Below are 114,442 nucleotides of genomic sequence, written 5' to 3'. Positions count from 1 at the left end.
ACATTTTTTTTTAAGAAAAAAGCGAAAATTCTAGTCTTGATAAGTGTTAATATTACTCATAAGGGACCGATCACATTATGCCTTATTATTGTAATATAATCCAGCCTTTCCCTATGGAAAAAAAATATATATTCTGTAGTTTTTTTACAACTTTCAAGCTGGCAGACAAAAAAAAAGAAAAAGATAAAGAGAAATTATCGAAGTTATCACGCTATTTTATCCATATGTTAAACAGGCCTGATTAGCAAAAGCGCATTTTTAATTTTTAAAATATCCATTTAATAAATAATTGCTGTAAAATTTGAAATTTTATTAATTATAAGGGTTGGTTTATATTAATATCCAATCAAAATAAAAATTATACGTTTGGTTTTAACCTACTAGATGGCGCTCATATCATATCCAGGCCTGATTAATTTTTCAAAATCCATTTAATAAATAATTGCTGAGAAATTTTAATATTATAAAGATTTATTAATACCAATGTGCGCTCAAAATAAGAATTATAAAATTATTAAATTAAAAATTATAAATTTAATTTAGAATTTAAAAAAATAAGATCGATTTCTGATTAAATTTTACATTAATTTTCAAAAATTAATTAAATTTATTAAATCTTAAGAATGATTTTAAACGTATCGAGAAAATTAACTGGATGATAACTTAAAATTCGTATTTAATAAATAATTAATGTTTGAAAATTAATTTAATTAAAAATTTTAAAATTATTAAAATCATTATATCTATGATTAACCCTTCCATTTTCAGTCAGTCATTTATAGTTGCTCATTATCATTAATCTGTTGATATATTTAATAACATATTTCATCAATTAGCTGCTAGTTGATCTCTTAGCACCATATTTATACCTAGAACTAGCAGATGTTCCATATTGCCTTTACATTGTTTATTATATGGGTTAATTCGGTCCTGAACTCCGTTTAGTCAAATCCTGGTTGTAAAAGTATTGATTTGTTTCCTCTACAGAAGCTAAAGAACTAACACCGCTTGCCAAATTCCAAATTTAAATCTTGAATGCCAAATTCCAAAGATAAATCTTGAATTCCAATTGTGATTGCAATTATAAGAAATGACATTTAATTCGTCTTGGAGATGGTTACAGAAAATGCTCTAGTGTGAATTGACTACCCAGCTATACACTGACTAGCCAATTTATTAAGACCATAGATCGATGCAGATAACGGAGAATTGCAATGGTCAAATTCAACAAGTAGTGATATTTGATTCGTTAACGAAAAAATAAGCTAAAAAAACACTCCAAAATTCAAGTCATATGATTCAATGAGACTCAATTTAAGCTTTCCAGACCTCTTAAATATAAGAGCACTCTTAAATTCCAAATTTCAAAGATAAATCTTGAATTCCAATTGTGATTGCAATTATAAGAAATGACCTATAATTCGTCTTTGAGATGGCTACAGAATATGCTCTATTGTGACTTGATTACCTAGCTATACACTGACTGGCCAATTTATTAAGACCATGGATATATGCAGATAACGGTGAACTGCACTGGTCGAGTTCAATAATAGTGACATTTGATTCGTTAGCGAAAAACAACGCTCGAAAAAACAAGCTAAAAAAAATTACTCCAAAATTCAAGATATACAATTATCCAGAAATCTTAAATATAAGAGCACTCTTAAATTTCAGAGTAATATAGTCAATTGAAGCTAGAGCATCTCTTTTTAAATAAGCATATATAATTTTGTGATAAAATGTTGCTTAAATCTTTCTATCGAAAATCCTTCTCAATACTGTTCATCGCTTTAGTTGACTACACAGAGTTCATGACTTTTTGACCGTCGTATTATCTTGACTTTGATTTAATGGAATATTTAATGGAGATACCTATTGACTATAGTAATGATAGTTATGCGTTGGTAAGGATCTCCCATTACAGAGGAGCATTTGTTGCTAAAGAGTAATGTTAGTTAATTGTGCCAAAATATGAAAGACACTCAGTATGTAGAATCTTTACTGCAACTACCACTCCTTGTAAGTCTTTTGCTGCATTTAATGTCATTGTGTACGTTGCTGTTTCATCGATAGGTTATCGAGTGCGCTCATTTACAGTGCCTATGTTTTCAAACGGACAAAGAATGAAAATGTAATTTTGAAATACAAAAATTCCTGAACTAATCGCTATGACAAATTTTTTACTTTATACACTGGCTGGCTACTTTATTGAGATCATTTCCCAATAGCGAATTTGGTTACCTTTTGCTCCTTGTTTCCATAAACCCGTCGCAGGTATAAAGATATCACTAGAAATATTATTACGTAGTTAGCAAAATACCTTCTAACTGTTGCAGAGATGGGATTTATTCATCAAGTCTTCATTCCAGTTTATCTCACAAGTGCGATCGGAGTAGGGTACTGTGCAGACCAGAGCAGTGTGGTCGCTGTCGTGTTCACCATTTATATACGCATCCCTCTCACGATAAACGTTTAACATTGTCATATGCACTCGATATGCAATGATACTCAAGTAAACTACATTGTCTACAGTGCCTGCCAGTAAGGACCATACCACGAAAGCAAACCCCATCATTATTTCTGCACCTGTGATGTCAGTACACAGAAGGGTGAGATTCATTACTTCATGTAGTTTCCCTACACATTAAATATTCCAACACTTCATGACAGTGCAAGGCAAGATTCATCAGACCAAGTGACTTTTTACCAATTGTTCTTATTCTACTCTTCATTTGTGATACATTGCTCCTTTTTTCTCTGTTTCACTTCAGAGAGAGAGATCCTTAATTAGCATGAGGGTTCTGTGATCTGAAGAGTGGTGATCCCAAATGCTATGTAGTTCTAATAGGTCACAAGGTTCCTGCATTTGAAGAATTACTCAAGGGTGTCACCGTTTCACCCCAACCCTTTTTACATTAGATTTACAATATACACGTGTCTATTTTACTTTTTTTTTTTCTTTCAAATTTCTTCGTACTTCAGTTACTTATCTTGGAACACCTGTAAAGGGTAACTGTAAAAGCGAAAACCAATTTGTACGCACACCAATAACTTGTTAGATTTGCATAAATAAGTTTAGGCATATAGGTCCTCATGGATCCTTATAAAGTGGCCAGGCGGTGTCTTTTGAAAACCGATATGATTATGAGTTTTCGTAAGCGCACTAACCAGATTTCCAACTCTTCGAAATCAAGAGATTTTAAATTAATTCCTTGGTATTGAGAACATGTCATCCTAGTTAGTTCTTAAAATGAGTTGATGATCTAATTCAAAGAAATATATGTTTATAGGATTTTGTTCAAAAGCATACTTGTCTAAATAATTAGATTAAAAGTGGATTTTGTAATGTTGTTTCCATGTTTTGATTCCGTTTGGTTGCACAGCTCTGTGGAAATTAAACCAAACGACATTATTATGAACTATGAATCGAATTCGAGTTCGTTATATGTGACTTTTTTGTCACGTGATGCAACAGAAAATACGATTGAGGACCAAGTTCCGTTGTTGTATTAAGTGCCTTCAACGAATGTTTTTTTTCTTTTTCAATAAAAATGGCTTTTTGCCAAAATATTGCATAGCTTATTTCTTTACTATAAAATACACAACAATTACTGGTCATTAATATTTGTGTACAACATTGTGCACATAATTGTGTACAACATGGTGAGATATCAGAAATTATTTTTGGTCTAAAGCAGGTATAGTATAGCATTGATGGCATCATATTTTTCTGCTGTGGCAGTTGTACGTAAATATTGGAAGGATGGTTGTAAATGTATGACACTTGAAGAGGGTCCACAAACCACCATGATGGCTTTGACATATCTACCATACTTTTATAGGGTAGATATATCAAAGTTTAAAAAAATCTGCGGATCAAAAAGTTGTAATTAAAAAGTCTGCGGGTCGTAAACTTGCAATTAAAAAGCATGTGGATCTAAAAGCTGTAGTGTAAACCAACATGCCATCTTCTATTGCTCTGGTGCCACACAGTGAAAACTTGCACAATTCCCAACCCCCTTCTAAAGAAGAGTGTTCAAAATTGGATGATGAACCTGGTGAACCGGATAATTGGGATTACACCTTAGAAGCCTGTTCATTCTGGCCGAATTAAAAATAGACAACGGATATTGTCTATAAAAAAACAACTTGTGCAAGGCTCAAGGGGTAGAATTTTTTTCAGCCCGGTCTGTGTTTGTTGACAGGAGAGACTGCTTCTACAGGGATGGGATACACTAAAATAGAAAGGGTGCAAGAATTTTGCTGATGCTCGAGGAAGTGTTAGGTGGGTCGGAAAATAGACTAAAAGGTTAACAGTGGCAGCAGGCAGAGGCAAAAATTATTCTTGCACTGCTTCTATTAGAATGAGCAGCAGCCTGGAAAACAAGGTAATGGAGATTTCAAGGACTCCTGGGAGTCATAGTGGAACAAGTAAATGCACGGGCTGTGTTAGGGTAACTAAGAATAAGAATACGTGCAGAGACTTGGTGTCACATAGAAATGAGGAATGCAGAATTGGAATTTGGGGCGTACAATGTGTACAGAAAGGACAGACAGGACATGAAGGGAGGAGAGATTATGCTGTTAGTTAAGAAATACATAAAATCTAAGGAAGTGCATCCAATTGATGTTAGTGGAACAATCAGTGTTGAGTCTGTTTGGTGTGACATAAGCACTGGGAAAGGAAAAATGAGAGTATCTGTATGTTATAGGTTTAATGAATCTGATCAGTATAATGAGCAATTGTGGAGAGAAATAGACTGGGCCAGTAAATCAGAATGTCTTTTAATGGGGGATTTTAACTTTCCAGATATTGACTGGAACAATTGGTCACCCGCACACTAGAAAGACTTTTGTGGATTTATTGAATGACTGTTTTCTACAGCAACATGTTCGAGAGGCAACCAGAGAGAGTAATACTCTTGATCCGATTATCAGCAGTGATTATTCATGCATTAAAAATTTGCAGATAATGGAACCACTGGGTTACAGTGATCAGAATGTACTGATGTGGGAATTACTTAAAGATGTAACTACCAACAAGGCTAAAGGGAAGGGCTTTTTCTTTCATAAAGGTGACTACAGGAGTCTCAGACAGTTTTTAAACTCTCTACAGTGTGATCAACTGATAATGTTGCCAACGTTGAATTCTAAATGTGAATTCTAAATCTCCAAAATTAAGTCCCTCTTCAGGGACTTAATTTTGGAGGCTACTAGGCTTTTCATTCCAACTAAGAAATACTGTTCAAGGTTTAGGCCTAAATGGAAATCAAATGAATTAATGAGGCTCGTGGCAGAGAAGAAAAAATATATGGGATGCATATAAAGTATCAGGTGACACAGAAGCCTATGGCAGATATAAACTAATCTGTAATCAAGTCACAAAGGAGGTTAAGCAGGCGAAGGCAGATTACGAGAAATCTTTGGAAAATAATGCAAAGAAAAAAAGCAAAGAGTTCTTTACTTATGTAAACTATAGAAGGAAAGGGATGAATCAGATTGGACCATTTAATATAGATGAATTGACTATTGATGATCATGCTAAGGTAACTGATAAACTGAATGGGTATTTTGCATCTACATTCACACATGAGGAGTCATTCAATGAGGGAGTGCCAGAAGTTTATCAAACTCTAACGTGGAGCTAAGTGATTTTGTAATAACTGAGAGCCAAACGGAGGAGAAATTGTTGAAGTAACATAAAAAAGGCTCCCGAGGTGGATGGAATCTATCCAGTTATATTAAAGGAGGCAACAAAGGAAGTAAGCAAACTCTTAGATATAATTATGAGAGCTTCCTTGGACTCAATGAATCTCTTTCAGTTTGAGTGCTGCCATCTGGGGTACTACCTTTTTTTTTTTTTATTTTTAATAAATCCGACAACAGTCGTGCAATTATTTAACGAAGTCTCTATTAACAGATTTATAAAATAAAAAAGAAAAGAAAAAAATTAAAAATTATTCTTATAATTAAAAAATCTAAATAGGAGAAAAATACATGATTCAATTAACATAATTTAGAATTTTTTTGCTGAATGCGTGTGCTTCTTTTATTATCAAAACTAAGTAGACTCCAAACATTGTTGTAATTTTGAATTTTTTAAGTGTTCATTCATTCAGCAAAACATGCGAATCGACTCAAGCAATTTATGGAATAAATACACGTGGGTAGATGAGTTTGTCCTCTCAGATAACCGTAAACTGAAATATTATTATATAATCCCTTAATTTTCACACATGAGGAATTCTGTAGAGAAGTGGGGGCTAGAAGTTTATCAAATTCTAATAAGAAGCTAAATGACTTTGTAATAAACGAGGGAAAAGTGGAGGAGAAATTGTTGAGGTTACATATCAAAAAGGCATCTGGAGGTGGATGAGATCTCGGTTATATTAAGGGAGGCAGCAATGGAAGTACACAAACCCTTAGCGATAATTATGAGAGCATCTTTGGATTCAGGGGAGGTCCCACTGATTGGAGAACTGCAAATGTATCCCCAATTCACAAAGGGGAATCTAAGGGTGACACGAGTAATTACCGACAGTTAGTTTAACTTCAGTTCCGGGGAAAATAATGGAGTCACTTGTTAAAGAAATAATGCAGGATCATCTAGAAAAGACAAGTTATAGTTGAGAGGTAGCATGGATTTGTTAAGGGGAAAATTTTGCCTGTGCAATTTAATTGCTCATAACGATGTGGTAACAAAGCAACTGGATTCAAAAAATAATTCTGATATCACATACCCGGATTTCAGGAAAGCTTTTGATACTGTTCCAAATAGAAGGCTGCTGTACAAATTGGAGCAGTATGGCGTTAAGGGAAAGTTGCTGCTGTGGATAAAAGCATGCTTGGGAGAGGACAGAGAGTAGTAATCAATGGACACTGCTCGCCGTGGACTAATATTATTAGTGGAGACCCACAGGGTTCGGTGTTGAGACCATTATTATTATTTTTTTATTTATCAATGATATTCATGAATGTATAACAGGCTTAATGTCTAAGTTTGCAGATGACACAAAGGTTGATAGAGCCGCAAATGATAGTAACGATGGTATGCGGCTGCAACAGAAAGTAGAAAAGTTGTACAAATGGGCTGAGAGGAGGAAAATGAAGTTTAACATTCACAAATGCAAAATACTGCACATGGGTAGCAGAAAACCCAGAGTAACGTGCCAACTATGTTACACTCAGGGTAATGGAGAATTAAAAAGGCTTAGGGGCTGTTGTGCAGCCAGATATGAAGTTTTCTGAGCTTTGCAGGCATGCTGCCAGAACAGCTTATTGTGTCTTTTCAATGATATTCAGGAATTTTGCTAGCAGGGATAAGGTGATGATTGTCCCCTTTGTATAAAGCGATGGTCAGGCCACACCTTGAGTACTGCATACAGGTCTGGAAGCCTCATTTTGGGAAGGATGTATAGCTGCTGAACCGAGTACAGAGAAGGACAACGAGATTGATTAGCGCAAAAAAGGAATGTTCTTACCAAGAAAGGATTAAGTTCTGCAAATTGCAGCCGCTGGAGATTAGGCACTTGCGAGGTGATCCGATTGAGTTGTTTAAAGCTTTGAATGGTTTGAGCAAGCTCAATGCTGATGGTATTCTTCCTCTTGCTCAGATTATGCACCTGAGGGGGCATAAATTCAAATCGAGGAAAGGAGTGGTTGGTTGATTGCAGGAACGAACTTCCATTTGTCGTTGTGGAAGTTGATAGCTTAAATAAATTCTAGAAAGAACTGGACAAACTTTGGAAGAGAATGGATGAGTGAAATAGGAAGTTTTTTTTTTTTCTTTGATGCTGTATAAGTTTGCTTTCTTGCATCATTTGCCACTACTAATGCCAATGCTAAAGCAGATTACAACATTGATATGTTTGTAAATTGCAACCGGAAAACATTCGTATCATCAGCAAAGAAGAACAACCTCTCTTCAGATGTTGTTATTCATTAAATGAGTTGACAAAATGTGTAATTTGTACTATATGCGAAAATTTTTCTGAATAATTATTTTATAAATAACAATTACAAAGGTACAGGAAACTAAAAATTCCAGGACATGGGACAATTAAAAAAAAAATCATTATTTTAATATTTATCTTGAAATTGAATTGAAAATTATATAATAATCGGTTTTCGGTTAATGTTTTCACATTATAACTTAAATTACGAGCAGTATTAATTTTTATGGGCTCTTTTTGACAACGTGGCTGAGTTAATCGGTCTCTGCCGAAGGTATCGTGTTTTTTTTCCCCTAAACTCCGGTTTTTCTTTCAGCAAACAGAAAATCGAATACAGAAAAATTGAGTTGGAAACGAAGAAATTCAGTGGACAGAAATCAAAAGAGGTGTAACTCTCTCCCCTATTATATAATATTTTCTCAGAAGTAATAGTTCAAGAAGTCCTAGAAAATAGGAAAGAAGGAATTATTATAAACGAACAACAATCGACAATTGAAGTTATGCAAATAATATGGTGTTAATAGCAACTGCAAGAAATGACCTCCAAAACTTGTGAGAAGCAAGAGGAATACAAGGTGTAACTCTAATCCTTTCAATTAAAACAAGAAAAAAATTTAGATATATAAATGGAGATGAAATTGCGTTCCAAATAAAATGTGTAAATGACATCTTAGAGCAAGTAAACACCTACTGCTATCATGGAAAACATTTCGCCTTAGACAATGATCACACCAAAGAAATCAAAATTAGCATCAGACTAGTTAAGGCAAGCTGCATAAAAATGAAGAACGTATTGCACGAAAGAAACTATGCCTTAAAACAAGACAATGAGTTTTATAGTTTTATATATGGCCCATGTTAATGTATGGATGAGAAACGTGGACCCTCAAGAAAGGTGTAGTAAAAAGAATAGAAGCATTTGAAATGTGGGCATTGAGAAGAATGATGAAAATCAAATGGACAGACAAAATGACCAATAAAAAAGTCCTGCAAATGAGTGGCACCAAAAGAGAACCATTAAACAAAATCTACAGACTGAAAATAGGCTACTGTGGCAACATCATAAGAAGTTCAAAATATGAAATACTGAAATTGATCTTAGACGGGGAAATTCCCAATAAATGATCCAGAGAAAGGAAAAGAAAAATTTGGTTTGAGGATATAAAATACTGGACGAGACTTTCGGCAGAAGAAATCGTTCATAGGAGTAGAGAAAGAGACTACAGGTTTTTGATGGCCTCCAACCTCCAAGATGGAGATGGCACATGAAGAAGGAGTTATAAAAAAAGTATTTCATGTACTAGCATTTCATTTTCTTTAGCAGATCTGGAAAAGTTTTCCAAACTTGCAGAGCATCCATTTTTAATTGTAAACTTCGCAATCGTACTGTCTTAATATTCCTTCGCCAATAAGAGCCTTTCAGTAACGACTGCTACTGCCGCCATCTTTATGTCGTTCCACGAACTGTACTGTAGTATTTCTTTGAATTTATTCAAACTATCCATTTCCACCACAAAGATGGAAGCTTGTTCCAGACATCAACCATCCGTCGACCGAAGGAAAACTTATGCACATCTATTCTGCAACCATCCTACTTCCATGTGAATTTATATCCCGTCATATTCATAATCTGAGCAAGAGGAAGAATTCCAACCGGACTGAGTTTCTTCAAAGCCATAAACGCCTCAATAAGATCACTTCGCAGGTGCCTTGTCTCCAGACGCTGCAACTTGCAGAATGAAGCCTTTTTAGTAAGAGTACCACTTTGTTCCCGGCACAAGACTCGTTTCCTTTTTCTGTACATCCTTCTTAAAATGAGGCCTCCAGACCTGTAAGCACTACTCAAGATATGACTTGACCATTGCCTTATACAATAGGATAAACCTTCTTATCCCTGCTAGCAAAATTCCTGCATATCATTGATCTGTCCTGGGAGCCTGTCTGCACTGCTCAGAGAAATTCATATCTATCTGCATAATTATTTAAGGTCCTTTTCATTCCATACTGCCCTGAATTTAGTACCACATGGTTGGTATATTCTGGGGTTACTGCTACCCATAGTCAGTACATTGTATTTGTCAATATTAAACTTCAATTTTCATTTCTCTGTCCATCTACCTAATTTTTTCTATATCTTGTTGCAATAGCATACCTTCGTTGCTCTCACTAAGTACCGTCCCAAACTTAGACATTAAGCCTGATATAGTTTCATCAATATCATCAATAAATATGGAAAATAATAATGGGCCCCACAACCGAACCCTGCTGAACTCAACTAATGACATTAGTCCACAAAGGGCAGCGTCCGTTGATACTCACTCTCTGTCATCTCCCTCTTTATCCATAGCAAAACTTGCCGTTAATGTTACACTGCTCCCATTTGTACTGAGTTCTTTTATGTGCAACAGTATCAAAAGATTTCCTGAAATAGTTTTAGTAACAGCAAATTATGCAAGAAAGCAAACTTGTACAGCATCAGCGGAAAAAACCTACTCAGTTCACACGTACCCTCCAAGAATTTGTCTCGTTCTTCCTGGAATTTATTCAACTCATCCACTTGCACAACAACAGATGGAAGCCTGTTCCAACAATCAACCACCCGCTGGCTGAAGGCAAACTTCCGCACATCTATCCTGCAACCATTCGTCCTGAACTTAATTTAATGCCCTTCATGTGTGTGTGGTGTCAGCAAGTGAGAGAATACAGTTAACATTCAGCTTACTCAATCCATTCAAGGCTTTAAATACCTCAACCAGATTCCCACGGAGGTGCTGGTCTTGGCCCTGCAATTTTCAGAACTAAAGCTTTTCTAGGTAAGAGCACTCTTTTGTTTCCTTCACCAGTCTGGTTGCCCTTCTCTGCACCTGTTTCAGCAGATAAAAGAACTACATCCTTTCTAAAGTGTGTGTAAATTTCATGACAAATTAGTACTGAAGATGCGGCCTAACCATGGTCTTATACAAAGGGATAATCACTTCCCTATCCCTGCTAGCGAAGTTTCTGTATATCATTGACAATACCCCATGAGTCCTGGCAGCATAACTGCACTGCTCAGAGAATATCATGTCTGACTGGACAATTACCCCCAGGTCTTTTTCATTCTCCACTACCATGAGTGTAGTACGTCATAGTTGATAATTTATTCTGGGGATTACTGCTAGCCACATGAAGTACCTTGCATTTAACAATATTAAACTTCAATTGCCATTTCTCAGCACATAGACCCAAAATTTCTACTAGATTTTGTTGCAGTAGCTCACCATGATGACTCGTTAAACGCCCTGCCAACCTTTGTATTATCTGCAAACATAGACATTAAGCCTGATATACCTTCATCCATAGCAGTAACTTGCCCTTAATGTCACATTGCTCTAGTTTGTACAGCAGTCTTTTATGTGCAATAGTATCAAAAGCCTTCCTGAAATCCAAGTATATGATGCCGAAATTATTTACGGCATCCAAATGAAAAATAAAATTATTTTTTGCATTCAATCTGATAGATTACTATGATACAGTGACCAAGGAAGGCTTGGTCATCATCCTCGCGAGTAGTACAGTTGTTAGAATCGCAATCCTGCCCACACCAGGTAGAAAAAATACTCGAGTTTTAGTCCATCCCCGACGTGAGGAATTTTTTGGAACTTTTTCACGTGTCTCAGTTAGTCGTTTCTGAACAGGACAGCATGCTTTTTACTGCCATAAACTCAGGGTTTTTCATCCAACAAAAGAGAAACCGACCACAGAACACATGCAATTTACAGACAGTATACACAGTGCTATATGATCTTAGTTGCTGATGCTCCTAAAAACCTTACGACAACAACAGCTTGGTCACTGCATCATAGTAAAGTATTAGATTGGTTAGACAAGGCTGTCCCTTTAACAATTTCATGCTGTGATTGCAGTATAATTGCACTGGTTAAATAAGTAATGCAGTCCAAATGGTCTTGCATTACTTATTTAACCAGTGATTCCATTTCTTCCCTGGAACAGGTATTAAGCTAAAAGGTCTGCAATTATTCACTTCAGCTTTTGATCCCCCTTTATAATTTGATATAAGTTATGTACGTCTTCAGTCCATAGTGACCTCCCCGGAATCCAAGCATGCTCTCGTAATTAACTCTAAGGGTTTGCATGCCTCCTTTAATATAACTGGATAGATTCCATGCACCCCAGGGGCTTTTTTTATATTAATCTTCAATCATTTTCCTCTACTTTCCTTTCAGTTATCACAAAATTACTTAGGCGCTTCCCCATCTCGAAAGAATTCCTCATGCGTGAATCTAGAGGCAAAATACCTATTCAATTTGTCCGCAACCCGTTGACAAATTGAATCAACTCTTAACCCATAAACACAGGGGCATTCCTAGGGTATGTGGCACCTAGGTGCCAATTGAAATTTGGAACCTCACTTTAAAATTTTATTCATATGTGTACGTAAGTTTCAAGTTTTCAGGAGCACCTTGAACGTTAGGGCTCAGGTGAGGTCACCCCCTGCACCCTCGGGACAGTCTTCCCCTGCATAAACATCTAATGGCCCAATGTGATTCAAACTCTCCTTTCTACCGTTAATATAAGCATAGAAATCTTTGTTCATTTTCTTTGAAGTCTTTGCTAGTAACCTCTCATTATCTGCCTTAGATTGCCTAACCTCCTTTATGACTTGATTTCAGACTAATTTAGGTCTACCCTAGGCTTCTGTACTGCGTGATAATTTATGCGCTGTCCACATGTTTTTTCTTTATCTCTGCCATTAGTCTAATTAGTTCATCAGACATCAATTTTAGTCTAAACCTTGAACAATATTTTATAGCTAGTATGAAAAGTCTAGTAGCTTCTGTGATCAAAATTCTCATTTAGAATTTTCTGCTGGTAACATCGTAAGTTGGTCCAACTGCACACAATTTAAAAACTTTCTGAGATCACTGTAGTCACCTTTAAGAAGGCAAAAGCCTTTCCCTTTACCATTGACAGTAGTTATGTCTTTAAATGAATTCCACATTAGGACACTGTGATCGCTGCCACCCAACGGGTGTTTCATCTGCAGATTCTAAATGAATGAAGAACACCATATCAAGAGTATTGCTTCCTTTTGTTGCCTCTCAAAAATGCTGCTGTAGAAAACAGTCACCCAATAAATCCACAAATGTCTTGATGGTGTGCCCAGCCCACAAATTCTAGTTAACACCTGGAAAGTTAAAATGTCCCATTATGAAACTTTCTGATTTGCTGGCCCATTCTACTTCTCTGTATAGTTGTTTGGTACAGTGATCACAGTCATTATTTTTGTCCTATAACACACTCCAACTATCACTTTTGTTTTCCCAGTGCTAATATTACACTAAACTGATCAACATTGTATTCATCACCCATGTCAACTGAAACTTTAATATGTTTCTTATCTAAGAGCATAATCCCTCCACCTCTCCCATCCTGTGTGTTTTCCTGTATTCATTGACTCCCCACATTCAAATTCAGCATCACTTATGTCTGTGTGACACCATGTTTCTGCTGTTCCTACAATGTCTGCATTTGATGACTTATTCAATACTTCAAAGTCACCAAATTTATTTACAATTCTCCTATAATTAGTGTACATGCAAGTACAGATGCACAAGTTCTTATTCTTAGTCACCTTAACATTCCACATGTATTTATTTGTTCCATGATGACCTACAGCAGGGCCTGATGTACAGACACCTTGCTTTCCAGGATGCTGCATGTACCAATGGCAGTAGTGCAAGAATCGTTTTCACCGATTCCTGCAGCTCTAATTAAGATATTAGTCTGTGTATTCCCCAAGTTAGCAGCTTTCCAACCTATCACTGCCTCGATAGCATCAGCAAATATTCTTGCACCCCCTTCTATTGAAGTGTATTCCATCCCTGTAAAAACAGTCTCTCCTGTTAATAAGCACAGACCACGCTGAGAAATATTCTACTCCATGAGCCTTGCACATTCTCTCCAGGGCCGAATTGATTGACAAGGCTCGCAATATATATTCCTTCCTATCGTGTCTGGGCAGAATTGCGGATACTTTCAAATTCATCCTAACTCGTCACTTTTTCACACTTCCCCGTACTTGTTAAGTAAGTTGTCAGCTCTCCTACTCTTAATATCATTATTGCCAACAATATCACCTTTTATGCTCTTAAAAGTTGATATTTGCTCTACAACTCATCTACTTTTGCCCCTGCAAACATACCCTGCTTCAATTCCACCTACCCTCTTGCACAACACATTTCCCGTTTCCGTGACAATAGAGTCACTGATAATAATTATCTTCTGTGGGACAGCGCATTCTGCCTTGAATATTGCCCCTGAGTTGTCTGATGTACAAAGATGATTTATTGTGTTGAGTTCGGCTGCCGAGAAAGCTTGCTGGACCTCCCATTTTTATTCCTTCCAGGGTATCTATCCTACCCTTCAAACTCTCATAAACGTCCATCAGAATGCTGAGTTGGTCCCTAATTTCTTTACTCTCCCTGCATGTAGCACACACACAAAAACATCCCTCTTGGCAGGATCATGTCCTATTCCAGAAAGTTCTGCAAACATTTCACAAGTTGCAAAATATTTATGCTGTGATACATTGGAGAATCGCCCGCTTCGGTTCTCCCCCGAGCCACAGCACTCTCGCTACTTTCTTTCCGTTCTTTGCTGCATTAATCTTAGGAATGATTTCCGTTTAAATACAATTTAATTGGTTAAAAAAAAAGAACTATTAATTTTAGGACACCCGAATAATTAAATTCATCTGCCGTTAATTGCGTGTGCTTTATGGTCGATTTGTCTGTCTAATTCAGCCACGGAGCGAAAAAGCCCATTAAAGTTCCTGGTGTCATCGACGATGATTCGAACCGGGGCCTTTTCCACCTGGTGTGGGAAGGACGGTGACGATACCACTGTGCTACTCACGCAGACTAATTTAATTGGTTAACAATGAAAATTAATAAAATTTATAAATTTAATTGACAATGCTACACTTGGCTAATAGACTCCTAAATGCAGTGAGACGTATTTCGCTATCGAGTTTTACCTTATACTTTATGCTATCAAGTTCAGGATATACATCACGCTATATCTTTACGATCGCAGTGTCAAATTAGTTATATCCATATGGAAAAGTTACATTCTTTAGCTAAATACAAAAAGATATATGCCCAAGTGATTAGAACCGTCGAGCTACTGTACTTAATAATCACATTTAAAACCCTACTATTCCACTGCACTGCTCGTTACGTACTACGATATTCGTTACGAAATCTGTGTATATGATGTCAAAATTATTTTTTGCATACAGTTCCTTTGTCACTGCATCAGAGTATCCAACGAAATTGATAAAACAAAGATCTCCCCTTAACGAACTCATGCTGTAACTGTAACTCCTGTCTAGATTAAAATTCAAATTATTATACAGTATTAGGATTACCCGTAATTCAATACATTAACCCGTATTTCTGTCTGTAAATTGCATGTGTTCTCAGGTCGATTTCCCTGTTTTGCTGGACGAAAAAAAACCCAGTTTCTGGGGGGGGGGGACCTTGCTATATACGCCTGAGACCGACTAACTCGTGTCATCGACGGGATTCGAACCCGGGCCTTTTCCACCCGATGTGGGCAGGTCGGTGACATACCACTGTGCTACCTTTATGTAGACACTCCTGATTAGATTGTCCTGCATCACTTTTTTAACATGTGACTCCAATATTTTTCCTGGAACAGAAGTTAAGCTCACTGGTCTGTAATTACTCATGTCGCCCTTTGATCTTCCCTTTGTGAATTGGGGATACAATCTCACATCTACAGTCCACAATGACCTTCCATGAATCTAAACAATCTCTCATAATGATAGCTAAAGGTTTGCTTACCTCCTTTGCCGCCTCCCTTAAAATAGTTGGATATATCCCTTACACCTCAAGTGACATTTTTATGTTTAAGTTCGACAATTTTTCTTCCCCTTTCATCTCAGTTATAACCAAATCATTTATCTCCCTGTTAGAGTTTAATAAACGTCTGGCATTCCTTTCCCTAAAGAGTTCCTCATGTGTGAATGTAATGCAAAATAACAATTCAGTTTGTCAGCAACCTGAGCAGTATCATTAATAGTTAAAGCATCGCTATCTAGTGGACCAATGTGATTTATTCCCTTCATTTTGATGTTTACATAAGTAAAGAATTCTTTCTTGTTTTTCTTTGCATCCTTTGCGAAAGATTTCTCATAATCTGCCTTGGCTTGCCTGACCTGCTTTGTGGCTTGCTTGTAAACTAGCTTATGTCTAACATAGGCTTCTGTGTCCTCTGATAATTTATACGATTCCGCGCATTTTTATTCTCTGCCACGTCTCCTTAGATCATTTGACATCCATTTAGGATGTCATATGATCTAATCATAATGCCTTGAACAGTATTTATTAGTTGGGATGAAAAGCGTAGTAGTTTCTATGATTATTTATTTTATTTTATTTTATTTTATTTTATTAATAAAAAGATACGCAACAGGTAGCCATTAACAGTGTATCTGAGATCAGATCAATAAACATAATAACAATAATGTGAAATCCTACAGGACGATAAACATTGATATAGATTCAAACAATAAAAGCATATGTACAAAAGAGGATTGTATTAAGTTAAGTTACCGGTAAAACAAGTAATAATTAATCTGTTAGAGAATAGAAAAATAATATAACAAATAATAATAAACTACAATAATTAGATGTGAGCTAGTCACTTTGCAGTTTAAGTGAAGAGGCAAACTTGTGGATGGAGTTCATCAGTGATTGGGAGTTGTCAAAGAAGTCAATGCGAGAGTCATTTGCTGATTTGCTGATTCTGTTCAGTGGACTGAACTTCATTAAGTCCGTGTTGGCAGAGTCAAGGCGAAACGGTGTAAGGTTCCTGACTTGTCTACAGGGAGCATTGAAGTTTATTTTACTCAGGATATCAGATGCTTCATAAATTCCAGTGATTACTTTGGCTACGAGGGCGATGTCAGCAGTAACTCTTCTAGTGCACAGAGGCCTTAGATGAAAGTAATCACACAGCGATTCATAATACACTGAGTGATAGAATAGAGGATTGCGGTACGTAAGGTAACGGATAAAGTTTTTTTGGACTGCTTCAATTTTGTTAGTTAAAGTCTTTGTGTGAGGATTCCAGATGGGTGAACTGAATTCAAGGATTGGCAGAACAATAGTTTTATAAAGGATAACCGCATATCTGTAGTTTTTGAACTTGTATGTGTTCCGTTTGATGAATCCCAGTGTTTTGAATGCTTTGCTGGTGATTTTAAGGACATGGGCATCGAATTTAGCACTGCTGGAAAAGAGAATCCCTAAGTCGTTAACTTGGTCACACCTTTCGATGATCACAGAGTTAATACTATACTCCGTATTCATTAGTTGTGGAGATCTGCAAGATGAGAAAGAGATAACTTTGCACTTCGAGGGGTTAGCAGACAAGCCATTCAGAGACAGCCACAGAGAAAATTTATTGAGAGCACATTGAAGTTGTTGAGAATCGGTAGTCTCCTTCACTGCTGAGTAGATCTTAAGATCATCTGCATAGAGAGCAACTTGAACATTGGAGGTGTAGATGAAAGAAGGAAGATCATTTACGAAAACAATGAAGAGAAGAGGACCTAAGGGAGAGCCTTGTGGTACTCCGCTTAGTGGTATAAAACAGTCTGAGTTCACTTGATCGATGATAACGCTCAAGGAACGATGCGTAATATAGCTGCGTAGCCATGAGAGCAAAGGGTCACGGATGCCATATAGCTTAAGTTTTTCCAGAAGTTGTTCGTGCGGGACTTTATCAAATGCCTTAGATATGTCTGTGTAGACTGCATCAACTTGCAGGTGGTTATCAAGAGCTTCAGAGGTGTATTGCCAGAAAGGAAGTAAATTTGTGACTACTGACTTGCCACTGCAGAAACCATGTTGATTCTGATCGATAAAAGGCTTGAAGAATTCGAAGAGATGTTTGTGCACTGCTGTGTCGAAGAGTTTAGCCAGGCTGTTTTGCAAGGTTATGGGTCTGTAATCAGATACGTCATTTTTATCACCTTTTTTGAAAATAGGAACTATATTGACCTGCTTAAAGTGCTTAGGATACTTCCCCAGCCTGAGAGACAAGTTGAAGATCCGCAGTATGAGGGGTTTCAATGTAGTGACAGTCCTTTTCCAAAATAGGCCTGGAATGTTATCTGGGCCTCTAGTATAGTCATTTTTCATGCTTTTTAATGCCGAGTTTAAATCTTCATCAGTGATAAAGAGATTAATGAGGATATCATTTTTAACAGGTGTGAAGTCAGGAAATGAGGCAGGTCTCAATGTATCATTTGTTTGAATTCTAGAAAAGTGTTTGGCAAACTCTTGAGCAATACTGAATTCGTCAGATAAGAGAATTCCATCTGCGTTTCGGAGTTGTAACTTTCTACTGGTTATGTTCTTATGCTTCATGAAATTCCAGAATGGTTTGATATCTCTGTGAGTAAGCAGACTATCCTGAACTGACTCTGTATACATGTTGTAGGAGTTTAATATGAGAGTTTTCACTTCTTTGCGGAGTTGGCTGAATATTTCATAGTATTGACTGTCACCTGTTTGCTTATATTTGTTTCTGTAGAATTCTTTGGATTTAATTTTACGTATTAGTTCACTATTATACCAGTGCGGGTAGGTAGAGCGTGCGGTAAGATGGGATTGAGGAACAATGTCAGATATAACTGAATGGACACAGTTAATCAGGTTGTTGGTGAGCACATCGATGTCATCCATAGCGTCAGCGAGCTGCTTGTCTACGTTTCTTAGAGCTAGGTTGAGCAGAGGCCAGTCAGCCTTTCTGAAATTGAATCGAGGAGTACGGGAGCTGCATTTGAAGTTATGAGAAGTCACTGTGATGTCAAAAGTAATTGGTGAATGATCCGAGTGAAATATGGGGTTGTCGGTGTGAACATCTATATGAGTAGAGGAAAATATTAGGTCGAGGTAAGCATTTTCTCTGGTTGGAAAGTTGCAAATTTGTTCCAGACCATAGCTGTGAAGCATATTAAAGAGAGCCCTAGTCTGCAGTGATGGAGAAGAAGATTCTAAATTGGCCATTTGACAGTTAGAGTCACCCAAAACCATTGCTATGTCGGCAGATTGAATTAGTGGGAAGATTGATTCCAGCGAGCTTTCTAAGTACTGGAGGTCTATATTAGTTAAAGGAGGTGGAAAATAAAGCAATACTATTAAAACCTTTAACTTGCCAAGATGAAGAAGGCAGTATACTGATTCAATATTTGTGAAATTTGATGCAGTTTCACAGAGTATATGGTTAGAATGTATAATAGCTACTCCGCCTCCACGAGATCCTCTGTCCTTTCTATGGATTGTATATTGTCCATCTATAATCTCCTGATCATCAATATCAATGGAGAGCCAGGTTTCAGTGAGCAGGTAAATGTCGTAAATATGTGAGCCTTGGATTGCTCTGAAGTGGTTTAGGTTGCTAATTATACTCCTGCAATTCTGAAGGTAAACACTGAACAGTTGGGATCTGGGGATTCTATGACGAGAGGAGAACGTAGTATGTGTAGATAGCAGGGTATCTGATTGCTATGCCGGTGGAGAGGAGATTTTGGACTCCCTTGATGGTCTGTCCGTGAAGCGTTTTACTAGAGCCCCTGATAAAAGGGATCTTAGATTCAACACTTTTTCTGTTTGTGATGGAAGGCATGTTATTATAAAAGATGAGTAGGCGGGACATCGTGTCTTCAGAGAACGGACATCTACTCCGAAACCATATTCTTCTTTAATTAGGTTGATAAGATCTTCAGATTTAGTGGAGGGTCCAAGTCTAGAAAGAAAAATTCGCTCTTTTGTGGGAATAATTGTGATATTATACTTGTGTTTGAGTAACTGAGATTTTTCTGCAGTAGTTACATTCTGTGTTTGATGAGTTATGGCTGGAAGCTTGGAGAAAGTACCTTGAGATATAGATGCTTTAATATTTTCTGACGGTTTGTTCTGTTTTGATCTTTGGTGCGATATTTGAGACTGGCAATCAGAAACAGGTTTACTCACTGTGGCGGCAGATCTACAGACAGGTTTGCAGACCTCATTAGATGTGGCAGCAGTTATTTTTGCATATGTTGCCTTAACTGATGTTGAAGAGGATTCCGCTTGGTGACTCTGAGCTTGTGAAATAGAAGTACAGACAGAACTGTTCCGCAGAGGAGAGTAGGTGGGAGGAGTGGTTCTATTTACATCAGAAGAATCATCTAACAGAGTCTGTTTGGCAATAAATTGCTCAGTTGAATGACTTGAATCATGAACGTTAGCAGGCTTGGGCAAATTAATATTTGCAGCAGTAGAAGTATTGAGGCCGGTGGAAGGTGAAGATCTGGTCTCAGTACTGAGGGCATCGTCAGTTAATGAAGAATTCGTATTCACTTTGAGCCCATTGGTGTCGAGAGTAGGTTCAGAATTCTTCCTAGCTTCCCTTAAGTGGCAAGACATAACTGATGTGAGATTTTTAATTTGGGCGTTAATGTCAGAAATTTCAGCCTGTTGATTAGCTAATATTGTTTTTATACCACAAATCTCCGTGTATAGCTCGCTGTTTCCTTCATTGAGTGTATTAGAATCCAGGAGAATTTCAGAGTTTGCAGTATGAGGTGCGCTGATTAGATGAGTTTGAATGAGGATTTTCTGCATAGTGTTAAAGAGTAGTTCCTGGAATTCAGTTGATTGCAGAATACCAAAGGTTGGATTCAGAGTTTCCGTAGGGAAGGAGTTAGCGCTGAGATCTGCTGACAGCACAGATATATGTGTTTGAGTTGATGCATCTGAGATTTGATGCGACAACAAAGAAGGATTAGAGGCTTCATCCATGCACGATTCAGAGTCGGTATTTCTAGTTATTGGCATGATATTTGTCTCAAATGTACTAGAGTACGGCATTTCAACTTTGTTAGCCGAAGAGGAGGAAAGTGACTCAGGTTCCGTGCTGTTTGGCGTTGCAACAGTTATAGGGCTTTTCTGAGAATTTCTGAGTCGACATCTATCACAACAGAATGATTTCCGCCGACTTTTATTTAATTTTTTCAGGTCAGAATGTGTACAGTCATTGCATATTAATTGTTTGCACTCAATACATTGGACAATGGGGTCAGAGCTGGTCCCACAGATGGTGCAGACGTTAGAATTTTGACAGGAGGTAGTATTTGTCATATTGAATTCAGTTACTGTAGTTTTACTAGATAATTTAATATCACCACAGTTGTGGTTTAGCAAGCAATAGGCACTGTGACCAGCCGGTCGCCTTAGTTGCCCTGCAGTGAAATCCACAGGGAGCAGGGGACTAAGTAGGGAGGGAAGAACAGAGCGGCTAGGCAAAACTCTAATGCCTGGTCAAGGTCAAGTGTCTGTTGGACACATGTATAAGTTGAACTACAAGATAATGGCTGAAAGCGCTTGTATGGAGTAGCGGACTGAACATGCAGAAATTCATTTAATACTTATCTGTTGTCCGTTCAAATAATACAGTACTTGCACCTGGCAGTCCAAGGGCCTATCCTTATGTGGTGGCACTAATAGGAACTTAATACTTTAAATAAAAAACACACAAAACAAGAAAAGTTTACGGAGCATATCATACAGACAGCCGGACACAATCATCCCCCTAGCGGACACAAATTGCTAGTATTCATCCTGTCCAGTTTATATATTATTTAATTTATTTAAAAATAAAACTGGGAAATAATTGAATGCACTTGATCCTCAAAGATACGAAAAAAATCATGAGTAATATTTCAAGTTAAAACCATTTCTGGACCACTCTCGAACCAGAATCTGACAACCTGTATTTCCCTGAATGCTCTCCATTTAGAATTTATTGTTGGTAACATCATTAATTTGTTCTACTGTATAGAATTTAAAAACTCTGTGAGCCCACATTAGTCTCCTTTACGAAAGTAAAAAATCCTTTCCTTTCCCTTGAAGGTAGTTACATCTTTAAGTGAATCCCACATCAATACACCGTGATCACTGCCACCTAGTGGTTCTTTTATCTGCAGATTCTAATGCAAGAAGAATGAGTAGTGGGCTATGGTAGGACAAGGTTACTGAAATATCAACCTGTCTATGTTATATTATGTCCATTAATTAATCATTAATCACGCAGTGTTTAAATCCTGCAATTATTATTATGCTATTTCGCTTCAAAGCCTATAAAAAAAAAAAAAAGAAAATTGGAGTGACACTGCACACAAATTGCTAGTATTCATCCTGTCCAGTTTATATATTATTTAATTTATTTAAAAATAAAACTGGGAAATAATTGAATGCACTTGATCCTCAAAGATACGAGAAAAATCATGAGTAATATTTCAAGTTAAAACCATTTCTGGACCACTCTCGAACCAGAATCTGACAACCTGTATTTATGTAGCATATCATCGATTGTGTGGAGAGTATGTTTGTATTATACACAAACATGGCTGCCAAACCTTATATGAATGGTGATGAAAATATTCATGTTAACATCCTCCCTCATGATGATAAACCTGTTCGAAGAAATCAGTGGGTGCGCTTAAATGTAGGTGGAACTTATTTCTTGACAACAAAAACTACTTTGTGTAGAGATCCCAATTCGTTTCTTTATCGTCTATGTCAAGAGGATCCAGATTTAAATTCCGATAAGGTAAGGATGAAGTCACTGACCAGCTGTGACTCAGTGGGTTGGTTTATTTTGAACACAACTAAATATTATCTTTATATCTCTTTGGCTTTATACGATATTTCAAAGACACAGTTAGTTGGTACTGATGTATTTTGATATTTCACAAAGATTTTGCTTTCTCTTTGGGAATGGAATCAAGACTACCGAAATTATTTGATTCATACTTCTGCATATATTATAACCAGTAGTTTATTATACATTAAATTAATAGAATAGATTAAAGATGAACCTGACCATGGGCCAGCTGTGGAACATGATATATTTTTGCTCGTATTTGGGTGTTCGTCTTCATTTAGAAAACATGAGCGCTATGTTTATGGCTTGTATGCTGTCAGAATTTTGCTTTTGATTGCTTTTTTCTCATTTTTACAACTTTTGTGTTGATAATCATTCTCAACGGACTTGGATTGTTTTAAATTATTTGATAACCAAAGCATGTTATGTAAGTTATATAAATTGTTCAGTTATGAGCATAAATCTTTGTATGCGAAATGGTGTTAGTGTAGGCAAAGGGCATAGGTTACACCAAATATAACATTTTTTGAATATATCAGAATGAAAAGAGTTAAATTGGAATATTTTTTTATTATTTTGCTAGTTTTTCTGGAAAATCAAACCACATGTCAAATCAAAAAACAAATAAAAACACAGCCTGTTATATAGCGAACAAAATTCAGAATTTTCATTATGTTGAGTTCAGATTATGCAAAAGTGCTATTTCTTAGGATTGTGTATTTATTAAGCTTACTAGTTTCAGATTATTAATAATATAGCAAAAGTAGTTCAGATCACTGCCTCATTCAACCAGCTGCCTTCCGTGTCCAATGAATGTTACCAATACGTTAGTTGATCAACAAAGTACCTAAGATTTTACCAGAGCAGCAAAAGTTCATTAAATTTTAGTTCACTTAAAAAAATTATATTACCAAATAACTAAAAATAAAATAAATATAATCTATTTAGTCAGTTAATCAGATAGCTCAATAAATAAATAAATACCACAAAAATGTTAGTAAGCTATTTCGAAGTCAGTGAGTAATGCTAAAACTACTACATGTTGGTGTGCAGTTTTACGATGTGGTCAGTTATCTTGTAATGGGCAATCTCCAGATTTTAGATATTATTTTTATATTACTGATGTGAATTGGTTTCTTGCTTTGATTATTATTCCTTTGTTACGTTTGACAAAACACATTAATATGTATGTAAATTTAAAATTTTGCACTCTTAATGGTTCTGTGAACTGGAAAATTGAAGTGATTGTTAGTTTCATGTTTATACTGTATTTTCATTTTCAGCAGTGTTAATATTTTTTTGTTGTTTTAAAAATAATGTGAAAGAAAAATAAATTTAAAAAAACAATAGCATTTTTAAGTATTTAAATTTTTTTATTAAAATTTTCTTAAAATAAGTACTGAAATCCATTAAGAAAAGAAAGAATATTAGTACATCTAAAGTAAATTTTAAAAAAAGCCTTTTTTCCAAAAAAAAAAAAAAAAAACTGGGCACCTGTTAGGTTCCATGCAACTTTGTAACAAGAAGTGGTGCCAACTGCTGCCAGGTTAAACAGCCTGAGAATATAAACATGCCTCTTCCCCAGTGAGCCTTGCACACATACTTCCTCTACTGGAGAAAAGGTTGTATTGTCAAACACACCTAACATTGGGACTTTGGTGAATTATGTAAAACATTTTTCACTTCTACTTCCAGGGGAAATTTACTGTTCTTTTCCATGTACTGTACATTAGAAAAAACAAAAGAAAACACTAGTACAGTACTATGAAAATGCATTTCGGTGTAGGAATTGCAATATTTTTTTATGACTACCTGAAATCCAGAAAATTAGAAGGAGATCCTTCTTCTAACATCAACCCAATCTGAAGATTAATTATTAATAACAACCCTCTGCCTTGCAGCTATTCTGAAATCCCTCTAAGGATCTTACCCATGACCCCAACATGTTGCAAACTTTATACAGTAACCTTGCATGCTGGACAGATTCAGGTGATTTGCTAATGTGAAAATTATTTCCTATATCCAGTTTATGATGAGTGTAAATTTGCTTTTGCAAGCTATGCTGTATTTCCTTCAAAATACTGTTTGTGTTTATGAGGGTCATTTTGAAACTAATGCCTCCAAATTTTATTTTCTGGTTATCATTGCAGGTATGTTACTTTAAACTGTGTAGTATGTATGTCAAGTTTTCAAGTACTTGCATTTATTTTTTCACCTACTTTGTATACACTTTCTCTTTTGCTGAACCAGAGGCTGCATCCCCCCCATGGCTATCAAGAGCCACTTCTTGATAGCCATAGTGATAGCATCAGCAAAGTGTTCCCCCCCCCCCACAAAGGCCACCTTTCATAGAACCAAATAAGTGAAAGTTTGATGATGCAATGTTAGGACTGTGCAGTGGGCAGGATGTAACAGAGCAGTTCACCCAAATGATACAGTGTTCTTCCTTATCAGGATTCTGATACAAGTTTTGGTTGGCATGGTAAAGGGCCGACCGGGCTAGCCAGGTGGGTAAAGTGCCAGCCTGGCAACCCAAAGGTCGCGGGTTCGAATCCCGCCTCGGGCTTGGATCAAAGTACTGCAAAAACCTTGGGAGGTGCATTATGGCCACAGAAGCCGATGCGCCAACAACTACCAAACAAAACAAAAAACAAACAAACAAGCATGGTAAAGGAGTAATTTTTCTTTCTCTGATTTCACTCTTGCAATCTTCTGTCTTCACCTTCTTCACTATCTCCATATAGTGATCAGCATTCATTATTTTTTCCATTCAGTATTCATTATAAGGAAATCCACAAGAATACACCATGCTAAAAACAAAACACCCAAATTCCACACCTTTCTCTTTTTCTGGACTTTTTCCAACAAAGATTTTTCTAGCAGATATTCAAGTCTTGAATTTCTTCTTTTTCAACGAATCTTTGTGTGACCACTCCATGGACTGCCACTAGAGTACTTAGGTCTCATCTTTGGTAACCTTACTGTCAAGAAAGCACAGGCCTGCACTCTCTTGAGATTCCTTTAGCATTCATGGAACTTGCCTAGAAAGCCAGTAAGATTCCAACAGTGATTGAAACCTAGGTATAGGTAATAGCATACACTAAATAAAAAGCAATATACTTCTCCAGGAACAAGGCTTTTTATTTAGGGTAGTACAATATTAAGGCAACTCATGGCAAAGTGCCTCCAAAATATGAGATTGATGCGCTCAGTGGTAAATCCAGTTTGCTACTTAGTGCATCACGTAAAACTATGTAACAGAAAGAGGCTTGTGTCCAACCTGTACATGACTTTGACTTTCATAGCTTGAAGCTTTGCCATAAACTTAATTATGTCTACCTTTATTGACTTAATTTTTATTATTTTTTAAGTTAATAAAGTTGTATCTTTAATTAGTTTAGCCACAATGAATTTTAAATTTGGAAGGTTAATATTTTTGTGGTTTTTCATTTATTAGTTTTTTTTTGTTGGTAATGTTGTTTGCTGACTGGAATAGATACATCCTGTGTAAAAAATTTTACCCCTCTGCAGATTTTAAAAAATAAGAAACTGTTCTCTTGTTGATCTATTTAAACATCCAATAACATTTTAAACCCTGCAGCATATTAAAATTTCCAGTGGCATTTAGATATCTTTCACCACCTACTGTAATGAGTAGGTGGTGAAAGAAAAAGGTGTACAGGCAAGATAGACGTGACAAAAGAAGAGAAGGTGGGGTCATACTTCTGATAAGAAAGCACATGGATTGCAGAAGAGTATATCCATTTGATGAGGAACATCAAAATAACATTGAATCAGTCTGGTATGTTGTAAAGAGTAGAAAAACAATAAGAATAGTTTTTAAATGATACAAGGAAGCAAGCTTTTTTGGTATGTTTGCCAAAAAGAAAAAAAAAAAAAAAAAAAGTGAATATAGAGCATATGCTACCCATTCTGATTCATTTCACCTATCCCCCTCTGGGATATCTTGTTTCCAAGCTTTGCAGTCCACACCCTCCAAGCCTTTCTTTATATGCCATATTGATTAGTATTAATATTACTAGTGGCAAAATGATGCAAAGAAGCAAGCTTATACAATATTAGCCATTAAAAAACATTGCTTACTCCCATTTGTCCATCCTTTCCAATAATTTTCTCAAATCCTCCTTTAAATTTATTCAAACTACTCACTTCCACACCATATTATTATTATTATTATTAGCTATATGGTGTAAAGAAGCCTGAGGCTTATGCTGCACCAGCCAAAAAAAAAAAAAAAAAAAAAAATTCCCAAGTTACCCTGAGAGAGAGAGAAAGTCAAACGTAGAAAGAAATCACCAAGAAAGAGAAGAATGATTGTAGTTGATGTTTTTGTAATTAACCAAAAAAAAAGTCATTTGACAGTTTCTTGGTTTACCGGAAATGTACTTATAGCTAACCTGTAAAGTACTAGAGAGATAGTTCTATGACATGATATGCATTGTTATTTGCATAAAGTAAAACTAAAGTTATCACAAAAAAAAGAAGATGCAATTTTGTAGTTAATGTTGTTTGACACTAAACCCTCGATATGGAAGTTTTATTCTAACAATCAACCACTTGCTGGCTGATGGCAAACCTCAGTGCATCTATCCTGCAACCATCCTTCCTTGATTTTAATTTATGCCCCCTCATGTGTAGTAAGAGGAAGAATAACACCTCAATCTGATCACCTGTTACAAGCCATACGGCGACTGGGCTAGCCGGGTGGGTAAAGTGCCTGCCTGGCAACCCAAAGGTCATGGGTTCGAATCCCGCCTCGGGTTTGGATCAAAGTACCGCAAAAACCTTGGGAGATGCATTATGGCCACAGAAGCCGATGCACCAACAACTATCCAAAAAAAAAAAAAAAACCAAGCCATATCTGGAAAGCTAAAATCCCCAATGATAATACTGGTCATTGTCTGTCTCAGTTCATCTCTGGTCATTGTTCATCACAGTTATTTAGCCTATAACATAATTCTACTCTCAGGTTTTAGTTTCCCAGTCTTTGTCACAACACACTAACTCGCATTACACTGGCAACCCATATCAATATGCTTCTTAACCTTAGCATATCTCCTCATCTTGCTGTCTGCAATTTAGGTGCATGTTATACTCACTGTATTTAAATTCTGCATCACCTTTTTCACAACGGCACCATGTTTCTGAAATTCCTGTATGGATAATGAATGAAATTTTGAGGTGGAATAAGGGTTTTCACTCCTACAGGAATAATTTCACTGATATGATTTAAGCAAACGCTAGGATCAGAAAATTTAAAACAGTAATGCAACCAAGGAAAAGAAGAATAGGAATCTCCCCCAGATCATTCCATTTCGCATTCTTGTAATGTAAAATATGAGGCTGTGAATGTCCATGAGAGAGAGAGAGGTAGGGGGGACTCCACTGGAGAAGAGACTATCCTCGAATTGTGCCTAAGGTGTGTAGAATTACAAAAACCTCAGCATCTTCACCAACTGGGTTATGCAACTAGAAAACTGAATTTGTCTGGAGGTAAGAACATTAAAATCATCGAGGAAAATTACCTCACTGTTAGGGAAGTTATAGTGGAGAAAGTCAAAGATTTGAGTGATTAGTGGAGTTGGGAAAACAATAGTGGCAACATATGAATTTGAACAAATGGGGTAGAGAGATTCTTAAGACATGGGCAATCAAAATGAAGAAATCAAAATTAGGAAGTCTCTGATAAGGAATATCAGAGCCGATATATGGATAAGTACTGCATTTGAAGCAAATGGAATCATTCTACCCAGATGCAATAGAAGGCAGTGCATAATTGAGAGCCTTGTCCGTCGGTTCAGTCTTGGAGTGACTGTGCAAGGCTCACTGGGTAGAAGGCGCCTCCATAGCCAGGTGGGCAGGAGCAGCAGTGCATAGCACATGCTTCTTGATTAGACCGGGGTTCAAGCCTGTGAACACCAAATACGGAGGATGCGGAAAGGTCAGGGAATGACCACCGCATGTCCCCATAGCAATATGGCCTTAGTTGCTAATGCTTCTAAAAACCAAATAACAAACAACTGGGTAGAATTTTTCCAGCGTGGTCTGTTCTTAACAGGAGAGATTGTTTTTACAGTGATGGGATACACTTAATAAAGGATGCAGTAATCTGGTGCTATTAAGGCAGTGTTAGGTGGGTTGGAAAACTGCTAGCCTTGGGGAGGGGATACATAGACAAATAGATTACCAGTAGCTGCAGGCTGTTAATCTATTTGTCTCACTTATCACATGCAAGAATTACTTTATATTTGCCATACACAATTGCTTCCTTAATATTTTCCATCAATTTGTCACATGCAAAAATCGTTTTCACCTTTTTCCAGCTACCACAGGCAGAGGTGAAAGTGATTCTTGGTTGCTGTATATCCATCCAATAGATGGATATACAGCAACCTGAAAAGCAAGATGTCAGAGATTACAAAGTCTACTGGGGTCATCACAAGACAAGAAAATATACGGGTTGTGTTAGGATTACTAAAAACAAAAACAGGTGCATGTATACCTGCTTGTATATTAATGCTAAAATTATAGTCAAAAATTTGAATTTGAAGTACTATACTGGTTAATTCAACAAATGCAGACACAGTAGGGATATTAGTAACATGCCACTCAGACCGGCAGTGCTGAATTTGAATATGGTGAGTACGATGTGTAATGGCAGGACAGACTGGGGGAAGAGAAGTAATGCTTTTGGTTAAGAAGCATATAGAATGTGAGGCAGTGCATCCAGGTGATGTGGGCAGCCAGTGCAGTGTTGAGTTAGCATAGTGTGACAAACACTGGGAAAACTAAAATTATGGTAGGAGTATGTTATGGGCATAATGACTGTAATGAGTATAATGAAGAATTGTACAGATAAATAAGAGTGGTCCAATAAATCAGATAATAGGTGAGTTTAACTTCCTAGATATTGACTGAAACTTGTGGATTGGTCACAACACCAGAGCTTACTCGTGGGCATCAGACAACACAATGGCAGAATGTGCTGGTCCCACAGGAGCTAGTTATTGTCAGGAAAATGGGAAATACATTGTACAAGGATAGGTGGAATAGAACCAAGGTATGTTTGCCAGGGGAAAAAGTAGATGATGTTGTAGAGCAGATGTCATCTTTTAAGGACATAAAAGGTGATATTTTTGGCACTAATGATATTAAGAGTAGGAGATCTGAGGACTTAACAAGTATGGGGAAATGTGAAAAAGTCATGAGTTAGGATTGAATTTGAAAGTGTCTGTAATTCTGCCCAAACATGATAGGAGGAAGTATATGTTGAGAGCCTTGTCAATCAATTTGGCCCTGGAGAGAATGTGTAAGGCTCATGGGGTAGAATTTTTCTAAATGTGGTCTGTGCTTGTTAACAAGAGAGACTGTTTTTAGAGAGATGGGATACATTTGAATATAAGAGGTGCAAGAATATTTGCGAATGCTATCAAGGCAGTGATAGGTGGGTCGAAAAACTGCTAGCTTGTGGGAGAGATACACAGATTAATAGTTTAACTAGAGCCACAGGCAGAGGTGAAAGTTCTTCTTGCGTTGCTACTATTGGTACATGAAGCAGCCTGGAAAGCAAGGTGTCTGGGATTTTGGGCCCAGCTGTAGATCATCATTGATCAAATTAATACATGGGCTGAGTTAGGGTAACTAAGAATAAGAACAAGTGCATGTATACTTGCATGTACGCTAATACTAGGTGCATTGTAAATGAATTTGAAGTACTGATTAAGTCGTCGAATGCAGACATTGTAGGAATAGAGGAGACATCGTGCCACTTAGACATAATGATGCTGAATTTGAATATATAGGTACAATGTATACAGGAAGGAGGGGCAGGAGAGGTGGAGGGGGTTATGCTTTTAGTTAAGAAGAATATTAAATTTAAGGCAGTGCATCTAGTTGACTTGGGTGATGAGTGCAATCTTGAGTCTGTTTGGTGTGATATAAGCAATGAGAAAACAAAATTGGGATTAGTAGTGTGTTATAGGTCTAATGGCTAATGACTTGAATGGCTATACAAGGAAATAAAGTGGGCCAGAAAATCAGAATGTCTCATAATAGGGGATTTTAACTTTCTAGATGTTTACTGGAATTTGTGGGTTGGTCAGTCACTCACACACTAGCAAGATATTTGTGGATTTCTTGGATCACTATTTTTCTAGAGCAGCATGTTAGAGATGCAACAAGTGCAAGCAATACTCTTAATCTGGTTATCCGCAGTGATTCTTTATGCATTAAGAATCTGCAGGGAAAAGATCCACTGGTGGCAACAATCAAAGTGTACTAATATGGAATTTAATTAAAGAAATGTAAAGGGAAAGGCTTTTGCTTTCATAAGGGTGACTGCAGAGGGCTCAGACAGTTTTTAAATTGTGTGCAATGGGACCAATTGATGATGTTACCAACAGCAAATTCTAAATGGGAAGTAATCACGAAAGCTACTAGGCTTTTCATACAAACAAAGAAATGCTATTCAAAGCTTACACCTAAGTGGATGTCAGATGAATTATTGAGACATGTGGCAGAGAAGAAAAGTGCATGGGATGCATATAAATTATCATGTGATACAGAAGATTATGGGTAGATATAAATTAGTCTGTAATCAAGTCACAAAGGAGGTTAGGCAAACTAAGGCAGATTATGAGAAGTCTCTGGCAAAGAATGCAAAGAAAAACAGCAAATATTTCTACACTTATATTAACAGTAGAAGGAAAAGGCTGAATCACATTAGGCCACTTGATGTCAGTGGGTTAACTGTTGATCACTCTGTTCACATTGCAGACAAATTGAGTAGCTATTCAATGTGTGAATTGCTCATGCTGAATTCCTCATGAGTGAATGTAGATGCAAAGCAAGCTTGCTTTGCACTACATTCACTCATGAGGAATTCTTTAGGAAAGGGGATGCCAGAAGTTTATCAAACTCTAACGAGGAGCTAAATGACTTTGTGACAACTGAAAGGAAAATGGAAAGGAAATTGTTGAGGAAGGACATTAAAACGGCAACTGGAGCAGATGGAATCAATCCAATTATATTAAGATTGTTAGCAAAGCAGGTACAAACCCTTAGCCATAATTATGAGAGCATCCTTAGATTCAGGGGAGGTCCAGAATTGCAAATATATCCCCAGTTCATAAAGGGGAATAAAAAGGCAACATGGGTAATTACACACCTGTTAGCTTAACATCTGTTCCAGGGAAAATAATGGAATCGTTGGTTAAAGAAACCATTTGGACAGGCAGCATGCAATTATACTGTGTTCACAGCATGGATTTGTCAAGGGGGCAGTCTAACCAATCTAGTTAGACAAGACTGCTCTCCCCCCCCCCCTGACCGTCCAAGTTGCTGTGGTGCAGTGACCATGGAACTGGGTGCAAAAAATTAATTTTGATGTCGTATGCTTGGATTTCAGGAAGGCTTTTGATACTATTGCACATAAAAGACTGCCATACAAGCTGGTGCAATGTCGCATTAAGGGTAAGTTACTGTTATGGATAAAGGGATGGTTAAGTGGAAGAGACATAAGAGTGGTTATCAATGGGCACTTCTCTTTGTGGACCAATGTTATTGGTGCAGTTCCCCTGGGTTCAATGCTGGGTCCATTGTTGTTTTCAATATTTATCAATGTCTACATTTGCAGATAATACAAAGGTTGGCATGGTGGTTAACGACAGCCATTGGGGCGATCTACTTCAACAAAATTGAGAATATTGCATTGGCGGGCTGAGAAATGGCAGTTGAAGTTTAACATTGAAAAATTAAAAATGCAAGGTACTGCACATGGGTAACAGTAACCCCAGAGTAACATATCAACTGTGTGGTACTACTCTCAGGGTAGTGGAGAACGAAAAAAGACCTGAGGGTAATTGTGCAGTCAGACATAAAATTCCCTGAGTAGTGAAGACATGCTGCCAGGATAGCTCAGGGGGTTTTGTCAATGATATACAGAAACTTTGCTAGCAGGGATAAGGAAGTGATTATCCCTTTGTATAAGGCCATGGTTTGGCCACATCTTGAGTACTGTATATAGGTCTGTAGGCCTCACTTCAGGAAGGATGTAGATTTTTTATTTATTTATTTTTTTTTGGCTGATGCTATATAATCTTGCTTTCTTGCATCATATGCTTCAACTAATGCTAATGTAATCTGCTGGAACAGGTGCAAAGAAGGACAACCAGATTGGTGAAGGGAACAAAGTGGGTGCTCTTAACTAGAAAGGCTTCAGCTCTGCAAATTGTAGAGCTGAATCATTTCTAGAACCTGGTCTCGAGACCAGGCACCTGTTAGGAGATCTGATTAAGGTGGTTTAAAGCCTTGAATGGATTAAGTAAGCCGAATGTTAATTGTGTTCTCTTGCTTGCTGAGATTACACACGTGAGGGGGTATAAATTCAAGATGAGGAAGGATGGTTTCAGGATAGATATGTAGATGTTTGCGTTTAGCCAGTGAGTTGTTGATTGTTGGAACATGCTTCCATCTGTTGTGGAAGTGGATGGGTTAAATAAATTCAAGGGACAACTAGACAAATTCTTGGAGGGTATGGATGGGTGAACTATTTTTTTTTTTGGCTGATCCTATGTAAGCTTGCTTTCTTGCATCATTTACCATTACTGCTACTACTACAAACATTGTAGCAGAAATTTTCTAGGTTTATTGGATAACCTTTCTGCAGTCATCCAATAGATCCAGAAAAACACACAAGGCAACAAGAGAAAGCAATTCTTGATATGATTATCAGCAGTGACTCATTATGCATTTAGAATGTCTAGATGAAGGAGCCACTAGATGGCAGTGATTGTAATATACTGATGTGGGGAATCCTTAAATGATAAAACTACTCAAAAGTAAAGGGAAGGGATTTTGCTTTCATAAAAGAAACTAGTATTACTAGTGGCAAATGATGCAAGAAAGCAAGCTTATAAGGCATCAACTGAAAAAGAACACTTCCCATATTACTTGCCCATCCCCTCCAATAGTTTGTCTAATTCTAATTTATTCAAACAATGCACTTCCACAATAGCAGATGGAAGTTTGTTCTATAGTTGGTTGTTTTATAGTCAGTGATTGATAGTTTTTGTCCTGTAAATTTCAGCTGCCTACTGGCTGAAGGCAAACTTCCACATCTATTCTGCAACCATCCTTCCTCAATTTGAATTTATGCTCCCTGGTGTATGTAGTCTGAGCAAGAGAAAGAATTCCATCAGCATTGAGCCTGCTCAATCCATTTAATGCCTTAAACACCTCAGTCAGATCACCTTGCAGGCGTGTAGTCTCTAGATGATGCAGTTTGCAGAAGTGAAGCAGTAATGGTCTATAAACAGATTTTAAATTCTTTTCATTGGGACCAATTGATGATGTTAATAACTGCAATTTTTAAATGAAAAGCATTCAAGGAAGTATTGATAGAAGCTAGTAATCTTTTTATACCAACTAAGATAGTTTTTAAGTTTAGACCTGAATGGATGACAGATAACTGAGACCAGTGGCAGAGAAGAAAAATATGTGGGATTATTATAAATTACCAGGAGACTTGGAATTCTATGGCATGTACAAACTAATCTGCAATCAGATCACTCAGGAGTTTGGCAAGGTAAGCAGATTATTAGAAGTTGTTGGCTAAGAATGCAAAGAAAAGTAGCAAAAATTGTTTGTGTTAACACTAGGAGGAAAGGAATGAAAAACTTTGACCCACTAGATATGAATAGCATTGTTGATGATCTTGTTCAGGCTTCTGACAAACTAAATAATTATTGTGCATCTATGTTCATGGGTGAAGAAGTTTTTAGAGATGGGGACACCACAGTTATAACTGGCAGCTGAATGATTTTGTTTTAACTGAAATGAAAGTGGAAGAGAAATTGCTGAGCTAAAAGTAAATAAGACACCTGGGGCTATTGGGATCTAATTAATACAGTTATATTAAAAGAATCAGTAAAAGAGTTAAGCAAACCTTTGGCCATAATTAGAAGTTTCTTGGATTCATGTGGGGCTTCTATAAATTGGAGGTGTGCTAATATGTTTCCTATTCACAAAGGGAGATCAAATAGCGACATCAGGAATTATAGACCTGTAAGCTTTACTTCTGTTCCAGAGAAAATAACAGTCAGTGGTTAAAGAAGTATTGCTGGAATATCTTAGCAGGAATGGAATTATATAGAAATCACAGCATGGGTTTATTAAACTCTGAGCAATCTGATTAGCTACTATGATGGAATAACAAAGAAACTGGATGCAAATAATAATTCGATTATACATTTAGATTTCAGTAATGCTTTTGAGTCTTTCACATGAAAGACTGCTCTATAAATTGAAGTGGTGTGGCATTAGGGACAAGTTACTGCATGGATAAATTGATGATGGAGTAGCAGAATACAGGGGGTGGTTATAAATGGATACTGCTCTTCATGGACTAACATTATTAGTGGAGGTCCTCAGGGTTCAGTGATAGGCCCCTACTGTTTACAGTTTTTATTAAAGATATTGGTGAAGGCATATGGAGCTTATTGTCTAAGTTTGTAGATGATATAAAAGTTTGCAGGGTGGTTAATGACAGCAATCAAGGCACTACAGCATGATATAGATAAATTAGGCAGATGGACTGAAGTGACATTTCAGGTTTAACATTGATAAATGCAACATACTGTGTACGGACAGCAGTAATCTCGGAATAATATACCAATTAGTTGTTCACACTCAAGGTCATAGAGACTTAGGGGTAATTGTACAGTCCAGTGTGAACTTTTCTGAGCAGTACAAATAGATTGCCCGAAAAGCTCAAGGAGTTCTCTCAATAATATACAGAAACTTTGCCAGCAGGGACAAAGAGGTAATCATCCATCATATATATGGCAATGGTTAGGACACATCTTGAGTGCTGCGTACAGGTCTGGAAAGCCTCATTTTAAGATGTGGAACTCTTGGCACATGTGCAGAGAAGAGGTATCAGATTAGTGAAGAACACAGAGGTTGGACTACTCTTAACACAAAAGACTTTGGTTCTGAAAATTGCAGTGCTTGGAAACTAGGCATTTGCAAGATCTGATTGAAGTGTTAAGCTTTAAATGGATTGAGTAAACTTAATGATGATGGTATTCTAACTCTTTCCCAGATAACAGGACAAATTTTGAAAAGATTGTTACAGGATAGATGTGCAAAAATTTGCTTTCAGCCAGAGTAATTAATTTTTGGAACAAACTACCATCTGGTGTTTGGGAAGTGGGTAGTTTGAATAAATTTATGAGGTGGATGGTGTTTTTTTTTTTTTTTTTTTTGTGGCTGATGCTGTATAAGCTTGCTGCCTTCCATCATTTGCCAGTACTAATAATAATAAGTAATACTTATAATAATTAGGGAAAGTGGGATAGTGGTTGATGCAGCTGATAATTAGGATTCTGTCAGAAAAAGGAAGTGATTCTTGGAAGACTGTAGATGGTTATGGACATCATTGGCATTTGACTAAGGCCACATATATTTGTGTTGTTGTTATTTGGTTTTTAGGAGCATTAGCAACTAAGGCCGTATTGCCCCAGGGATATGCGGTGGTCATTCCCTGACCTTTCCGCATCCTCCGTATTTGGTGGCTCACGGGCTCGAGCCCTGGTCTAATCAAGAAGCATGTGCTACGCACTGCTGCTCCTGCCCATCTGGCTATGGAGGCGCCCATATATTTGTGAAATAAATGAAGTTTTTGGGAGGTTTCAATCTTTTAGCAGATGTTTATCCTATTAGTTTTACTATTTGTGGTGCATTTAGTAGACAAAGTAAATGGGAGGATATGTGAATTAATGAAATTTTTTGAATGTGACATACAAAAGATGTGCAAGAATATACCTATCTCCTTGACACATAACATGGCCTCGACAATGCCCATTGCATATACACTAGCCAGATTCTCTCCAGTCACCAACTGGAAGAGTTGAGGCAGCAAGATTATACACTAGCTTATCTGGTTGCCTCCTAGCCAATTACCAGTAAGTTTGGTCCAGTGGATAGCTCTAAATGGTTTTTGCATGTCAGCAGAAACAATTATAGAGTTGTACCCCTGAAATGTAAGCCATACCGGATTTCTTCACTGCTGCTGCAACAAGATCTAGAAAAATTAGGTAGATGGGCTGCGATTTGGTAGTTAAGGTTTTGTCAGTGATAAATCAAGGCACTTGGATAGCAGTAATCCCAGAATAACATACAATTGGGTTAGACCACACTCGAGATGGTGGAGAATGAAAATACTTGGGAGTAATTTTTGATTGTAGATTTTGACATGAAATTTTCTTTGAGCAATATACAGATAGTCTCCTGTGGCAGCTCATAGAGTTCTATCAATGATATACAGGAATTTTGCCAGAAGGGAAGAGAGGCAATTATCCTGTTATATAAGGCAATGGTTTAGGCCATATCTTCGAGTATTGCATACAATTCTGGAAGCCTCATAGTAGGCAGGTTACGGTGTTGTTGGAATGAGTGCAAAAAGTAACAAGATTCGTCAGAGGCACAAAAGGACACTTTTGAAAAGTGACCAGTGTTCTATACAGATCTGGAGGCTTCATTTTAGGAAAGATGTAGAGCTGTTGGAACAAGTACAGAGAAGGGCAACAAGATTGAGTGGAACAGAGGGTTGCTGTTACCAAGAAAGACTTAAGTTCTGCAAATTGCAGCGTCTAGAAACGAGGCACCTGCAAAGTGATCTAATTGAGGGTATAAGGCCTTCAGTGGTTTGAGCAAGCTCAATGCTAATAGGATTCTTCCTGTTGCTCAGATTACTCACCTGAGGGAACATAAATTCAAATTGAGGAAAGACAATTGCAGAATAGATGTGCTGAAATTTGACTTTATCCAGTGGGTGGTTGATAGTTGGAACAAACTTCCATCTGTTGTAGTGGAAGTGAATGGATGGGCGAAATGGGAAAAGGGTTTTTTTTTTTTTTTTGGCTGATGCTATATAAGCTCTTGCTTTCTTGCATCATATACCTCTACTAATGCTATAAATTGCAGCATCTGGAAACTTGACAAGGGAACCTGATTGAAGTGGTTAATGCTTTAAACAGATTGAGTAAATTAATTGCTGATGGCCTCCCTACTCTTTCTAGGATGATGCACATAAGAGAACAAATATAAGTTTGAAAAGAATGTTTGTAGGTGGAACAAACTTCCATCTGGTGTTGTGAAGTTGATGGTTTGAATATATATGAGAAAGGATTAGGATTAAAAGATTAGAGGAATGGAGGAGGAAGGAAATTATATGGATAATTCCTTGAATTTATTCAGACTACCCACTTTTACAACACCAAATGGAAGTTTGATTTCAATAATCAATTACTTGCTGGTTGAAGGAAAATTTCCATACATCTATCCTGTAATCATCCTTTCTCAGTTTGAATTTATGACCTCTCATGTTTGTAGTCTGAGCAAGAGGAAGGTTTCCACTAGCATTGTACTTGCTCAGTTCATACAGATCCTTACACACCTTAATCAGATTTCCTTTCAGGTGCCTAGTTTCCAGTCACTGCAGTTCGCAGAAATTGAAGCCTTTCTGCATAATATCACCCTTTTGTTCCCCCACTGATCTTGTTCAGTTCTCTGCACTCATTCCCACAGATCCACATCCTTCCTGTAATAAGGCGTCCAGACCTCTATGCAGTACCCAATTGTCTTATATAACAGGATAATCATCTCCTTATCCATTCTGGCAAAATTTCTGTATATTATTGACAAAACCCCATGAGTTCTCCTGGCAGCCTGTCTGCCCTGCCCAGACAACTTCATATCTGATTGCACAATTACCCCCAGGTCTTGCTCACCCTCCACTACCCTGAGTGTGGTAGCACACGGTTGGTATGTTAATCTGGAATTACTGCTACTCATATGGTACCTTGCATTTGTCAATGTTAAACTTCAATTTCCACTTCTCAGCCCATCTATCTAATTTTTCTAGATCTGGTTGCAGTAGCATACTCTGATTTCTGTCATTGCTACACTGCAACATTTGTATCATCACCTCAAACATATACATTAATTAAATGTGGAAAACAATGAGCCTAGCACTGAACCCTGGGGAACATCAACTAATAACAGTAGTTGAAGAAGAGCAATGCTCATTCATAACCTCTCTCTGCCTTCTCCCACTCAACTGTCCCTTCATCTATAGCCATAACTTGTTTTTAATGCTACGCTGCTCCAATTTGTATAGCAGTATTTTATATGGAGCCGTATCAAAAGCTTTTCTGAAATCTAAGTGTATGATGTCAGAATTATTTTTTGAAATAAATTCCTTTGTTACTGCATCACAGTATCCAATCTGATTGATCAGACGAGATCTCCCCTTAATAGATCCATGCTGTGACTGTAGTATAATTGCATTCCTGTTTAGATGGTCCTGCATTACTTCTTTAATCTTGCTTCCTTGCATCATTTACCACAACTAATACAGGGGTGTGCTAGAGGGGGCTTGGAGGGACATGTATGAGCTCCTTGTTAAAAAATTAATTTTATAAAATTTAAGACTATTTTGACTGTTTATGATCAGCTGAGTTTCTTTTTAACAAATTTCTGCACACACACCCCTGTACTAATACTCAGTTATTCAGGAGATGGACTAAGACAGATTATGAAAGGGATTTGGTAGAGTTTGAGGAACGATAGTAAAGAATTCTTTTCATATGTGAACACTAAAGCATATTTTTCAATAGAATGGGGTGCAACAAGGTTAGTTTTTTAATGAGTCCAAGAAGTTGGCTAATGTGTTGACAAATTCTTCTTATATGTTCACATGGGAATATATCTGTTGTGGGGAATGTTTTATAGTTTACCTAACTGTTTGAAAGTAGAAAGAAAAACATAATTGAATAATTTTACATTTTTCTGTGCCTAATTCCATTATTTTAGAAGTATCATCAATTTATAAATGTTGGGGAGGGAGGTATGTGAAAATTATTGCTTGATGCATTTTTCAAAATAAGAAATGCCATCACATTTGAAAGGAAGCATTAAAAAAAAAACTATCTATTTACTGCTGCTTAAATCTTCATAAACAACAATAAGCAAAGTTGTCTTGTTTCTATATTTATTATATATACTGTATGATATTTACAATTAATGATGAGCCATGAAACAACCAGTTTTGAAAACTTTTTTTTTTTTTTTCCCTTTTTAAATGAACATTTATTGCAAACATTTACAATTTGTTTTAGAATTTAAAGGCAAAACTCTTCTCCTTCAGTCATATTGAAGAAGAAGCTGAATCCTTTGTAAGATAAACATGTATTTCACAATAATGCAGTACTGTATTACAAAACTGTGTTGTTGTTGTTGTTATGGATAACCCAGAAAATAAATACTTACTGAGGAATTGTTCTATGGAGTAGTTCTCAACAAATCTCAATTAGTTGAAAAGCACTGTTGGTGGATGGGATCTACCAGTTATATTAAGGGAGGCATTTGTAGAAGAATAAGAGAAACTTACCTCTCAATATGATATGTAGAACATTTCTGTATGATACTCTCCAAAAATTAACACAAAATGATTACAGTAAAAAATAAATTGAAAACAATTAAAAAATCAATTGAACACAATTAAAAATTAATTTAAAAAATTATTTAAATCATTTTTAAAAGTTTAACGCAAATGTTTAAAAACAATTTTCCTTCCTGAAGCTGACAATGCTTTTCAACTGTATGTTGTGATCACAGGAATGAAAATTACGGAGTATATGTGAGCATGAATCTTAAATAGAGAATTTGTCTTCGTGCATGCGCGGAAAAGACCACGAATTGGAGATTAGATATGGACGTTAATAGAATTCTCATGTAATTTAATTTCAGTGGTTTCTGCAATTAATAGTCTCATATAATTACGTTGGACACTAAGTATTTTGGCCTTGTTCAATAAAAAAGTGTTTTTCATTAACAGCATGAAAGGCTAATTCTGATGATGCTGAACAAGAAGCACGAACTGAGGATGCATGCTGTTTAACCCTAAAATTCAGTGTAAACCACATCGATCCTTGATAAAACAAGTTGCAATCACCGCAAGAAATGTATACTAGGTCACTTATTTATGTTATTAAAGAGGAAAGGACTGTGCGATTGTTCAGTATAGTGTGTAATTTCTGTATTGGCTGGCCACAATCTTAAATTTGGTATCTTTAAAGAATATGTTAAGTTGTTTGTACCACTGTTCAACGTATGGGACAGAAATAAAGTACTTTTAAAATACTTTATTTATTCCATGCTATACTGAACAATATTTCAGTCCTTTCCTCTTTTACAACACAAATTTGGGGAGGTACCCATAGACTGGAGATGTGCAAATGTAACCCCAATTCACAAAGGAGGATCAAAGGCTGACACAAGTAATTATAGACCTGTTAGTTTAACATCTGTTCCAGGTAAATTAATGGAGGAACTGGTTAAAGAAGCACTGCAGGATCATCTAGACAAGAATTCAGTTATAGCTCAGACGCAGCATGGTTTTGTTAAGGGCAGGTCTTGCCTGACCAATTTGATTGGATACTATGATGTAGTCACAAAAGAACTGGATGCAGGGAATAACTTTGATATTATATATTTGGATCTTAGAAAGACTTTTGATACTGTTGCACATGGAAGACTGCTGCACAAATTGGAGCAGTGTGGCATTGGAGGCAAATTGCTGCTATGGATAAGGGGATGGTTGAGTGGCAGAAGACAGAGAGTGGTAATCAATGGACACTGCTCAACGTGGACTAATGTAATTAGTGGAGTTCCTCAGGGTTCAGTGTTGGGTCCGTTGTTGTTTTCGGTGTTTATGAATGATATTGATGATGGGATATCAAGTTTAATGTCCAAGTTTGCAGATGATACAAAGGTTGGCAGGGTTGTTAAGGACACTACTGACGCTATGCTGCTGCAACAGGATCTGGAAAGGTTGAACAGATGGGCTGAGAGGTGGCAAATGAAGTTTAACTTTGACAAATGTAAAGTACTACATATGGGAAACAGTAACCCCAGAGCAATGTATCAACTCTGCGGTACTACACTGACAGTGGTGGAGAATGAAAAGGACCTGGGGGTAATTGTGCAGGCAGATATGAAGTTCTCTGAGCAGTGCAGACGAGCTGCAAGAGTAGCTCATTGTGTCTTGTCAATGATATACAGTAATTTTTCTAGCAGGGATAAGGAGGTGATTATTCCCTTGTATAAGGCAATGGTTAGGCCACATCTTGAGTACTGTATACAGGTCTGGAGGCCTCATTTCAAGAAGGATGTAGAGCTGCTGGAACAGGTACAGAGAAGGGCAACAAGATTAGTGAATGGAACAAAGGGTTGCTCTTACGAAGAAAGGCTTAAGTATTGCAAATTACAGAGTCTGGAGACTAGGCACCGGCGAGGTGATCTGATAGAGGTGTATAAGGCTTTGAATGGTTTGAGCATGCTCAATGCCAATGGGATTCTTCATCTTGCTCAGAATAATCACCTTAGAGGGCATAAATTCAAATTGAGGAAGGACGGATGTCGGATAGATGTGTGGAAATTTGCCTTTGGCCAGTGGGTGGTTGGTTGGTGGAACCGACTTCCATCACTTGTTGTTGAAGTTGATAGCCTAAACAAATTTAAAGCTCAACTGGACAGGTATTTCGAACGAACGGAGGGGTGAAATGGGAGTGGTGTGTGTCTTTTTTTTTTTTTGGCTGATGCTGAATAAGCTTGCTTTCTTGCATCATATGCCTCTACTAATGCTAATGCTAAATTCCCTGGTATACAACATTTATTGCGGTGATTGCATCTTATCAAGGATCGATGCAGTTTCGCTGAATTTTAGGGTTAAAAGTGTGCATCCTCAATTCGTGCATCTCATTCAGCAGCATCAGAATTAGCCTTTCATGCTATTAACGAAAATCATACTTTTTTATTCAACAAGGCCAAAATACTTAGTGTCCAACGTAATTATGAGACTGTTAATTGCAGAAACCATTGAAATTAAATTACATGAGAATTCTATTAACGTCCATATCTAATCTCCAATTCGTGGTCTTTTCCACGCATGCACGAAGACAAATTCTCTATTTAAGATTCATGATCGCACATACTCCGTAATTTTCATTCCTGTGATCACAACATACGGTTGAAAAGCGTTGTCAGCTTCATGAAGGAAAATCATTTTTCAAAATTTGCGTTAAACTTTTTAAATTTAATTTTTTAATTGTTTTTAATTTATTTTTTACTGTAATCATTTTGCATTAATGTTATATTCATTTTAATTTCTGGAGAGTATCATACGGAAGTGTTCAATGTATCATATTGAGATAAACTTCTCTTTATTCTTCTACAAATATTGAAATCAACGTAGAATGTATTGAGCACCATAGCTCTGGTTTATAGTATCGAATTAAGGGAGGCAGTAAAAGAGGTAAGCAAACCCTTAGCTGTAATCATGACAGCATGTTTGGATTCAGGGAAGGTCCCTGTGGACTGGAAATATGCAAATGTATATGCAATTCGAGGTTTTAGTGTCAAACAATGTTAACTACAAAATTGCATTTTCTTTTTGCGATAGCTTTAGTTTTATGTTATACAAATAGCAATGCATATCATGTCATAGAACTGTATCTCTCTAGTACTTTACAAGTTAGCTTAGGCTGTAAGTACATTTCCAGTAAACCAAGAAAATTTCTAATTACTTTTTTTGAATTAATTACAAAAAACATCAACTCAATGATTTTGCAGTTAATGTTGTTTGACACTAAACCCTCAAATTCACAAAGGGGGTTTAAAAGGTGACACAAGTAATTACAGACCTAGTAGCTTGACTTCTGTTCCAGAGAAAATGGTGGAGTCACTGGTTAAAGAAGTATTGTAGGACCATCTGTATATGGAAGTGCAGTTATACTTAGTCACAGCATGAGTTTGTTAATAGGAAAATCTTGTTTGACCAATTTGATTGGTTACTATGATACAGTCACAAAGGAACTGGATGCAAAAAAAATTCTGAAATATACTTTGATTTCAGGAAAACTTTTGATACTGTTGCACATAAAAAAGCTGCTATACAAATTGAAGCATGTGGCATTAAGGGCAGGTTATTGCTATGGATAAAGGGATGATTGAGTGGGAGAAGATAGTGGCTATCAGTGGACATGTTATTAGTGGAGTCCCCCCCCCCCAGGGTTTGGTGCTGGACCCATTGTTGTTTACTGTATTTATTAATGATGATATTGATGAAGGTATATCAGGCTTAATGTCTTAGTTTGCAGGTGATATGAAGATTGACAGGGTGGTTAATGACAGTAATGAAGGTAAAAGTAAATTGCAGCCATTATCAACCCACTGCAGGATGGAAGCCTCCTCAACAATTCATGCTGAGGGAAAATGGACCATAATCTACCATGCTGGTCCAGTGCGGGTTGGCAGATCCACCATATTCAGCAGTCAGGGGCTTGAACTCCGGTCTACTCAAAGAGCGTGTGCCACTGCACTCCCGCTCCTGACCACTCGGCTACGGAGGCAACATATGCTACTGCAACAAAATCTAGAAAAATTTGACAGATGGGCTGAGAAATGACAATTGAAGTTTAACATTGACAATTGCAAGGAACTGCATATAGGTATCAGTTGCCCCAGAGTATTATTTCAACTGTGTGGTACTATAGGATATGAATGTTGACAGACCTTTTTCTTTTTCTCAAGGTAGTGGAAAATGAAAAAGACCTGGGGTATGCAGTCAGATATGAGGTTTTCTCAAAAAACGGCCTAGTAAACCTCAAACTAATAGAACGGGACAAAATAATTTTGCGAAGAACTGTGCATGACAGACTGCTAGGGCAGCTCATGGGGATTTGTCAGTGATATACAGGAATTTTGCTAGCAGTGATAAGGAGGTGATTATCCCTTTGTATAAAGCAATGGTTAGGCCACATCTTGAGTACTGCATACAGGGCTGGAGACCTCATTTGAGGAAGGATGTAGAGTTGATGAAACAGTTGCAGAGAAGGGCAATGAGATTAGTGAGTGGAACAAAGGGGTGCTCTTACCAGGAAAGGCTTCAGTTGTGTAAAGATAGCATGTGCAAGGCAATCTGATTGAGGTGTTTAAGCCTTTGAATGGATTGAGCAAGCTTAGTGCTGATGGCATTCTTCATCTTGCTCAGACTATATGTATGAGGGGGGGCATAAATTCAAATTGAGGAAGAATGGTTGGTTGCAGAATAGATGTGCAGAATTTTGTCTTTAGCCAGCGGGTTGTTGATTGCTGGAACAAACTTCCATCTATTGTTGTGGAAGTGGATAGCTTGAATAAATTTAAGGAAGAACTAGACAGACTATTGGAGGGGATGGATTGGTGAAATTGGAATGTGTTTTTTTTTTTTTTTTTTTTTTTTTTAGCTGATGCTCTATAAGCTTCTTCTCTTTTATCATCTAATCCTATTTAGCACATAGAAATAATAAAAACTGAAAAATATCATATTTTAAGTTATAAAGTAAGAATAATAAATTAAAGTATTAATGCAGCTTAGTCATCCATCATTGAATGACTCGAGTACCACAAAAATTGATACACATTTCCATCTTGCATATGACTATCATCTTGTTTCTAAGGGTAGTAGTAGTAGTAGCAGTGGCATGTGATGCAAGAAAGCAAGTGTATGAGCTTATGCAGCATCAGCCAAAAAAAAAAATCACACCATTCCCTCCAAATGCCTGTCCAGTTCCTCCTTAATTTTATTTAACCTATCAACTTCCACAACGACAGATGGAAGTTTGTTCCAGCAATTAACCACCCGCTGGCTAAATGCAAATTTCCGTACATCTATTCTACATCTGTCTTTTCTTAATTTGAATTTATGCTCCCTTAGGTTCATAATCTGAACAAGTGGAAGGATCCCATCAGAATTCAGCATGCTCAACCCATTCAAGGCCTTATACACCTCAATGAGATCACCGTGCAGGTGACTAGTCTCCAGCCACTGCAATCCCTTCATTCCCCTCACCAATCTTGTTGCCCTTCTCTGTACACGCTCTAGCAAATCCTCATCCTTCCTAAAATGAGGCCTCCAGACCTGTACTCAAGGCGTGGCCTAACCATTGCCTTATACAGAAGGACAATCACCTCCTTTTCCCTGCTAGCAAAATTCCTATATATCATTGACATAACCCCATGACTTGCCCTGGCAGCCTGTCTGCATTGTTGAGAAAACTTCATATCTGACTGCACAATTACTCCCAGGTCTTTTTCATTTTCTACCACCTTAAGTGTAGTACCACACAATTGGTACATTTCTCTGGGGTTACTTCTACCCATATGCAGTACTTTGCATTTGTCAAGGTTAAACTTCAGTTGCCACTTCTTAGCCCATCTGTCCAAATTTTCTAGATCCTGTTGCAGTAGCATACTGCTATTACTGTCATTAACAACCCTGCCAACCTTTGTATCATTTGCAAACTTCGACACTAAACCTGATATACCTATGAGTCATTAGGTGGAAAATGGCTACCAGTGGTAGTAGGCATGAACAAAGTAGTGATTATCTCTAGCAGGTATGGTTAATATATCATGATAGGTGGCATTACAGGATTCATAATTCACTGAGAGAATCTTGTGTATGTTGAATAAATTTATATAAACACACATGTATGTACTAATGTTTTTTTTTTTTTTTATTATTATTTCTTTTCTTATCAACTTTTTATTTGTTAGCATCTTGATATTCCTGTCATTTTTGATGACATATTTACATGGTTTACTGTAATTTTTGCACTTTAAATTCTCTTATGTTTTAGTGGTTCCCCAAAAACATGTCTTTATAATGTCCATAAGTTGTGAATTAATTTATTAATAAATTGTGTACTTTGTGAGCATTATCAAAACTCCCCTAAAAATGACTTTTGGGGGTAATCAGAAAGTTTTAGCTTAGCTTCATATAGTGATATGAAAGCAAAATAAATTTCAGAGGTATATATAATTCAGTGGGCAAAAACAAAATAACAAAATACAGTGGAACCTCAATCTGGGATTTTCAGAAAAATGCCATTTTCTTAATTTTTTTCTGAAGATAGTCAACTATACAAGGACAGAGGGGACATAGGTTAGCCAGATTGGGATGGGAAAAAAAAAAAGCTTCACATGTACCGGATATATGCATTACATTCCATTAATAATTTCAAAATACCAATTCTGTTTTACTTATAAAGGCCAATTTTCAAATGGCCTTTGTATGTAAAACAGAGGCCAGTCTAGTAACATGTTACTTTTCAACATAGCCCACTTTGGAGTCAATTCACTTTTACCACTATTACTACAATACTGCATTGATTCCAGCTCCAAAGAAAAATTTCTCTTGGGTCTCCAGGATTGCATCCATTGCAGCAATTACATTACTGTCTATGGACACACCCTTTTTCAAATGTAATTCACTTCAAGCTGTGCAAACTAGAGTACCACAAAAATTGATCACTTTTTTGAGTGAGTAGATGTGCAAGAAATTCCCAAGAAAAAGAATTTTTTAGATTATTTTCAATGTTATGATATTTTAAGCATTTTCAGAATTGTTCCCTTGATTCAAATTTTATCTTAGATGTTCATAAAAAAAATTTCTAAAGCAAAGCATATTTTCCATGTCCAATTGGTTTTAATAATTGTTATCATAAAATTTTATATATGCTTAAAAATACAGCAATTTCTTTCACTTAATTGACTTTTTTTCCCCCCTTGACAGGATGAAACAGGTGCATACCTTATTGATCGAGACCCCACATATTTTGGTCCAGTTTTAAATTATTTGCGCCATGGGAAACTTGTCATTAATAAAAATTTGGCTGAAGAAGGTAATTTTTTTATTGTATTAATATTATTTTTGTCTCGTGATTTATTATAATATTTTGAGAAATTCTGAAAATTAATTTGTTTTCAGAACTTAAAATTACCAGTTGTGTGTAAGCATAGTAAACTGATGTGTAATAATTTCAGAATGACTAAATATGGAATATTTAGTCATTCTGAAATTATATAGAAGCAGCAATAAATATTAGGGGGAATTTCTAAATGTAATTTTCAAAGGAATAATTTCCTTTGAGTAGCCTTAAGTTATAGATTGGATCCCCCCCCCCCCACACACACACGCTTGAGTATTCTGTTTACCAGAGAAACTTACAATGCTTTCCAATATGATTTTTTATATTGGAAAGTATTTTAGGTAACCAGCAAGTTAAATTCATTCATTATGTGATTTATGAAATGAAACTGCTTTGGCCAAGCAAAGTTAAGTGTTCTGAGAATTGGAAACACTTCATTATGTAGTCTTGTTATTTATTACCACACTGTCTTTTTTGACAAAAATTAAAGCAACTTTGGTAATCACACATGGAGTGTTATTTGTTAATTATTGTTCATTTGGTTGCTGTTAACAGTTGAAAATAATCAGATTAATAAACTGTACTGATATATTTTTTTTTTTTTTTTTTTGTCACTAGTGGTTCTATATATGTAACTATATTAGTAAAGTATCATGTTAATAGTTTGTAGGTGTTTTATATGAGGAGTAAACACAGTTAGAAATATTCTTCTATAATACAGCATAGTTAGCCAAAAATAAAGCTGAACAGAGAGAGAGAGAGAGAGAGAGAGAGAGAGAGAGTTAAAACTATTTTAACACTGAGTAGCATTGCCAAGTTAGCTCTCAGCATTGTTTCTTTTGCATCTGAAACTTGGCTTCAGTGTTGTTTTTGCTAATTTGATAAAAAGAAATTTGAGTGGCAGTCCACATAACGAAAGCATCCAGATCTCTGGGAATCATAGCCAAGATCAATCAAGCTATACCAGTGAAGATGAATTTGTGTACCACTTCTTTTATTCATTATGATTTTTGAGGATCTGTGAAAACTATGTAATGTATAGACAATAATGGGAATGGATTTAACTTCTTATTTACTGTATTCACATATTTATAATTTAATATTAAAAAAAAATTACATTTCATTTAGTTGGAATATTTATTCACATTATTATTTTATTTTTTTTTTTTTTGAATAATGACCAGTTGTTGTTATGTTGTTGTTGTTATTTGGTGTTTAGGAACATTAGCAACTAAGGCCATATTGCTCCGGGGATATGCGGTGGTCATTCCCTGACCTTTCCGCATCCTCCATATTTGGTGGTCACTGGCTTGAACCCCGGTCTAATCAAAAAGCGTGTACTACACACTGTTGCTCCTGGCTACGGAGGCACCGTAATGACCAGTGTAATGCCACTGCAGTCAATGGCAGCAGAACTTTTTGTATTTGGGAAGGGAGTACTAAACCTTGATTATCCCCTGTGGACTTTCATTTGTATCAATATGTGGAATACTTGATGATAGAGGCATTCATTATGAGTTAGTATTAACATGAATAATGCAAAGGAGGAAATTTATTCTGCAAACTTTTTTTTTCTTCTGCATCTGCAGGAAAAAACTCCCATATTATTGCTTATCAGGAGGTGCCTATTTGGTTCTTCCTTGAATTTTGCCCAACTCTCAGACATCCTTGCAGGCAACTTATTCCAGTGTTCCCTAACTCACTCCTCAAAGTTAAACATCAAAAGGTCTAATTGTAAAGTAAATACTGCTCTTGTTTGCAGTTGTAGCAGTATTTGCTTTACAGTATTAGTAATGGTAAATTATTCAAGAAAGCAAGCTAAAAAAAAACACACTTCACATATTACCCATATTACCTGTCAGACCCCTCTTATTATTCAGACTACCCATTTCCACAACACCAGATGGAAATTTGATTGAACTAATTTGCAGAACTGAAAAAGTTTCAGTTCTGCAAATTCCAGGTGCTGCAATTTACAAAACTGGAACTTTTTTTGGTAAGAGTATCCCATTGTTCTCCTCACTAATTCATTGCCATTCTCTACATCCATTCCAAGAGATCCACATCCTTCCTAAAATGAGGCTTCCAGAGCTGTATGTAGTACTTAAGATGTGGCTTAACCCTTGGCTTATATAATGGGATAACTTTCTTATCTCTGCTGGCAAAATTCCTGTATATCACTGACAAAATCCCACCAGTTGTCTTAGAAGCCTGTCTGCACTTTTCAGAGAACTTCATGTGTTACTTTGTGATTACTGCTACTGACGTATGTTAATTGCAATTACTTGCCCCATGTGCAGTACCTTGCATTTGTCAATATTAAACTTCAGTTACCACTTCAGCCCGTCTGCCAATTTTTCTAGGTCTTTTTGCAGGAGCATACCTTGATTACTGTTATTAAGCACTCTGCCATCTTTTGTATCATCTGCAAACTTAGACATTAAGCCTGTAATGCCTTCATCAATATCATTAATAAATATTGCAAATCAAAATAACTTCTTGTAATCTTGGCTCCCAGCATTGAACCCAGGACTCCATTTAATAACATGAGTCCAAGAAGAGCGGCATCCATAGATAACTACTCTCTCTGTCTTATCCCACTCAACCTTCCCTTTATTCATTGCAGTTTCTTGTCCCTAATGACATATTGTCCCACTTTGTACAGCAGTATTTTATGTAGAGCAATATCAAAAACTTTTCTGGTCTGAGTATATGATGTCAAAATCGTCATAGTATCCAAACAAGATTGCCTTAAAAAATCCATGCTGTGATTGCCATATAACTGCATTTCTATCTAGTTGCCCCTGCATTATTTCTTTAACCAGTGACTTCATTATTTTCCATGGAACACAAGTCAGGCTTACACCAGAAGGAAATCTGCTGTAAGCCTTTGATTTTCCTTTGTAAATTGGAGACATATTTTTAAAGTCTATAGGGACCTAAATCCAAGAATGCTGTCATAATTGTGGCTAAAGGTTAGCTTACCTTACCTTACTGTTGTTTGCTGCCTCTCTTAATGTAATTGGATAGATCCCATCCACCTAAGTTGTCATATTTACATTTAGCTTAGAATTTGATACTTCTGGCATCGTCATCCCTAAAAAATTCCTCATGTGTTAATGTAGCTGGAGAATGTCTATTCAATTTGTATGTGACCTGAGAAGATTAATCAAGAGTTATACCATTTATATTTAGCTGACCAATGTCTTCCATCCCTTTCCTTCTTGTGTTTACATATGAAATCTTTGCTACTTTTCTTTGCATAATTTGCTAGAGACTTCTTGCCTAAATGACCTTATGATTTGATGGAAGAATATTTTATGCCTGCTATAGGTTCTGTATCTCTTGATGATTTATGAGCATACCATACATTTTTCTTCTCTCCCACTAGTCTCATCAGTTCATCTGACATTCAATTAGGTTTTGAACAGTAGCTCAGTATCTCATAGTTGATATAAAAAGCCTAGTATCTTCTACAGTTGTTTGCCTGAATGCAATCTCATTTAGAATTGCTGTTTTTGACATCATCAATTGGTCCCAGTGAATGAATTTAAGAACCTCTGAGACCATTGTAGTCGCCTTTTATGAAAGCAGAAGGCCCTCCCTTTGCCCTTTACAGTAGTTGCATCTCTAAGTAAATCCCACGTTAATACACTGTGATTATTACCAACTAGTAGTTCCTTTATCTGCAGATTCTTAATTCATGACGAGTCACTGATAATCAGATCAAGACTGTTGTTTTCCCTTGTCACCTCTCTAACATGCTGGTATAGAAAATAGTCATCTAATAATTCCAGAAAAGTTTGATACTGTGTGAGTGATCAAACACATCAAACAATATCCAGTAAGTTAAAATCAACTATTATAAGACATTCTGATTTACTGGCCCACTTTGTTTTGATGAAGAATTGAAATTACTAGTCTGTGCTCTAATAATTGAGAAATAATTTAAATGCTTAAGAAAGAAAAAAACATTCTCAGCTATGTTGCTTTGTGAAGAACAAATTCAGCCACATTCATCATGGCTTCCTTATGGGCAGGTCAACAGTGACCAACCTACTTTCCTTAGAACATGATATCAAACATGGCCTTGATAATAACAACCAAATAGACATCATATATCTGGACCTACAAAAGCCTTTGATTCAGTACCACACAATTTGCTTTGCCTCAAATTAAATCACTTAGGTATATTAAGTAATGCCTTATCACTAATGTTAAACTTCTTTTACAACAGGAAAAGCAGAGTTCTTTTTGATGGAAGCTACTCCTCCACTTTTCCTATCCAAAGGGGAGTCCCACAGGGTCCTCTATTATTTGCAATATACATTAATGACATACAAGACTGTATGCAACATGTAGACATCAAAATGCTCTCATACACAGATGACCTCAAAATATACAAAACCATTAAATCAATACAAGCCTGAAATACTGAAAAAAAGATTAGCCACTATCACCCTGTGAATTAAAAATAATGGCCTAACACTGAACTTAGACAAATGCTGCACCATCTCTATTGCAGACTATCATAAAAAACATAAAATCAATTATCCCTACAAAACAAATAATAATTGTGACATAGGAGAGTACAAGAGGTTTCAGATTTGGGAGTATGGTTTTCTGCCAGGGGAAACTTCAATGTCCATATCAATAAGACCACAGCAAAGGCCTCCAAATCTCTTGGACTACTTGACTTTTTCAAAATACAACTCATAAAAACAGCATGTATAATTATCATCAACTCAATACTTGAATATTCCTCACAGACCTGGAATCCTCGCATCAAAATACTCATAAAACAACTGGAACATATTCAGAAATCTATAGTCAGATTTTTAGTGTACAGGTCTAGGTTGGAAATGGACACAAAATCTTATTATGAATGGTGATGGTCTCACTCACTTTGGGATAGTATCACTCTCCCAAAGAAGGGCTGTGGAGGACTGCAGATTTCTGATGCCTCTTGTGGCTGGAAAGCTGGATGACCCCAAGCTGCTCTACCTAATCAATTTTAGCTGCCCCCAAGAGCTTTGAGAAGACACAATCTGCTGGCACTAGAGCCATTCAGAACTGATAATCTAAACTTAAACTATTTCAATAGAACTGCAAGAATGCTAAATGAATCCAACATTGCTATTCTAGCTAAACATATCAATATCAAAAAAGAATTACAAAGCTTCTATAATCAAGAAACTAGAAAATTAGAATAAATGATTAAATAAATAAAAAAAATATATATTAAATATTTCAATAAATAAATAAATAAATAAATAATATATATAATAATAATAAATTATCAAACAATGGATAATAATATAATATGCTAATCACTCAGAGTAAACTGTAAATTATGATCAAACAAGAAAATATAATAACAAAAGTGTTAGAAATACACATCTCTGTCATCCCATCTTTGCCTAAATACAAATTGCCTGTAATATATGATATTCCATTGTATATGCTATGTTATATCCCATTTATTTATTAACTGTAGATAGATCTGTATTATATGGCAGAGAGTGGTAATAAATGAACACTGCTCTACATGGACTAATGTCATTAGTTATCAGCACTGAACCCTGGGGTTAGGGACTGGACCCATTTTTGTTTTGTGTATTTATCAATGATATCAATGAAGGTATTTCAGGCTTAATGTCGAAGTTTACAGATGATACAAAAGTTGGCAGGGTTGTTAAAGACAGTATGCTACCACAATAGGATCTAGAAAAGTTAGGCAGATGGGCTGAGAAGTGGCAACTGAAGTTTAACATTGACAAATGCAAAGTACTGCATATGGGTAGCAGTAACCCAAGAGAAATGTACCAATTCTGTGGTACCACACTCAAGGAGATGGAGATTGAAAAAGACCTGGAGTAATTGTGCAGTCAGATATGAAGTTCTCTGAGCAGTGCAGATGGGCTGCTAGAGCAGGTCATGGAGTTTTGTCAATGATATATAGGAATTTTGCTAGCAGAGACAAGGAGGTGATTATCCCTTTGTATAAGGCAATGGTCAGGCCACACCTTGAGTACTGCGTACAGGTCTGGAGGCTTCATTTTAGGAAGGATGTAGAGTTGCTAGAACAAGTACAGAGAAGGAAGATTGGTGAGAGGAACAAAGGGGTTCTGTTACCAGGAGAGGCTTAAATTCTGTTAGTTGCAGCATCTGGAGACCAGGCACCTGCGAGGTGATCTCATTGAGGCTTGAATGGTTTGAGCAGGCTCAATGCTGATGGGATACTTCCGCTTGCTCAGACTAAGAACCTGAGGGGCCATAGATTCAAATTGAGGAAAGACAGTTGTAGAACAGATGTGCAGAAGTTTGCCTTGAGACAACAGGTAGTTGATTGCTGGAACAGACGTCCATCTGTTGTTGTGGAAGTTGCTAGCCTTAAATAAATTTAAGGCTGAACTAAACAAACATTTTGAGTGACCGGATGGGTGAAATGGGAAGGGATTTTTTTTTTTTTTTTTGGCTGATACTGTATAAGCTTGCTTTCTTGCATCATATGCCTCAACTAATGCTAATGCTAATTATTATTGTTATATTCCTCCTCTTTAAGGCTTAAGTAATAAAAAAAATAAAAAAACAGACCTTTTGTACTTTTCATGGTTTTGGAAAACATGAGAAATGTGATGAATAAACTTCACATCCTGCAAAGTTTAATGTTATATGCCAATTTTGATTTTATTTATTTATTATAAACATGGTTGCAAAATAATAAGTGACTGAACTTCCTAAAACATACAATAGGATAGAACTGCTTGAGTAAGGGAATAAGAAACAGAAAAGGAGGGGATATGAAGACTTTTTGAAACACTAACTCAGAAAGCTTTGAGGCTTCTCTTTAATTTATACTTTCTGCAGTCTTTGTAGGAAAAAATATAAATTTGCATGATTTATTTGCCTCTGAAAACCAGGAATGGGCTATTTATGTGGTTTGCAGGTTACTAAGCATAGACAGGTAAGATGAAAATGGATATAGCATTAGAAACTATGAATCTGAAACACCTGCCAACTCCAACTTGAGGGATGTACCTCTAGACCTGATATACCATAATATGCAATATATGCAGTTAGTCAATGGTCACTTAATTTTTACCGGATTGCAATCCTGTTATAATGAAACCACCCTTAGAATGCAAAGAAAATTGCCAAGAAGAGGGTACCAGTAGACACAAACATCAAAACTAGTCTTCTTCTACATACATTCTAAAGGAGATATCATTCTGCTTGTTTGCGAAGTCCCATATGGGATTAGAATAGCAGAGAGAGAGAGAGAACTGGATTAATCTTCAAATAAAAGCCATTTTTTTGAAAAATCAACAATTATATAGAAAATGGAAATTACGTGGCACACCAGCTGACCATTTGAGATATAAAAAGAAAGTGCTCATTTTATCTTAATGAAAAGACAAGGGGAAAAATTTATGGTAGAAAGAAGAGTTGGGAAACAAAATGACGGACTAGCTTTTGAGAGAGAGCCAGCCAGCCATATACAGAGTGAAAATTAGAAAGCATTTTGGATCTTGCTGAGAACATGCAGGAAAAGGGAAGAGTTATCAAAGTGGCCAATTAATTCTTGCTTTAAAGAAATTAACATCTCAAAAGATACCTTAATCAAAATTAATGTCCTGCCAAGTAAGGTGACTGGCCTAGATAAATATCCTATATTCATTGTCACAATTAGTGGTACTTAATTATAGATGTATTGCTTACAGTTTCAGAATATTAAGAGGAGCAATTTTGCTGACATGGAGAAATTAGACAACATTAACAAACCAAAAATTACAGACCTATTGCCATTGGATGCATCCTACAGAAGGTGCTTGAAAAGCATACTATGTACCAGTTTAGGCATTATCTATCACATCTTTGTTCTTTGATTCTATTACAATCAACAACAGATGTAATGAAGACTAGTGATGGGCATAATTGTGAGTCATAATAGAAATGATTATGTGCATATTAGTTGATAATATTATTCAATATTAGTGATCAGATTAGTCGATAGCAAGCAAACAGGGGGGGGGGGATATAGACTCATTGTCTCCCAAGTGGTAACAACACTTTAGTTTTGCTAACATTAGATTAAATCTCCTCCACACGCACTTTTTTGTTTTCTTGTTGATTTATAATCAACTAATTTGCATATAATTTCAATTATTCATAATTTTATTATGCCCATCACTAATGAAAATCCTGCTGTGAAATCAGCAGTAATTGAATGGAAAATAATAGATGTCTATTTTATTAGACATTTCAACTGCTTTTGTTAATATCTTTATTCCTGCACTGATTGAAATCCTAAAACATTACTTTATAGAGGGAAGCACAACTAAAAATTCTGACCAATATTCCTTAGCACCCTCAAGAAGAGACATATCACAGTGATGTACTCTACTCATACTTTGGCACAAAGACAGATAGCAAAACAGATAACCTGAAAGTCCAGCCAGTTTCTTAAAACACTGGCTGGACTTTCAGGGTTGATCTGGACCTGAAAACAGTGAAAAAAAAGTTCACATAAATGTGGCTAGTTTTTAAACAGCTGTGGATCTATGACTGTCTGAATTTAAAAAAAAAATGGCTATTTTTCAATGGTAAAAAATAGTAAATAAGAGTCAGCAGACACATACCTAGTAATGTGTTTATTCATACTAGGTACTTGTTTGTCTATTCTTATTTATCTTTTATTATTTTTATTAGTTTTTACAATTGAAAACTCCATAGTAAATTTTTAGCTGCATTTGCACATATGTGAATAAGTGCCTATTGTCTTCACCATGTTTATCCATCTGTGCATGTAATAACTTTACTCCCAGTGAATTCATTTTCATGAAATGTTATATTTAGTTCTTTTAGAGAGAGTTGTTGAGCCATCCAAAATTTCATTAAAATTGGAAAAATATAGGAATCCAGCAATTATTATTTCTTTATTTTGTATGTACAACATAGGCTATCTGTATGTGATATATTGAAGCTGGTAGTATGGTGGATATGCAAAGAAAATAAATGTTTGTGATTAGCAGTTTGTGCATAAATGGTTTTGTTTTTTGTCCTTTTTTGTTATCAGTTTATTAAATATATAAATCATCAATTATTACTACAGCCGCTCCCCGACTTATGTAATACTTGACTCATGGAAATTCGACTTTACGTACGTTTTTGCCGGCTGGTGCAAACGTATTTTGCATCCCGTAGGAAAAAATGGAGGTATTGTGAAAATATAATGTGAGCCCAATAACACTTTTTTTTTTTTTTTTTTTTTGGTAATTCATTCCAAGACCTTGGAAGTTAATTTTCACTATATAACTAAGCTATATATCTCTCTAAAAGGTCATTTTTATAATGGAAATTGCACTACACTTTCATCATTATCATATGTTCCATTATAAGAATCAATTTTGAATGCCTTTGTGATATTTTTCTAAATCACATTTCTGGAGGTCACTACCATAAAACAATAAAAACAATTTGGGCTTTTCTGTTAGCGCAATCTATTATAAACGGGTAGTAAACTCAATCTTATTGCATTTGCGATAATACTGATAACTGGAATTCTGTGGGTTTTTACGTTACGGTATTATGGTGAAATGAGTTCCCCTTCACTGAAATCTTCAATCATATAAAAAACATAAATAAATTTTCAGAATCTTCTCTTCATTCCTATTTATTTATTACAATGATGAAGTGAAGGGACCAATGGAAAGTGCAAGTGCTGGCAGTGTTAGGAAACGAAACAAAATTGATTTAGAAATGAAAATGATTAATTAAGAATTGCGAAACAGGACAAAGGTTGCCATCTATTGCACAGAATTAGGTCTTGCTGCTTCAACAGTGTATAATTTTAAGGGATAGTGCACGTATAAAAGAACATGTTAAATGATCAATGCATTTAAGATGCACAAAACAGCATTCAGGTGCTATATCAAAGATGGAAAAGCTGTTAATAATACGGATGGAAAATCAGATTCAGAAGCAAATGCCCCTGAGTCCAATGGCCATTCAAGCAAAAGCAAGAAGTATTTATGAAGATATTAAGGATAAGTATGGCGAATGCCAAGCCAAGTTAATGGCAAGCAACAGGTGGTTTAATAGGTTCAAGCATTGTGCTGGTTTCCAAAACATTAAAGTATGCGGTGAAGTCGCCAGTGCCGATTCTGCAGCTGCAGAGAAATTTTGTGATGCGTTGGTAAAAACTCCCTTTTAAATCTCCACAGCCCTCAACTTCCGTAGCAGCATGCTTATCAGCTGGGGAGCATGCTTATCATTCTGGCAACTATGCTCGAAAGGTAAAACTTACTGACGTTATGCCTGTCTCCTCTCTTTTTGTAATTTTATAATTTTGAAAATTTTGTAATTTTTCTTGCGCATGAGATAAAAAATTGAATAAATAAATCTATTTACACGTTCGTTGAACTTTTTTTGCTTCAATCAAATTTGCGAGTGCTGCATAAGCATTTAGGGAATTCCGACTTATGTAGAGTTCCACGGAATGCAACCCTTACATAAGTCAGGGAGTGTCTGCATTTGCTTATTATATTAATCCTGGCAGAAATATTAAATATGTTATTTCAATTATTATTAAAATCCAAGAAGAAATAACTAAAGTTCATTGACAGTATACTACAATTGTTTAATTTATTAAATTAGATCCTGAAATATATTTTACATTTCATATGCTGTTGATTGCAAAGTATTGCAAAATGTGAAGTGAATAATGTGTGTGAGGTATATTAAGTGAAGTGAAAATAATTGTTTATATATTATTAGTTAATCAATTAGTAATTAGTTGGTAAAGGTTTACAAAAAAATCAAAAATTCAATTAATTTAGAAATAAAATAAAACCTGTCTGAAATGTAACATGTACATAGATTAATTAACTTGTTAAAACTCAAATAGCTGTATGGTGCCATAACAAAATCAGATACATTTTTATATGAACTTTTTTCATTGTTTTCAGGTCCTGAATATATTCTGAAAGCTGCCCACACACTGAAACATTCTTCATATGGATGCCTCCATAGCCAGGTGTGCAGGAGCAGCAGTGTGTAGCACACGCTTCTTGATTAGACTGGGTTTCGAGCCCGTGACCACCAAATACGGAGGATGCAGAGGTCAGGGAATGACCATCGCATATCCTCAGAGCAATATGGCCTTAGTTGCTAATGCTCCTAAAAACCAAATAACAAACAAACAAACTCTGTATATACACTACTCTCCAGAAAGTATCCAGACACCAGTATTTTCTTAGTCCATTGGACATTCTAGATAAACAAGTGGCCCAGACCTATATATGCTGTGACAAGAATAACTAATTTCTGTGAGCTACAAAAGTTAGTTATCCTTGTCATTGCACACACAGCTGAGTTGACTGATTTTGAGAGGGGTTGTTATTGTTGTTATTTGGTTTTTAGGAGAATTAGCAACTAAGGCCATATTGCTCCGGGGATATGCGGTGGTCATTCCCTGACGTTTCCGCATCCTCCGTATTTGGTGGCTCACGGGCTCGAACCCCGGTCTAATCAAGAAGCATGTGCTACGCACTGCTGCTCCTGCCCACCTGGCTATGGAGGTGCCTTTGAGAGGGGTATTACTGTTGTATGTCACTTTGCTAGTTTTTTGATTCCTGCAGTTATTATTACTACAGCTTACTCTATCCAAAGTTAACTATTGGCGTTATCATGAAATGGAAGTGTGACGGTACCACTACTATCATGTAACATGCAGGAAGACTATGGATGCTCATGCCACATGAGTAGACAGTATTTGGATGGGTAGTATAGCAGGCTCATTAGACATCCCTTGTGAAACATAAACCAAATTAAGACATCAATGTGATAGTGTGATGCTGTTTTTTGTGGTATGAGAAAAGCATCTCACCATATCCATTTGGACAGTTTCATGCTCCCTATGATATGGGTGTTGCTTTGATACTGACCCATGTTTATTTCAACAAGATAATACCCCATGACATACTGAAGTTGCTGTTAGAGAATGGTTCATGGACGTTAATGTAGAAAAGTTCAAGTGGCCAGTGCAGAGTCAGAATCTTGTGTGAAATCCAGAGCAATACAGCTCACATGCTTAAATGGTCACTGTGCTGCAGAAGGAATGGAGAACTATACCAGCTTCACTCTATTAATCATCAGTGGAAAGCTTGCCGAGGAGGATGGAGTATGTCATAGTGGCCAGAGGGGGACCGATACACTATTAGAATGAGTTGCAGCGATGCCAGTGCCAATTGCTGTGTTGTGATATTTTTAGGGAATAGTATGTATGTGTGTGTATATGCATACATGTGGTAAAGTTAAAAAGGTTTCCATACTTACATATTAAACATAACTAAACCTAGACAGCCACTCTCAAAGTACTCTCATTGAGCAGTAATGCACTTTTGCCACTGTTGGTACAACTGCTAGTAGCTGTTCTGGCTGGATGGCAAGGAGAGCATCTTGAGTTATATCAATAACCTCTTGTTTGCTGCAGAAGTGATGACACTGTAAATCTTTAATTTTTAAGAAAAGAAAAAAATTGCACGATGAGAGGGAAAGATGTGGCAATACAACAGTATTATGTTTATTGAGTGTATGGAGTGAGTACATTGTTGTGCACCAACTTTCAGTCTTTCACTGTCCACTTTTCTGGATGCTTTTCTCAAATTTTCTCTTTGCAGTCAACAGCACCTTAACATAACTTTCCTGATTCGTGGTAGTACCTTGAGGGATGAATTTATAGTGCATAAAAAAAAAAAAAACACTTGTCATCTCTTTTTCTTATGGCTAGGCTTTCTGTAATTTTTTTATTTGGTAAACATGGTAAATTCAACGTCAAGGATTCATGCTTTGTTTGTGCATTATAGAGAAAGCACCAATTCTTGTCCCTCATGAAAATTAACTCTAGAAACAACAGATTTAATATCTTTATTGCAGGCATTGAATGGTTACATGATTGCCTGATGTAATAATACCCATAACAGTGACAATGCTAGGGGTTGTTATCAGATTCCATTATGGGATTAACACTCAAATTGTCATCTGCTCATTGTGCTGTTAATCGGTAAACATCCAAGGCATCACATGCCCAGCAAACCAGCACATGTTTGAATCACTACTGAAAATTCCATGGCAGCTTTCCTGTGAATAAGGTGGAGAATCTTTCCTTCTAAGGAAAGATTCTCCACCTAAACTAAACCTGACACACCATTTCCAGTGTTTCTGAAGCAGATTTCCTTAATCATTGCAAAATTTTATGTTTGTGCAATGTTCCAAATATGGCTTTCTTTTTTTCTTTTTTTTTTTTTTTGCACTCAAATAGCTGATAAAATAAATGCATTTCAGACGTGCACTATGTATTATTCATAATGGTATCCCTTACAATATTCAAGGGATAATTAACAGATAATATTTCAAAGTTCACAATTTTAAACTATTTCTTGCCTTTATTCCAGAAAAGCTGAATAGTGAATAGTTAACCATGAACCTTCTAATTTGATTTTTTTTCATTTTCTTTTATCCTTGCCAGTAACAAATAGAAAAGATCTTTTAGCAAAAATATAATGCTAAGAGACATTCAATAGTTAATATTGAAATGTATTGAAAAAATTTTCATTCTTTGATTTCAGAATCTACCAAGTTTCGAATTTCAAGTAAATTCTGAAGTTTATATTATCTGTGTTATTTCATTACAGGAGTGTTGGAAGAAGCAGAATTTTACAACATTACAGAGCTGATTAGACTGGTAAAAGAGAGGATCCAGGAAAGAAATGCAAAGATATTAAAAGTATATCATATTTTCTTTTTTTCTTTTGAAATAAAGAACATTAATCAATTGAATTATATGAAATATAGTGCAACCTTGATATTACACAGGTCTCATGGGATATTATAGCTGAAAATAAAATTTACCTAGCTTTTTCCAAATTTTTTACTTGAATACACAATGGCCAAAAGTATATAAGTAAATTTCATTTCATGTGTGTTTACCCCTCCCCCTTTTCATTTTATTATTTTGCCAAAATGTGTTAAACATTTTAAATGGCAAATTGCACTGCTACTATAGGATTTGTTTTTTTTTAATAATGCTGAACCTTTAAAATAAAAAATATTAAATAGCAGCCTCATATACTTAAAAAGTAAAATTTAAAAATTGTCATTTTTATAACAATACCATGCTTCCAAACAAGACTTCTTTATAGGAAATCCAGTTTACAGTATAAAACATAAATAGGAAATGAAAAACAACTCGGCCACGTGATCTAACGGCTGCTAGAGCTGAGTGAAAATGTTTTTTTCTTAACAGATATATCCCTTGAGTTATGCAATTAAGGTATTATTGGAAATCGTTTTTCATAAAAAAAAAAAAAATAGTGTAATATGGTTGGGTTCCATTCTGGATAAAACTATGGCAGTTCCCCCCTCCCACTCTATCAGGGTTGAGTTATAAAAACACAAGTGAATTTTACAGTATGGTAGTATAATTTAATTACAGAGATCACTACTGGTTTCGCCGACCGGGCTAGCCGAGTGGGTTAAGTACCTACCCGGCAACCCAAAGGTCGCGGGTTCGATTCCCGCCTCGGGCTTGGATCAAAGTACTGCAAAAACCTTGGGAGGTGCAATATGGCCACAGAAGCCGATGCGCCAACAACTACCAAATCAAAAAAAAAAAAAAAAAAAAAACTACTGGTTTCTGCCATTCTGAATAATGACTTCATCTTTGTAAAGAATGTCATATGCTACTCTTTACAAAAATTTATAACTGAAAAATCTGGTAGCTTGTTTCCCCATTCATAATTAATGATTCATTGATTTTTTTTTTTTTTTAATTGCATCTCTAACTGAGGCAAGATAAGGGAGAAACTGAACATCTATAGTCATTACGCTTTGATAACTACTGTTATTATATAGGATTGTGGAAGATGTTAACACAAACTTAAATACAGGCATGAAGCACAATGTGTTAGGTCAATCACAGGCAACATTATCTTCCTTTCAGAGATCAATTAAACTTGCTCTTATATCCAACTTAGAGACAAATACCATTATCCACAAATACTGTAATATCATTACCCTATTATAATAATATTGCATAGTTAGTACAACCCAGTTATTTGGGGAATGCATACGTAATGGTTGTTATGTGTCTGAATTGAAGTTTTTCTTCCATACACCAAAGACACTTGTTCAGTTTTCTGGCATAGGTTCACTATTAGAGGCCACCTGCCAGCTGATGAGAAGTCATTAAGCATCAAAATAGCTGTCCTGAATGTGTCTCAGATATTTAAATGCGTAACAAATTTGCCTATTGGGTGATACTATGCAATTTTAAAATGACTTTAGTAACTTAGGCTGAACCATGGATAATGGTATTTGTTCCAAAATTGGATGTAAGACCAAACTTAACTGATCTTTAGAGAGAACAGAATGCTCCCCATGGTCAGCCTAACACAATAATGCACTTTAAATCTGTCTATATATCACTTGTTTAACTACTTGGTTTATAACAATTTAATTGTCTATTTGAGGGGATATACTGCAGAAGAGGATAAACTCATTGATCCATGCTTTGGAACCATTGCATTAATTAGTTCCCTTCTGTGAGGTATAGAGGTTTGCTTCTGCTAGTGTCTGTTGTAAAATTTCTTGTTTTTTCATAAACTTTTTTTTTTTTATATCCTTTTGGGAGACATGATTATGCACATGTTACATCCAAAACTGCAGTATCATCAGGTGAGATGTATTGAGGTTGCACTGTAAATACATATTTGCAATAGAAATGATATGCTTTTCATATTGTTACAGAAAATATTTATTTATTTTTTAAAACAGTTTTCTGGAAAATTATAAACTGTTTCCATAGCTGCTAACATGAATTTACAATGGAGAATCTGTCTTTTTCTTCTCAAAGTTAAAATTGGATTTTTTTAAAAAATTTTTCTAATTTCTGCTAATTTTCATTAATGAATTGGCTATCAAGTGTGTGGCAAAATAGAAATACGCAATAATAGCAATGTTCCCTATTACATGAAGTCATTTCTCATTACTTGTATAATTAATATCTTTCAGTAAGCTGAAAACAAATATGATGTAAAATTTCAGAAGACATTCAGAAGATTTTGCACGTATTATAAAATCTGGAAATGGTAACGCATTTGCAAATAAAGAAGCACAATGACAATGTGTGGTGCAAAAATAATCATTGCAGTTCATTATGACAAGGATGTCATATGTGCCAAATGTTTATTTGAATTTTTTCTCATAGAACATAACCCATATGTTACCCAATACCAAAATAATACTGTTGTGAAAAAACAAAAACAAGCATTGTTAATGAAATTGCATGGACAGGAAAAGAAGAACTAATGATAGTTCTGAAAAATGGGTCATTTTAAATTACAGATAGCAGTAATCAAAGCGATTCCAAGTTATATTCCCATTTTTGTGACCTTTTGTAATAAAATTAAAAGAGGAGGTTGAACATATTGTGGTAATAGGCTGTTCTTGTCCTCTTGTTAATTTGTGTGCTGCAAAGGGAAGTGTATACCTTCCTGTTAAAGTATACTTGGTGAAAATTTACTACTGTTTGGAAGAAGTGCTAAAAGGAAAGATGGCTGTAAACAATTTCAACTGATGCATGATACTGAAGTAGAAAAGATTGAAGCATATGTTTTCACAATGACCATCTTTGGTTTATTGTGTAACTAGTCTGGTAGAACAATAGAAAGCTTTTGACAAGTCTGTTGTAAAGAAGATATTAGAAGTGGCAAGAAAAGCAGTATAAGCACTTTTCAGAGTTGCCAAATTGAAAAGAATGGCAAATGATCATTAGTGAGTACTACTGACTCATGTTTAAATCCAGTTCATGGATTTGAACGTGAATCAGAAAACTCCAAGAAAAAGAACTCCTGAATTGCAAACTTCGGGTGAAAGCAATCTTAATTAGCAAGCTGATGATTCTAAGTATCTGTTATCCTCACTCTCACAGAAATTATATTGATGAAGGTATATCATGCTTAATGTTCTAACCCCAGAGTGGCTAGAACAAAGGTTAGTAGTCTGAGTGTAAGGAATATTCAGCCAGGTTATAAAAAAAAAGCAGTTCAGATTTACACTCTCTGGTGAAGCTTTGAAAATGCATCTGACATCGAAAGACACCATTGTTATGAACAAAACCTTGATTCATTGGTTCTGAAGAGAGTGAAGCTTACAATGGTATCTTTCTTAAATCAATCAAAATGATACATAGGTCAGCAGGGTTGTTAATGACAGTATGCGACTGCAACAGGATCTAGAAAAGTTGGGCAGATGGGCTGAGAAGTGGCAACTGAAGTTTAATATTGACAAATAAAAAGTACTGTATATGGGTAGAAATAACCCCAGAGAAACACTAACTGTGTGGTACTACACTCAGGGTGGTAGAGAATGAAAAATATCTGGGAGTAATTGGGCAGTTAGATATGAAGTTTTCCATAGGGGTCTTCTCAATGATATACAGGAATTTTGCTAGTAGGGAGAAGGAGGTGATTATTCCTTTGTATAAGGCAGTGGTCAGGCCATGCCTTGAGTACTGCATACAGGTCTGGGGGCCTCACTTTAGGAAGGATGTAGAGTAGCTAGAACAAGTACAGAGAAGGGCAACAAAATTGGTGAGGTGAACAAAGGGGTGCTCTTACCAAGAAGGGATTAAGTTCTACAAATTGCAGTATCTGGAGATTAGGCACTTCCAAAGTGATCTGATTGAGGTGTTTAAGTCTTTGAATGGTTTGAGCAAGCACAATGCTGATGGTAATCTTCCTCTTGCTCAGATTACAAACCTGGGGGGGACATAAATTCAAATAGAGGATAGACAGTTTTTGAATAGATGTTCGTATATTTGCCTTTAGCCAGTGGGTGGTTGATTGTTGGAACAAACTTCAATCTGTCATTGTGGAAGTTGATAGCTTAAATAAATTCAAGGAAAAGCTGGACAGACTTTTAGAGCAAATGGTTGTGTGAAATGGAAATTTTTTTTTTTTTTTTTTTTTTTTGGCTGATGCTGTATAAGCTTTCTTTCTTGCATCATGATATGCCTGTGCTAATGATAATTCTGTTAATGTTTCACTGTTTTGGCTTGAATTGACCTATTTATTTGTTACTTTTAAATTTAAATGTTACTTTTATACCAACATTTGAAAATCCAGAATAGCTCTTTAATTCATCATGCCTCACATCCTTGTAGTGAAGTCCTTACTCTTTCTAGGCATATTATAGCCAAAGCAGCTTATGTGCCATCAAACCCCCACAACAACTTACTCTTTCTGCTAAAATATGTTTGTTTGTTTATTTGGTTTTTAGGAGCATTAGCAACTAAGGCCATATTGCTCCAGGATATGCGGTGGTAATTCCCTGACCTTTCCACATCCTCCGTATTTGGTGGTGACTGGCTCGAACCCCGGTCTAATCAAGAAGCGTGTGCTACGCACTGCTGCTCCTTCCCACCTGGCTATGGAGGCGCCTGCTAAAATATGTTGAAGAATATTATGTGCAAATTTATTTTACCAACAGTATTCAAATCTTCCATTTTGAAAATTGATTACTATAGCAGACTAAACTAGACTGATGATCCTGACTTAGTTATAGGCTTTTCTACTGTTTCTAGGTTGTGGAGAATTTAAAACAAGAGTGTTCTTTTGCTGAGTTGGGAAGTGAATTATGGCTGCATGTGACTACAATGTGCACACAAATATTTTTTTCCATTGAAAAAATTGTTCTTATAAATGCTGATATGTTACAAATTTCATCAATTGGCAATGTATTATTTTCAAATTTGAAATTTTTTGTGGATAAATGTAAGATATTTTCAGTACTTCTTAGTGCTGCTAAAGATAAAGAAATAGATGAGGCAATAGTATTTTGCAGCATCATTTCTGTCAGTTTCAGTGTGAGAACCTACCAGATGCTATTGTGAAAGAAGAAAGAATTGATGTGCAGTGGTCTGTGGTTGGAGAACTGACAAGTGCACAAGGAAGCTTGAAAGATAACAAATTGTCCTAAGTTATGCTTGCCGTTTTAACAATTCCTCATAGTAGTCCGAGCATAAGGCATATTCAGCCAGGTTATAAAAAAAAAAGAAATTAAATTTTGCCAGCAAAATTTAATTTCTAGTCGACCTTAAAGAAAAACCTTTTGCTTTTGCTGAAAATTATCCTGTTTTGTCCCAAAATCCTCCTGTTTTCTTCCTGCTTACAAATGCCTAATCTCCAGCTTTTTGAAAGTCAAAAGTTGACAGCTATGTGTATATGTCTCACAAAACAAATCTTTGTTCTGTGAAACAAATAGCCCAGTGTTAAACCTTTTCCTGCTTTTCTCCTCATAAGTATAACTGGGAAATAACAAAGCCAATAAAAACATCAAAAAGCCTTTTCTTTTGTTACGTTTGATGTTTCTCAATTAATTTTATTTGCATATGAACAAACTGGAAAAGAAGTTTGAAATATAGGCTGTTTTATAGATTAAATTTATTTATTATAACATGGTAGAAATTGTATTTTTTCTGGAGACGTATAAAATAATATGGTAAGATCTAGACACACAATATGATGAAAGGCTTTGAATACGTGGACTATCGTTTGGCAGAAGAGATCTGATTGAGATCTGTAAAGCTCTGAGGGGGGTATTAAAATGAATTAGGCAAAATTCTCACTTATAAATGATTCCAGAACTAGGTACCATAATTTCAAATTACAGAGGAAGAGATTTAGACTGGATTATAGGAAGTTTTCTTGTAGCCAATGAATAGTTAATTGCTGGAATAAATTTCTTCCATGGGTGGCTCTGGTTGACAGTTCAGAGGTAATCCTGGATAGCTATACCTGTACGAGGAGGGAGTCAGATAGATATTTTATTTATTTATTATTAAGTAGTATGGCTAATTCTCCTATTCACAAGAAGAAGAATCAAACATTTCTCAGCTTTGTTTACACATTAAAAGATATATGTCTTCACTGGTGGCAGAGAGGTGTCTAACCTAATTTCATTCTCTGGTAGCAGAATACCATTTCTTTTGATCTCTGGTAGCAGAATACCAGTAGGACTCTGCTGTAGTTTCCTGCATAGACTCCACATGAGACCCTGTTTCTTCTTTGTATAGAAGCACATCACCTTACTTCTTTTGTGTGTCAGGTAGCAATTGTAAATGATGGCTGTGCAGCAACAAAGAGCTATTGCTTGTTCTCCCAGAGGTAGTTGTTATTTGTTATTTTGGTTTTTTTTAGGAGCATTAGCAACTAAGGCCATATTGCTCCGGGATATGCGGTGGTCATTCCCTGACCTTTCTGCATCCTCCGTATTTGGTGGTGACGGGCCCGAACCCCGGTCTCATCAAGAAGCATGTGCTACGCACTGCTGCTCCTTCCCACCTGGCTACGGAGGCACCCCAGAGGTAGTTACCAGTAGTCCTCCTGGGTGTGCATGGCTGCGGATAAATTTAGCTGTATCCAAAGCATATTTGATAATCATGCTGTTTATAGGGCAAGGCCAAGTACTTATTTTCCAGGGTTCCAAGGGTGACACAAAATAGATAGATTTGATGAATGTTGATGACCTTGGTAAATCACCTCCTACCATACCAAACACCTACTTAGTTCCTCCTGTGGTTGTCTAACACAAGGACATTAGAAGAATTTCAAACAATCTTGATACCAAGAGTTTACTGGTACTGATGGCATTTCTCCGCTACTACTCAAAACCTGTGTGTTACAGAGCTTGCACCTTTTTACACCTTGTTGCTAGCTGAATATGGAAATTTGTTCATATTCAGTCCCTAAAAAGGATGACAAATCTCTCTCTCCCCCCCCCCCAGTTATTGTCTCATTGCACTTACATCTACTCTTTCCCCAGTAATGGAAATATCTGTAAACCACCAAACCTTGCATTATCTTGAAATGTTCTATCTGATCAGTATTAATCCACTGATGATATCTTTTTTATGCTACTCATTTTTGGACAAATTATGGAAAATCTCAAAGAAACTCAGAGTTTTGGTCTTGATATTTCCAGAGAGATATTTCTCTCTGGATATCTCAAAATTTCCTTTTGAGATATCCACTGCCAATTCCTTAAATGGTTATTTCCAGTTAATTCTTCCATGAGGTGTAGAAAAGTTAGTTAACTTCAGTCCTTCCAAAACTCAGCTTTGGAAGTACTCTGTGTTATTTATGGATGTAACAGTTACTGACTGCAAAATGCCCTATCATAGAATATTGTTCCTACATCTGGGATGTACCCCCCCACCACCGATTCTCTCTCTTAAGTTCTAGACTCCATCCAAAAGAGGACAGTCAGGTTAATTAATAAACCTTCTCTCACAGTCACTCTTTGTCGCATAAATGTTCAGTTTCTGCTGCATGCCTTTTCTATACATATTTCCACGGGCTATGTTCTTTCAAACTGGCATGTGTGATTTCACCTCTGTTGTTGCATGTGTTTCTCCTCAGTCCAAACACATGCAACAACTAATCAACCACCAAACACTGCCCAATTCAAGAAACACACACAGAACTAATTTTTTCTCCTTTTCATTTTTTTTCTTTCTACTTCTGTTTAAGTCATTGGTGAAAGCTAATGTTACGAATTCTATAAAACATTATTGTAAGTGGCGGCCAAAGTAATTTTTCTTACATAGTGTTGAGTAAACTGAGTTTGCCAATTTAGCATTAGTGGAGGCATATGATGCAAGAAAGCAAGCTTATACAGCATCAGCCAAAAAAAAAAAAAAACCCTATTTCACCCATCTGGTCACTCCAAATGTTTGTCTAGTTCAGCCTTAAATTTATTTAAGCTATCAACTTCCACAACAACAGATGGAAGTCTGTTCCAGCATCAACTGCCTGTTGGCTAAAGGCAAACTTCTTCACATCTGTTCTACAACTGTCTTTCCTCAATTTGAATCTATGCACCCTCAGGTTCTTAGTCTGAGCAAGCAGAAATATCCTGCCAGCATTGAGACTGCTCAAACCATTCAAGGCCTTGTACACCTCAATCAGATCACCTCACAGGTGCCTAGTCTCCAGATGCTGCAACTAACAGAATTTAAGCCTCTCCTGGTAAGAGAACCCCTTTGTTCCTCTCGGCAATCTTGTTGCCCTTCTCTGTACTCGTTCTAGCAACTCTATATCCTTCCTAAAATGAGGCCCCTCCTGACCTGTACACAGTACTCAAGGTGTGGCCTGACCATTGCATTATACAAAGGTATAATCACCTTGTCTCTGCTAGCAAAATTCCTATATATCATTGACAAAAACTCCATGAGCTGCTCTGGCAGCCCGTCTACACTGCTCAGAGAACTTCATACCTGACTGCACAATTACCCCCAGGTCTTTTTCATTCTCCACCTCCCTGAGTGTAGTACCACATAGCTGGTACGTTTCTGATGGGTTACTGCTACCCATATGCAGTACTTTGCATTTGTCAATATTAAATTTCAGTTGCCACTTCTCAGCCCATCTACCTAACTTTTCTAGATCCTGTTGCAGTAGCATACTGTCTTTGCTATCATTAACAACCCTGCCAACCTTTGTATCATCTGCAAACTTGGACGTTAAGCCTGGTATACTTTCATCAATATCATTAATAAATACACAAAACAACAATGGGCCCAGCACCGAACCGTGGGGACTACGGTTCGGATTAGGCCATGTAGAGCAGTGCCCATTTATTACCACTCTGCTGTCTCCCACTCAACCATTCATTTATCCATTGCAGCAACTTGCCCTTAATGCCATACTGCTGCAATTTGTACAGTGGTCTTCCATGTGCAACAGTATCAAAAGCTTTTCTGAATCTCTGCCACAAGTTGCCTTGGTATTGCAATACTCTAAAAACCAATACATTGATCCAATCAAGAAGTATATTGATATTTTATTTATAACTTATAACTTTACAACTTAAAATCGCATAAAAACTAACCCATTTTACTGAAAAAAAATGTGACTGTCTTTATTATTGCTTGTATACTACCTTCATTGTATATTGTGTATCTTGATATTGTGTTTAAGGAATAAATATTGTTTCTTTATTATTTAATCTTGCAGCAGCATATTGTAAAATATTTTAAATGCATATCTAATGTTTTATTTTCAGTGCGATTCCAAAAAACATGTCTATCGAGTGCTACAGTGTCATGAAGATGAACTTACTCAAATGGTTTCAACAATGTCAGATGGATGGAGATTTGAACAGGTAATGCAGCACAATCATTTATTACATTGTGTGTAATTTTTAAGCTAAAAGCAAATGTAATGTGCATTCAGTAAAACCTTGTTAATTTGAAGTCCAAGAGAACAAAATAAGTTTTTGATTTAAATTGGTTTGAAGTTTCTGAAGTTAAAAACATGTCGATATTAATCAAAAGATAAATGAGCCAGGTGCTGTATTAATATTGTAGATTGATTTCCACAATTCTCTCATTTAAAATTAAGACTTTTTTTAGTTTTGTTTTGTTTGTGAATAAACAATAAACATTAATTTAGTCAACATAAGAAAGAGAGATACCAGTTGTATATGTAGAGAAATTTGATCAGTTTCTCTCATATAATAACAAAGATTACTAAGCTTCATTTTTGCTACCATAGCCATACAGCTCAATGGATCTAAAGTCAAACTGTATGTTGAAATTATTGCTTTGTTGCTTATTATGTATAACTGTACATATTATTTGTTAATAAGAGTGGCCATATCTTGGAGATAGTATTTTCTTTCAAGTATTTGTAATGTACGCTAAAAAGAGTGAAATTTTTTCACTGGGAAAGCGAAAATGAGAGGTGGTGTGTGTTATGGGCCCAATGACTGATGAGTACAATGAACAACCATACAGAGAAATAGTAGGCCAGTAAATCAGATTGTATTATTATGGAGGATTTTAACTTCCCAGATATTGACTGGAACTTGTGGATTGGTCACTCACACACTAGCTCAGCTTTTGTGGATTTATTAGATGACATGTTTTCTACAGCAGCATGTAGAGAGGCAACCAGAGGGAGTGATCTGATTATCAGTGGCGATTATTCATGCATTAAGAATTTGCAGATAAAGGAACCAGTAGGTGGCAGTTATCGCAGTGTATTGGTGTGGGATTCACTTAAAGATATAACTACCATCAGGGGTAAAGATTTTTGCTTTCGTAAAGGCAACTACAATGGTCTCAGACAGTTTTTAAATTCTATACAGTGGAACCAACTGATGATGTTACCAAATTCTAAATGGAAAGCATTCAAGGAATTAATCTTGGAAGCTACTAGGCTTTTCACTAAGAAATACTGTTCAAGATTTAGGCCTAAATGGATGTCAGATGAACTAATGAGACTTGTGGTAGAGAATAAAAATGCGTGGGATGCATATAAATTATCAGGCAACACAGAAGCCTGTGGTAGATATCAGTTAGTCTGTAATCAACTGACAAAGGAAGTTAGGCAAGCAAAGGCAGATTATGAGAAATCTTTGGCAAATGATGCAAAGAAAAACAGCAACGACTTCTTTGCTTATGAAAACTCTAGAAGGAAGGGGATGAATCAGATTGGTTCACATGATATCAAAGGTTCGACTGTTGATCCTTCTCAGGTAGCTAACAAACTGAATCGAGTATTTTGGATCTACATTCACACATGAGGAATTCTATAGGGAAGTGGAGGCCAGAAGTTTATATAATTCTAACAGGGAACTAAATGTGATTCTTGCACTGCTTCTACTGGAATGAGCAGCAGCCTGGAAAACAAGGTGTGGGAGGATTTCAAAGACTGCTGGGTGTCATCGTGGAAGAGGTAAATACATGGGCTGTGTTAGGGTAGCTGAGAATAGGAACAGGTGCATGTATACTTGCGTGTAGACCAATGCTAGGAGTTTGGTAAATAAATTTGATGAATTTGAGGTGTTGGTCAAAACATCAATATTTTGGAATATCAGAGGTGTGGTGTCACACAGATATAAGGAATGCAGAATTGGAATTTGGGGAGTACAATGTGTACAGGAAGGATAGACAGGATACGAAGGGAGGAGGGCTTATGCTATTTGTTAAGAAACACATAAAATCTAAGGAAGTGCAGCCAGTTGACATGGATGGACAGTGCAGTGTCGAGTCAGTTTGGTGTGACATATGCACTGGGAAAGCAAAATTGAGAGTAGGAGTGTGTTATAGGCCTATGACTCTGATGAGTATAATGAACAACCGTACAGAGAAAGAGTGGGCCAGTAAATCAGATTTTAATTTCCCAGATATTGACTGGAACTACCGGGTTGGTCACTCACACACTAGCAAGGCTTTTGTGGATTTATTGGATGATTGTGTTCTACAGCAGCATGCTTGGGAGGCAACTGGAGGGAGTAATACTCTTGATCTGGTTATCAATAGTAATTCTTCATGCATTAAGAATCTGCAGATAAAGGAACCACTAGGTGGCGGTGATCACAGTGTGCTGATGTGGGATTTACTCAAAGAGGTAACTACCATCAGTGGTAAAGGGAAGGGTTTTTGCTTTCGTAAAGGTGACTACAGTGGTCTGAGACAGTTTTTAAATTCTATACAGTGGGACCAACTGATGATGTTACCATCAGCAAATTCTAACTGGGAAGAATTCTAAGAAAATATTGTCCAAAGTTTAGGCATAAATGGATGTCAGATGAACTAATGGAATGTGGCAAAGAAGAAAAATGCATGAGATACATATAAATTAACAGGTGACAGTGAAGCCTATGGTAGATATAAGCTGGTCTGTAATCAAGTCACAAAGGAGGTTAGGCAGGCAAAGGCAGATTATGAGAAATCTTTGGCAAAGGATGCAAAGAAAAACAGCAAAGAGTTCTTTGCATCCTTTATATTCATTTCTAGAATTTACATAAGTAAACTCTAGAAGGAAGGGGATGAATCAGATTGGTCAACTTCATATCAATGGTTCAACTGTTGATGATCCTGCTCAGGTAGCTAACAAACTGAATGAGCATTTTGCATCTATATTTACGCATGAGGAGTTATTCAGGGAGAGGAGTGCCAGAGGTGTATTAAACTGTGGCAGTGAGCTAAATGATTTTGTAATAACTCAGCACTCAGAGCAAAGTGGAGGAGAAATTGTTGAAGATAAACATAAGGAAGACACCTGGGGTAGATGGGATCTATCCAGTTATATTAAAGGAGGCAGCAAAGGAAGTAAGCAAACCCTTAGCCATAATTATGAGAGCTTCCTTGGACTCAAAGGAGGTACCCATGGACTGGAGATGTGCAAATGTGACCCCGATTCACAAAGGAGGATCAAAGGGTGACACAAGCAATTACAGACCTGTTAGTTTAACTTCTGTTCTGGGGAAAGTAATGGAGGCACTGGTTAAAGAAGCACTGCAGGATCATCTAGACAGAACTTCAGTTATAGTTCAGACACAACATGGGTTTGTTAAGTGGAAGTCTTGTAATAAACTCTTGTAATAAATATCTAATAAATATATTTGGATACTATGATGTGGTCACAAAGCAATTGGATGCAAAGAATAATTTTGATATCATATACTTGGATCTCAGGAAGGCTTTTGATACTGTTGCACATGGAAGATTTTTGCAAAAATTGGAGCAGTGTGGCATTGGAGGCAAATTGCTGCTGTGGATAAAGGGATGGTTGAATGGGAGAAGACAGAGAGTGGTAATCAATTGACACTCCTGTTCATGGAGTAATGTTATTAGTGGAGCCATCCAGGGTTCATTGTTGGGTCTATTGTTGTTTTCTGTATTTATTAATGATGGTATATCAGGCTGAATGTCTAAGTTTGCAGATGATACAAAGGTTGGCAGGGTTTTTAATGATGCTAATGACAGTACGCTATTGCAATAGGGATCTAGGAAAGTTGAGAAGATGGGCTGAGAGGTGGCAACTAAAGTTTAATATTGACAAATGTAAAATACTGCATATGGGTAGCAGTAACCCCAGAGTAATGTGTCAACTGTGGCACTATACTGAGGGTGGTAGAGAATGAAAAGCACTTTGGGGTAATTGTGCAGTCAGATATGAAGTTTTCTGATCAATGAAGATGGTCTGCAAGAATAGCTCGTGGTGTCTTGTCAATGATATACAGGAATTTTTCTAGCAGGGATAAGGAGGTGATTATTCCCTTGTATAAGGCAATGGTTAGGCCACACCTTGAGTACTGTATACAGGCCTGGAGGCCTCATTTATAGAAGGATGTAGAGCTGATGGAATGAGTACAGAGAAGGGCAACAAGATTGTTGAGGGAACAAAGGGGCCTCTTACCAGGAAAGGCTTAAGTTCTGCAACTTGCAGAATCTGAGACTAGGTGCCTGTGAGGTGATCTGATCTGATTTGAGGTGTATAAGGCCTTGAATGGCTTGAGCAAGCTCAGTGCCGATGGGATTTTTCTTGTTGCTCAGATTACACACTTGAAGAGGCATAAATTCAAATTGAGGGAAGACGGTTGCAGAATAGATGTGCAAAAATTTGACTTTAGCCAGCGGGTGTTTGATTGCTGGAACAAACTTCCATCTTTTATTGTGGAAGTTGATAATTTAAGTAAATTCAAGGAAGAATTGCCCAAAGTTTTGGAGCAAATGTGAATTGTGGTTTTTTTTTTTTTTTTTGGCTGATACTGTATAAGCTTGCTTTCTTGCATCATAATATTAATATTAACTTTTTATTCTGTACTACTGTTTATTCAATAAACTTTGTAACTCAGCATGAATGGCTCTTCCCAATTACAGCTATGTGAAGTGATCATGAAGCGCTTGTGTGCACCAATGACCAGTTTGATGTCAATTCTGAACAGTTGAGAGTAAAAAAGAGACAGAAATCGCATTGTGAGCAGTGTTTGAAAAATATATATTGAATTACAATTTTGAAATTTTACTTATATTATATCCAATGATATCCAGTTGGGATGACAGTGGGAAGGAAAAAATCTAATAAATAAAACTAGCCTCTGTTGGAAAAAATTGGAGTGGAGTGGAGGGCAGGTTGGAGTATCATCCAGCACACAGAGACCAAAATATTGGGGAGGGGGATTACTTAAATTCTTCCAGTTAACATTTTAACTCTTACAGACAATCTGCATTCACTAATCATTTGCTAGTGGCCTCATCAGTTGCAGTGATCTTGCCATAGCTGTCTTGTGCTCTGCTTGGATGGAAGGGTACTCTTCCAGGTTATCTACTCCAGAAACTGATATTCTGCTGCATATAGTGCTTTTTGTGTTGTGACTATTGCAGAACCCACAGTTCAATACCATATAGAATTCCTTCTTTTGATCAAAGATTTCTTGGAGGTGTCTTTGTGTTTCTACACTGGGAATAGGAACTTCATAAAGCATGGGTTGAAGCATTGTTGGTTTGGATCAGAATGGAAAGACCAGAATGACAGATTTTGCCAAATTAATATACAGATTAAATTTTTAAGGTATTTCTTATGGTATCTGGTATGGTTATACCTTGATTTACAGTCAAGTTAATACTGGTTAGCAGCTTTTAAGTTGTTGATGCATAAGATCATATCAGTTCTATTGTTTACATGTGAGTTTATAATGGCTGATGCTGAAAGAGCACCTTGTGGTATGCTCTCATTAATCTCACAGGTATATATTTTTGAGTCCAACAAAAAGTTGAATAGTTCTTTTGCCAAGTAGTGAAGTTAAAAATTTCAAATATTGAGTTCTAATGTAATTTTCTTAAAAGAGATTCAGCAGTGCAGGTATATTTACACTGTCAAAAGCTGCTTGTAAGTCTAAATACAGGACTGCCAGCTCCAGATTTTCTTTAGATGAGGCTAGCATAGCATAAGTGATCATAAGAATGTTACTAACCATTGATTTATCCTTCAGGGCATGATGAATTTGTCATGGCAGTTGGGGAGGATCTAATTTGTCACCTTTCAGGACAGTTTTTTTTCTAGTAGTTTTAATAAATAAGATGATTGTGAGATTGGTCAATAGTACTTGATCTAATTGTTGTGAGAAATTTTTGGGTGTCATGTCTCATCAAATGTGATGAAAAGAGTTTGTGCTTACATTGGGGAAGGAGGATAATTTCAACAAATCATTGCAGATTATCTATAATTATGTTTACAATAATAAAAGAAATGAAACTTATTGTAACCTCTGTTATATTTATAATAATAACTGAAATAAAACTGAAAATATACTAGGAGTTGTATCTTTTGAATCGCCCTGTATTACTGTGAATGGATTCCATAAATTGCCACTTCCTGCCATTTCTTCACAGCTTAAAAATAAATAGGAAGTAGATAAAAAAAATATCTCCGTCAGGTTACCATAGCCCTCCAGTGTTCTATTAATTTATTTTTATTTTATTTTTTTCAGACTATAAATGAGAGTTCTAAACAAATTCTTCCTTATAAATTCAGTTGTGCCTATCTTGTTCCAAGATAGGCACGATTATCTTGTTCCAAGATGGTGAATTGAAATACGCTCTCATTAAGAAACCCAAATTCTGGCCCCTTCCACACAAATTTTAATCAAAAGTTATTGGAACAAACACAGTGTTGATCTCATAAACTTTCTTTCTCTTTTTAGAAAATAGGTAAAGAGATATTCTGAACATTAAATATATTGCTAGTAGGCCACAAAATATGATAAAAGAGCCTATATTTGAATTTGAAAAATAAAAAGTTAATGAAAATATTCTTCAGAGATACCACTTTGCACTTAGCAGTCACATGGAGGCCATTTTCACTCCTGTCCTTAACTTTGTAATTGCAACTCTGGCACTTCGCTTTCACATAAAATTATATTTCCACTATTCTGGATAATTTTTAGTTAGAATATTGAAATTCACTAATACCTGATATTTTATTGGCCTGTAATTATAATTTTTTTTTTCATTGCAGCTAATTAACATCGGTTCCTCATATAATTATGGAAGTGAAGATCATGCAGAATTTTTGTGTGTCGTTTCCAGAGAGTATCCTGGATCAAATAGCATCTCATCAGAAATTGAGCCCACAGACAGAGCTAAAGTAAGTATACTGTACATATTTGCAATTTCAGTACATTTAATATTATATGCATTAAAATGCACACATTATTCAATGTAGACTTCATATGAAATACCAAAAGGAATTATGGCAAAGCTTTTGGTTACATAAATATGAAGGATATGAATTTAACAGTTGCTAATTATCAAAGAAAATTCAACAAAGCTTCCTTATCCTCTAATATAATATCTTAACCTCTGTAATATTTACTGAGTTTAAATGAAATGCATTGGAAAAGAATAAAATAAAAAATGAAGACGAGACATCTTTTAAAAAATACCTCTTTCAAGAAATGTCAACTGAAAATATAGGGAAGAAGTTTAGGTTATAGATTTTCATTCTAATGAGAAGAAAATGCTTTCAGAAAATATATTTGGGGGGGGTATTGTTTTTCATATTTTTTTCAATATTTTGTGGATAACATTGATTTTTGTTATTTAGTTTTTTTTTCTAAACATATTTGGAGTATTATAAACATAAGTGTAGTATTGATGGCATGTTGGACACACGCAAAAGATGCTAACTACTGTAACAGCAAAGAAAGTGAATGAACAGTGTTGAATTTAAAAAAAGTTAAGATTATGTGAATGCAGCAATAAATGGCTAGACACTGAGTTGCAAAGAGTGGCTTTTCTACCTTCAAAGCTACAAGTTAAATATGAAATAAACAAGCATCACCTGAACTGGAAACTATTTCCATGCAGTTCATGGGAAATGTCCACGAACTGTAGCATTTTGTCTCTATCACCTTGCCCAAAACCAAAAATCAAGAAGGAGGGTTATATTCAGGTTGATTCCATCTTGGGACCTTAAAGAAAGTGATATTATCAGGAAAGCATTTCAAATGGGAGTACTATCGTCTTTAAAAATTGCATTGCACTTCATGCAGCTGCTCAAAAGCAAAGAGCATTAAAAGCAGGCAAGCACTGTAAACAGTAGTGTCAGAGGGTCATAATAAGAGTGTGCCTCCAAAGAAACAGACTGTGAATAAATATTGGAAGAAAAATATATAAGGCCTTATCTCTACTTAAAAGAAAATGAACATTTGCTATATTAACTGATTTTAATAATCATTGGCAATATCTGTGGAAAGCTTCGATATTTTAAATGCATGCATACCTGTAAATATTTCCAGGTTTTTGATCACATCTTGTATCTAATATATCTAAGATAGGTCATAATTCGGAGATTGGTTGGTTTTTTTTTTTTTTTTTTATTGACTATCCCTATGGAATAATTACTAAAAATAATAATAAATCTCCTAGGGGTTTTCATTAAGTCCCCTTCTGTTTGTTACTCACATATTTGATTTAACTAAAACCAAATTTTACACAGTGTCGCATGGATGATGTGACATTTTAATTTTATACCTCTTATTATAATATACCACATTGTCAGAATTTGCAGAAAAGTACTTTATTTGAATAGTTATTTAGCAAATGAGGAAAACTAAATAAATCTCACATAACTTCTGAAAACTGATAATTGACAACTGACAAATCAATGTCATATAAATTAATTTCAGAATAGCAGGACCAACAAAATTAGAGAAAGCCTTTTAATCAAGTTTTAACATTTTAGTTGATCTTGCAGTTATATTAATAATATGAGAAGTATAAGAACTGTTGCCTGTTTTTAATATCCTAAAACCAAAATTTTAAATGTTCTAATAATTACAGATTCGAATGTATAATTATAGTGAATAACTGATTTTAATAATCACTTATAGTTATAATATGTAATTTTTCCACATTCAGAGACAGACCATTCTTCTGAATTCAGTTACAAATCAGCTGGATGCCTTTTTGCAATTCCTCACGCTCTATAACTTTCATTCATGTCATCTGTAAAAGTAAGGATACTGAAATTGGTTTCCCATAAACTATTATATATAATTTATAAAAATATCTCAACAAATAAAGGACCTACAGATGATTCCTGAGTAATACCCCTATGACTGGGAGTCATTTAAATAGATAACACTTTCCTATTTTGAAAATAATCATGGAACCGAGTTAAAGCCAAATCCCAGTACCCCCATGCCAGCAACCTTAATACACAATATATTATGAAGGAACTGAGTCAGATACCTTCTGTAGGTCTAAATATATTGTCTCCACTTGTCTGTTATGATCTAGTGCCTTCCTAATGTCATGATATCTACTGTGGAGATTTGTAATTTGTTGGATTAGCATATTCCATAAGAATTTCATCTGCTTCTACTGATTTGAACTCAAATGATATCTAAGGTGAATATAATTCTTCTAGAAGATGAAACCCTTCCTTTTATCCGTAATAATTGTAATTTACTTGGATATGAGAGCTGTGTAATAATGAATGATAATTTTTTTTCACAACTTAACTTTCTTAATCATCCATATTTTGATGGTCCTTCTCAAAGTAGTCTTCATTTGATGAAATGTACTTCAGTGTTTCTGCCGTTCTTCAAAAACATGGTGGAAACCGTTTTTTGATATGCATTTGAGAATCACCTCCAATGTCTTTACAACTTCTTCTGATGACTGGAAATGTTTTCCTCACAGCTCCTTTAACTTTGGAAATAAAAAAAAAAATCAGTTTGCAAGGTCAGGGCTACAGGGTGGATGAGGAACACATTTGGCACTAATGCTGGCTAAATACTCAATGACAGTATGTGCAGTGTGAGGTCTCACATTGCTGTGATGCAGCATCCATCCACCAATGTGCAGTTGTGGTCATTTGTGATGAATGTGATCCCACAAAGTGTGCAATACAGTTCTGCAGTAAGGTCCCATAACTGTCATATGACGTGGCACAATAAACCATTCCTGAATGTCAAAAAAAAAAGATGACCATAACCCCTCTCCTGCAAAAGCCACAACTTTTACCTTTTTTCAGTGTTGACACTGATGTAGACTTTCAAACAGAGCTTTGTTGCTTACTCTGTAGGTTGAAATGAAGTCATGTCTCATCCACTGTTATCATCTTGTGCAGAACCTTGCTATCTTCACTAACCATCTGTTGCAGCTCCTGACAAATCTCCATGTGAACTTGCTGTTGCTTAGGCATGAGTAGTCTTGGAACCCAGCATACACAAACATGTGTCATATGCAATTTTCATTGAAAATACTGTGCATGCTTCCTACTGATATTCTCAACATCTCTGTGTTGCCTCACTGTTCTATGATCTCTTGTGATTACAGAAGCAGTTTACAGTTTCTGGTTTCTGTGGTGGCAGCAATGGTTGGACTGCCACTTATTGTTATTGAATCCATCTGTTTTTAAACATTCTAAACCAACTGCAAGCTGTGCTATATGGAAGCATAGATTTGCCATAAGCCTCTTTTAACATTTCATACACTTCAGCTGATGTTTTCTTCAGATGGAAACAAAATTTGAGAGCAGCATACTTTTCCTCACATGTCACGTCCATTGTTATGTAGGCAAAACTGAACAGGCATAAACTTACCGACCACCAAGGTCACACCCTGCAGCTTGGTTTGGTCTTAAATTCTGCAGCTCAGCTAGAAATAGCAAGCAGTATGGTTGTTCATGAAAAATTATGGTCATTCTTTATTGAACAGCCCTCCTGCTGCCCATACTAAAGTTTTGTGGTTAGTGCCAACTAATGGCATTCTTACCAAATGTACGTAAGAAGCAGCCACCTAGATAGTCAGAGAAGTTACTGCTAATATGGTGGTGTCCTATCATACAGAATCAGTCAAAGTTCAAATTATTAAAATCCCCATAATAAGACATTCCAATTTTCTTGCTCACTCTGATAGCACATGTAACCAATCATTGTATTAAGCATATTTGTTAGGCCTTCAACACACTCTCCATTGTTGCTCCATTATTTATATCACACCAGACTGACTGAATCCATGTGGTTGCTGATCAGAAGTGTAACCCCTCTTCCCTTTCTGTCATGTCTGTTTTTCCTGAAACATATTCAAATTGTGCATCCATTATAATATAATGACACACATATATTCTTATTATGTTAATATTTGTTGATTTAACTAGTACTTCAAATTCATAATTATTAACAATACTTCCAACTTCAGTACACATATGAAAGTCTGTCTTTTGAGGTTCTTTATATCCTTGACACCTTCCATGTGGTTGCTTGCAGTAGTACTTTCCCAAGGAACTTTCTATTTGGATATTCAATTAGTTAAAGCAATTTGTGAACTTCACTAATTTCCTATATTTTCCCCATGTGTTCAATAATCATCTTACACCAGTTCTAGCCCCCAGTATATTGGTGTTATAAAAATTCTCACAAAGGAGGCCCTATGCCACTGTCAAAGATTCTCACATTGGATAAATTTGGAAAGCTTATTATTTGTTATAAGCTAGTATGTGATATAGGGGTAGCTACTGTTTAGCTAATTCACTTTTGCTAAGCAATAAGACTATAACCCACAAGAGAATTGCTGCAGCAATTCCTACCTGAGTCTTGCTACCTTTGTTGGATTTAGCCCTAACTATAGTTATGGTTAAAAAGTTAAATTCAAAAAATTTTACAATATACCATGCTGTGTTACAATATATTAGAGACTTTTTTAAAATATCATGCGCTGCAATTTTAAATATAGAACTGTGCCCCTAATTAGAAACTATGAACTCTCACTTCCAGTGATTGTAACTGTACTACTACTCGAATTTAACAGTTCAAAGTACTACTGGACTGCATTATAAAGCAAACTATAAACTAAAGTACAATATTTATTTGTGGGAAAAATATAACACTATTTGTAATTAATTATATGATAACTAAAACTCACAAAAAATGGTTATCTACAGTGTCAGTCAAATTTTACCAAAATTCTGTAACTTTTTATAGGTTTTTTTTTTTTTTTTTTTAACATTTGTCCACTTAAAAAACTAGACATCTGCATGATCAGCATAATACAATCTATACCTAGAACAAAAACAAGTTGAAAAGTGCCAGTAAGCCTCGAAACAATAGTCTGGGTGGTGGATAGACAGCACCATTTGAGGCTTTCTGGCCTCTCCTCGTTGAGTGAGCAGGTACCTTGGTGTTGCAATAGTGACAACCCAGTTATGAAGTATAACTCCACGATTTGAGAGATGCCTGATGGTGTACAATAGTTAAGACTAAAAGCACTCTTGGGTAATAGCCTCAAGCTATGTGGCAGTATGACTAACGTATAAGTTAGTGCAATTGCGTCATTTTTATGCGTAGCCACCTACCAAAGTAGACAAATTGGCATCATTTTAATTAAATCTCATATTATGAATACCTTCACAACGAGTCTTTTCCACTGGTGAAGTGTTACTTATTCGAGGTAGTGCAATACATGGCAACTCGTTGTGAAGGTATTCACAATATGAGATGTAATTAAAATGATGCCAATTTGTCTACTTTGGTAGGTGACTACATATAAAAATGATGCAATTGCACTAACTCATAGCTTGAGGCTCTTACCCAAGAGTTCTTTTAGTCTTAACTATTGCACACCATCATGCATCTCATATTGTGGAGTTATACTTCATAACTGGGTTGTCACTACTGCAACACAAGGGTACCTGCTTGCCCACCAAGGAGAGAGAGAGAGGGAGAGGCCAGTAAGCCTTGAAATGGTGCCAATATGGGTGGTGGTATCCACCAAAAATAAGTAACACCAGTCTTTTCTATCGGTGAAGTGTTACTTATTTGAGGTAGTGCAATACATGGCAACTCGTTGTGAAGGTATTCACAATATGAGATGTAATTAAAATAATGCCAATTTGTTTACTTTGGTAGGTAAAATACATATAAAATGATGCAATTGCACTAACTCATACGTTAGTCATACTGCCACGTAGCTTGAGGCTCTTGCCCAAAGAGTGCTTTTAGTGGTTATTAAATTAATGGGTTTTTTTTTTTTTTTTCTCTATCAGAGATGATCATTAGACTTAATTGCAATATGAAAGAATATACAAGGGTTTGACAATTCAGTTCCAGGACTGAGTCCATTGCATGCATGTCAAAGCATGTAGGACCAGCAGAATTACTTAACAAGTACAGGTCACTGTTGAACAAAAGCCGAGAATTAGGGTTGAATTTGAAAGTGTCTGCAATTCTGCCCAGACACGATAGGAGGGAGTATATGATGAGAGCCTTGTCGATCAATTCGGCCCTGGAAAGATTGTGCAAGGCTCAAGGGGTAGAATTTTTTTCAGCCTGGACTGTACTTGTTAACAGGAGAGATTGCTTCTACAGGGATGGGATACACTTAAATAGAAAGGGTGCAAGAATATTTGCTGATGCTATCGAGGCAGTGTTAGGTTGGTCGGAAAACTGCTAGCTTGGGGGGAGACAAAGACCAATAGATTGACAGTAGCAACTGGCAGAGGTGAAAGAGATTCTTGCACTGCTTCTATTAGAATGAGCAGAAGCCTGAAAAACAAGATGCATGCTATTTCAGAGACTGCTGGGAGCCATTTCGGTACAAGTAAACACATGGGTTGTGTTAGGGTAGCTAAGAATAGAAACAGGTGCAGGTATACTTGCGTGTACACCAATGCTAGGAGTTTAGTAAATAAATTTGATGAATTTGAGGTATTGCTCAAAACATCAAAGGCAGATATTGTTGGGATATCAGAGACGTGGTGTCACACAGATATAAGGGATGCAGAACTGCAATTTGGGGAGTACAACGTCTACAGACAGGATAGAAAGGGGGGAGGGGTTATGCTATTAGTTAAGAAACACATAAAAACCAAGGAAGTGAAGCCAGTCGACATCGCTGGACAGTGCAGTGTTGAGTCAGTTTGGTGTGACATAAGCATTGGGAGATCAAAATTGAGAGTAGGAGTGTGCTATAGGCCTAATGACTCTGATGAGTATAATAAGGAACTGTACAGGGAAATAGAGTGGGCCAGTAAATCAGAGAGTCTTATAATGGGAGATTTTAATTTCCCAGATATTGACTGGAATTTGGGGGCTGGTTACTCACACACTAGCAGGGCTTTTGTGGATTTATTGGATGATTGTTTTCTACATCAGCATGTTCGGGAGGCAACTAGAGGGAGTAATACTCTTGATTTGATTATCAGCAGTGATTCTTCATGCATTAAGAATCTGCAGATAAATGAACCACTAGGTGGCAGTGATCACAGTGTGCTGAAGTGGGATTTACTGAAAGAGGTAACTACCATTAGGGGTAAAGGGAAGGGTTATTGCTTCCGTAAAGGCGACTACGATGGACTGAGACAGTATTTAAATTCTATACAGTGGGACCAACTGATGATGTTACCAACAGCAAATTCAAAATGGGAAGCATTCAAAGAACTTATCTTGGAAGCTACTAGGCTTTACATACCAACTAAGAAATATTGTTCAAGGTTTAGGCCAAAATGGATGTCAGATGAACTAATGAGGCATATGGCAGAGAAGAAAAATGCATGGGATACTTACAAATTAACACATGACACAGAAGCCTATGATAGATACAAGTTGATATGCAACCAAGTTACAAAGGAGGTTAGGCAGGCGAAGGCAGATTACGAGAAATCCTTGGCAAGGGATGCAAAGAAAAACAGCAAAGAGTTCTTTACTTATGTAAACTCTAGAAGGAAAGGGATGAATCAGATTGGTCCACTTGATATTGATGGGTCAACTGTTGATGATCCTGCTCAGGTAGCTAACAAACTAAATGAATATTTTGCATCGACATTCACACATGAGGAGTTATTCAGCAAGGGGAATGCCAGAGGTGTATTCAACTCTAGCAGTAAGCTACAGAATCTTGAAATAACTGGGAGTAAAGTGGAGGAGAAACTGTTGAAGATAAACACAAGAAAGGCACCCGGGGTGGATGGGATCTATCCAGTTATATTAAAGGAGGCAGCAAAGGAAGTAAGCAAACCCTTAGCCATAATTATGAGAGCTTCCTTGGACTCAGGGGAGGTACCCATAGACTGGAAATGTGCAAATGTGACCCCAATTCACAAAGGAGGATCAAAGGCTGACACAAGTAATTATAGACCTGTGAGCTTAACTTCTGTTCCAGGAAAATTAATGGAGGCACTGGTTAAAGAAGCACTGCAGGATCATTTAGACAAGACTTCAGTTATAGCTCAGACACAGCATGGTTTTGTTAAGGGAAAGTCTTGCCTGACCAACTTGATTGGATACTATGATGCAGTCACAAAAGAACTGGATGCTGGGAATAACTTTGATATTATATACTTGGATCTTAGAAAGGCTTTTGATACTGTTGCACATGGAAGACTGCTACACAAATTGGAGCAGTGTGACATTGGAGGCAAATTGCTGCTATGGATAAAAGGGTGGTTGAGAAAGAGAAGACAGAGAGTGGTAATCAATGGACACTGCTCATCGTGGACTAATGTTATTAGTGGAGTCCCTCAGGGCTCAGTGTTGGGTCCATTATTGTTTTCTGTATTTATAAATGATATTGATGATGGTATATCAAGCTTAATGTCCAAGTTTGCAGAAGATACAAAGGTTGGCAGGGTTGTCAAGGACACTACTGACACTATGCTGCTGCAACAGGATCTGGAAAGGTTGAGCAGATGGGCTGAGAGGTGGCAAATGAAGTTTAACATTGACAAATGTAAAGTACTACACATGGGAAACAGCAACCCCAGAGCAACGTATCAACTCTGTGGTACTACACTGACAGTGGTAGAGAATGAAAGGGACTTGGGGGTGATTGTGCAGGCAGATATGAAGTTCTCTGAGCAGTGCAGATGGGCTGCAAGAGTAGCTCATGGAGTATTGTCAATGATATACAGGAATTTTTTCAGCAGGGATAAGGAGGTGATTATTCCATTGTATAAGGCAATGGTCAGGCCACACCTAGAGTACTGTATACAGGTCTGGAGGCCTCATTTCAAGAAGGATGTAGAGCTGCTGGAACGAGTACAGAGAAGGGCAACAAGATTAGTGAATGGAACAAAGGGGTGCTCTTACGAAGAAAGGCTTAAGTTTTGCAAATTACAGTGTCTGGAGACTTGGCACCAGCGAGGTGATCTGATAGAGGTGTATAAAGCCTTGAATGGTTTAAGCATGCTCAATGCTGATGGGATTCTTCCTCTAGCTCAGAAAAATCACCTGAGAGGGCATAAATTCAAATTGAGGAAAGACAGATGTAGGATAGACGTGCGGAAATTTGCCTTTAGCCAGCGGATGGTTGGTTGGTGGAACAGACTGCCATCCCTTGTGGTGGAGGTTGATAGCCTAAATAAGTTTAAGGCTCAGCTGGACAGGTATTTTGAACGAACAGAGGGGTGAAGTGGAAGTGGGTTTTTTTTTTTTTTTTTTTTTTTGGCTGATGCTGCATAAGCTTGCTTTCTTGCATCAAATGCCTCTACTAATGCTAAGGACCATGATGCAGCACACCATGGCAGCTGATCTACATAGCCATTTGCTTATCTTAAGTTACTTTCATGTAGCTGTGTTAGAGCTGTTTTGTTGTTCAAGGCATTGTCATTGTGCTGAATGACTGAACAAAGAGCAAACAACAAAATTTATCGTTTGCTCTTTGTTGGCTCTACCATGATGCAGCACACCATGGCAGCTGATCTACATAGCCATTTGCTTATCTTAAGTTACTTTCATGTAGCTGTGTTAGAGCTGTTTTGTTGTTCAAGGCATTGTCATTGTGCTGAATGACTGAACAAAGAGCAAACAAAATTTATCGTTTGCTCTTTGTTGGCTCTACCATGATGCAGCACACCATGGCAGCTGATCTACATAGCCATTTGCTTATCTTAAGTTACTTTCATGTAACTGTGTTAGAGCTGTTTTGTTGTTCAAGGCATTGTCATTGTGCTGAATGACTGAGCAAACAACAAAATGTATCATTTGCTCTTTGTTGGAAAAAAGTGTGAGTGAAACCTACAAATTGTTAAAACTAGTATGTGATAATTATGATCTGTACTGCTCATGTTTTTCATTACAAGGTTTCTGGATGGCTTGAGGATCTGGAAGACAAGTGCTGTGGATGACCAACAACCAATACTTTTTCAATCATTCGTCCAGAAATGGCCAAAAAGGTTCACATATTGATTGCATCAGATCGATGAAGGACTCTTGAAATAGAAGGGCAACTTCGCATTAAAGGGGAAACAATTTATGCAATTCCGATAAGATTTGGGCAAGTGAAAGGTCTGTGCTGGATTTGTTCTGCAGTGTTTGACTGATGAACAAAAGACTCAAAACATTGACTCATCACCAAAACAGGTGATGAGTCATAATGTTTTTAATATGATCTGCAAATTGTTTTAATATGATCTGAAAAAAAATTTCAATTTCAAAAATCAGAAACCAAAGCTATGTTGATCACTTTCTTCAATAGTAAGGGAGTTTGTGAGGAATTTCTTCCAACAGGTAAGATAATGAATAAAGGGTGCTGTGCACAAGTTTTGGTTCATTCAGTTAAAAGAATTCACCGAGGCCTGAGTTTTGAGAAAAAGAAGGGAACTGATTCCTGTGCACAACAATAGTAGACTATACCATGCACTCATTATCAAAGGGTTTTTAGTATGGAATGAGATTGTGAAGCTATCCCTGCCCCAAATTGTTTTGCTGATTCATATATCCCTAGACTACTTTTTCCTAAAAATCAAGTCCACATTGTAATGATGATGTAGAGGACATTAAACAAATGTAACAGTGGCTGCCAGTTCAAATGTATTAAAAAAAATTGTTTCCAGCAGCACTATGAATAATCTCCTGTGTGTAGCTGCCCAAGATAATCACTTTGAAAAATACTAAAATCTTTTTTCGTCCTAAAAACTGGTTTTCTTTAAATTGACTTATCTTGAAACTTGTCAAACCTTGTATCATAAAAACTAATTTATAGGTATCATGTTTTATCCAGGAACTTGCACATCATAATTGAGATTAAAACCTGTTATATGCTAAATAAATGAATTTAAAAAGTGACCATTAAATTCTTGGCTATAATAATATAGCATTTTTGAACACCACTTCATAATATTTGAGATATACAAAATATCTATCCCTGATTTATAAATCTATTTCAAATGGTGAAATAGGTGATTATACACCTTGTATGTTTAACTTCTGAACTTATGAGACCACAGTTACGAATGTAGTGTGTAGTATAATGATGATTATAGGAATCATAACATAGTTTCATTAAAGGAAAATCATTTCTAAACTGCTAAGTTATTGTGAAGTTGTCATAAAGAACCAGATACAAACAATAATTTTAATGATTTATTTTGTAATAAAATGAGAGAAAGTAGTCATTTTACCATTCAGAATACTTGGCACTGACTTCAACTGTGAGTGTGGCATGAAAATCAAAACCAAACATAGCCAGAGCTATTGCCAATATTTGGGAGTGAGATAATCATTGGATGGCTGTAATATAATAAATGCAGACAAATTTCATTCAAAAATTTGTTATTATTTAATTATCAATTTAGCTAATGACACTCAGTCTGGAAGAAAACTTCCCAAATTTTGTTTGAAAAGTATTAAAAATTGTGAACAAGAATTCTGTTATGAATACTGATTGGTTCATTTTTTAAAGTAATTTCAAAGTAATTTTAAGGCTTTCTTAAATTAAATTAATTCTACTTTTCTAAATCATTCATGCTATTTATATTCCAGGTAATACAGCAAAAAGCAGCTCGCATGTGATGATAATGCACCCAATGACACATCATTACGAGTGAATAGTCATAGTCAAGTGGAGCAGGCATCTGTGATAATGAAATGCACTGAGCGTAACCTTAGCAAGACTGGAATATTATTTGTTGTATTCCATCTTGCTGGGATTAACCTCTCATCAGAATGTCTTGTTTCTGTAATATAGTGGATATGTAGCTCATTCCTTTTTTTTTTTTTTTTTACATACCATCATTTAACCACTACTTACATATTAAATGTTCCATACGTCTCCAGATGAAGTGAAATTTTCTGTTTGCATTAGGTGATGACTCTGCTCTGAAAACTGCAAGCTTTGCAAATGCAGTTCTGGCATAGCCAGCCATATGCAACCATTTATGATGTAACTGTAGCATATATTATTGTCTCTTGAGAGTCTACTTGTGTACATGTATGTATGTAGGGATGAGTTAGTTTGCAAGTTCGACATTTAAATGATGGAACTGTACAAAAGAGGAAGAAAAAAGTGATATGCATGAGTATAGCACTTAATTTCATCTAGTTATGAAAACAAATGTGTTAACTGTTTGAAATAATCACCTCTTAGGTTCAGTTTTTGAGTTTATTTCCCATTTTTAAGTTTTACCTCCTTGTTGCTGTTTGTTTGTCGAGAACTCTTGCATTCAAATTTTAACTTTGAACAAAAAAAAAATGTATATATTGATTTAGATAATTTTTTCCTTTGAATTGATCTTGTATTAATATTTGAAAGTCACCAAAGGGTTTTGCATACCATAAATGGTACTTGGCTCTGCACAGTGGAGTTAACCAAAAGTTTAAGAAATAATAAAACGGATAATTTTTTTGAACCATTTATTAATGATAATGGTAATGTGTGTGTGTGTGTTTTACTTTTTGTCAATCTATGGACTTCACTATTGTTGCAGTGGAAAGAGTTGTCAGGTAGAATTTATGAAGCACAAAAAAAACTCATGGATAACAAATCACTTTGCATCATAGCAAAATACACTTTTTTTTACAAGTTTTAATAAGTATAACATAACAAATATTAGGCCAGATTGTCAAGGATATAACCTATCAAGAGACTTTTTTATATGCCAGGCACAAATTAGTTTAATTAGCTTTGGGTGGATAAATGTTTTAGAATTTTAAGATGATTATTGCTTTAAAGTTAAATTAGCAATATAAAGTGCTCTTTCTTGCTGATTATTGGTTGCTCAGTAGTCTAATTCAGTGGAAACCATGGTTTTCTTGAAAATTGAGTGATTGGATTTTCATAGAATGGGTTTTGAAAATTTTTGGTTATTGTCCTAACTTATAACAGTCCTTTCAAAAAAACATGTCCATTGTTATTTTGGCATTAATCAAGCATGAAATTATTCTATAAACATTTTGAACATCATTCAAGTAGTTTTTAAGTAACACCAATACCAATAGAGAAGTGTTATACTTTTTAAATGTAATATAATGAATGACACACTTTTACTCCATGTGACATTTTTACTTAAATAATTTTATTTAATAATAACAAGTTAAAGCTGTTATAGCATTTAAATTTATTTTTTATACTCATAACTCCAAGGTGGCCAGAGAAGTTTACAGCTTCATTTTAACTGTTTTTGACAGTCATTATACTAGCACCACAATTATCACCTTTGAAAAGTTTTGGCTTACCATATATTTTATTTGACAATAAAATAAACACAGTAATATTAATTTTCAAACATTTACTGTGTGTTCTGATGTATAAGTTTGACCTGCGAAGCACTAATAAATCTAAAATTTAAATGGACCTTAAAATTTTAGATTTAAATACCAAATATAAAATCCTAAACATGAATTAATGGGATATGCTTAGGGCTAGAATTACTTGTAATGATACAAGTATATTTTTACAAATATGCATTGTTACTTACCTTTTCAAACCCAAGAATTTAACAATTTGGGCATTGTTTTCAGGTTTACTTTTTGAGAACTTGAAAAGTAAACTTTTGAGATTTTCAGTTTCTTATAGCAAACTCTCTTCCATATTTACATTGTTTACAGAGAAACTAATTTGTAGTACAGTACTAAACAGGAACAGCGAATGGCTCAGTTACATAATCAAAGCCTCCCATGTACATATAGCATCAGTAAGAGCAATGTCACATTGTCACCTATGCCTGTAGGTTTTAATTTTGTGACTCTTCTATACGCTTAACTGCTTTCTTTTAAGTTTACCGTGCAGTGTAATAAAATGTTACATTGTAAATTTTAAAAAGAAAGGGCAGTAATAATTGAATTAAAAAGTAGACAGTGGTTCTTAATGCACATTTTTCTGTTCTTATATTGCAAATATAAGCACAAATTTCAAGACAAAAAATAAGCAACATATACACTGATTTGACCTATATGCCAGAATATATGGTATTTGTATATTAAAAACAGGAGTAGCCATTTGAATCAAAAAGAGTGCTATGCAGTAATGAAATACTTTTTTTTTTCTTTTTTTTTTTTTCTTTTTTTTTTCTTTTTTTTTCTTTTTTTTTTGAGATGATTATTTGGAAAGTAAATTGACCAGGATGTGATAGACATTACATGATAATTGTCCACCATATAGTGCCATCATGAACAGGTTTGCTGAATACAAAAGGGATTGTAGCATCACCAAAGATGAACCCAGGTCTGAATGGTACCTGTGATTGTGCCAGCTATAGGAAACATTGATGTTATTCATGATTAGATTTTGAAAGATCATTGGATTGGGTTACAATATACAGAGCAAAAACACTAAATGATTCCTCTGGACAAGTCCATATTGTCTGAAAATAATTGAGCACAAAAAAAAGTTTGAAATGGGTGGCAAAAGATTTGAATGTAGACTGGAAATGAATGAATTGAAGATAATTCCTACAAAATTTATCAGGATTTAAACAGATTTATCAAACAATTTGTGACTATGGATGTGAAAAGTAGTTGTGAAAAACTTAATTCAGCCTAGCACTGGTAGTTGAATTATTTGTTGTGAAGGATTATTTCTTTGCATATTTAGCTATTACCATGATCTAGTGACCAAACTACAGTCTTCAAAGATATCATGAAGGATATCTTTGCCACAAATAAATTCAGGACTCCAGCTACCGGAATAATTGCATGATTATTTTAGAAGACAAAAAGAGGTCACCAGTCCAATATAAGGCAAACCATTACAGGTGAATATTATACTTCCTTGCTACTGAAACTTCAGAGAAATCTAAAGATCAGACACCGTGGCAAGCTCCTTATTTGGATCCTCTTCCTGCCTGACAACACTCCCATTCACAAGATTCACATTATCATGGCCACCTCTCATCCAGGCAACTAAGTAGTTAAAAATTAATTTGTTCAAAATATAGGCTGATGACCATTTGTCTGGTTGGAATTTTATAAGCTATGGAATAAACTCATTCCATGGTATAAGTTGTGAAAAACTTAATTTAACCTAGCACTGGTAACTGAATTACAGTCTAACTTGGTTATAACAATTTCCTCATTATAACCGTTACTCACTATATCAGTAATAGCGAGAATGGAGAAGCCCCTGGGACCGTTAAACAGTGAACACTTTATATCAGTGATGAGTTAAATCTACCTCCTTTTTTTTAAATTCTCAATAACTTGATAAAAAGATAGATTCAAAAAACAAAAGAAATATTAGAGAGAAAAAAAATAATATAAGAACTAGGGGGCTTTGCTCACCCCCACACGCGCTTTTCTACTTAAAATGTAGAGGTATACAGAGTAAGCCGAGTCTTTTTTACGTAAAAGACACCTGTCGAAATGCACTGGTCGATATCTAATCAGGAAATGACCTATGTAATTATTTACCTGTGCATTTGTAGTGCGCAGCATTCTCAAGGTCAAATAAATCACGGTAAATCTCGAGAACGGTGTACACCCTCCAACATGGCAGCAAGCAAAACAGTGAGAAAGCAGTGATTGACAAGTTGTGACTCCCATATTTCGACAAACGGACAGGAACAAAGCAGTGATTGGCAGATGCCACTGCTTTTTCCTGCCCATCCTAGGTTAATATGCCTAGTGTGTTTTTCCCCACATTTGCCGCTGTTTTTAAATCAGGAACTCGTTTTCCCATTTTAAAACAGCAGGATGGAGGGATAAACACCCTACCTAAGCTAAGCCCCCCTCCTTGATGACACAAAACAGCCAGAAAAGGGAGGTGCCTTCACCTGTCAATTATTGCCATCTTCCTCGCTTTCATCAAACTACTTGCTGGTGTATACTATCCTGGACTTCAGCCAATATTACTATGTAATTATTTATCTGCGTTTACTTAGGTCACTTAGGAAAAGGCCTTTTGTTTCGGGTTCCATAATGCATGAGGAATATTGTTGCATCTGAAAGAGCAAGACTAAAATATTTAACTGAAATATTTACAAACTATACAAATATTCAAAATATTTAGAAAATACTAAACCACAGTATATACAATATTCATTAATATACAAAAAACATTACAATGGAACATCAAATGTTAGACAGAGAACCACGTGCACAAGATTGGTGAACGTTATGGAGGCAGTTGTCAATAATTAATTGCATTTGTAGTGACATAATTGCCTCGCCCTTTTCTCCCATTGGTTCGAATAAATATCACTAGGAGTAAAACTTTTTTAATGTATAGATAGATATACCTACATATTATTTGTCTGTAATTTTAAAACCTTACACTTAATACTAAACACAATTTATTTCTCTGTAATTAAAAACAATACTATTTAATACTGTTTACTATTTATACTATATAAAAAAACACTATTTCAGTTAGTCTTTATTTATGAATCTTAAAATCTGTTTGTTTTAAAGATTTCACTTTGATATTTAAGTTTCTCCTTAAAACACTCAATGCACTAAATCTCATTACTTGCCTCAGTTCCTTCAAAAAAATTGACTGTGTCCAAACCTTGAGTTTGTGAGATTGTTGGCACTAATTTTGATTCATTTTCAATTGTCATATCATCATCACCATCTTTTACCATCGTTGTTATCGTCTCTGTTGAGCACAGCATCTACAATGTCACTCTCTGTAGGAAGACCATTAGTTAATAAGTTGTCATCAACTTGTATAAATTCATTGATGTTATCTATATTAAAACCTACAACATTGTTACATAGCAACTATTCGGATAATGATAAGTTGGTTTCTTCATTTCCATCTTCTTCATTTACAATTGAAATTTCATTTGAATTTAATTTTGATTTCTTGAAGCAACTCAATATGGTTGTCAAAGTAAAGTCATTCCACGCATCATTCAATAAATTTATAGCATCCAATATCGATATAGACTTGGTAAGTTTCTGTTCTCTTTGAATGATCAGATGTAGAACTAGAAATCTTTTATAAAATCCTTTCAAACTCTTGATTACACCTATGTCCATTGGTTGTAAAATTGATGTTGCATTGAGAGGCAGAAATACTAACTTAATGTTGGACAAATTTTGAATCTGGGGATGTGCAAGACAGTTATCAACTTACAGTAAAATATTTTTCTTCTTTTTGAATAACTCCTTATTCCAATCATTTACGCATTGCCGAAAAATATCCAAAGTCATCCAAGCTTTCTTGTTTGCAGTGTTGTAATCCACAGGAAGTTTCCATAGGTTTTTGAAACACCAAGGTTTTAATGATTTTCCAATAACAAACAAATTTTTTTTTTTTTTTTTCTATCAGTTCCTGTCATATTTGCACATACAAGCACTGTCAAGAGAGCCTTTGATTTTTTTCCACCAACACATTTTTCCCCTTTGAATTTAAATGTATTGTCAGGTGTCAAATTACAAAAAAAAAGTCCTGTTTTGTCGACATTGTAGATGTCTTCATCATTTAAATCTTTCCTGATTTCTGCCCAAACACAGTCAATCCATTCATTTGCCATTATTGGATCTGCGATCGAGATTCTCCACTAATTTTTGCAATATTTAAAATAATTAAATGCACATGGCATAATACTTTAAGAGTTTAGTATCTATATAATATCGGTGTTTAGATACACCATAGACACTCTTAAAAAAACTACCAAGTAGTTGTTGTGGGCATCATTTGCTCTTTCTCATATTGTGCTCTGCCTTCACGACGAGTTGCCATAATTTATTTATTTATTTATTTTAAATATTATCTTATACACCTTTTGGCATCTCTCATATTGTGCGATTAACTTCACAACTGGGTCGTCATGTCTGCAATACTAGGGTACCTGCCCACCCACTGATGATAGGCCAATAGCCTTGAAACATGTCTGGGTGGTGGTACTCACTGAGAATAAGTAACAATAGTCTTCTCTATTAGTGAAGCGTTACTTATTTGAGGTAGTGCAGTATCATGGCAACTCGTCGTGAAGGCAGAGCACAATATGAGAAAGAGCAAATGATGCCCACAACAACTACTTTGTAGTTTTTTTTAAGAGTGTCTATGGTGTATCTAAACACCGATATTATATACTAATTTTTGCATAAGTGATGTTATGTCGGTTTTTAAATCGATCCAGTGAACCGTTGTTACACAATTTTTTGTCCGAATTGTTTTATCAAATTTTTCTGTTGAGCCTTCAAGATCGGACTGTCTATTGAAAATCCAACACTTCTTTGTGTGGTGAACTATTGAAGCAATGCTTCATCAACTTTTGTAACCTCACACTTTCTAAAATTTTTTTTTTTTTTTTTTTTTCGGTTATGTTCTTTTCCAGTTGATATGTAAACATCTTTATTCTTCCACAATGTCGATACATTTGAAGAGGACAAAAAAATTTTTTTACACATACTTCAACATTTTTTGCGCCACGTTCTAACATGTGAATAATTCTGACATTTTTTGTGAATCGAGAGACACTTGTGTTTTATTAGTAGACATGTTTCCGAAGGAAGGGTTCGTTTCTAACTGATTTTACTTTAAAATGATAAAGTGAACTGCATACAAACTTCTTAGAAGTCCCGAAATGCATACAACGTTCTTAGAAGTCCTGTTTCCAAAATTCTTATAAGTCCCGAAATAAATTTATGGTTCAGTGAATACAAGACAATCTGTAAATAGGGTAATGCGACAAGCGGAACACCAATGCACTATTGTATAGCCCGCATCCCCGGAAAGACAAGGTCATCAACCGGCCCCTAATCCAATGTAGGTGGTCGTAAAGCCCTTTTCGTTTTTGTCCATTCCAAGAATTGGATTTTTTCGACTACCCAAGCAATTAAGAATGCTTGCATAGTTACCAGAATTTGTTCAGTATATCCCTGTAGTATGCTCATTATAACAGCGAGCGATTGTATGGGAATAGCATAGATTAAAATCGTTATGGCTTTTTGCTCGTTACAGCCGTGATCTCGTTATTTCCGTCCTCGCTATAACCAAGTTCGACTGTATTTGTTATGATGGATTATTTCTTTGCGTATTTAGCTATTGGAATGGAAAACTTCCTTGAAATAAGTTTTAGTATGCACAACATAAGCATTATTAATTCTTCTAATTAATAAAATGCATTTAAAAAGTAAGGAATAGTAATAATAATTTTGAGAAATACAATAGGAAGTTAAACTTGATTCAAATTAATATATAAACCTTTACAAGTGCATGAACAGAGAGAGATCATAAATAGCTTCTAAGTAGGATTAAAGCACAATTACATGTTACAGAATTCAAAATGATTTATTTATTTAAAATTTAAGCTATACTTACTCGAAGGTTTACATTGCGGTATTTCTTGCTGCCTTCATCAGAGGCTAAAATAACTGTATTATTTAATAAAAAAAAAAAAAAAAAAGCAGGTACTGTTGTATGATTGCAGCCAGAAATACAGTACTAAACCCACTCGTGACTTGGTAGGCGAAGTTAACAGTGCCTGTCCTCATTATTACTTGTTTAGTATTGACAAAAAGATGGTCTTACCAAAAAAACTGGACAAATGATTGTGATCTTATTATTCTGTTATCTGGTGAGAATTTTCTGATTGGATAGGGTTCTTGATCTGTGCAGAGGACTTCTGTTGTAGCTGATTGGTTCTGGGATGTTCTGTGCAGCAACCTGTTTTTTTTTTTTTTTTTGAATCTGTTGGCTGCTGTTTTATAGGATGGAATGGATGTGGATCCCCTGCTTCCTTCCACTGGAAACATGTGGTATTGTTGAGCCTCTGTTGGTAGTGTGTTGATGTCAGACTGTAGTTGAAATAGTTTTTTGGTGACTTGGTGAACTATGGGAATGCAGTGCACACCATTTATTTTGATCACAGATAATGTTCTCACTTTTCCCATAGCCCCCTTGAGACATACAAATACACAGAAAAGACATTGCAATCAGCACTTAGTTTATATTATCACTTTTATGCCTTGTCACAGTTTACACATGTGCAGTGGAAGTGATTATGTAACATCTCAATTTGTTCTTGAACTCTGACAGATTGCATGGCTACTTACTGATGGTACTTCAAACAGTTCATTTGGTTTGTTGGTGTTGTTACTCCACGAAAGAAAGTATTTATTGTCTCTACTCCCACCAGTTTGACTCTTTCACTCCAGAGCATTAACTCTTTACTAATTCTTTATTTTAATATTTTCTATATTTGTTTTTAATAGTTTATATGGATTTCCAGAAACATTTTGACAGTTTCATTTTTATTGATGACTTTCTTGAGGAAATAGTGGACAGTCAAATTAAAGTATTTTATATTGTTTGAGTTTAAGGTTTTCTTTCTGTCTACTTCCACATTTTTATATACACATTTCCATTCTGCATCAATAAACAATGCTGAACAGCTGCATTCTTGTCTCTTCAGTTATTATGAATCAATTAAGCAGCATCCATTGTATAAGGAATTTTATGATATTTCTCTTGAGAGTTGTTGAACCTGCATATTTAGAGATCATCTACAATCAGATCACCTGCGAGGTGATCTGAATGAAGTATATAAGGCCTTGAATGGTTTGAGCAAGCTCAGTGCTGATGGGATTATCTCTCTTGCTCAGATTCTGCACCTGAGGGGGCACAAATTCAAATTGAGGGAAGACAGTTGTAGAATAGATGTGCTAAAATTTGCATTTGGCCAGCGGGCAATTGATTGCTGGAACAAACTTCCATCTGTTGTTGTGGAAGTTGATAGATTAAATAAATTCAAGGCTGAAGTAGACAAACTTTTGGAATGAATGTATGGATGAAATATGCGAAGGGTCCCTTTTTTTTTTTTTGGCTGATGCTATATAAACTTGCTTTCTTGCATCATATGTCTCTACTAATGCTAATATATAAACCTATTCTATTTATGACCATATTTATAAAAATAACTGAAACAAATGGTTCAGCCTATATTTTGAACATACAGAATGAAGTAGCCTTTCATTCACTGGAAAGTAAGCTGTTTAAAATTGATTAGATTTATAAAGAACTTTATGTGGAATTAAGTTCTCCACATAAAGTATAAAGAACTTTGTGGAGAACTTAATTAATAATATAATTAAATATAAATTATATTATATTTATATTTACTGTGCAGTAAATATAATATAATTAAACATGACACTTTTTTTGGAAAAGAAAAGTGAGAAATTTTTTTAATGAATTTCGTAACCCTGCACAATACGTAATAAACTAGTATGCAAACATCACTATACTAGTTAATTTGGGTACTCTGCAATATTAAGAAATTTATAAAAAAATTTAAAAAATGAATAAAAATTGTTCTCATTTTACTCTTCCAATAAACTACAGTGTAGTTTTGTCATATAGAAGAAAAATGTCATATTTAATTATATATTAGATTCTCAATTACCCAAAAACAGATTAACCAGGGTCTCTATGGTTCATAGAATCAGTCTAAGTTGGATAATAAGAAAAAGAAAAAAAAAAGATGTGAAATCCATTACAGGTGTTGTTTGCTTACATTTTGTTACACTTGTATGATTGTAAAACATAGTGCCATGAAAAACTGTTCCTTTAATAGTTTCCATAAAATATGAACGCATCTGAATAAACCTAAAAAAACAGTATAAAAAATTGTGGTTCAGAAATTAGTTAATAGACAAATTCCTTGAATAATTTTAGACATAACAGCCTCATTCAAAATAATTCTCATAACCATACACAAAATTAATGCATACTCAAAACAGAAAAGCACTTCAAAAATAGCGAGGTTTTTAAAAGTAACTCACAAAATACAAATATCAGCTTATTCAATACATATGCATTAAAGTATGAATAACATTAAAAAATATACTTTCACAAGATGTAGGTAGGGAGCGAGAGCGCTTATACCATCTATAAGATAAATGACACTGTTTCCTTTAGTCTTAATTAGTTAACTAATAAAATAGTGGATATAGAATCATGATTTAGAAGAGATAAAGTTTCAGCTATATAAAGTTAATAACTATATAGATATGGCATTCTGAATAAGAGTTAAGATTATTATTATTATAATAACAGAGTTATCATTCATTATAGTTCCTGTGTCAAATATGTAAAATTTATGAGCTGAGAGCTTTCTGTCGCCCAAGTTTCCATCTCAGCGTCTGAAGTAATCTTATTTTATTGAATTTTAGTCTTAGTTAACTGAAATTTTAAAAAAAAAAAAAAAATCCATTTTCAGATTAAGTTTTTAACCACTTAGTCTGATGAGATTCTATAGTGCATTCAGAAATATTGCTGTAATGCTTGTTTAGTGAATCGATAGTACTTAAATGGGATATACAGTTACATATTTTTGTCTTGTATAAATTTTTTAACTGTTTTAAATCGTCATTAATAAACTAAAATTAAATATCAAATGACATTGATCACAAGTGTGATATTCATTATATTACTTTTGTGCCCACGTAATGTCTTTTTCTTAAATTATTATACCTTATATAGCGTAATTTCAGAAAACTATTGCATTTAGAACACTTAAAACTGCAAAGAGCACTTTTGGTTGCCACAGAGTTAGCAAGTTGAATTTATACATATGGGATATTTCAAAAGTGTGTGTAAAAAAATTTCTAGGGTACAAAATAGAAAAAAATCAGCATAAATATTTTATTCTGAACAGAAATTTTTGAGAATTTAAAAAAAAAAAATGACCGACTTTTGAATGGTAAAAAAATTATTTTAAAGAAAGGCAGCAGCACATACCTAGTAAAATATTTATTCATACTAGGTGCATAATGCATAACTGCTTATTCTTATTTATTTATTATTTTTACCATACAAAACTCCATAATAATTTCCTAAAATCTGAAAAGGCTGTCCATTCAGATCAGATGTTTTTATGCCATTTTTTATGTTTTTTCTTATTTTGAATCCTAGAATGTCTTAGAATTTTTTACACATACTTTTAAAACACCTTATATATGTGTGTACAGTGCTGGCCTGAGATCTTTACTATCCCAGGCAAAATGCTGGATGACAACCCATTCAGTTGATTTTTAAAGCAGGATATTGCCTAAACAGTTCTGACAGTTTGCATTGAATCTTAATACTTAAATATTTTGTTAATTGTTTTTAAGTCTCTTTTAAACTCTTAATTAGATTTAGAAATTAAAAATATATATTTGCCTGTATTGAAAAAAAGCTATGGGAAACCTAAAAATCAAATTGTCACTTGCACCCCAGGCATTTGTCTAGGTCACTGTAACTTGGACTGGCCCTGCATGTATAAATTTTAAATTATTTCACAAAAATGTTATTGTTGCATTACTAACTTGTTATAGTAAGATGAGTGTCCATTTGCCATACAGTATATATTCACTTGGTATAAAGCTTTTTAAATACATTTATTTTGACGTTTTATTATTGCAATAGGATACAAAGTTTATGTATGTAGATAGTTTAGCTTTATTAATTATATAGGGAAAAAGTTAGAAGCTACTATTTTGTGTGAGTGAGAGAGAAAGATGTTTTGCAATGAATTGTTTAGAAACTGTGCAACAGAATTTGTATAGTAATAATATGATGTAGTTGGGATGGAAACAATGTATATGTGGCATTTTGGGCAGCAAAATATTAAGCCTCTTTTAAGGATTCCACCCTTATGATGTATAATTTTGTCATGTTACTTGCTGATATTCAACTGCCAGCTTTGACATGTGGGAATGCTTGTGTATGTGTGCATGCATGAAATCAGTACTGTATATTTAGTTCACTGTAACATCTTTGTATTTATGTTTACAGGAAGAGGGTTAGAATACAATCTGTATTGCTCTTCCCTAGAATAAGATAGCTTATCACTTTGAGTGTTGTATGTGATTTTAACTTAGAGGCTATCTGTATTATAAGATGTGTATAATATTTGATATTATTCCCAAAAAAGGCAGAATTTTTTTTTTTAATTCTGTTTCTGAGATTTAGTCATGTGATTTTGTTAACCTTTTTGGAATGAAGTATTGTTTACCGTATTTTTTAAGAGATAGGATAGTGCATTCATATTAGTTTTGCATTATATATAAATGTCTTGAATTTTTCTATTATAATGATAAATTAGCACACATGATTGGCAAGGGGGGGTGGGGGAAATGCTGATAGTGTTCATCTTTAATGTTCTTCTTCTGTGACTTTTACCTCCAACGCATTGCATCCCATATACTGATCTATGGAGCCACAACAGAGCCACACTAACAGCCTCATCTGAAATAGTTTAGTCTTCTTTGCATCGAGGTAGCAGTAATATAATGATATGACTGGATATGTTACTAAGCTATTACTCAAAATTGAGAAGTCAGGTCAAATTGATTACTTGTGGGGGAACATTTTTTAGGATGTTTCATCTAGTATAGGATAACCAGGTTTTAAAAATAAAAAATAGGACATACCTGCTGAACCAGCAATGGAACTGCAAAGTGCATATGTGAATCATTGACACAACTACCACATAAGTTATTTTAAAAACATATTGTCTATCACAGATTATTTATGCTTTAATTACATTACTCTTGTGTGTTACAAACCCATGTTTTATTTGTTGGGAACAGATTGAATCAGTGAACATTATCTTATTACGATTGTTTTCTTTAAATTCTTTTAATTTGTAATGTTATCCATATAATGTGTCTTATTTAAAAAACTAAAGTTTTAATTTAAACATTTTAAATAAAAGCAAAATGTTTCAGTTCCAGCTTTAACACCTTCCTCTTGTGCAGCCAACTTAATTAACATTTAATAAAATTGAAAAAAATACCACGTGAAATGCATATGTAACAAATTTCATGTAACATCTGAATAAAATGCACTATTGGAAAAAGCAAGATCCATTTCATCTATGTTGGAATAGGAGGACACCTTGTTGAAAAATGGGATGTCTGGTGACCCTAAACTAGTATAAGATTGGCCTCAAGATATTACACTCTGTCTGCAAAACACAAATTCACCCTTTAGAAAACACACAAATATGTGCACCACACCATGCTTAATCTAGCTTACTACAAACATAGATACTTATTTTTTTTTTTTTTTACTCATTTTCATCACCATCATGATATAGTAGGTGGTAAAGAGTTTGTCTTTTTGAAAAATAAATTGTAAAATTACATTAAAATTGTGAATTAAAAAAATTTGCAAATTTCTACTTACTTTCTTAGCAAATTGACTGTCAGGTGTGCCAGTATACATTGCAAAATAGAAATGCTTTATTGTTGTAATATGTAATCATTTCATTATACTTGTGCAGCACAAAGCTAATGAACATTATCTTTTAATAAGATGCTAAAGAAATATGATGTAAAGGTTCAGAAGTATGCAAGATTTCTGGTATGTTTTAAAATCTGAGAAAGGAAAGGCATTTGCTTTGTGTACTTATGTAGATATGATTTTTCATTTTCAAGTGGCAGGAAATGTGATGTAATCAGACATTTGCAGAGATATAAGTATAAGGACAGAAATGCAAAAGTAGATATAGCATAGTGATGTCATATGTGCCAAATGATTATTTGCATCTTTTGTCATAAAACATACCTAGTGAAATATGTTTGTGAAATAGCAAAATAATTACCGAAGCGATATAGCACAAGTACTTTTGTAGAAGAACAAAAACAGCAGCCATTGTCAGTGAAATTGCACAGATAAGGAAAGAAGAGGTGGCAATGGCTCTGAAAAATGTGCTATTTTTGATTGCTACAGATAGGTAATCAGCTATTGCAAGTTATATCCCATTGTTGTGACCATTCCATATATATATGAAATTGAAAGTAGCTTGCTCTCAATGCCAGCATTGAGAGCAATTTTACTAGATTGGATGTCATCTTCTGAACAACCAGAAAGCATATGAGATTCCTTTAAAAAGCTGTCTTACACTTACTGTTGATAATGCTACTCCACATAAAGCTGGAGTAGCAAATAGTAGCAAGGATAATAAAAGCGGGGACTTGAGAACTTCGTGGTAACAGGCTATCCTTATCACCCCATTAATTTACAAGCTGAAAATTAGGAAGACTGCATCCTTTCTGTGAAAATGGGTGAATATTTGGCAGTTACTTTACTATCTAGAAAGAAGTACTAAAAGGAAAGATGAATTTTAAACAGATTCAACTAGTTCATATAACTGAAGTACAAAAAGATTTTGAAGCAGGTGGACACAATGCCTGTCTGTCTTTGGGTAAATAAAGTAGGCTGGTAGAATAGTGGCAACCTCTGACAAGTCTATTTAAAGAAGAAGTTGGAAGTGAAGAGAAAAGTCATATGAATACTTTTCAGAATTACCAGATTGAAAGGTACAACAAGCAGTCACTACTTAGTGGCATTGATGCATCCCCAAATCCAGTTCATGATCCAAAAGAAGTTTTGAAAGAGACAAATTAATGAACTCCTCAAGAAAAATAACTAAATTTTTCTTATGAAAGCAATCCTAACAGGCCAAGAAAGCTGCTAACTCTAGGTATGCTATCCTCACTCTTGCAGAAAGTACATTCATGTTCCTCTCCTCTGGCTTGATTGAAGCAGTTTGCTTGTTTCTTTTACTAATGTTTGGATGTCTGAACATAGTTTTTTTTTCAATCCATCATTCCTCACATCTATAGACTAAAGTCATTTCCTCTAGATATGTTGAAGAATGTAATATCCAAATTTGTTATACCAACATCGATTACCTTAGTAGTTAATTATCATAGTCATAATCATTTCTTTTTCTTCTGCCAGCATTGTGGAGATTGTAAACCAAGAGGAGAATATTCTGTTCTTTTGTTTAATCAGGAAGTACTTTGTTGTATGTGAATACATGGTGCACAAGTTCTCATTATAAAATAATGTACTTATAAATGCCAAGGTAGCACAAATTTCATCAATTAGCAGTTCATCATTTTCAAAATTTTATTTTTGTCAAGTACTTTTTATTGTCATTAAAGGTAAAGGGATAGACAAAGCGATAGATTTTTTCAGCATCAGTTCTGTGCATTTCATTGTGAGAATCTACCAGATGCTTATGATAAAAGAAAGAATTGAAGTAAGTGGTTCATGTTCTCATTAAACTGGCAAGTGCACAAGGAAGCATGAAATATAACAAATTATCCCAGGTTGCACTTTTCATTTTAATAATTCCTCATAGCTGTGCTGAGGTTTAATTTAAGATTATTTAACCTGGTGAGAAAGAAAAAATAACTCCTCTTTCTGGTGAAGCTTTAGAAATGCTCTTGACTGCAAAGTTTAAACAGCAGTGCCTTTGTTAAAACAAAACTTTGATTCAAAGTTTCTGAAGAGTTGCAAAGTCAGCAACAGTATCTTTCTCAAAGCATAATCATAATCAGTTTGTCTACCAATTATGATCACCTCAAGAAATCCTACTGTACTTACTGTGTTAGTGTAGTGAAATTTAATTTCTAGTGCACTTTGACAAAAACCTCCTGTTTTTCTCCTATTTTGGCCCAAAAATCTCTTTTCTTCCTATTTACAGTTGCCTGATCTCTAGCTTTTTGAAAGTTAAAAGTTGGCAGCTATGCATACTTGTACAAGAACATTTTAGCATTATATCTTACCTGTGTTATGACTTCCAAAGGACATTCTGGAACTTAGTGTTAATTAAAAAATACTGGTGTTGCATTTATAGTAATGTTATAAAAACAGTACTCAATCTTAGTGTCCTTGAACAAGAAATGAGTACTTCTGCTCTTTAGAACATGTAAATGTTATCTTCTGTAAAAGAGGTGGCTTTGCAGTTAAGGTCTGTTGTTTAGTTGCAATTGGACATAATTCCAGTTTCCATAAGGACCATTTGGTAGAAATAAAGATCTCCTTCAACATTGGTATTATCTGAAACTAGATATATTTAACTGCACGTTGGATGAGAAGCAGCTTTTGAGGATAGGTGATTCTACAGATTTTTTCAGTGGCCGCAATTTAGAAATCAGATTTTGCAACTGTTTAACAAGATATATTAAAATGTTCCTCAGTTTTCTATCCATATATTGCAACTAAATAAATATCCCTATTTTTGAATGTTTCACGAATCTTTGCAGTTTTACCATTGCTGGATACACACGTGATTATGCGAGTTTCCTAACATATTACACATTCCTCAGAAAAACTTTTCTAGTGAACATGGTAATTATCGTTAATCTCACACATTGCTATTGCTTCAATGAAAAGCAGTTCATCATGAATTTCCAGCATTGTTTAATGCTGTAATATGCATTTGTCACTAAAATTTAATATCAGCTGTGTCTGGTATTCAGTGTTAAAAATCCGTAATACAAAATGCAACGACTGAAGTAATATTAACGTTGAGGACTTGACTGTTTCTTTAAGTTTGCACTTGTAAAAAAGAGAATTTTGTGCTTTTATGTGAGAAACTATCAGCTTCTTGAAGTGAGCGAGTTGTACTGTTTACGAAACTTAATTGTAATTGGACGTGCTTTCACAACTCACATTTAAGCATATGCAAATGCACAAGATTACTGTTTTGCAGGAATATTTTGCATTTTTTACTATAGTTGGATCTGATTTGGCTCAAATATGATTGCAAAACACATTACTATATTCAAAAATATAGTTGACTTTTCCAAAAAAAATTTAAAAAATTTTTTTATAGAAAATTGATTTGGTAATACAGTAAAAATTCCGTTCGATTTAATGTCTTAGTGGGTACAAAAATCATTTCATTGTAGCAAAATTTTGTTAATGAATAACACTGAAAAAAGAATTTTTGTATAAATAAATTCTGTTGCCCTTTTCTAAAGCAGCTGAAATTACTGCTTACATATAAGCAGTAATTTCTGCTTTATTCTACTTAAATATTGACTTTGAACCCCAGGAGGCTCACATCTGGTGAGTATGGGCTTGGCACACCCAGGGTCCTGAGCTGGATATTATCATTCTTCTCTTTCTTGGTGATTCCCTACTACTTTTCTCTCTCTCTCTCTCTCAGGGTAACTTGGGAATTTTTTTTTTTTTTTTTTTTTTTTTTTTTGGCTGGTGCAGCATAAGCCTTAGGCTTCTTTGCACCTTATAGCTATTAATAATAATAATAATAATAATAATAAGCCATTAATAAATAAATAAAATTATAAAATACATCTGTTCTACAAAGGCAAAAATATATTGTTCAGCAAGTGTTTTGAAAGCTTTTATTTATAAGAAAACACATTCAGAAATGTACAGTAGATGCAACCTGTTGTTACTCTTCACATTAATATGTTAGTTTTGATTTTCACGTTCAACTTTTTTCTCTCATATTAAATACAAAAATAAAGCATAATCATTCAAAAAGATAAAAAATATAATAGTAAAGGATGTGACATTGAATTCTATTTGTGACTCTTTTAGAACTTCTGTTTTTAATTCACGTGAATGTTCCGATAGCTGTATTTACAATACAAGCTACACGGTGAAATTCATGATTTTCCAATGAAGTCTTTCATCGTAAACCTGTACGTTTTAGAAAGTATAAGTGTATTTTGAAAATAATTTTCTGTGCCGAATTTTTCAATATGATTTTCCTTCAGGGATTAAACTTATGAAATCTAAAATATGGTGATGGACATATAATTATTCATTTTCACGCTAATTTGAACCAGAAGATTTTAAAACTCATCGCTTCTTACTTCAGTATAGCTAAGCAATAGTTTCTTAAATACTTCAATTTGCTCACTCCATAAGCTGTGGGCATTTCATGTTTATTTTCAATAAGTGAAAGTATTTCGACAATGTAGAAATGCAAGTTGCAGAGAAATCTTTAAAATGATCAAGAAAAGTTTAAATAGCTCAAACGAAAAGAAATAGATGTGTGGGAAACACATTAGTGCTAATGATATAGCAAAAATTCCATATTTATAACATTTCATTGTGTTACTTTAATGTAAATAAAAGACTGGAAGATTGAATATTGCATAATTATATATTAAAGATGTAGATTTGTGAGTTTCATGAAACTCTAGAACAGTCAATGTGCATTTTCCATACAAATGTTTATGATTTTGTGTAAGTTAGAATGCATTATATGGTAACCAAACTTTTCTCACTGCCTGAATTATTATCTTTTAAGCTTTGATTTATTGTACAGTTCATTAATTCTGATTTCTGCAAAAAGAATAATACAGCTGTGAATTTTGCCTTGAATGTTTTCATCCCTAAACTTCTGCCAGATTCAAAGTTTTACTCATTGCGATCTTCATACTGCCAAATTGTATTTGGCTAGAATGGCAAAATTTAGGACATAGTGTAGATTTTTCTAGCCATGAAGCCAAACATAAGATACATCATTATTTTTATGTGAAGTTTAGGGCTGAATAGACTACTAGGCAGAAACCAGCTCCAAATAGAGCACATTGTATAGTCAGGGTTAAATCAAAATATAGGTAGATTTTTCTTTTTTCTAAGAATGTTACCTCTTATAGGAAATTTCAATTACTGGCATAAGCTGTGGGATCCCCATACTTATGCTATTGTCTGTATCTTTTTAGTTTATTCCTAATGTGGAAAGCAGGCACCTCATGTGCTGGAATAACCAGTGACATGGCCTCCTTAGCTGATTTACTCAAGAAAGGCAACCACATCCGCAATAGTCAATCCAGCCTATGCATTGGCTGTTTTTAAGAGTGAGGCCAAATCCCCACTTGTTTACATCAGGGATTAGCAAAAATGTAATACTGTGCCCGAATTTTGCCATGTTTATCGTGCACTGTCAGTACATCAGAAATTCCTAAGAGTGTTATGTCTTATAGGAAATTTCAGTTACTGACATAAGCTATGGGATCCCAATGCTTATGCTATCATCCATATCTTTTTAGTTTATTCCCAATGTAGACAAGTGGAAGTGGTCTCGCTTTTGAAAGCAGACACCTCATATGCTGGAATAACCATCATTCACATGGCCTCTTTAGCTGAGTAAACTAACTAAGGCAACCCCATCCACGATGGTCATTCCACTATATCAGTTGACTGTTTTTGAAAGAAAGATCAAATCTGCACTTGTTTACATCAGGAATCACCTAAAATGAAATACTGTGCCCGAATCTTGCCATGTTTATAGTGCACAGTGCATCAGCAATTGTAATAAGAAATTTGCCTTTTTTTTTTCTTTTAAATAAATTTAATCTTTTTTTTTTTTTATCTGTTTTGTAATTTCTTCTGTGTCTGTATTTAATGACATTAAAGTTTTTGCATTGTCCTCATCCTAACTGTGCCAAGAATGATTTACCTGAAACAATTTTGAATAAAAGGCTAAACTCAAGACAATTATAATATTCTAATCCTGCTAATGTGTGTGTGTTGCATCAATGTGTAGTGTAAACCACTTGTAACAAAATCTGTCATCTTACTCTCCTTTTTTTTTTTTTTTTTTTTTTGTATCTAGCGCTCACTTAAAAAATCACTTTCTAAGCAATAATGTGAAGCAGAAGTTTCTTTTTAAAGTTCATTTTGAGTTCGGTGTTTTGTCTGTTTTGTACTTTTAGTTGTATTTCTTTCTACTAATGTATTGTTATTGATCATAAGAAGTGTTGTTTGCAGACTCATTAAAGAATAAATTGGTCCTTAGTCTGAATAATTTTTTCCACTAACTGTTCATACTTGTTATGTACACATCACAAATTCACCAGGAATATTATGTACTGTAATCTTGATAAATTTGTATTCATTTTTCCTAGAAGTTGGTGAGTGGTTTGTATAAACTTATTTCAGCAGTATAAAATTAAGGTGAATAATATTTGCAATGTCTCTTGAAATTTTTACATAAATTTATATACACTACCTGGTCTCTTTATTAGGACCACAAGCTAATAGAGTGTTGTGTTATCTCCATTAGCTTGAATCCCTTTTTCAGTGTGGCATGGAATCGGCAAGGTGTTGAAAAGTGACACAAGGGATGATGGACAGAGGATTGTGTTTATGAACATGCCTTTCAAGTTCATCCTACAAATGTATGAAGTCTTCATGTTACCCAGACCACTCTTTCCACACATTTTGGCACAAGGTAAGTTGCTTGGTATGGAGTATACCTGATCTGCTCTGTCTGGCACTTTTGGTACTCCTAGTGGAATTTGGAGACCAGGGGGCATGCTGTAAAAACCTGCACCACTCCTTTATACCTTCCTGTAATTTGTTCCACAACAGATGATCCAGTTGCCTTGGTGGTTTCTTCCATCTGTGCACACTTTTGCTGTTGATGAGAACTAAATCAAGAATCACCAGGCCACATGACCTACCTGCAGTCTTTCTGCATTCCTGGACCAATGCAGTCATATTTTCTGGTTGGTGTCTGAAATCCATAGTTTTGTGAATGTTTCGTACCCTTGCAGTGCATTCTTTACAGGGTGCTTCACATGTGGGCATTGGTATCTTGTGATATTTTGGCATTAAATGCGGAGTAATTTTACCATTGGTGATGGTTACATTTAATAATGTACATATATTGAGAACCTCCCTGTCTTACATTTTCAGCTGTAGGATATTTTTCATGTGAGTTGCAATTTTTTAAAAGACGATAACAGTCAATGCTTCAAGTGTAGCCATCCTGTAACATCTGCAAACATGCCTCAACAGTCATACTTCTCTGGTAGCCCAGTTGGTAGAATTGCCGTCCTCCCCACACTGGGTGGAAAAGACCTGAGTTCGAGTCCCATCAATGATGTGAGGAAATTTCATGTGGCTTTTTCACAATGGGCTGAGTTAGTTAGTCTCGGGCAACGGTAGCATGGTTTTATCTCCTGGAAACTTGGGTTTTTAATCCAACAAACAGAAAATAAACTCAACCTAAGAACACAGAGCAATATGGCCTTAGTTGCCAATGCTCCTAAAATCCTACCACAACAACAACTCAGGAAGTGTGAAATCAATGTTGATTACCCATTGATTTGGACACTGGTTTTTTCACAGCTTTATAGTGCTTTATTGCCCATGGTGCATGTGACTAGTCCAGTTTATATATTTTTGCACAGAATATATATTTCCCACACCTTTGTGGACCTAATCAAGTTGCTGGCTAGTGTATATCAGGGGTGGTCAAGCCATGATGTGCAAATAATGTATGGTTCAGTTTCAGAGAAATGTGGATTAGAACAACTAACTCTTCAAAATACTCAATATTAACATGAAATGCTAATAAAAAAAAACAACTATACCCTTCATTCATATGAGGCATAGATAGTGACTTAACTTAGAAAAATAATTCTTAAATTCCAAACAATTTTCAAGTGGACTAAAACTGACAATACTTTTATGTTATTATTATCTTTTATAAGGCCATCATCGGTAGTACAGCTGGTAGGATCTCCGTCCTCCCTGCACTGGGGGGAAAAGCCCTTAGTTTGAGGCCCGTCAATCATGGAATTTTTATGGGCCTTTTTCACATGATTGAGTTGGTCTTAGACGAGGGTAGAACTAAGAAAACCTCAGAACACACGCAATTTACAGACAATATACGTGGAGCAATATGGCCTTAGTTTCTAATGCTTCTAAAACTAAATGACTCTGATGAATATAATAAACAACTGTATAGAGAAATACAGCGGGCCAGTAAATCAGATTGTCTTATAATGGGGGATATTAATTTCCCAGATATTGACTGGAATTTGTGGGTTGGTCACTCACACACTAGCAAAATCATAGTGGAATTATTGGATGATTGTTTTCTGCAGAAGCATGTTCGAGAGGCAACTAGAGGGAGTAATACTCTTGATCTGATTATCAGTAGTGATTCTTCATGCATTAAGAATCTGCAGATAAAGGAACCACTAAGTGACAGTGATCACAGTGTGCTGAAGTGGGATTTACTCAAAGAGGTAACTACCATCAGGTAAAAAGGGAAGGGTTTTTGCTTTTGTAAAGGTGGCTATGGTGGTCTGAGACAGTTTTTAAATTCTATATGGTGGCACCAACTGATGATGTTACCAACAGCAAATTGAAAATGGGAGGCATTCAAGAATTAATCTTGAAAGCTACTAGGATTTTCATACCGACAGAAATATTGTTCAAGGTTTAGGCCTAAATAAATGTCAGGTTAACTAATGAGATGTGGCAGACAAGAAAAATGCATGGGATACATATAAATTAACATGTGACACAGACACCTATGATATAAGCTGGTCTGTAACCAAGTCACAAAAGACAGCAAAGGCAGATTACGAGAAACCTTTTGCAAAGAATTCTTACGTAAACTATACAAGGAAGGGAATGAATCATATTGGTCCGTTTGATATCGAGGTTCAACTGTTGATGATCCTGCTCAGGTAACTAACAAACTAAATGAGTATTTTGCAGCTACATGAGTTATTCAGGGAGGGAAATGCCAGAGGTGTATTAAACTCTGGCAGTGAGCTAGATGATTTTGTATTAATAGAGCAAAGTGGAGGGGAAAAACCAATCATATTAAAGGAGGCAGCAAAGGAAGTAAGCAAACCCTTAGCCACAATTATGAGAGCGTCCTTGTACTCAGGGGAGGTACCCATGGACTGGAGATAGAAAATGTGATCCCAATTCACGAAGGAGGATCAAAGGGCAACACAAGTAATTATGGACCTGTTATTTAACTTCTGTTGCAGGGGAAATTAATGGAGGCACTGGTTAAAGAAGCACTGCAGGATCATCTAGACAAAACTTCAGTTATAGCTTGGACACAACATGGGTTTGTTAAGTGGAAGTCTTGTAATAAAAATCTAATAAATATATTTGATTGGATACTATGATGTGGTCACAAAGCAACTGGATGCAAAGAATGATTCTGATATCATATGGGATCTTAGAAAGGCTTTTGATACTGTTGCACATGGAAGGCTGCTGCACAAATTGGAGCAGTGTGGCATTGAAGGCACATTGCTGGTATGGATAAAGGGATGGTTGAATGGCAGAAGACAGAGTGGTAATTAATGGACACTGCTCTTCTTGGATTAATGTTATTAGTGGAGGCCCCCGGGGTTCAGTGTTTTGTCCATTGTTGTTTTCTGTTTTAATGATATTGATGATGGTATATCAGGCTTAATGTTTAAGTTTGCAGACGATACGAAGGTTGGCAGGGTTGTCAATGACACTAATGATAGTATGCTACTGCAACAGGATATAGAAAAGTTGAGCAGATGGGCTGAGAGGTGGCAACTGAAGTTTAACATTGACAAATGTAAAGTACTGCATATTGGAAGCAGTAACCCCAGAGTAATGTATCAACTGTGTGGCACTACATTGATGGTGGTAGAGAAAGAAAAGGAGCTGGGGATAATTGTGCAGTCAGATATGAAGTTTTCTTAGCAGTTCAGATGGTCTGTAAGAGTAGCTCATGGAGTATTGTCAATGATATACAAGAATTTTTCTAGCTGGGATAAATAGGTGATTGTCCCCTTGTATAAGGCAATGGTCAGGTCACACCTTGAGTACTGTATACAGGTTTGGAGGCCTCATTTTAAGAAGGATGTAGAGTTGCTGAAACAAGTACAGAGATGGGCAACAAGATTAGTTAATGAAACAAAGGGGTGCTCTTACGAAGAAAGGCTTAAGTTTTGCAAATTACAGTTTCTGGAGACTAGGCACCTGCAAGGTGATCTGATTGAGATGTATAAGACCTATGGTTTGAGCATGCTCAATGCTGATGGGATTCCTCCTCTTGCTCAGAATAATTGACTCAGAGGGCATGAATTCAAGTTGAGGAAAGACAGATGTAGGATAGATGTGTGGAAGTTTGCCTTTAGCCAGTGGGTGGTTTATTGCCTGAACAAACTTCCATCTGTTGTAGAAGTTGATAGCTTAAATAGATCGAAGGCAGAACTAGACAAACATTTGATGCGAGTGGATACGTAAAATGAGAATTTTTTTTTTTTTTTTGGCTGATGCTGTATAAGCTTGCTTTCTTGCATCATATGCCTTTACTAATGCTAACCCTACAACACAACCTTTTATAGTGGTGTTGACAATTGCTCATGTAAGCATTCTTTCTTTTACTTTACCAGTGTGTGTGCTGTTCAAAATAGTTGTATTTTCATAATGTGCTACCCTTTTACTGAACAGTTTTGAACAAAGCCATTAATTTGTAAAGTGGTTAACAAAGGATATTATGTACTCATGTAAGGATGATGAGTAAACATAATTTTTACAAGGAATGCATTTATATAAGGTAGAAAATTAACATGTAAACTCAAAATACTAATTAATAGAACAGCCTAATATTACACCAATCAGATTAAAATTTATTTATATATATATATATATATATACAGTATTTATTTATATATTATGTATTAATAATAGGTTGTAGAGAAAGTTACAGCAACATAATTTAATAACATTGAAATGGATTATGGACTAGGGGCACTGCTAATTATAGCAGAAAAAACCCAATAACCATAATGGAATGTTGATAAGTAGAATGTGGTAAAGAGAGCGGAAGACAAGCTGACGAAATCGGAAGTGTAAACTGTGGACAATATCTGAAAAGTAAAAATAATACATTAAAAATACTTAATGCTGTTAATCCTTTGATTTGAACTTCTTCTTCAAGGGTCAACTGTCAAAACCAAAGGAAAGACAGCAAGAATTAAGGCCTCTGTTTCTGACATGAAATATATGTAGCACGTGGTTAAAACAGTGAAACCATATTGAAATTTGAATGTACAGAAGCCAGGTCAAAAATAGCAGTAAGCGAAATGCTGATGTATATTTCATGGCTAACCTGACAGGAAGAGACAGAAAAAAAAGAGGAAAATAAAAAGCAAGTAAGGAAGGACAAAGAAACAACTTATTGTGGTACCAAGCAGAAGTTAAGAGTGTGGACGGTGGGGAGAGACCCATTGTGTGGCAGTAGAACAGGGTAAAAGGATTACCTGGTGTCATCTATTTATACAGAGTGTCCACAAATGATTACCCTGATTATA

General features: G+C 35.5%; 1 protein-coding gene across 2 annotated transcripts; it reads left to right on the top strand.

Moving 5' to 3' along the window:
- Positions 1–22,393: 22,393 nt before the first annotated feature.
- Positions 22,394–89,345, top strand: inc (BTB/POZ domain-containing protein inc). Of its 2 annotated transcripts, XM_090386132.1 has the most exons (6): positions 22,394–22,643; positions 47,398–47,506; positions 61,231–61,322; positions 70,661–70,759; positions 77,407–77,535; positions 89,156–89,345. In XM_090386132.1, the coding sequence occupies exons 1-6, from the start codon at positions 22,416–22,418 to the stop codon at positions 89,183–89,185; spliced, it is 687 nt and encodes a 228-aa protein (XP_090242258.1). In that variant the 5' UTR covers positions 22,394–22,415; the 3' UTR covers positions 89,186–89,345. The 2 variants fall into 2 exon arrangements, with proteins under 2 accessions (XP_090242258.1, XP_090242259.1); XM_090386133.1 differs by lacking the exon at positions 70,661–70,759.
- Positions 89,346–114,442: the final 25,097 nt, after the last annotated feature.

The sequence above is a fragment of the Mastigoproctus giganteus genome, chromosome 12 (genome assembly GCF_048544385.1).
Source record: "Mastigoproctus giganteus isolate SK-2022 chromosome 12, ASM4854438v1, whole genome shotgun sequence".
In the NCBI taxonomy this organism is placed as follows: domain Eukaryota; kingdom Metazoa; phylum Arthropoda; class Arachnida; order Uropygi; family Thelyphonidae; genus Mastigoproctus; species Mastigoproctus giganteus.
Note: the sequence above shows the minus strand (reverse complement) of the source record. Positions and strands in the feature narration are given on the sequence as shown.

Bases quoted from the DNA above. Each gene is read 5' to 3' on its own strand.
- inc (XM_090386132.1), top strand. From the start codon at position 22,416: ATGTTTGTATTATACACAAACATGGCTGCCAAACCTTATATGAATGGT. The intron at 22,644-47,397 runs GTAAGGATGAAG...CCCCCTTGACAG, and splicing joins CAGATTTAAATTCCGATAAG to GATGAAACAGGTGCATACCT. The intron at 47,507-61,230 runs GTAATTTTTTTA...ATTTCATTACAG, and splicing joins TAAAAATTTGGCTGAAGAAG to GAGTGTTGGAAGAAGCAGAA.